Source organism: Notechis scutatus, chromosome 3 (assembly GCF_049901735.1).
Source record: "Notechis scutatus isolate UNSWTSFEM ecotype Mainland chromosome 3, rNotScu1.2, whole genome shotgun sequence".
Lineage (NCBI taxonomy): Eukaryota > Metazoa > Chordata > Lepidosauria > Squamata > Elapidae > Notechis > Notechis scutatus.
In genome coordinates, this window is record NC_142011.1 from 134953899 (window position 1) to 135098077 (window position 144179).

The window sequence follows — 144179 nt, forward strand, 5'->3', positions numbered from 1 at the left end:
CCTACCGTCCCTGTCCTATTGTTTCTCCTATTCTTTTATTTTTCTTATATGTAACCATTTCATGTATTCACAACTATGTATACATTTATACTTATTATCTTGTAAACAATTGGCAAATCAAATAAATAAATAAATAAAATAAATAAAGTAAAGTTTACATATCCTTTGAAGTACATGTGCATTTTATTTTTACAAACTTTTCCAATTCTTTATACTAATAGTGCAACCTGGTATTAGTCTGTTGAGATGTGTTTAGTGAGGATTTGTAGCCATACATGTTACAATTAGATGAAGATAAGTACGTTCAGTGAAAAGCACCCCAATACAATATTCTTATGACAATGTTGTGTGCAGGAATTGGGAATTTGAATCATTAAGATCCTTTCCGATTTCCTTTAAAAGGACACAGAAAATTCTTCCATCCATTTGATGGGAACAGAGCAGAGAATCATAATATGAAGACTTAGCAGCTCACTTTCTTGAAACTGTGATGAGAGACTAGAAGAGAAGAGAAGAGAAGAGAAGAGAAGAGAAGAGAAGAGAAGAGAAGAGAAGAGAAGAGAAGAGAAGAGAAGAGTTGGAAGGGACCTTGAGGTCTTCTAGTCCAACCCGCTTAGGCAGGAAACCCTATACCATTTCAGACAAAACATTCAGACACCTAGCATTTGATACTTTATTACAGGGTCTGATTATAGTCCAATTCAACCCTTATTGTTTGGAATTAGTCAGTGAGGGATTACGGAGTAAAAATGGCAGCTGGATGAAAAAACTGTCATTCTCCAAAGACAGTAAATAAAGGTAGTAAATTGTGTTTTGGTTTTTATTACCTTTCTTCACAGCCATAGGTAATTCTTTACATGCAGACAACTGAAGCCTATGTTGCTTATATTACAGAAATCCAGATAACTGATAAATGACAGCCAAGAAAACAAAGTAATTATTCATTTTGTACACCATAAGAAAAAAAGGTAGTCTTGGCTAGAAACCTTACCTTCCTGTATTTTTCCTTTTTTAAAAAAATATATATTTTTTATCATCCTTACAGGAACCCAGGATATTGAGCATTTCTCCATCTATTTTATTCTCATGATAACCCTTTAAATGAGGTTAAATGAGAGATGATAATATAATGAACTGAGCTGGCTAAATTGACTGAGCATTTCAGGAAGTGACTTGTACTTTTAACATTTTTAAAGTGTTTTAAAATACAGTATATATGTTTAAAAGGGCCACTTCTGGGATCATTCTACCAAACTTCCATTATCCATTTCCAATCACACTGCTCCATTATAGATCTCATTATTTCTCTGGATTTTTAACTAGTGCAATGGCTGTCCTTGTATTGTTATTCTAACCCCCTAAATTCTGTCTCTATTTTGCTTTTATTCTGCCTTTTTTCAGCCACATGCCTGCTTCATTATATTACCCATAATAAAACTAAGGTTGGCAGGACACCAATAACAGTGTATGTCACAAGTTCCGATGGAGATTTCTTTAAAGGGCTAGGCATTAATTAAGCATCTATGATAACACATCATTGATCAGACACTGAGAATTACTATCCTACCCACAAGCAGCTGAGAGATCACCATTCAAGTTTTTAGGTGAACAGAATCTTTTTCAAGGATTTACTGCTGCCGTCTGGCAAGATCTGAGAACCAGTTCATTCATTTCATATCATTTCTCATCATTTAATTACTTATCAGCTCTCAATGATGTGGAACTCAGTCTGTGAAACAGCTTCTACTGAAAGTCCTTGTATTTGATATGATGGGAAATCTTCTGGAAATGCTGCCTCAGGGGTTTGATCTGCCATAACTCATTCGCGTATACAATTGGCATTTTGCACTTCAATCTGTGGTGGAAAACTCACCCAACAGAAGGAAGAAGCTGGAGAGGATTCAACAATCATTTTATTATTTGAAAGCTAGCAGGTTGTGATGAGGCCTAGCCTCCTTGTGCCCTGATGAACCAAGAGCAAGAGCCACAAGAATTACAAAGTCTTATACACCAGTAATCCTCAATTTGTAACGGTGCATTTAGAAATAGTTCAAAGTTAAAACATTACTGAAAAAAGTGATGTATGGCCATTTTTCAGTTACAATCTTTGCAGCATCCTCATGATCATGTGACCAAAATTTAGCTGCTTGGCAACAAGTTCATATTTTTTACCATTGCTGTGTCCCAAAGTCATGTGATCACCTTTAGTGACCATGGGGAATCCAGAAGTCCATGGAGAAGCCAGATTCACTTAACAACAGTGTTACTAATTTGTCAACTGCAATGATTCACTTAACAATTGAGACAAGAAATCATAAAATGGGGCAAAACCAGAGGTGGTATTCAGCAGATTCTGATCAGTTCTGGAGAACCGGTAGCAGAAATTTTGAGTAGTTCAGAGAACTGGCGAATACCACCTCTGATTGGACATTTTACAGTATCCTTCCCCTGCCATGCCCACCAAGCCATGCCCACAGAACCGGTAGTAAAAATTTTGAATCCCACCACTGGGTAAAACTCACATGTGTCTCACTTAACAATAGGAATTTTGGGTTCAATCGTAGTCATAAGCCAAGGACTACCTGTATAGAAAGTTGTTCAAAAAACGCTTAAGCATGCACACTTCTATAGAAACCTCTGTTGCACTGAACATTTATTTTTATCATCAATAACACTGTAAAGATAGCAAGAGCAGAGACATGGGTGTCATTCAAAATGTGAACAAACTACACTAACATTATTTGAAGTTCAACATAGCAATTTCGATACTCAGGTAATGCAATGATTCTGTTATTCTAATGAACTGGATAGTACACGCTGGCCTTGTCTTAACAATGGAAAGATGCATAAGAACAAAACAGATTCCACACATCCTTCAATTCATTGAATTTCACTAAAGATATAAATTCTATCGGTACATGGCGTCATTGACAGAACATTGCTATGGTTTGTAAAGAACCCTGCAATTAAATGAACAATAAGAGGACATGGTACTTTGATTACATACTGCAAAGGACATTATGTTTTATACAGTAAACTACTAAAGCGTGCATAACTATTTTTTTCCTTACAGATTTTATTTCATCCTTTCACATTATCAAAATATTGATATTATTTTGAAAGATATATCTGAGAAAGTTGGGTGATGGTCTTTATATATTTAATGTCCCCCAATCAATGGGTAGGACAATATTTTGTGATTATTTTAATCTGCAGTAGGTGACATTATTTCTGTAAAGAACCTTCAACTCATCCCTTCTATAATCCTGTCATCCCTTCCTTATATTTCAGCCTCTGCTATGGTCAGCAAATCTCCAAAAGAGAGGACACAGAATATAGAAAAAAGTATGATGGAAGTTATAGTTAATTTTTCTGCTTCTTGAAGTTTAACAAGTAATGCCATTTCATCAGGGGTAGCCATATTGATTCATCTTATTTTGTATACAGTACACATTTAGTAAGAACTATCCAGCTTCTAAATTGTTCCTCAACCAATGGAGATGTGCATTAGATGAGGTTTTGTAATGATTCGTCAGGCTAACAGTTGAATAAAAATTAGGAAGTATTGCTCAAAGTTTGTTGTGAAGACTGCTGAGAATACAATACACGGGAGGAGAGGCCTTCTGAGCAGTTTTAAATGTTATTTTTCCGGACAATAATAAATGTGGAGAATTTTAAAAAGGGTATTATGCTTGTGGGTCATAAGGGATTTCACTGCTAACTGCTGAAAAGTATTGGCTTTTCTGTTTTAGATAAGCCAATTAAAAAAGAAGGAGGAGCACTATTATCTTAAATTGAGAATACTAAACTAATTTTTCAGGAGTGTACTTTTGTGTAATGATGTAACTTTCGGTAAGCTTCTTAGGTGCATATTTATTGAAAAAAAATTGTACTTGTAGACAAAAATAGGATGGCTTTGGTAAATAAATGAAAGGGTTTATCTTTTTATTTGTTATAGTTAAACAATCCTTTATTTATTTACTAATAAACTATGTAATGGCCTGCGAAAGCCTTTTAACTTCTTATAGAAGATTTTTAAGGGAGAAGAGAAGAAAAAAATCAATATAAAATAAAGCCAAATTATCAAAGTTATATTGCCAGTTAAGTTACTGGGATTGAATAGGTCTTTAATTCTTTTAAATATTTTTCTATATACGTTCAATAAATATATCATTGCATTCATAAACCAGCAGCACCAGCAGAATACAGGAAGCTATAAAAAGGATATTTGGGGCAGAGGTGGTATTCAGCAGGTTCTGACCAGTTCTGGAGAACCGGTAGCGGAAATTTTGAGTAGTTCTGAGAACCAGCAAATATCACCTCTGACTGGAGATTTTACAGTATCCTTCCCCTGCCAAGCACACCAAGCCATGCCCACAGAACCGGTAGTAAAAAAATTTGAATCCCACCACTGATTTTGGGGCAGAAGCCACATTCATTTGATTTCATGTTTTTATTGATGAATTAAATACAGATGACACAGTTGAGTTGACCCTCATAGACATAATCATACTTGTCATCTCTCACTTTAAAATAGTGGCAACTTACTTATCAAGGGGCTGAAAGAGATACTGAGCTTGTTCTTTTTCCTGGCCTACCAAGACAACATCTAATGGATCTGGACATCTCATGCAAATTGAATCCATTAAACATTGACATCTTATGGACAAAGAAGTTGCTTTTTCTGTTTCTGCCCCATTTTCTGGAACAGCATTCCCTTGAGGTAAGAATGGCACACTTTCTCCCAGGGTTCTGAAAAGCTTTGAAAACCTGACTTTGATCTGTTTTTGACAAACCCATATTGGCTTTTGGTTATGACTTTGTTTGTTGATTCATTGCTGGAAAAGATAATCAAGCAACGAATCAGTAAACACCTAGAGGCAAACAAAGTCATAACTAAAACCCAACATGGGTTTCTCAAAAACACGTCATACCAGAAAATTCTTATTGCATTCTTTGACAAAGTGATAAAATTAGCGGAGCAGATATAATATACTTGGATATTATATACTGTCGATATAATATACTTGGATATTATATACTGTCGATATAATATACTTGGATTTCAGTAAGGCATTTGATAAACTAGATCACAACCTACTACTTGATAAGATAGAAAAATGTGGTTTAGATAGCATTACCACCAGATGGATTCATAACTGACTGACCAACCACATTCAATGTGTAGTCCTTAATGGAACTGCATCTACATGAAGGGAAGTATGCAGTGGAGTGCCCCAAGGCTCTGTTTTAGGCCCAGTACTCTTCAACATCTTAATCAATGATTTGGACAAGGGGATAAATGGAGAACTCACCAAATTTGCAGATGACACCTGTTAAGTTTGGAGAGTAATGGAGACCAGACATCTGACCAGTGACTTCAACTCTTTATTAACAGTAAATAGAACAGAACAGAGCAAGGCTATGGGCAGCAGTAACCCTTTTATAGGGTTGGCTGCTACCCTATTAACCAATAATAAGTGCATAAGGTCCAAACCAATAACCAATAGGAAGTGTCCTAAGTTTGGCCAATCAGGGGCTTTTATGAACCAATCCTTGTTTGCTGTTCAAGGACCAATCAAATGTGCAGGCTTCCAAAACCTACTTTGCATTTGGGCTTTATTTACTTTATTCATTCACAACACCCCTCCCCCTTGGGTTCCGTTTGAGGGGAGCTGTAACAAAATCTTCAAGGTAGACAGGCCATTTGGTCTGTCTGGATGATTTCCGTGGTTCCACCGGGCTTGTTCTCAAGTCCAGTTCCGGTGGAGCGCTTGGATGATCTTTATTAAGTTCCATTTCGCTGCACGGTGATTCCGTGCTGCTTCCGTTGTTGTTGTCTCCGCCAATCAGTGTTTCTTCGGGGTTTCGCAGTTCGGTTTCCCCGTGTTCAAGTCCCATGGAAAAGTCAACTCCTCCCGCTTCAATCCCGGTACTTCGCTGGGCCGTAGGTTTTCCGTTGGCCTGCTATCCGTCGTATCGAAGTCAATTTCCTCGATATTTCCTCCCCCCTCAGTTGGTGAACAGGGGGAGCCTTTGGCGCTGGGTAGTAATCTCGAACGGAGTTGGTCTATGTGGCGTTTCCACACCCTCCCATCGTCTGTTAGCAGGCGGTAAGATTTAGGCCCAGTGAGGTGGGTAACGGTTGCGGGTATCCATAAAGGGTCGCCGGAGAAGTTTTTGGCAAAGATTAAATCGCCTACCTTAAATTCCCGGCATTTGCTGCTGGAGCCGAAAGGCTTTTCGGGTGCGTATGCGGGGTGGAGCCGGTCGAGGTGCGATCGTAGTTTCCGCCCCATAAGAAGTTCGGCGGGCGTTTTGTTGGTAACGCTGTGGGGCGTGATGTGCTGCAACAATAAAATCCGATTGATTTTCTCATCGATGTTTCCGAATTCCATTTTGTGGAGGGTCTTTTTTACAAACTGTACCATGCGCTCTGCACGCCCGTTCGCCGCAGGGTGCGCGGGCGAGGTCAGCGCATGGCGGATGCCCCGGTCAGCAAGATATTGTTCAAATGGTAATGCTGTGAACTGTGGGCCATTATCCGAGACGAGGACGTCCGGAAAACCATGTGTGGCAAATAACCTGTTTAATTTGTTGATAACTGAGTCCGTTGTAGTTGTGCTCATTCGATGGATCTCGAGCCAATTTGAATAGGCATCGACTGTAATAAGGAAAGTGTGCCCTTTTGTAGGCCCCGCAAAGTCAATATGGATACGGGACCATGGTCCTCTCGGAGTTTCCCATTCGGTTGGGCTTGCTTTAGGTGGGGCGTTGCTGACGTCTTGGCAACGTTGACAAGTAGCGACCCAGGCCTCGATTCTTTTATCGATTCCCGGCCACCAGGCGTAGCTCCGTGCGAGTGCTTTCATCCGCACGATGCCCGGATGTCCGTCGTGCAATACCGCTAAAACAGTTCGTTGCAGTTTGCTCGGGATTACGACTCTATCGCCCCACAAGATGCAGCCCTTTTGAGAAAACAGTTCGGTTTGGCGTGCTTTAAACGGCGCCCATTCAGGTGATAGCTGTTCTGTTGGCCAACCACGCTCAACCCAGCGTAGGAGGTGTTGCAAGACCGGATCTCGTTTTGTCTCGAGGGCAATGTCTCTCGCCGTCAATGGCGGCGCGTGTAGAGTCTCAATTTGCAACGTTGTGATGGTTGGGGCTGGATCTTCAACCGATTCTGGAAGCGGTGTTCTGCTCAATGCATCAGCGTGGAGAATTGATTTCCCCGGGCGGTGTTGCAAGGTGTAATTGTACGCCGCCAAGAATTCAGACCAGCGGGTCATTCTGGGGGACAATATATACGGGGTTGGTTTATTACCCGCAATAATCCCCAGTAGTGGTTTATGATCAGTAATTATTGTAAACGCACGCCCATACACATATTCATGAAACCTTTTAACTGCCACCACAATAGCTAAAGCTTCTTTATCCAGCTGACTATAATTTCTTTCAGCTTTAGCTAAAGTTCGTGAAAAATAGGCGACGGGAGCTTCTGCTCCGTTCGGTAATACGTGGGCTAGGATTGCTCCAACCCCAAAAGGTGAGGCGTCACAAGTAATAGTTAACGGCAGAGTCTCGTTGTACTGCATAAGTACAGAATCAGAAGTTAGCAATTTCTTTACTTGTTGGAAAGCGTTTTGTTCACGTTGTCCCCAAACCCACGTTGCTTTTTTGTCTAAAAGTCTATGTAATGGTTCAGCTACGGTTGCTTTATTGGGTAAAAAGACGTTATAGAAATTGATAAGTCCAAGGAACGCCTGTAGATCTGCCTTGTTCCTTGGAGTGGGGGCCTTCTTAATTGCCTTTAATTTGTCCTCAGTGGGATGGATTCCTTGACTGTCCAGGAGGTATCCCAAAAACTCCACCCTTTTGGTACATAACTGGCATTTATTTTTTTTAACTTTGAGGCCTGCATTTTGGAACCTTTGTAAAACTATGCGGAGTCGTTTTTCTAGAATGTCTCTGTTCGGGGCGGCGATGAGCACATCGTTGAAATACGGTACGACCCCTCTTATTCCTTGTAACAGCCTTTCCATTAAGCTCTGAAAAATTCCTGGAGCGACGCTCACCCCGAACTGGAGCCGGTTGCATTTAAATGCGCCCCTATGCATGACGATAGTTTGCGCCTCCGCGGTGGCCGGATCTACAGGCAATTGTTGATATGCCTGGGCTAGGTCTAGTTTAGCGAAAACTTTCCCGCCACCCAGGGAATGGAGCAGGTGTTGCACTACCGGCACTGGATACGCACTTTGCTGGAGTGCGTGGTTTAGGGTGGCCCGGTAGTCTCCGCAAATTCTCAGTGACCCATCAGGCTTGATAGGCGTCACTATTGGGGTTTCCCATCGGGCGTGGTCGGTGGGTTCCAGCACGCCCTGTTCTATTAGCTTATCGAGTTGTTCATCGATTTTAGGTTTCAGGGCGAACGGCACCCGACGCGGCTTAAGGCGGATGGGTGCTACCTCGGGGTTCAAGTTAAATGAGATCGGGGTCCCCTTGTACTTGCCTAGTCCGTTCGCAAAAACGTCTTGGAATTCTTGCACGAGGGCTTCCTCCCAATCGTTGCTCTCGGCACGGTGGACTCCGGCTACTGTGATTCCAAGCAGTCTGAACCATTGAAGGCCTAAAAGACTAGGCCGGTCACGGTCCACGACAGTCAGTGGCAGTGCGACGGTGCGGTCCTTGAAAGAGACCTGGATTCGGCGGGACCCGACAACGGGAATTCGGTTACCCTGGTAATCTTTGAGGATAACCCTTTGAGGGTTTAGGTCTTGGCGGCGAATCGTCGGAATGAGCTGTTGAAGCGTCTTCCAGGACACCATCGAGAGGGATGATCCTGAGTCCACCTCCATTACACAAGGTTTGTTTTCGATAGCGACCTCTACTCGGATTTTCCCGGCATCAAGGGATGTAGCGTGGCCTATGGTAATTGTTTGGTGGGTCTCTTCCCGCCTGGTTTCTTCACGCCTGGTGGAAGTGGTGGACGGTTTGTTTCTGTAGGAGTGGCTTCCCCATTGGTGATTCAGTTTGTCTCGGGGTGTGCCGAAGAATCCTGAAGACTGGTATTCGGCCTGTCGGGGTTTGGAGTTTTGTTTGCTTCTGCAAACCTTTGCGATGTGACCTCTTTTCCCGCAAACGCGGCAGAGTGCGTCGAGGAATTTGCAGCTGGATCGGGGGTGATTCGCCCTACATCCTGCACAAGGTCGAGATGAGGGTTGTGTGAACTGGTCTCGTTCCGTTCGGAGTCGGTTGACCTCTTCCTCATCGCTTTCTGATGGGGATTCTAGGTCCTCGTGGTGAGTCGATACCGGGTGTCTCTCTGAGCGAGGCGAGGTATCTTTGGCGAGTTGACGTAGCGGTGCGTTGGTGCGGCGCATTCGGGCTGCCGACTTTTTGGTCGCCTCCGCTGCAGTGGCTTCTTTGAGGGCATCGGTGAGGCTGATGTCCCCCTTAGCCATAATTTTGCTCTGGATCGTGCCGTCTTCTAGGCCCAGAACCAGGCGGTCTCGGAGGGCTTCTTCTAAATCGGAGAATCTGCAGAGGCCTCCCAGGTTGCGGAGATCTGCGATGTAGTTGGCAAGGCTTTCACCTTTCCGTTGGTCCCTCTGGTAATATTCGTGTCTTCTGACTAAGGTTGGCACGGTGGGCGCGTAGTGAGCCCGTAGTAAAGGCTCGAGGACGTCCCAGTCCATCTCTTTTACTTCGGCTGGCTTGGCAAGTGATTTTGCCATTTTAAACACGGTAGGCCCGCAGTGAGTTAGAAATATAGCTCTTTTTTTGCCGGTTGTTGCATCTTTCAAATTGTTGGTCTCCAGAAACATCTGGAACCTATCCATGTACGATTCCCAGTCTTCGGTTTCTGGGTTGAATGGAGCGGGTGGTACGGCACCGCTGGCCATGTTGCCGTTGATGGTGCGTGTTCGACCACGTGCTCTGTTGGTTGCTCTGTAGATCAGTCAGCTCTTCGGTCTCCGCATCCCATCCTCGTCGCCAGTGTTAAGTTTGGAGAGTAATGGAGACCAGACATCTGACCAGTGACTTCAACTCTTTATTAACAGTAAATAGAACAGAACAGAGCAAGGCTATGGGCAGCAGTAACCCTTTTATAGGGTTGGCTGCTACCCTATTAACCAATAATAAGTGCATAAGGTCCAAACCAATAACCAATAGGAAGTGTCCTAAGTTTGGCCAATCAGGGGCTTTTATGAACCAATCCTTGTTTGCTGTTCAAGGACCAATCAAATGTGCAGGCTTCCAAAACCTACTTTGCATTTGGGCTTTATTTACTTTATTCATTCACAACAACACCAAGCTGGCAGGAATAGCAAACACTCCAGAGATAGGCTTAAGATACAGAAAGATCTTGACAGACTTGAACATTGGACACTATCTAACAAAATGAAATTTAATGGTGAAAAAAGTAAGGTTCTACATTTAGGCAAGAAAAACTAAATACACAGGTATAGTATACGTGGTACCTGGCTCAATAGTAGTAATTGTGAGAGGGATATTGAAGTCCTAGTGAACAACCACTTAATTATGAGCCAGCAGTGCACTGCAACTGCCAAAAAAGCTAATTCAGAATCAAGAACATATAAAGTGTTAATATCATTTTATAATGCCTTGGTAAGACCACACTTGTAATACTGCATCCAGTTTTGGTCACTATGATATAAAAAGATGATAAGACACTGAAAAGAGTGCAGAGAAGAGCAGCGAAGATGATTAGGGGACTGGAGACTAAAACATATGAAGAACGGTTGCAGGAATTGGGTATGTTTAGTTTAATGAAAAGAAGGACTAGGATTGACGAGATAGCAGTGTTCCAATATCTCAGGAGTTGCCACAAAGAAGAGGGAGTCAAGCTATTCTCCAAAGCACCTGAGGGCAAGACACAAAGCAATAGATGGAAAGTAATCAAGGAGAGAAGCAACCTAGAACTAAGGAGAAATTTTCTGACAGGGAGAACAATTAATCAATGGAATGACTTGCCTCCAGAAGTTGTGGATGCACCAACACTGGAAGTTTTTAAGAAGAGATTGGACAACCATTTATCTGAAATGGTATAGGGTTTCCTGCCTGAACAGAGGATTGGACTAGAAGATCTCCAAGGTCCCTTCCAACTCTATTATTCTGTTCTGTTCTGATCCCAGGCCTGGCATTTATATTTATTATTTATCTAAGGACCCTTTTTTGTTTTATTGATTTTACTGTTTATTAGCTTATTCATATTTTAGCCTCTTTTTTCTAGTTTTGTATGATGCTCAGAGTCCACTAGAGTTGAGCAATCAATATAAATATTTATTTGCATTAAATGACCTTAATATTTCTTCTCTATTACATTTGGGTGCAAAAGTGTGTATGGCCATGAGATGGCAGCAAAGAGTGTGAATTTTCTTTACCTCTTTGCTGGCAATTACTGGTCACTCAAAGAACATAAATGACTGCACTTTACTCCTTTATGCATTTTTTTCCCTAAAAAACAAATATCCAAGTCTTGTTACCAATATGTTTATCCCCATTTTCTGTTTAATGTGTCTGCAGTTTTTACTCTCTTCTCTTTTTGTTTCTCTTTTTATATTAAGGACAATTTCACTGAGAGTAATGGAGCAGTGGAAATTAAATGAGTATGCATGTAAGCCAGTGAACTTGAGGTACTACTCATCTTGCAACTCTGCCTAATCTAAATAACCTTTTTTATGCTTTTCTGGAATGGCATTTTCAAAAGGCTATAGTAAATGAGCATATATGTCAGTTTGGATTTGCTAGACAAATCAAATCTGTCCGACAAAGTACAGTGATTCATTATTATTTACTGCACATTTCAGTCTGAAGGACAGTTTTTGTGATAGGGCCATTAACAATGACTGTCATTTTAGCAACATTCTCTGAATTTTCTTTCTTGTTTTCACCTTTTTGGCATCTAGCAGATTCCCTACATATCATATGTGTTGCCTTTCAGCTCTCACTTGAAATACAGGCTTACAAAACAGGATGAACTGTTCATGGCTTGAAGATTGCTTTTGTTAATGTTGTGTGCTTTAAACTGCCTTTAGGCATCTGCTCTATTTATATGAAATGAAGATTCCCTTCCCTGAAAAAGAGGAAACTAGATATACTTAAATCCTATACAATGCACAACTTCTCACTTTATCAAATCTTGGATTGCCAATAGTTGCCAAACCTTAAAAATTAATTATATCCTGATTAAATATCACCTAGCTAATAAATTATATGCTGATTAAAATCATTAGATCAATACTGTGTGTGCTAGTCTTCTTAAATAAAATATTCACTAGTTGTATTGACCTTCAGCTTCCATAATACCAAGCTACAATTAAGAGAATTAGAATCCAAACCATTTGAAGGATACTAGTTTGGAAAAGTCTGTTCTTCACTGATGGACTTTCTTTTCAATGTTTCCAACTTACCTGGAAAGGTAAGATTGTTCTAAATGAACAGCACATGGTCTTTAATCAAAAGTCATTGTGTGAATCACTCAGCTATCCATTTAGGTGGTCTAGTCACTCTGCGAGCCATCACATTGTTACCCCATCTTTTTTCCTTGACTATTTGATATAAAAGATTTATTTTGCATGTGTTTAGAAGGCATCAATCACTGGGTTGTGGAAGGCTCTTTGGCAATAACATATTTGATATCTGTCTCAGCTAAGTACTGAATGTTTGGGAGAAGACAGGAGGTTTGCTGATATTATTGTCTTCACCATGCCAATAATCAATCAGTTGTAATTTATATGGAATGGGGTTTTAAGGTCAAAGTTGCTAGAGACTGTGTTGTATCTATCACAGGTCTCTGACATTTGCAATGGACTATGTTAGAACTTAAGATCCAATCCTTGTTTTTTTGCCCCTATATTTAAAGTAAGCTCTGACAAGCATCTATAATTCCTGAGTATTTGGAAGCAAAAAATATTGATCCCCAAAGTAATGACCTTGCAATGGATTTACCACAAACCTTATCCCAAATCACAGAGGTATAGTAAATTTTCACAATGATAGGGCAGTAAATTTACTATGTTTGCAGACCTCATTGCACATTTTTATTTCAAGTCCAAAAGTATTACCTAAAATGTTCAGGAGTTCAGTCTGAAAACAAAAATCTGTTCAAAAGTACAAGATAGTATGTTGTGCAGAGCTCTGGTGACAATCTACATTTGGACATAATTAACTTAATTGGAAAATTATGGAATTATGCCCATTTTACTTGCATCAAACACTAGCATTAAGACTGCAACCAAAACTGAATTCTAACTTCCTCAAGCATCTGCAAGTCTGAATACTATTGCTCATCAAAAGGCACCAAATTTATGTAATTACACTTTTTGTCAAATATCACAATGTTGTTTATAGTCCAAAAATGTGTATAAAATATATAAAACACTGCCAATACATTGTTATATTTAAAACAATTAGACTCTTTAGTAATTGACACAATGCAGCCAAAAGACAGAGATAGATTGAAGCATTTTGTATTGACTCATCAGTACCTACATTACAATAACACGGTTAAAATCAGTCTCAAAAGTACATGTAAAGTACATCTATTTTAGAGAGAAAGTACAAAAATATAGAGAACTAACACACTAAAATGTGTCATTGCCAACTGATGTGGATTATACTTTTATTAGTAGGGATATACTCCCCTGTTGGATATCTTCAAACAGAGGCTGGCTAGATAATAGTCATGGATGTTTTAATGTTAATTCTTGAACTCAGTGGGAGGCTTGATATGGTGGCCTAAATAATGCTTTCCAATTCTGTAATTTTACAAATGAAATTGTTGTAACTGTCAGAGATTTGTACGGCTGGTCCACAATTGCAAATCTTGACATGATGTACTCTCACCCCAAAGTTAAAGTCATGTGGAGAACTTTATCTATGATACCAATATAGAATTGACTTCTACAGAGAGCGGAATGCTTCCTACATTTTCTTCCTACTTTCATTTGCTATAGTACTGCCATCCAGTATTTTATTCACAGACTAACAAAGTTAAAAGTTACACTGCCAATACATTGTTATATTTAAAACAATTAGACTCTTTTAGTAATTGACACAATGCAGCCAAAAGACAGAGATAGATTGAAGCATTTTGTATTGACTCATCAGTACCTACATTACAATAACACGGTTAAAATCAGTCTCAAATATAATATCTAGAAAGAGCATTAATTAAGCCTTAATTGGCAAGCCTTACGCCCACAGAAAATGTAATTGACATAAAGCGTAATTGACATAAAGCCATTTCTGCACGCACAAGGGAGGCTTCAAATGCTTAATGGCAACTGCCTCAGGAAACGCAGGAATCGAGAGTTCTTGTGGCGCAGTAAAACCCTAAACGCAGAGTTTTGATCCACCTGATGGCCTGTAGATAGTAAGTGTCTCACAATGGCTGAGAAGGCATTTTATGTCCATGATTTGCTGTTATTGTTGGAATACTCAAGACTGTCTGCACCCATTTCAGAAGATGTTCCTTTATTCTGAAAGCCAAACACCAAACATTGTTACATGTTGTTTATGTGTAACAACAATTGAAAGAGTTTAGTAGCAAAAGCCGAAGGCAAACCATCACAGCCTCAAGCAGAAGACAGAGCTTTGACCTCCCATATTCCTATCAGTGTAGACTACACAGTTTCGACATGGTACCTTTCTTTCTGTCATATCCAGTTTATTCTTCCCTCCACAATGATATATACTTGTATTAGATATCTGGATACAACTGATTCAAATTACTCATTTGTATTATTTGTGAGGTGACATCATGAGTCAAAGGCTTTCATTCTGACACCACAGCCATGGTGCACTGGTTAGAATGCAGGACTGCAGGCTACTTCTGCAGACTGCTGGCTGCCTGAAATTTGGCAGTTCGAATCTCATCAGGCTCAAGGTTGACTCAGCCTTTCATCATTCCAAGTTGGGTAACATGAGGACCAAGATTGTTGGGGGCAACATGTTGACTCTGTAAACCACTTAGAGAGGGCTGTAAAGCACTGTGAAGTAGTATATAAGTCTAGGTGTTATTTCTATATAGGTCAACCTAAAATCCTTGCTGGCTGGGTAATTGTGTAAATAACATCCACACATTTGGAAGTTGCCAAAGTTGAGAAACTGCTGTAGGTAATAGATGCTGCTGGGTACTTCTTCCTCTTCTAAGGTTTCAAGGAACCTCTGTGACAGGGGTGGGTTTCAAATTTTTTAACAACTGGTTCTGTGGGCATGGCTTAGTTGTTGGCTGTGGCTTGGTGGTCATGTGACTGGCTGGGTGTGGCCAACTCAATATCACTCACATCGAGGCACGCATCTCCTCGCCTGGTCTCCCAAGACTGTGGGGATGCTGCAACAGTCATGTGAAAAATGACCATTTTTCAGTGTCATTGTAACTTTGAATGGTCACTCCACACAAGCAAAGTACCAGCAAAGGAAGAGAAAAAAACTCCAGAGATGTTCCTGAGACAGAAAGTCTAGTCCTGCCAAGAATGTAATAAGAGTTAATGGAGAGACAGTTTCTGTAAGCAACACCAGAATGTTTCCTTCCTGCCTTCCTTACAGGATTAGACCAGTAATTTCTTCTAACAACCAGTTCTCCGAACTGCTTAGAATGTTAACAACCGGTTCTAGCGAATAGGTGTGAACTTGGTAGAATCCCACCCCTGCTCTGTGATGGAATGCCAAAATGCCTCAATGGTATAATTTTTTTCCTTTGTATTTTCCTCTTATCAATTATTTCCCCATGATGTATGTATATACGATTAGATCAAAGATATATATGTCCATGATTTGAATCCTCTCATGTGTTCAACCAATTCCCTGTGTGGTGTTATTGATTACATGATCTACATGATCTCTTAACAATGAGGGTATGGCAATAAATGCTGTGGTGGTGATTTTTCTAGTTCTTCACACCAGGTCAGTTGACACATTAACATATCTAGAAAATAACCTTTTCTGAATAGAAGTTACAAGGAAAGATGTATGCTTCTCCTATATCTCCCCTCCATCTTGGCTTCTTCTGCTCTGCTTTACTTGTTCCAGCATTGTTTTTTCATAGAACAATTTTACCAATAGAAAGAATATTCGCTTGGGTATTGTATTATCTGCTGTAATAGTGATATGATCTACTGGCAATCTATTGCAAATTTTGGCTTATTTTTTCCTGCTCTCTTCACCACAAAGCAACAGCAGGATGTTAGCTGAGAAACAGAAGAATGAGTTAAGAAACATTAGTACAAGTTGAAAACAACAGCTTCAGAGGTATCTGATTCATCATTCATGGTGTGAAAAGACTGCCAGATTTGTTGGGTGACAGGAGTAAAAAAAAATGCACAAGCTGAAAATTAAATATGTAAAAGAAAAAAAAAAGAGAACATAGATTAGGGTGTTGCTATGAACAAGATTTTTAATCAGTGATGAAGACAAAGAACAAAATATTTTATTTATTATGGTTCTTGCATATATCCTTAAATATTAATGTTCAGATGTTACCAGGTAATGTTCCTTAAGTACAACCAAGGGGTGAGAAAGGGCGTTGGTACTTACCTGACATGCCCGTTCTCCTTGAGCTGCGAAGAGCATCCAGTAGTGGGAGGAGCTTCAGTCTCTGCTTATCTAGGCTGGGCTTAATTTGCGGAACGCTCCTCCTTCTCCATGGGACTACTCCCGAGCGTTCCCCAGTTTTGGCAAAGATGAGAGAAACAAACACCCTCGCCCTTAATACTGTAAAAAATTGTTGGCTGAAACAGGATCCTACCAGACAGAAGAGGGTGGGGCTGGATGCTCTTCGCAACTCAAGGAGAATGGGCATGTCAGGTAAGTACCAACGCCCTTTCTCCCACGAGCTGCTCAGAGCATCCAGTAGTGGGACATACCAAAGCTTGGCCTGTCCTATGGGAGGGACTCTGTCTGTCTTGGGATCCCCTCCTAGTCCCTGTGGACCCGTTGCAGAACCCTTCTGCCAAAGGAGGCCTCAGCTGATGCAAACACATCTATTTTATAATGCCTAATGAAAGGCGATGGAGAGCCCCAGGTTGTGGCACGACAGATGTCAATGATTGGTGCCTGCGTGACCCATGCTGCTGATGTTGTGGCGCTCCTTGTTGAATGAGCTGTTATGCCTCTGGGCACCTGAAGTGATTGAGTCTGATACATTTTTGCTATTGTGGCCTGTAGCCAACGGCCTATTGTGGAGGATGAGACCTTGAATCCCTGATTGTTGGGCTGAAAAGACACAAATAAAGCCTCCGTTTTTCTGAAAGAGGCTGTGCGGTGAATATATATATTCATAACGCTCACCTCACATCCAGCCTTGGGATGGCCTGGGACAAAAATTAGGAAGTATCAGTTCTTGTGCCCTGTGAAAGGCTGAATTAACTTTGGGTATGAACGTAGGATCGGGACGAAGGACGACCCTGTCGGAATGGAAGACGCAAAGATCTTGTCTGATCGACAAGGCTGCAAGTTCCGAAATACGACGAGTGGAAGTGATCGCTACAAGAAAAACTACTTTATACGTCAGAAATTGGAGACTTGATGATTGCAAAGGCTTGAAAGGGCACTTAGTGAGTGCAAGAATGACCTTGTTAAGGTCTCAAGTGGGATAACGGTGAACTGTTGGCGGGCGTATGTTTGTGGCTCCTCGAAGGAAACACTGTATGCATGGATGATGGGAAAGAGATGGGAAAATCAGAAAATAAAATACAAGCTGAATAGTCAAGATCTTGTTGATGACCCAAGCTCTGTAAAGGACCTTGGAATACTCACCTCTAATGATCTAAGTGCTAGAGCCCACTGCAACTACATAGCCAAAAAGGCATTAAGAGTTGTTAACCTAATCCTACGTAGCTTTTTCTCTGGTAATATCACACTACTAACCAGAGCATACAAAACATTTGCTAGACCAATACTCGAATACAGTTCATCAGTCTGGAACCCTCATTACGTATCTGATATTAGCACAATTGAGAAAGTCCAGAAATATTTCACAAGAAGAGTTCTCCACTCTTCTACTCATTGTAGAATACCTTATGCCACCAGACTTGAAATTCTAGAACTAGAAAACCTTGAATTACGCCGTCTTCGGTCTGACTTAAGCATGGTATATAAAATCATACATTGCAATGTCCTACCTGTCAATGAATACTTCAGCTTCAACCATAACAGCACAAGAGCACACAATAGATACAAACTCAAAGTAAACCGCACCAAACTTGATTGCAGGAAATACGACTTCAGCAATAGAGTGGTCAATGTCTGGAATACTCTACCCGACTCTGTAGTCTCTTCCCCAAATCCCAAAAACTTTAACCTTAGACTGTCTACTATTGACCTCACCCCTTTCCTAAGAGGTCTGTAGGGGCGTGCATAAAGCGCACCAACGTGCCTACCGTCCCTGTCCTATTGTTTCTCTTATTCTTTTATTTTTCTTATATGTACCCATTTCATGTATTCACAACTATGTATACACTTATACTTATTATCTTGTAAACAATTGGCAAATCAAATAAATAAATAAATAAATAAATAAAATAGATAGGAGACCTTCATAAGTGACAACTGATGCCAAGGCCGCCACTTGTCTTTTCAACGTATTAGGTGATAATCCCCTGTCAAGTCCCTCTAGGATCTGAGCCACAGATGGAGAAATGGGATCAATTTGAGACTTGGTACACCATTTGCAGAAACTGGACCATGTGGCATTGTAGATGCGAGTTGTTGAGGGGCGTCTGGCAGCTTGGATGGTGGCAATAACTCTGTTGGAAAACTTTTCGCTCTTCAGACGACTTCGCTCAACCTCCAGACAGTCAGGTGCAACCATTGAGGGTCCGGATGTTGAAGGGGTCCTTGGGTTAACAAGACCCTGTCTGGCGGAATCCTCCATGGTGGTGATACAGATAGATTGTGGAGGTCTGCAAACCACAACCGTCTGGGCCAGTAGGGAGCTACCAGAAGCAACTCCGCCCTCTCGTCGAGCAGCTTCTGGATGACCTTGGGGATCAGTGGAAATGGCGGGAATGTGTACAGAAGCCCCAGGAGCCAACGGCAACGGAGCACATTGAAATTATCCACTCCTTGCGAGGGGTATCTGGAAAGAAATCTCGGGAGCTGAGCATTGAGGGGGGAAGCGAACAGGTCTACTACTGGCTGCCCAAATGTCCTGACTGCCTCTTGAAAGAGGGTCGGGTGGAGGCACCAGTCCGATGGATCTATCGTGGCCCTGCTTAGCCAATCTGCCCGTGTATTCGACAGTCCTGAAATGTGTTCTGCTCTGATGGAAATCAGGTTGCTCTCTGCCCAATGACACAAACACTCCACTTCTCGCATGAGGTGTTTCTACTGAGTTCCCCCCTGTTTGTTTATGTGAGCTTTCGCGGTTACGTTGTCGGTCAATATTAATATGTGTTGGTTGCGTACCTGTGGAAGGAAGCTGCAGAGAGCCAGGTGTACTGCTCACAGCTCCAGCCAGTTTATGCTGCATGATCGTTCTATGGAGGACCAGCGGCCTTGGGCTGTGAGCGATTGAAAGTGAGCTCCACATCCAATCAGGTTGGCATTGGTGGTGATGGTAAGTCTGTGGGGCTCTTTGAATAGGCAACCTTTGTTTATGGCTGGTCTGGTCCACCAGAGGAGAGATATGAGGACCTGTGAGGACCTTGTATATGGCATTGTTTCGGCCAGATTGCTGGTACGGGAGCAGGAACCACTGGAGGGATCTACTGTGGAGCCAGGCCCAAGGAATAATAGATATACATGAGATCATCTTGCCTAACAATTTTGATAGATCAGCTAGGGACACCCTCCTATGAACCCTGACCTCCTTAACTAATTGATGAATGCTGTTTTGTCTCTCTGGTGACAGGAAAACTTTGCCTTGCACTGTATCTATGATTGCCCCCAGAGTCGAAGGTGTTAAATGACTCTTTTTCCAATTGATTGAGAACCCATGTAGTTGTAGGGAGTGTAATGTGGTCTGAGTATCTATGACTGATTGATGAACAGGAGATGACAAAATTAAAATATCATTGAGGTAACACTGCAGAGATGAGCAGCGAGGGCTGCGAGAACCTTTGTGAAGGTCCTGGGGGCAGAGGCTAATCCGAAGGGAAGAGCCACATATTCAAAATGGAAATTATTATAACAGAATCGTAAAAATTTATAGTGGGAAGGCTGAATTGGAATATGTAAGTACGCCTCTGTCAAATCTATAGATGTAAGGACGTCACCTTTTCTGATACCAAGTAGGATAGATTGCAGGTTGTGCATTTTAAATTTGCGATATACTAAAAATTGATTAAGGAGTTTCAAATTCATTGCTCTCCACCCCTCTGAACTTTTGGGAACAATGAAAAGATGTGAATACAAACCTTGCCTTCATTGGTCGGTAGCTACTGGTTGAATGGCTCATATGTCCAGTAGGTGCTGAATAGCTGTTTCCATAAGGTTTCGTTTAACCAGATCTCTGGAAAGGGGGCATGACATAAAGAAGTCTGGGGGAGCGGATTGAAACTCCAGCGCGAGGCTGAATCTGATCGTGTCTCTGACCCAGGAATCAGACGTTGAGGAGTCCCATTGATCCGCAAATAATTTAACGCGGCCACCAATGGGAGCCGGGTCCATGGGGTTATCTTGGATGCCAGAAAAATCTATTTCCCACTCCTCGGAAGGATTTCTTGGGTTGGCCACCCCTTCTGTTCCTATCCCCCAAGTCTGACCTCTCTGGCGGTTGCCTTGGTTGGAAAGATGGGGTCTCTGGTACCTGGTTGAGAATGGTCCCTGATAAAAGGGCCTAAAGGATCCCCTCTGAACGGACTGAGGGTTTCTGGGGTCTGACTTCCGAAAAAGGGAGGGTAAAATCTTCTTTTTGTTTCAAGTCTTGATGAGAAGCAGATCGAGGGAAGGGCCAAACAGTCTGTCTCCTGCTAGTGGGGATGAAGCGAGCTTGCATTTAAGTTTAATATCCGCTTGCCAATTCTTTAACCATAGCAAGCGTTGCGCTGTGACATGTGAAGTAATGGCTCTGGCTGAAAACTTAACTGCATAAAAGGTTACGTCAGCTGAGAATTCGGCGGCTGCTATAAGCTTTGCAATGTCTTGGTGTGCTCTAGTGTTGGAATTGGGGACATGCTCCCATAATAGCCGGAGCCATCTAAGGGAAGAACGGGTAAAGAAGGAAGCAGCCGTAGCCGCTCTGATGGCCCACGCATCAGACTGATGGGCCCTGCGTAGGGCTAGCTCGGCCCATTTGTCCTCCAGCTTTAATGCCTCCAGCGCCTCACTGGGAATGGAGGACGAGGACGCTAATCCCACAATGGGTTCCTCTACCTTAGGAGTATTCAACAAGTTTCAGAAATCTGGAGCCAAATTAAAGAATTTCCTGTCGTAACCAGTGGGGGCCGGGTACACTGCTGCAGAAGCCCACTGTTTCTGTACCAGGTCTGCAAACATGTGAGGGACTGGAATCACGTCTGCCTCAACTACAGGTTGGGTGAAAATGAGATCCTCTGGTCCCTCGTCTGACGGAGTTGGAATGGTAGAAGGGGCCGGCTTGTTCAGTTGCGCAGTGTTTTTGGCCTTGAACAATAGAGATTTGAAAAGTTGTGGCTGGAACAAGCCTGTAAATACAGGTTGGTTGGGAATGAGGCCCTCATCCTTAGACACCCCCCTTTCTAAGGGATCTGCTTCCAACATGGCCGGGTCAGTATCATGCATTGGTTCTGATTCACTCTGGACCATGTGCTCAATGTGTTCCACCTCTTCCGCCTCCTCCTCCTGCTCCTCCTCCTGCGGCTCCTGTAAGAGCATACCCCCTTGACACTGTACCTGGGTATAATGTTGCTCCAACCTGGCCAATGACCGAACTGATTGTGAATCATACTCAGCGGGTGTGGGATGATCCCTGGTCAGAACCACACGTTGCAGGCCTGCAGCGATTCCCTGATGGATAGCCATCTCCATCCAGGTCTTCATTCTCTCTGGCATATCGTCTGGAAGAGATTGTTCCTGTCAAAGACCGGCAGCCGTTGGTGTGAACATCGCTTCGGGTATTCTTCGCATGGTTGGTGATTGAGCTGACTGGGCCTGTTGACTCAGGGGAGCCACATTGCGCCTGGATGAGAGGGAGAGATCTAGGGGGGTAGGAGGGAGGAAAGAGGAGGATGGCTTTGGACTGTGGGGTGAGAAGGCTTGAGAGGTCCTGTATGCCTCCCGTGTGCACTTATCTATTTGTTTTTCCAGTGCCTTGTGGCACCTGTTGGCATCCTTTTCTGATGCCTTAGAAGTCCCTTTTTTTTTTTTGCTTAGGATTATGTTGAGATTTGGACTTGCCCCTTGTGGAGTGTGAACCACTACCCCCTGCCATTGTGATTGTGGAAGGACCAGTACACTTGTTATTTAATGCTATATTGTGTAGGTGGTTGGCACGCCCAGGGACCTGGCCAAGAATGGACAGGGTGCCCTGAAATCAAATCTCCCATTTCGTTGTTGTTGTTTTTTAAATATGGATATCTGCTTCAAAATTGAGTCGTATCTCAACAAATAATTTATTATTGTTATGAAATTGCCAGTATTATTATATTGGTATGATTAATATTATCAGAGCGTATGGGTATGCAAATATATATCAAATTTGGATGTCCCAATCAGCCAAATTGAGAACGCCTAGCAGGCCAAATTATCACTCACAGGCCTTCAACAGCTTCCCTGTACAGGCGGACGCTGGCCTAGGTGCTCGTTGTTGTGCCGCTGGATAGGGAGAACTGTGAGGGTTGAGCCAAAAACACGAATTAACAAAAGCCTCGAATATGTTGGAGATGAGGTTGTAATGATTCCTCGGGGTATTTTGTGTAAAAAAAACCTTCAATCTGGAATAAGGATTACCTCACACAGTCTATTGAATTAGCACTCAATGCAGCCACGCAGTCCCTTTACAGTAAAAAAATGGTGACCAGACGATATTTGTGGCGCGCGCGCCAGCAGCAATCTCCTGCCAAGAAAAAGAGATAAGCTCCAACAGCCTTCCCTTAGGGCTAAACCGGCGGAGAGGGGTGAAATAACGAGGTGATTACACCTCCACCCCTAAACAGTGTTCTTGGGGGGAAAAAGAAACTGCGATACGACTTGGGAGAGAGTGAGAGAGAAAAAACTCGCCGTTTAAATTATAAAACGGCGTGGCGATCATAATGGCAAGGGTAGGGCTAGCGGTTGGGGGAGGCGAAATGAAATAGAAGCCTCCCTGCACTTAGGAGCGCAAGGACCGCTTCCTGATAATGCGATCCCCGATGGCCAGATGGCAAGGGCAGCATCGGTAAGTAAAAGAACAATTGACAATCTGCAAACCTTAAAGAGAATTCTCCTGTTTTGGCCAAGGATTAACGAAAAGCACTGCCTATCTCTCACGAGGCTGAGCCAAAACTGGGGAACACTGGGGAGGAGTCCCGTGGAGGAGGAGGAGCGTTCAGCAAATTAAACCCAGCCTAGATAAGCAGAGACTGAAGCACCTCCCACTACCGGATGCTCTGAGCAGCTCGTGGGAGAAATTGATGAGCCATATGCAGCCATCCAACCGCTAGAACCCATCAAAATTGTGCAGCCAATGTTTGTGACATTGAGTTATTGATGTCATAATATAAGCAAACACATATACAATTCCTTCAAAATGCATATTAAACACGTGACTTTCATCAAAACAATAAAAAATGGTCACAAAAGATTAGTCCCTCTTTCCCTATATGATCATTGTAATGCTAACCTAACTCATCCAGTCTCTGAAGACTGTTTTGTTTTGTTTTAAGGTGGAATTTTTTGGACATATGAATTCAGTAGCAATGGTTTTTCAGCACCTTATGCTTCTGAACACAAAGAGCAGTGGAGGTATAGATAGAAAATTCAGAATTTATTCATTTATTTACCAATGTTTTTATGTCACCCCAAACAATAAGGACATAAGGGGCTATTAGACAACCCTGAACCTATTAGGTCATTGTTTCTGTTGTTTCTGCACCATACCCTTGCATTTTCTCCCTGACCCTTGCTGCACCTTTTGGATATCCTCTCATATACACCCCAACCATCGCTGCACCTCTTGTGAACCTCCTCACAACCTTTCCGACCTGGCAGCGGCCACTTATCTATTTGCTAGCCTTGGTTTTGCAACTTCCCATCAGCTTCTCCACTGTCTTTACTTGTGGGAAGCTCTCAGGATAAACATCAATGGGGAAACCGGCTGGGTAGGCTGAAAGTTGCTCAGGTGAGTCTCCCTTACCTTCATACCCTCTCCAATTCCTCTATGCACATGCCATGGCAGCCATTCATGCATCCATCTCACCTTTGTGGGCAGGGGTGGGCTTCAAAAATTTTAGCAAGGGGTTCTCTGCCCAGTTGCTGGGTGGGCATGGCCATGGTGGGTGTGGCCTAGTTGGTCTCCTGCACCATGGTGTGGGGGATTTTTACCCTCCCCAGACTCAGGAGGCTTTCCTCGAGCCTCCAGGAGGGCAAAAACGGCTTCCCTGGGCTCTGGAGGCTCTTTGGAAGCTGGAAACGGGCCCATTTCTGGACTTCATGCACTTCCGGGAGGCCCATTTTTCACCCTCCCTGAGCCTCCGCATGTGCCCTGCACTTACCTGCATCCAAAATGGGCTGTGCGGAGACTCCTGGGAGGGGAGGGGTGGGAGGGGCCATCCAGGAGTGGGATTTGGGGATTCTCTGAACTGAAATCTTATCTAGGGGCTCTCCCAAACCCCTGCGAACCCCCCTGCTTCTGGGCCCATGCAACATCCTCCTGCACCCTCCCAAACCTATGCTGTATATGCCATTTTCTGCCAGCTTTCCTACTGCCTTTGCTTGGAGAAAGGTAGTAGGGAGCAATGGAAATCTTTTTTTCTTTTCCTTTCCTCTTCCTGACTCCCTCCCTTCCCCTCCCACCCATTAGAAGGTGTGGTGCAGGACACAAAAGGTTCACAAGGATGCCAAGCTTTACTGTGGAAAGGCATGGGGAAGCCTTCTGTAAGTGTGTATGTGTGTGTGTGTGTGTGTAGGGGGGAATTATATGGGTTGGGAAGGGTGCTCAAGAGTGCACGAGAAGAACCTCATGCAAAAGGTGTGCAAAAGGTGCTGTGCAGGTTGCAAAGGGTGTGGAACATGCAAAGATGCACCGTAGTTTGGAAGTGAGTGTGGAAATATAAAGGGATGCACAGAGGTGCTTCATAGGTGTGAGAGGACTCAGAGGATGGCACTGGTTGAAGAGGGTGCAGGGATGGCATGAGCTGGAAGGGTACACAGGGAGCCATGAAGGTTGTGGATGGCTATAGGGGTTGGGGAGGGGTTTGTGGGGTGTCAGTGCAGTTTGTTTGGGAAGAGTGTATCTAAATGCAAGAGAGGTCCTGCATTGGTTGATGAGATGCAAAAGATGGTGCAGGACAGGGAACGGTGCATGGGGGTGGCACAGTTTGGCAGTGTATGGTATCTCAATTGGCCAGCATGGAAGAAATTGGCTACAAGTTCCCCAAATTTCATTCCTACAGGAGTAATGTGTCCTTTTGAAGTATGTTGGTTCAACAGTTGTTGCCCTAGCCATACCAGTTGAAGGTTGCAAACAGAAATTAGCATTTTAGTAGTATATAGGTAGATTTATTCCTTGTTATTTTGTTGCCCTTTGGTCTAAGAAGCTACTAAACTCAGGTGACTTCTGCCTTTCTTCTTAAGCACATATACACAGAGCACATGGCCTTTCTCTCTCTTTCTGGCAGGATATAGTTAGTTAATTACTGAGCTTCACCTATCTTTATAACACATTTCTTTAAAGAAAGCTCCTTTCTCTTCTAATGATAAAACCCAGTTCATTGCTTATTGTTCATTCCTGCTGCCAGGAAGTCTTTTTAGACAGAATGTTTCTACCTCCAATAGAGTTGTGGTGAAGAAAAACATATATATACTAGTTCAGTTGATGATACCGTTTGCCCCATTCTGGGAGGGAACAAAAGCCCAAATCCACTTCTGACAGAGTTTCTGACAGGATTCTTTGCATCTTTTCCATTGATCAAACAAGTAAAGCAAAACAAACGAGGCGGGGGTAGTTTTCCTGTTTCTTGCTTTGTGAAAACATCTAGAACACCTAGTGAGTCTATGAGATTTACAACATAAGCAGGCATCCCAAGATAATTGAGCAGCCATACAAGAGTACAGGCATGCTTTATCAACAGCCAATGACAAAAAATAACTGAAGCTATTACGGAATTCTTTTACAAGGAGGGCAAAGTAGACTTTTTATTAGTAGTAAAAAAGAAAAAAAGAAAAGAAAAGAAAAAGAAGCACCTGTTGGTTCTCCTCTTCATGGTTGCCACCTGCTCAGTCACCCCTGCCACCCTCACCTCCAGAAAAGGGAAACTAATGAATCACAGTGGAAAGGAACAGGTGCTCGTTCACTTACTTGCTTATTCTCTCTCTGGCAAATGTTGAAACTACTGCTGAGAGGAGCTGTAGCAGCTGACATCACAAAGGGGGTGCCCTCCAAAACCTGGAGTCAGTGCTGGGTTCACATGTTTTCCCCTCTGGAAGCTAGCAAGCCTTACTGCCAGGAGGCAGGGAGCCAACTTTTAATGGAATGAACTTCCAACTTCCAACTGAGATTTATGTACTACAAAGGAGTAATATTTAAAAAAAAAGATTTTTTTTGAAAGGTAGGAAATGAGGGCATCAATACTAAAGAAGATGCTTCCAAAGAGTACAATATAGGCAAAGGATTATCTCCATAGCAGGAAAGGTTTAAATAGGCCCCAGGTGGCTGTTAATTCTTATGAAAAAAATAATATAAGTGCCAGAAGCTTAGATTTAGATTTATTGAGAATGCAATTTGTCCCAATGGCCTTACTTTTAAATACTCAGAGGCTCATATGTTCAGAAATATCTTGGATCAGAGTTATCCTTACACTTACAGGTGGAGATACAAATAGGCCTTGCTTAGCAAGGTGAATGGGATCAGAACCTCCATTGTTAAGCAATGTAAGTTGAAAAATCATGTAACCATGACACTTAATGCAGGCTGTCTCAGAGGTCCCAGGTTAAAGGTAAAAGTTTCCCCTGTCCAATCATGTCTGACTCTAGTAGGCAGTGCTCATCTATGTTTCTTGGCTAAGGGAGCCAGCATTGTCCAAAGGCACTTCCATGGTGATGTAGCCAGTGTGACTATATGCTGAGGTACATGGAACATTGTTATCTTCTCACCAAGGTGATACTTTCATTTGCATGCTTTTGAATTGCTAGGTTGTCAGGAGCTGGGGAAAGTAACAGGAGCTCACCCTGTTACGTGGCTCTCAATTCTCAAAACTGGGTTGTCAGCTTTCCAGCTGACAAGCTCAGTATCTTTAACTGTTGAGCCATCATGCCCCTCACAGGTTACCATCATTAAATGATGACTGCAAGATTCATTAAGTGAGGACTTCACATGATGGTGGCTTCTGATTTCCTGCTGGTTTCCCCTTGACTTTGATTGTGGGGCAGGTTGCAAATTGTCCTCATGTGAAAATAGGATGTGTTTCCGTATGAAAACTCCATCATAACTATCATTCATTCACTCTCGTCATAAATTTGGCCACTGAATGAATGATTGTTAAACAAAGACCACACAAATATATACAAATGATGATATGGATATTCAAACCACAAAAAAGGGGAGACATTGAATTGGACAACAGTTGAAGAACAAGGGAAACAAAAAGGAGAGTGTTAGCAGACCCTCCAAAGTAGCTGCAGTGATATAAAGCTGTAGAAAGAGTTAGGATTGCCTCAAAAAGAACAAAAAATTAAAATAGCCTAATTCACTGAGATAATATGATAGCAGAAGAAGGAAGGAATTGAGATTTGGAGAGTTGTAGACAGAAAGAACAAACAACTAAGTGGGAGCCACATAAAAGAGAGCCTTAGCTGCGTGATCATGGCTGCTATTTTGACTTTTAAAAGCCCCATTGTAGATGCCCTGATGGGGATGGACAGAATAAATATTGAGCTTTAAGAGGAACAAGATTGGGAAAATGTTAAAAGCCCTTCTCATGCATTCTTTGGATAGAATTCTGCACTTTTTTCATTATATCTCTGAAAGGAAAAGAATTTGAGTTATTTTAAAAACAAGAAGACCGACTCAGATTGGAAATGGTTCTGTATATATGACAATTAAACATCCACAGCTTATCCCGTAATACTGAACATGCTTTCATATCCTTTTTTGACATTTTAAATTCATATTTTTAGAAGTCCACAACTTTATTGAATTTTTGCAAGCCTTTTCTAATTATATTCCTGATTTAATAAATTATCAGCATCTGAGAATATTTTAGCTCACTTGCCTCCAGAATCCAGAGATATTTATAATTAGGCTGTAAGCTACTTAAGGCAGGGACTCATATTTTGCTTACTACTGTATAAACCTTCATGAACGCCAGTGGCAGCATAATAATAAACACAAGAATAAATGAATGAATGAATGAATGAATGAATGAATGAATGAATGAATGAATGAATGAATGAACTAATATATTGAGGGCGGTAATACTCTACTGTAACTCTTTTGATACATTTTCTTCCCTTTTTAGTTATTGTTTATTTGTTCTTAAAAGGTTATAGTATTTGACTGAAAAGTTAATATTTCAGCATACATAGAATGGTTTATCAGTGTCCAAAAGGAAAAATAAAACCTGATTTGCATTTTTTTTCAAAGGCGTTTTATGGCATTGCTGATTTAACAACTTTAAAGCACTATTTATCAAGTTCTTCATTGTGAGCTCTAGCGTGGTTTCTGCAGCAACAATATAATATAACAGAATGAAGCTCTGATAAAGAGTAGCTATAACGTGAAAACCCACTGCTACCAATGAGCTCATCCATCTAGCCAAAACCGCTACAAAAACTTAATGCATTTGCTGATGAAGAATATGTGTTTCAATACACATATTCAATACTCAGAAAGCTCAAACTGCCCAAGGAGCTGCTGATACAGTTCTTCAGAGGAATAATTGAGTCTGTCATCTGCACCTCTATAACTGTCTGGTTTGGTTCTGAAACCCAACAGGACAGACAGAGACTTCAGAGGATAATTAGGACTGCAGAAAAAACAATTACTACCAACCTGCCTTCAGTTGAGGACCTGTATACTGCATGAGTCAAAAAGAGGGCTGTGGTAATATTTACAGACCCTTCACATCCTGGACATAAACTGTTTCAATTCCTACCCTCAAAAGGACACTATAGAGCATTGCACCCCAGAACAACTAGACTCAAGGACAGTTTTTTTCCCTGAACGCTACTATTACTATTAATCTTCTCAACACTCCTTATCACCCATCCCCTCCCGCTTGTGACTGTATGACTGTAACTTTGTCGCTTGTATCCTTACGATTTATATTGACTATTTCCTAGTATGATTTGATGCTTTTTGACCCTATGACTATTATTAAGTCTTGTACCTTATGATTCTTGACTCTTGATGAATGCATCTTTTCTTTTATGTACACTGAGAGCATTTATAACAAGACAAATTCCTTGTGTGTCCAATCACACTTGGCCAATAAAGAATTCTATGCTATTCTATTCTGAATATATTGTGATTTCCAGTCAAAAGGATCTTTTGTTAAAAGTTATTTTTTTGCTCAATTTTAGCCTGTTTGATTTTCTGTTGTCTGCCTTCTTCATAAACTTTGGTGTGTCAGAATCATGGAATTCTACTTTATTTAATTATATGTTTGGCAGTAATAGGGTGCTATGGAGAAGATTAAATTAGCTTTATAATATAAATGAAGAGAATGGACTGGAAGGAAAAAAAATAGAGATGGCAGGTGAATCTGAGAAGGGTGGGAAAACAAATTTGTAAGTGTGCATAAAGCTGTCAAAAGATAAAATAAGTATGACACAAGGAAAATATAGTGGTGGTCTGGGAATAGCTAACATAAGTTAATTTTGTACAGGATTGGATTGTGAAAGGTGCCAAGACAAAGAACAAGAGGTGAGAAGAACAGTCAAAGAGACAAGTGGGAGAAGGGAATCAAAAGAAACCATGAACACTCTTGTTGAATAAATGGTATTTGTAACTTATATAGAAAACATTTTATAGTCAGGCTTGTACTACATTTAAGTACTTCCAACAACTGGCCCTTTGTTTACAAAGTGTGAGCTTTCAAATGCTCAGGACGTAAGTGAACTAACCTAGATATTTTTGATAATAGGCATTTCCACTCAAGAGCACTCTGCTATTTTGAATGCTCTGTGATTTCACAAAATCTAAACTCCTTTGTTGGTTCAGGTACAATGTATTTGAAACCACAAGATGCTATAGCAGAATCTGAGAAATGCTGCATTTCTGTGAAAGTGGTAAGTGGGCCATATTCAGGAATTCCTGCCTCCTGGATTTCAACTGTCTTAGCAAGTTTTCTGCGGGAAAGATGCCTCCTTGGTACCTTTGAGAATCTCTCTCAATTTGGTAGACAACCAGGCAATCCATCCAATGCAAAGGAAGGGCGGAAATGGCACTTCATTTTATCTTCCTTTTGCACAGAGAGTTTTCAGTCTACCTGCTGCAGTCAGCATGATACAATAATCCTTTTGTTTATTGTTTTCAGCCCAGTAAGGTTGGCAGAAATCAATAGATTTAGAGTCGTGTTCTAAGTCTTTTTGAGGATGAAGATAGTACAAATGGTAATCACATTAGAAGTTAAGGAGTTTGTTCTCAAATTGGGCAGGTAAATTGGTTCTAAAATTGGGTTGGTTCAGGTAATAAGTTGACTTACAACTGCAACAACGTATGACAGAAGTTCCAGTTCAAATTGTGGTTGTAACTTGAGGAATACCTGTACAACCAACCTTCCATGTTCTGTTCACTAATCTACAACAACAGAATTAATCCTTGTAAAATGGCATTGGTGCTGTTCATTTTTTTACATAGTTAGCTTTAAATATTATTGAAAGCATATAAAGAAAATATCCAACAATAGAGTGACAGTATATTCCAGGGTATCAAACTCATGGCCCGTGGGACAGAAATGTCATGCGTTGGTCACCCCCACCCCCAGTTTAGCAAAGGGGGAAAAAAGTCATATGTTGCGAGTTTGACATCCATGGTGTATTCCAAAGTATGTTTTTCAACCATATATTTTAACCGCACCAGTAACTCTTTAGTTCTCTTGGGTGTAAATGGTTAAATTGTGCAGCACATTCCTTCTTCAAAACATAAGCAGCATTCATCAATATATATTTGAATCATGGCTGCTTATTATATATAACATAGATATAACAGTGCAACAGCTTGCACAATTAAGACATTATGCTTCCCCCTTCCAAACCTGATACAGAGAGAGAGAGAGAGCTGATTCCTTTTTGAAGTACTTAACTGCAACAAGTTGCACTTAGTTTTCATTTTTGGGATGAAAATGAGAGCTATTCATTGCAACCCTAGTCACAATTGTCCATATTTAAACCATTTCTAGAAGATTAGGCATCCGTGGCAGGATGTTCATATCCGCAAAGTGGGGTGAAGACATTTCCAAATAAAAGATTAGTTATAGCTGAGTTACAAGAATGATCAAATAGGGCAGAGGAGCAACAGCACATGTTGCATATGAATGTTCTTTTCACTCCCCAAATATGACAATTGGTGTTTTAAGACAATATCAAGCTATTGAATTCCCAGCATAGAAAAAAAGAAGATGGGTAATGACATTACTAGTGAAGAATGATTCATATGGACAGATCTTTTAAGATGTCATAAAAACACAATGTGTTCAGCCATTGAGGCAGGCTCATCACCTGCTAGCTACTACATTGTTTAATCATGAAAAGTGGTTCTTAGCAACACAACTAGAAATCTGAATTAGAGTGTTTCAGAGCTTATTTCAACATAACATTAATTTTTCCTCCACCAAAGAATAGCTATTGAGAAATGTATTCAATATGCTACAAGGCAAAATCCCTGTAGATTAAGGAAGAAAGATTTGTGAGGGAAAACTACATCAGAAATAACTCTTTTTTTAAAATGCTTAACAATGCACATCTCATACTAAAGTTGCCAAATATCTGGCCTAAGGAAGACTTTGAGAATAATTCTGCAACTTCCTACTTGGTCAAAATATACAAGACATGTTGGATGTCCAATATTCATAAAAGTGAATATTGATCATACCATTTGCTCTCAAGCTAACATAATAGCCTCAGTTGCAAAGAAGGATGCGGTACTTGCCTTTTACTGGAATAGAGAACCTCACCAAGAAGATGCAAACTAAGCATTCATTTCTCCATTGACTTTAAAAGTATACAAAAGTAAGCTGCATGTCTCTATGTGTGTCTGTATGAGAAGGCAACAATATATTCTGAAATGCAAATGGGACTGTGGATGTTAAAAGTGTGTTTTTATGAATGATTATGCCCTCTGTGGCAGCCATTTTATGATGGAAATATACTCACAATCAAACTTTAGAGAGAATGTACTACAGTAATCCTTGTTTAGTGACTGTCTTGTTCAGCAACTGTTCACGGTTATGACCGTGATGAAAAAATAATTTTATTACCATTTTTTGTATTTATGATCTCCTTAGGTCTGCAAAGCAAAGCAAAGGTAAAGTAGCATCATAAGCACAGCCATCATTTCACTCAGTGACTGTTTCACTTAATCACTAAGTTATAGGTCCCAATTTTGGTTATTAAATGAAGTTTACCTGAAATTGGTTGGAAAGGATTCTGACACAAACTCTACCAAAACAAAATAATGCTTACTTGGAATAAAAATCTCACTTATTTTCATAACAGGACAAATATATGTTTTAGCCTGAAATAATCCAAGGTTTCAAAGATCACCAAGAGTGCCTCCCTTCCTTAAGCTATAACCAAGACATCCCAAAAATATACTAAAAATACTGTATACTTTTTTCTTATGTGACTGCAAAAAATGTGCATTCTTTATTACTTTGCTGCTATTATTCTATAAGGAGGTCACTTTAACATGGGATGTGAATTCCTGGCAATAAGACAATGGGTTCACTGGAAATAACATACTTTTCTGTGCTTCATTTAGATTATTAATGTGCTTGCACTAAGATATTAATAACTTTTTATCCACAGTGGTCCCATACCACTGTGAAAGAAAGGTCAACTACATCAGGAATGTGGGGGATAGAGATGACTGCAAGATTTTTTTTTAAAAAAAAAGCATGAATCAACCTGCTATCTTAAAACTTACAGCATAAGGATAAGTTAGCATTTAACCTTTTTATTCTATAGCACTCCATTCTTATTCTTTATATTTCAGATGTGGATGTTACCAGTTGACAATTAGCATGGATGGGAAGAAAACCAATAGATTAAACAAAATAGTGTTCATTTTCAATCAGTTAGTGGTGGGAGACTCTATACCTGACTGGACAGGACAGCAGAAATGCCAAAAATATAAATATGCTAATCACCTTCAGTGAATAAAACTTGGGACCATCTAAAAATGGCTATCAGCTTTCTGCACAAGTGGAAATATAGAAAAACTGCACCTGGATTTGAAGTTGGACAAGGTATAAATTCTGCTATCATCTTTTCCACTTGCTCAGAAACTTTCAACTGTCTTTTATAACTGCAGTTCTAGAATTAGCGTAAAGATTTAGTTTCTGGTTATGCTCATCCAGTCTTTGGAAAATTACAACCTGATTCATGCCTCTGTTGGAGGTGCATGATAGTTCAGTACAAAGATATATGTCAAATTTCTTTATCACTGAGTGAAATTTCATGTTCCTCTTTGGAAATAATTTTACTGAGTTCTGTAGAACCAACTGCCAAGTAAGGATGTGCACAATTAGTCCAAGTCTTATTTATTATTTTTTTAAAAAAACTCTTTCATACTGACTGTTATGACATTCTGTACTCATAAGTTACAGTCTAAAAGACATGACATTCAAAAGAAAAAAAATGGAAAATGAGAAAGTTGTGAGAGTTAGGATTCTTCACTGAATACTGTAGCTGCAGTCTGAATACAGAAGCTGTTCTGAGTTTGAGATGCTGATGACTCTGTGAATCTTCCAAACACAATCTCTGCAGTTCCTTTGAAATTTACTTTAAACCCAGAATCAAGCCTGCATCCAACAGGGAGGGCCCGAAGGAGTAATTACCCTTTTCTCCTTTGTTGCAAAATCAATAAAACTTTGTTATGAAGACCCAAGAACAGCTTCACTACTAGCAGTTAAAGGTACAACAACCAAACCAATATAAAAATAGAACCGCACAGCGAAAAGAGTAATTTTAAACAACACTAAGCTATTGACCTCATTGAAAGCCTGCAGAGAGGGGTTTGCTGAAAAAGTAGTCTTCCTTTTCCTTGCTCTCTTTTTCTCTCACTTAACACATCAGATGAAGCAGACTTTTTAAAGATATATTTTAAAGGCAACACATCCCACTCACAAAATGAGTAACAACTGGAGTCTGCAGCATTTTCAACATGTTCCTCTTATTGGCTCCTTGGTCTTTCTAGACTGAATCTCTCCATCCTGGCCCATGTGATCCAGTCAACCTCTTCTCTTGGTTCTTCAAGCCTCAGTCCTTCTCCCCATTTTGTCTAGTGGGCATTTTTTTTTTCACTGGTGAAGCTGTTCCACTCCTCCCCTTGTCCCCACCCTCAGTATTTGTCTCCTTTGCACTCAGCTCCATACTTTGAAATATTTTTAACTCTTGGATTTTTTGTTGTTTCTTCCTGCAGACAAGTCCTCCTTGCCCAGGTCCCCTAATTCTATAGTAATTTCCTCCTTGATTCAAATTGCCTAATATCTTCCACTTTTCATGTCCCATTTGCTTTTTCTAGAAGTTCTTATCCCCTCCACTCCAAATTCTAACTTCCTTCAATTACAGGATTTTACAGATTTTCCTCTGTTATATAGTATCTAGCAAACCTCTACCAGGTTGCATTAAACTTTAATTCCAAGACAGCCCAATTGGCCCAATTGCACCACCATTGAGAAAATAGGTGTCCTACCATTGAGAAATGCTGCCATTAGGTGACGTCAAAGGAAAACCTGTCACCTTTTGCTCAAATTGTCAATTTTGATCCTATGATTTTTGAAAATGATTAACCACTCTGAGAATTATTAGTTTTCGTGATATAGTAAATGTCCTTGAGAAGTATATAAATGTTAGAATTAAATACGTTATGCAGGCAATTTAAAAAAGAATTCCTGTGTAAGTGCCTTATACTTGATAAACCTGGCACATACTTAGATAATGAGCCTTCCTATCAGCTTCCCTATTAACCATTCAAGTAGACTTTAAATTTTAACTCATCTCACTGGAGTGTTAATCACTGGATGAGCAGAAGAGAACAGATGTGTTAAGTGTCACACTGAGGACCTTTTCCCATTGCTGAGTTGAAAAGCTATTCACAAATCTTTGAGATGGTAGAAAAGTATTCTGGTACTACCATTCACAGTAGATTTTAACTTGATGTTGTTTTTGAATAGTGTCCAAATGAGGTTGGAAAGAACCAGTCCCAATACCCATTTGTTCATATCAATACAGCTATGTATAACTTAAGCCCAACTTTTTCTTGAGTTGCCTGAAAATAAAATAATTTCAAGGGGACAGCACCAAGGACAGATATTACTAAGTCTAAATAGTGATTAGTGTTTCAGAGTGGTTACATTAAATAGTGGTTTTCAAAGTGTGATATGGGGCCATTGGGGCTCCCCAAAGTCAAATATTTTTTAAGTTTAAAAATTAAAAACTGCTGATATTGGTAAGAAATGCCCTTTGCCCATCCCACAGAAGCTAATATCCATTGCTCATGCCAATTGTATAACATTTGAGCCACAGTGGCGCAGTGGTTAAAGTGCAGTACTGCAGGCTACTTCTGCTGACTGCTGGCTCCCTGAAATTTGGCAGTTCAAATCTCACTAGGTTCAAGTTTGGCTTTACCTTCCATCCTTTGGAGGTGAGTAAAATGAGGACCCAGATTGTTGGGGGCAATATGCTGACTCTGTAAACTGCTTAGAGAGGGCTGTAAGCCACTGTGAAGTGGTATATAAGCAGGGGTGGGTTGCTGGGGGCTCGCAGGAGCTTGGGAGAGCCCCTAGCTAAGACTTGTGCAGGGCTTGGAGAGCCTCAAATAACCTCAGAAAGACAAGCAGCAAGGGAAAGCTCTTAATAGGCTTAATTGAACTTCTGAGCATTCAGCCAAGAGCATTTCACACCTCGTAAAAGTGTTGCAAGCTAGATAAACAATCCACTCTCTGCTTGCGATGGAGATCCATTGAGAAAATCAGATAACATAGCCACTAGCCTCCGAGAGGATTAATTCCCAAACAATAAGAATCACGTAACTTACCAGAAACTCCACTAAGACTCCACTAAGACTCTCACAGTCACTGCTATTAAGCCTGGTTTCACCCAGTCTTTTATTTAAATATTAAATGCACAAAATAATAAACAACTTTTTGGTATATATCTTTTTTAGATAATTAGGGCAAAGAAGTGATGTTGAGTTGGCCACACTCACCCAGTCACTTGACCTAGCCACGCCCATCCAATCACATGACCACCCAACCACACTCATCCAGCGATGCCCACCCAGCCATGCTCACCCACCCACTCATTAGGGCAGAGAACCCTTTGCTAAAAAATTTGAAGCCCACCCCTGTATATAAGTCTAAGTGCTATTGCTATTTGTCCCTCCTAAGAGAATATTTTCCAGTGGGAAGCTAAATGATATCCTTAGCTTTTCTTATCAGCTAGCTAGCACAAAGCATTCGTTTGGGTATCTGTGTGAATATATGAACAACTAACAGGTAACTATGGCTGAATGCAGGCTGTCACAAGTACAGTTTTGTGTCAGCTCAAGGACAAAATCATAGATTAAAAAGGGCCAAAAAGTCATTAAATTCAACTTCCTACACTCTATAGGATTCACTACACCATCCCCAATATGGTATACCATGTGGTCTCTGAAAACCTTCAGTGAAGGGGAAGAAACCACTTCATGCAGTAATCTATTCCCATGATTGACAGCTGTTACTGTCAAGAAATTCTTCTTAATGTCTAATTTGTATCTGTGTCCTTGAAGTTTCATCCCATTAGTTCAAGTCTCCCTTGAGCAAATGAGAATAAGTCTAAATCCTCTATAGTGTGACTGCCCTTCAAATATATAAAGGCAGCTAATATTCCCTCTCAACTTTCTTTTCTGCAAACTAAACATATGTCTTTTAACTGGTCCTCATAGGACTTGGTTTCCAGCCCTTTCAACATCTTAGTAGCCCTTCTCTACTACCACCCCTAAAAAGACCATAAAAAGTGATTTACTTTAAAAGCTAAGCTGATTATTAACAGGGACTTCTTAGTACTGGCATGTTTTTCTTTGAAATACTACCATATAGCTACTTTCAAAACTCAATTCCTAATTTCTTTGGAAAACAAATTGAACTTCAAACACTTTTTGGGTACCTGCTATGCCATTTTTATAGAAGACCTCATTTTATTTAAAATTATGCTGTAGATCATTGTTGTAATCTTTTGAAATGCCCTTGGAAAAGCACCTGATTTACGCAAAAAGATAGGCTACAATGAAATAAACAATCTGTCATGAAAGTAAAATGCATGGCTTTCCGTGAGAAAATTTCTAGCCATTAGTCTACTTTACTCAGGACCACTGTTTGTGGTATGTGTGTATGTGTACGTGTGTGTGTGTGTGTGTGTTGTGTGTATGTAACTGTCTGAGAATGTTACCTTGAATATTATCCTCAATGGTATTTGCTATGCTATTCAATATTTCTTATTTTATCATTACTTACTAAAGACAGTATTGCTAAAGTTTATGTCTGTCTTCTGGAGCAAATGGCAAATGTTAGATTAAGGTAGACATAGATCACTGTAACTATTTAGGACTCTCTTGACCTCTGCTGCTATTTCAGGAATATCTATAATATTATGAATCTTTGTGCCACTAGCCCCAGGCTCCATTAAATTGCTCTTGCTGGAAGTGAAGTATAGCAAAACTGAAACACACATGCACACAGAGACACAAGCGTTGCTAGATACATTAAAATAGCAGGGGTCCAGTAAAACAGCCATTATTAATCTTTTATCCTTTTGTCCTTAGGGAAATACCTTGACTCTTAAACAATTTTAACACCTTTGGGAAGCATGATCTTAGGACCTGCAATCTGTTACTTTTGTCTTCATGTAGTTATACATCTCTAATGGTACCAGTATTTGCATTTATTGAGAAACTCCTGTATAAAGTTCAAACTCATGCACAGTTAGAATATCTTTATAATTGTTAATCAAGAGAAATATAACTCTAATCTGCAAGCATAGACTATGCATAGACATGCAAAAAGTCTCCCTCTTAGTCTTAACTAAAGTATTGCTCCTCCTAAACATGGAGTATATTTCTCTTCCTGAAAATTTAAAATAAAAATATTTCTCTGTATATGGCACTGTTTGCTATAGTACAGGTGAAACTCGAAAAAATAGAATATCGTGCAAAAGTTCATTTATTTCAGTAATGCAACTTAAAAGGTGAACCTAATATATGAGATAGACTCTTTACATGCAAAGCAAGATAGTTCAAGCCGTGATGTGTCATAATTGAGACGATTATGGCTTACAGCTCATGAAAACCCCAAATCCACAATCTCAGAAAATTAGAATATTGTGAAAAGGTTCAATATTCTAGGCTCAAAGTGTCCCATTCTCATCAGCTAATTAAGCCATAACACCTGCAAAGGGTTCCTGAGCATTGAAACCAGAGGTGGTATTCAGCAGGTTCTGACCAGTTCTGAAGAACCAGTAGTGGAAATTTTGAGTAGTTTGGAGAACCGGCAAATACCACTCTGACTGGAGATTTTATAGTATCCTTCCCAGGCCACGCCCACCAAGCCACGCCCACAGAAGCAGTAGTAAAAAAAATTGAATCCCACCACTGCTTTAAATGGTCTCTCAGTCTGGTTCAGGAGGAATCACAATCATGGGAAAGACTGCTGACCTGACAGTTGTGCAGAAAACTATCATTGACACTCTCCATAAGGAGGGAAATCCTCAAAGGTAATTGCAAAAGAAGTTGGATGTTCCCAAAGTGTTGTATCAAAGCACATTAATAGAAAGTTATGTGGAAGGGAAAAGTGTGGAAGAAAAAAAAAAGCAAAAGCAGCAGGGATGACCACAGCCTGGAGAGGATTGTCAGGAAAAGGCCATTCAAAAGTGTTGGGGACTTTCAAAAGGAGTGGACTGAGGCTGGAGTCAGTGCATCAAGAGCCACCACACACAGACGGATCCTGGACATGGGCTTCAAATGTCGTATTCCTCTTGTCAAGCTGCTCCTGAACAACAAACATCAGAAGCGTTGTACCTGGGCTGAAGAAAAACAGACCTGGTCTGTTGCTCAGTGGTCCAAAGTCCTCTTTTCTGATGAGAGCAACTTTTGCATCTCATTTGGAAACCAAGGACCCAGTGTCTGGAGAAAGAATGGAGAGGCATACACTGCAAGATGCTTGAAATCCAGTGTGAATTTTCCACAGTCTGTGTTGATTTGGGGAGCCATGTCATCTGCTGGTGTTGGTCCACTGTGCTTCATTAAGTCCAGGGTCAACGGAGCCGTCTACCAGGAGATTTTGGAGCACTTCATGCTTCCTTCCACAGATGAGCTTTATGGGGATGCTGACTTCATTTTCCAGCAGGACTTGGCACCTGCCCACACTGCCAAAAGCACCAAAACCTGGTTCAATGACCGTGAGATTACTGTGCTTGATTGGCCAGCAAACATGCCTGACCTGAACCCCATAGAGAATCTATGGGGCATTGCCAATTGAAAGATGAGAGACATGAGACCAAACAATGCAGAAGAGCTGAAAGCCGCTATTGAAGCATCCTGGTCTTCCATAACACCTCAGCAGTGCCACAGGCTGATAGCTTCCATGCCACGCCGCATTGAGACAGTAATTGCTGCAAAAGGGGCCCAAACCAAGTACTGAGTACATATGCATGCTGATACTTTTCAGAGGTCCGATATTGTTCTATGTACAATCCTTGTTTTATTGATTGCATGTAATATTCTAATTTTCTGAGATTGTGGATTTGGGGTTTTCATGAACTGTAAGCCATAATCATCTCAATTTTGACAAATCATGGCTTGAACTATCTAGCTTTGCATGTAATGAGTCTATCTCATATATTAGTTTCACCTTTTAAGTTGCATTACTGAAATAAATGAACTTTTGCATGCTATTCTAATTTTTCGAGTTTCACCTGTATATTCATACTGTCCTTGCCAAAGTTACTCCAATGACCCTGGCCAAGTTGATTTCTATGTGATCCTAGATCATTATTGCATGTATAAAGATGTTCAGGCTCAGCCTGCAAGTAACCATACAAGCCAATATATTATATGGATAGCATCTGCTGGGAGAAACCATAACCAGTGTGCCTATTTGGTGAACTCTCTGACTGAAAAAAATCTGAGCAGTTCTACAATTCCCCATATGAAGAAAACTATATTGAAAGTGTTTGGCATGAGGCTCCCATCAGACTAACATGCAGTGGTGGGATTCACATTTTTTTACTACCAGTTCTGTGGACGTGGCTTGGTGGGTGTGGCAGGGGAAGGATACTGTAAAATCTCCAGTCAAAGTTGGTATTTGCCGGTTCTCCGAACTACTCAAAATTTCCGCTACCGGTTCTCCATAACTGGTCAGTACCTGCTGAATAATACCTCTGCTAACATATCATCATTAGTGATTTGAACGCATGAAAGATTTGACATGTCATTTTGGTCTCAGGATTTTCCAATGAATTGGAACTGTGTAAATATGTAAGCAACTCAAGTGATCAGAGATCACCTCTCTTGCTGAGTTCTGGAACATTACCACCATATTTTATCTTTTTTTAAAAAAAACAGAATTTTAAACAGATAGAAGCAATTGGATGCACTAGTTTAATTAAAAGAAGGACTCGGGGTGGCACGATAGCAATGTTCCAATATCTAAGGGGGCTACCACAAAGATGAGGGGGTCAACCTATTCTCTAAAGCATCTGAAGGTAGGACAAGAAGCAATGGATGGAAATTAATCAGGAGATAAGCAACCTAGAACTAAGGAGAAATGTCCTGATAGTTAGAACAATTAATCAGAGGAACAACTTGCCCTCAGAAATTATGGGTGTTCCTGTTAAGTTTGGGAAATAATGGAGACCCGACATCTGACCAGTGACTTCAACTCTTTAATAATTGTAAATAGAAAAGAACAGAGCAAGGCTATGGGCAACAGCAACCCTTTTATAGGGTTATCTGCTACCTTGTTAACCAATGATATGTGCAATAAGTTCAAACTTATAACCAATGAGAAGTGGCCAAATAGTGGCCAATCAGGGACTACTTATGGACCAATCCCTAGTTGTTGTATAAGGGCCAATCAGGTCTGCAGGTTCCCAAACCCTGATTTGCATTTATGCTAGTATCTATTATTGATTCACAACAGTTCCAACACTGGATGTTTTTCAGAAGAGATTGGACAACCATTGTCTGAAATGGTAGAGGGTTTCCTGTCTGAGCAGGGGATTGGACTAGAACCATGATGGAGAACCTATGGCACGTGTGCCACAAGTGGCACGCAGAGCCATTTGTGCTGGCATGCAAGCCTCAGGCAAACTTACCTTACTGCGCATGCGCACGCCTCACAGCTGATTTTTTTTTTCTAGTTAGTTTGGGGCCTTTTTCGGCCTCCCAGAGGCTTGGAAAAAGCCTCTGCAAGGCTTCTCAGGCCTAATTATAGGTTCGTTTCATCACTTCCTGTAATACCGGAAGTGACAAAATGGGCCTATAATTCATTCTGAGAAGCCTTGCAGAGGCTTTTTCCAAGCCTCTGGGAGGCCGAAAAAGGCCTCAAACCAGCCGAAAAATCAGCTGTGAGGCGCAGTGCGGGTAAGGGGATGGGGGTGGGGGATTGCACATGCATGCGCAGGGGGCATGGGGAAGTTGCTGGCACGCAAGTACGGACATGCTGGCATGCTCACAGTTTTTGGCACAGGAGCCCAAAAAGGTTAGCCATCACTGGACTAGAACATTTTCCAGATCCCTTCCAGCTCTGTTTTTCTGTCCTATTGTTATTCAGAGTTGGTTTCAAGATGCAAAACATCTCTGATTTGAAGGAAGAGAAACTTATGCTAAAAGGCAGTTCAGTTGCTAGTCATTTTGATGCTGTCCGATTTAATGATATATAGCCTCATTATCCGACATCATGATTCAGCTGAGGTGTATACAGGTTCACAAACAGGTTTTTATAAGGAATGCCTAGCTGGATGAAGATTTCCTTCCGTGAGAAAAGAATTGCATATACAATTGGCTTCCGGAGCATACTTTTTCCTCCCCCCCCCCCTTTTTTTTTTTTTTTGCAATATACCATCCATAATTTAAGTATTCATCTAAAATGGAAACTGTGGATATAGTCAACTTATACATGTAAATAATCTCTTGTGGCGGAATAAAAAGTGAATCATATCTGGGCAGAACAGAGGGAATGAGCATGATTCAAAACTCCTGCAGGATTTCACCAGCACAATAGACTTGAAGGTGAAAAGAAACCTTGCAAATGAAGCACAGTAGCAGGAAAGATGTATCTGAGATCTTAGCTTCCTTTGTGAGGACAGAGATCTGTCTCTGCCTTTGATACTGGGACATCATCCTAATGATCATTTGTTGACCTTTGGTGGCAACCCAAGTTATATAATGGAATAGTAGAAAATAATCTTATAGGAAACCAGCTCCTAAAAGCATTTCTGTATGCAGTTTAAAATCTTGGAGGCATTCTAATGCCTATTATTGCAATTATTAAAAAGTTGGGAGGAGGGTAATTCACCATGATTAACATTCTATATTTTTAAGACATAAAACTTTTGGTACAGTCTGTTTTACAAAGTTAAAAATCTTGGTATTTTTTTTTAAAAAAAACCTTGAAGTAATATCTTTAGATAAAATATGCTATTGTAGTTCATGAGCAAAAACTCATCCAGAGCTACTATTAGACCTGTATGAATAATGAAAAACAAATTGAACCATTTATTATAAAATATGAAATCCATCAAATTATTTCAGTAATATGTTCATAAATTATCCTCACATTCCCATAACTGGGTGAATAATATATTCATTTAATAATTTATTTCAAATATCTAATGAAATTAATCAAGTTAATTACTCATAGATCTCTAATAGAACAAGTACTTTCGCTAGAATAACACATTATAATGGTATATGAAAGATATTACTATGTAGGTTTATAGATACTGAGATACAGATATAGTTTACACACAGCTATGAAAATTGCTGTCACTATCAGTCAGAAGAAATAAATGAATAGTTTTGGATAATGCTTCATCTTAATTTTCTTGACTGACAGTGACAGGAATTTATTCAAAACAGGCATTTGTGTGTGTGTCTAATCAGATTTTTTTCAATAAGCAAAAGAAAATAAGATAGAAAATATTTATCAAAAGGTAGAAGGTAAGAAAAAGAACAAAAAGAAGGAAATGAAAAATAAAATAAAATATAGTTATGATATTCGCCCTTCACCCTTCTTTAATTATAATCCTAATGTTTCCCCTATTCTCTTCATCCCTTTTTAATCCCCAAAACGTCAGTTTGATCTTTCCTTCCATCATCAAAGAAGAAAAAATATAAAAAAGATGAATGTGAAAAGATAAGGTTACTAATCTTTCAAAAAGAATTATTGTTGTTTTTTTCTGACCAAACTGCCCAGCTTCAGCATTTTTTCAAGGTTCATTAATTTTGTGGTCCAATTTTCCACTAAAGATATTCCATCACTTTTCCAACTTTTTGCCAGCAATAATCTTGCTGCAGTAGCCATATGCAATACAAATTTTCCATATTCCTTTTTTAATTTCTTGTTCATACTTTGCAAAAGAAATAACTCTGGTTTCCTCATGATGTTAGCCTGCAGTATCTTTTGCATCAGTGTATGGATTTGCACTCAAAACTTGCTTTTTCAAATCTTGGATTTATTCACAAGTCCATCATGCATGATAAAAAGACCCCCTCTTCCTTTTGGAACCACTTCCAACACTGATTTGATGTTTGTTTATACATGTTAGACAATTTAGCCAATATCACATATCATTGGTACATCATTCTATAGAAGGAATCAAGATATTTCCTCTTTCACGATGCCTTTTCACTGTGACTTGGTTAATACTGACTTTAAATTCTTTGTTGCTACTATTTATGATCTGTTATTAGTTATATGAGTACTGTATACCTTGAGTAGAAGTAGGGAATACAAATCAAATCAAATTAATCAGCAATATGAATCTTAGTGCAAAAATCTCAAAGGGAGCAAGAAGAAGGAAATCTCTTTTGTCTTTTCTTTTTTCAAGAGAAAAATGCTGGCTGAGGAAGTCTGAGAGTTTAAATCCATGCATCTCAAAGTTGCCAAATTTGATAAACACTATGGTAAAAGATGCTATTAACTGAAAAGCATAGCAGCATCAACTACCTGTTGAGGTGGCTGGACAAGAGGGCACTGTGAAATCCTAATTTTACCCTATGAAAAACACAAGTTTCCAAAAGAGATAGATGTTTTGGTTGTATGATAACATACATGTTGTATACATGTGAAACTTATGCTAAGTAGTGTTGAACTGGCCTATGACATAAATGAACAGACTAGATAGATTTATACTAATCAGATGGATATGGACATCCATCTGATTAATATAAATTTTCTGTACAACTTGTACAGTAAGTTCACAAAGACAATACTGAAAGGAATCTCAATATTGACTTTAAATAAAAATGGAGCATTATAGTGTACCCTAATGAAGTTGTTTCAGATAAAAAGTGGTTTCCTGCACTGGATACTTGTACTAGACAGTGGAGCCCTGCAATGAACAGGAGACTAATAATCTAAGTCTCCTCCAACCTTTACATTTTGTGATTCTTACAGTATTAATATGGTTGTAATGAGAGTGGCACCAAACCTACATTTCTGTAAGACTTTTCTTCATGTAACTTCATTGTCTTGCATCCTTCCTTTTTCCTCATTTCTTTCTATCAGGATTAATATTGTTTTGGCAATAAGAAGCAATAGTAAACATTTTCAAGAGACTATTTCATTAGTTCTGACAGGAGTAGATAATATATTATGAGGGAATATATAGCAAGGGCAGAAAGGGAATCTAATTGTCCTAATAGATTTTCTTCTCAGTCTTTAAACTCTGTACACCAGTGAATAATTACAACGGTAATAAAATATTCCTGGGTAACTGCAGTACACATTATTACTCTGGAAATGATTACATATACGAGTTAATGAGTTTCACTGGACTAAGCTTGTTGGCATTTGGGCATCCATCCACACAAATAAGCTGAAAGACACATATTGTTTTAATAGTTAATTTAGTGACAGGTTAGATTAAAAGAAAACCATTCACTTCAAGGCTTAGAAAACATGGATAGCCCAAATTTGTAATCAGCAGGACTACAAGTGATAACTCTTTCACTCTGGTTCTGCCTAGCTATACATGTCCAGGAGAGCCAAACCAAGGACTGAATTTAGGCTTAGACAGATAGATAGACCAGACAGACAGACAATGTCCTGTGCCTAAAATGAGGCATGACCATCAATAGCTTTGCTATGGTGATATGCTACAAATATGGTGGCCAGAGATAGAATTCAATCAAGATCATGTGACATGAGAAATAAGTAGATTTGCAAATGTCGCCATATTACTGGTTCTCTAGCTTCTTCATCCTACATCTCTATAGCCTGTATAATCCTATCTAATGCAGTAAGAACTCACACTTACTTTATCTGGTAACCTCATTCTTATTTCTCCAGTGCTGCATATTACCATCATAGAATAGGCAAATGTGGGTTTATATAAACAAATAAACAAAATAATTTATATAAACAAAATAAGCAAATGTGGATTTATTAACCTGTCAATAAGTTAAGCAGTACCATTCTCTTGCTTAAAATTATGGTTAGTGGTTTTGGATTTTAGACTTTTGCTGCTTAGGACATTTCCTGAGAAGTCACAAAATGACAAGTCAAGGCCATTTCTAACTCCAGGGGGTTTGGAAAGACCTAGGAAGTTACATCAGATGGCTTTGGAACAGCAGTGCATCAGAGAGCATCAGAGAAATACCTGAGGTTGATTTGAGTACAAAGCACCCAGAAGAGCTGGAAGCAGCAGAGGATAATAGCAATAGCACTTAGACTTATATACCGCTTTAATAGCCCTCTCAAAGCGGTTTACAGAATCACATATTGCCCCCAACTATTTGGGTCCTCATTTACCCACCTCGGAAGGATGAAAGGCTGAGTCAGCCTTAAGCCTGGTGGGATTCGATCTGCCAATTTGCAGTAGCTTGCAGTATTGCACTCTAACCGCTGCACCACCGAGGCTCTTTGGGCCTGATCTGGGGTCTCTTCCTAATCCTAAACCATGAAGTGTTGAGCAAGGGCAGAATGGAGATGGTCTGCAGGATTTGTTCATGAGGCAAGGCTGTGCTCACCAGTGATTACTTCTATCTGGTGGGGACTACATTAATGGGAACAACCATGTTATCTGGAATTTTGTCTGTTCACCTTTTGAAAACCTGCCTCTCTTGGACTTCTGCACTATAATTCATCTTGCACCTTTGGACTGCCTTTGTACAGTTCTGTCCAATGTTCCAGGCAACTGCCCCTCAGGAGGAAGTTGTGCTCAAGAAGATTGTGATGTGCATTTGAGGGTGCGTGGATCACTCTATGTTCTTTTTGTCAATTTCACATCCCAGTAAAGCTACAGCATTTATCTGCACGCATATACGTGTTGAGAAGTTCGGAACCTTAATTAATGCAAGTAAAGCTTTGATAAAGGGAACAAAAACAACTTGTTATTAGGCTTTATTAAATCTGATGTCTAAAATGCTTCCTTAAATTTAACTGAAAAATAATGTGTTAAATGTTTAAGACATAAATGAATATCAATATTAATGAATCGATTTGTATTGGTTTTGATAATACTGTATAATTTTAGAATGTACCAGACAGAATCCCAATGTAAGTTATGTGTTTTATATTAAGTATTATAAATATAGGGGAAAGAGATAAAGGCATCATACTCCATTTAGTGTACAGGAGAGGGTTTTTTTCAAAGAAGAAAGATAAATGGATAGCTGGAAATAGAACAGACAAAGAATAATAAATATTATGATTCGAATTGAGAGGAGATAAATAAAACAAAATTGAGAAAATTTAAAAGAGGAGAAGTTATATAGAGAATTGAAAATGCTAACAAGATATGGAATGGTATATAAAATGAATATGAATATGAATTTGTGTCTGTATCAAGAGTTTTAACCCGGGACTAAGCAACCTTCAGAAAAGAGATTTTTTATGCTTTTATGTTTTGTGTTTCTGTGTATCTATGTTTTGTATGTCTTTAAAAATCAATAAAATTTGTCCAAAAAAATAAAAATAAAATGCTTCCTTAAAGAGAAGAACAGGAGGCAGGTGCTCTTCTTTTCTTTCAGGAAAGATTAAATGACTTGCATTAAGATAACATTTTTTTTTAAAGAATGTATTGATTGCCTCATTTATACAGCTCAATAAATATTTTAGAGCAATTCATTCAATTAAAGTCTTATATTTTCCCCATGACTATGGCTATCTACTAAAACAGTTTAAATTATGGATTTAGGTATTACTGAAGATCAGTATTTTTTTTAACTTTATACAGTTTTACCATCAGCAGGGACATCCTCGGGGAGAATAACTGGCTTCCAAATGGTGAGCATAACCAGATGATCAAAATCTCATCCCTTTTTAATATGTGTGGTATATTTAATGGAACAAATTTAAAATGAGTTTTGTTTGAAGCCACTCACTATGCTATGGATTTATATGAAGATATGCATTGGTAGAACAGTGTTTAAATAAAATGAATTATTGTGTTATATACAGCCTCTCTCTGACCTTTGCAATCATTTATTATTATTTATTGCAGATCAAACCAGAACCATAAAAAAGAAAAACAAACACAAAATGTAAGTACAAATTGTAACTTATGATCATAGAATTACAACTGAAAACAAACAGGAAAAAAACCCAATCATTTTATGAACCCATTTTTTATTTTCCAAACAACATTTCTCCAGGCCTGAAAATCGCCCCTGCTGTATTATCAAATTCTTAATACTATGCTGGTAAGCATAATCCTCATATTTATGCAAAATGATTAATATTGATTTAAGTTATTAATCTGGTTATATTTACCCCGATTACTTAGTATTTACATTGCATTATACTTTCAGTGTAAAAGTGTGGATATCCTTTTAACTGTTACTGCAAGCTTTTTGTTCCTGGGTGGCATGTAAAACACTGCAAATTAATCAGTAAACAAATCTCCAGAGTTAATTTGAACAGAACACTGTGATGGGTGGTGGTGATTGGAGACTCCTACTGAGAGGGATCAAAGCAGCAATCTGTTGTCCAGACAATCTATCAAGAGAAACTTAATGCCATCCTGGGGCACATATTTAGGATGTGATGGAAAGACTACCAAGACTCTTTAAACGCATTGACAGATATCTGTTTCCACTAATCCACACAAAATAAATGACACAGCCAAACATGGCCTTGAGAACTGCAAGGGATTAAAAAGCACAGGGCAGGAGAGTGAAAAAGCTGGAGGCAGAGATGATGTTTTGTTCAGGTCTTCCTGTCAGAGATAATGACTCAGAAGGAGAGAGAATAATAGTGTAAGTGAACAAATGGCTATCTAGATTACACTTATAAGAATGGTTTAGATTCTTTACTAATGGCAGACATTTTCAAGATCATCTGGCATGAGGGATATACCTCACAAAAAGTGGGAAGAATGATCTGGAATGTGCCTGTCATGGCCCCATCAGATCTCAATTCGCAGGAGGATGACTTGGAACTGGGACCATCTGATGGGGATGGCACATCTCCCCTGGAATGTCTGGAGAGTCCAGCGACTGAGGACAATGCTGTCCCAGACCTCTGGCATTGGGGAAGGTGGTCAACCAGACAGGGAGCTGCCTGCCCTCATAAACACAGGGAATGATCAGCTGCAGACAGGAAGTGGTGATTAGAGGCAGCAGATGATCCCCTCTGATGAGGAACAGCTGCCTTGATTTGAGGGCATGTAGAGTGGAGCAGAGGGAGGCTCAAAAGGCGTATGTGAGGCTGCTGGTAAGGAGGCCACCCCACCTCCTTACAAGGAACATCTGGCTTGAGTTGATTTAAGCAGAGGCCAGGGGAGGGTGTCTTCATCAGGAACAATTGTTTTGCTTTGGCATGCACTTCCCTGGCCTTGGAAAAATTCTGCTTTGAATCATGTTTCTGAACCTCCCTTGTGGACTCTGGTCCTTGCCTTGTGGACCTTGAACCTTGTGTATGACTTATGAACCTTGCCTTGTGGACTTGCACCTTGTTTTTGGACTTCCTCACTGCCTTTATGAATTAGCTCTGTTGACTCTTGGCTTTTGTTTGTGGGACTATGTTGACTATGAGTGGTTGCCTTTGGGAATGTTGTGGGTGGAGCGTTACCAGCTGTTTTAGGATCATTTTTCATGGAATAGCAGAGCATCAAAGCCTGCCTTTCCCAGGAGACTTGGGTCATGACAGTGCCTGGCAAACCAGATCCAGTGGGCTTTAAACTTAATCTTACAGAGAAAATAGATAAAACAGAGCTTATCAGAACTTTCACAATCCCAGAAACAAATAATGAGTGACCCAGTAACTCATAATTTCAAAATATGAGTTCAAAACATCAAATGCTATAGAGAAGTTTAAAACAGGGAAAACACCAAGTTCTGATGGGCTACCAAGTTTTTATATGATCAGTGTTTTCAATATCAACTTTTACAACTACTCTAATTACAAAATCTTGAAATCTTGAGACTTTCTCCTTAGTGATCAAGGAATCAGGCTAGAAAGCAGAAGACCATAATCCTGCCTTAGCTATGAAATTTAGATGGGTGACTTTGGGCCACTCACTGTCTCTCACTCAGCCCAACCCACTACACAGGGTGGTTGTTGTGGGAAAAATAGGAGGAGGAAGATGTGTTGGATACGTTTGCATCCTTGAATTATTTTAAAAATAATAGTGGGTGATAAATAATAGATAGATAGATAGATAGATAGATAGATAGATAGATAGATAGATAGATAGATAGATAGATAGATAGATAGATACACACACACATACATTCATACATGCATACCAAAGAGAATCAAGACTTAGATGAGGGTCTAAAACATCATCAAATTTGCAAATTATAAAAGATAGGGAGATAGCACATACTTTAGAGGACAGATGAAAATTTAGGAATATCTTGACAAGCTGAACAGTGGGATAAACCTAGATTCATGAATTTTAACAAGAAGAGATGCAAAGTTTTCCAGCTGTATAAAAAAAAATTAAAGATATGAGTATAAGATTGAAATAACCCTACTCAGTAGCGGTATCTAGTTGTCTTGATGGATCATAATCAGTACATAAGCAGTCTAATGTAATTACAAAACAGAAAAAGAAAAAGAAAAAAAAGCAAATGCAATTGTACGCTACATCAACAAAAGAAAGTGTTGAAATTAAGATATGCCATTGTTCTTTATTCTGCTTGGTCAGGCTATATTGATAAACTGAAGAAACCAGCAAAAACGTTATGAGCCCTAGAAAGAAACTTTCAAATAATGTTTGGAGGTACTGTGTATGTTCAGATTGGAAAAAAGAAGAGATAAGATGTAATAAGTATCTTTAATTATTTGAAGAGCTTCACGAAGAAAATGGGGCAGAACTATTCAGAATTGTTCCAGAAGACAGAAAAAAATAATAGGTAAATTTTGGTTGGATAACAAGAAAATTACCTAGCAGTAAGAACTATTCAGCAATGGAACAAACTGTCTCTGATTTCTGTGGATTAACTTTTAGTGGAGGTTTTTAAACTGAGGTTGGACGGTTGCAGCATCTGTTGGCGATGCTATAGTAGTGAATACCTGTACTGGGTTAGACGTTCTCTGAAGTACCTTCCTTACATTCCAAGCTTCTATGAATCTAGAACTAAGATGATATTATCTAAGGTTATTTTTTAAACTTTCTTTTTCTTCCTTTCTTTTTTTTCAGCAGTACTGAAAAAAGAATCCCAAGTTGCAAAGTTTTCTCAAACCTAATCTCTGTGGAAATATAAAATAATGGTCAAGTCAATGCTTCATACAGAAAAGTAGAAAAGATACTATTAGCACTAATGGGGAGCTCCAACCATGAGGTATTTGGAAAGTTTATTAGATTCATTTCTATAGTTTTTTCCATTGTGATCCAGGAAAAGCAACTAGAGATTTTGTGAAGTCATTTGTGCAGAATTTAAATTCATAATTAGTTATCCTGAACAACTCTTCCCTCACTTTTGTAGTAAGGTTTCTTCTGAACTAGCAGAATATTTTCTTCCATAAATAATAAATATTCCATATTTACTTAATTCCCAGATTCTGTATGAAAAATCAAAGACTTTTCTCAGTAGCTACTGAACTAACTTACTTAATGGATTGTTTGTTGCTGTTGTTGTCTTCAGTAGCATCACAAGTTTTACCAATCAGTAAAAGCCATAAGGCAAGTGATGGGAATGGTAAAGCATAACATTTTCTTGCATTGCCTTTCCATTTTGCTGTATATTTAATTTAAAAAAACAAAAATCTTGTGAAACACTTCTTTGAATGAATTGATCTGATCTGCTAACTTGTCATGGATCAGTATGAGACAACCATGATGGCAAAAGTATATTTGAAAGAGAACAAATATGTGTCAGATATTCTAAAAAACGCATATCCCAAAGCATCAGGTCAATTGAACAGTTTCTAAATATGTGGCCATAGATGTTTCATAGGAATGAAGTGACACTGAGGGACTCTTTTCCATCAAATAAAAAATTATTGCAAGCTGCTAGCAGTTCCTATGAACTTTCCATCTGGAGAATTCTAAGCTATTTTCCCAAAGACTTATCTCCTTAATCCAAATGTTGAATTTTTTTTTAAAAAAAAGCTCTTTTGGGTTTCTTGCCCAAAGCCAAGAACTATGAAACATAAAACCTGTGAAAATTCTAAAAATATAAGACACAGAGTCCCTGGCAGTTGGGCAACTAAGAACAACAACAACAACAACAACAACAACACCATCAAACATCTAGATCTGCCTATCTCAGGTCCTTCGTAAGGACTCAGTAGAGTTACCCTAACCCTAACCCTAAACTCAGTCTGAACAACCAGTGATGGTTGTGTGTGATGATCAGCAACAACAGCAAGAACAATAACAACATCATTGGCATTGACAAATTCACCATCAGTCAATTGCAAAAGGCAGCTTTACTGGGAACAGCTTCCATCCTGCGATTATATCTATAACTCTATCAAACATCCAGATCTGCCTATCCCAGGTCCCTGGTAAGGACTCAATAGGTAGACAAAAATGCCAAACTCAGTTTGAACATCTGGCTGACTGAGTGATGAATCGTCATCACCATCATATAACTACATGGAAATTTTGACTTTATTAGACCCGAATATCCTGGTTTTTCAAAAAACCACCCTGCTCAGAACTGCCTATATACTCAGACGTTACCTTGACAGGTCTTAGGTCCTTGGTTAGGACTTGAACTATTAAGTTTTTACCAGGCCCAGACTGTGAATCGAACTGAAGATTAACCATAATAATTAAAATAATTTAATAATTATTAAATTAATAATAATAAGAGCTAGAAAAATAACAAAATATCATGATTTGCAAATTGAAGTTGAGTGATTGTGGAGAAATAAATCAGTGGTTGCACCAATAGTAATAGGAACCTTTGGAGCAATACCCAAAGGGCTGCCTAACTACGTGGAAATTTTGAATTTATTAGACCTGAATATCCTGACTTTGCAAAAAAAAAAAAAAAAAAAACCCAACTTGGAACTGCCTACATACTTAAATGCTACCTTAACAGCTCTTAGGTCCTTCGTTAGGACTTGAACTGTTACATTTTTACCAGTCCTAGACTATAAATCAAATTGAAGATTAAATCTAAAACAACAACAACAATCTTTGAGCCAGTGAGAATCAAACTGCTGGCAGTCAGGAGAAATAGCCTGCAATTCTGCATTCTAACCACTGTATCATGGCTCTTTTTAAGCTATGTTAACAGAATCATTCAAGTCTGAAATTATCCCTCCCATCCCTCATTGTTACCCTCTCAAAAAACTAGGGAGGGCAAAATAGCAAATACAAATATAAAATAACATAATAATAAATGTCTTTAAAAACTAGAATTCCCTAGTTGAAGGAAATGTTAGGCCCAAAACCAGAAATGGCACAGATAAATCTAATTGAGTCCAATCTTTTGTTTGCTCACACCTAAATGACAGAATCTTGTCAAATTCTAGCTATAATTGAGCCTTTGTGGCACAGTGGTTAAAGTGCAGTACTGCAAGCTACTTCTGCAGCCAGCTGCCTACAATTTGGCAATTCAAATCCCACCAGGCTCAAGGTTGACTCGGCCTTCCATCTTTCCAAGGTGGGTAAAATGAGGAACCAAATTGTTGGGGACAATATGCTGACTCTGTAAACTGGTTTGAGAGGGCTGTAAAGCACTATAAAGCAGTATATAAGTCCAAGTGCTATTGCTATTACTATAACCTCATAAACTGTTACACATATCCTGAGAGAGTCTTATGTGAATTCAAGCTATACTGAATCTCTTTCTTACTCCAGCTTGGGGCTGAGCAATTTCTTGATCCACATCTCTTTCTGAGAAAACTCTCTCACACTGCTCCTTCAGGTACACATTCCATCACACTTGATCTTGGTCACCGAACAGTTCTTAAGGGCTTATGGAACATCAAAAAGGATAGGGCCAACTTAATTTTGCAAAGAACATTCCATAGGGAGGGCACCACAACAGAGAAGTCATGTGTCCTGTGACTTACCAAATGTGGATCCATAGCTGAAGTTACCCACAGCACACATTCTCTGTGAGATTGATGGGGCTGGCTGGTATCAGCAGAAAAGACAGTCCCTCAAATAGCCCAGTCCCATACCATGAATTTGTGCTTTCTGTTTAAATGCTCAATTCACACGCTCTCTCTAACTGTAATAAACTTTCTGTCATTTATTCAGGGCATCACAAAGGTTCTGCTATGGAAAGAAAAACAGTAAGAAAAAGTACACTGTATCCAAATAATAATGGTTATGCAATTTATTTACTTACTTTGGCCAGCCATCTTACCATAAGGTAACTCTGGGTGACTTAAAGACATAAAAATATATATCTACATTAAAACTTGAATACATTAAAAGCAAAGGTGAAAATCAAGGCTACGTGTAGTGCTGCAGTATGTATACCAACAGTTCAGGACAGAATATAAAGGGCTGTTGCTGAATGGCTAAATTCAAATACTGTGTTTGTCTTGAACTTTGGTGGAGCAAGAGCCATACTGCAATTTACTCTCCCGAGCACATAAATATTTCCAGTTTCCATTTAGCACTGCACCACTTTTTCACTCTCAATTCCACCAAATACATCAGCAAAATTTTGTACTTAATTTCTACCAATATTGAAAAACAGATAAAATTCTGATTGGCATGCGTTTAGCGAATCAGTTTTCTTTGCTTTTCCTTTGTGACATCATGCCTCATAACACTGTAGTGCTGACAGGGGCATGACCTCACAAAGCAGAAGTAAATAAAACTGGTTGGTTGGCTGAGAAAAAGCTATTTACACAGTTTTTTTTTTTTCTGTGTAGGCGAGTGTACCACTCCTTACTCATCAAGGACTGGAAGCTTAGATTTGGTTTTGCCTTACTCCTTTACTTTACAGTATTTGTTTGTTTGTTTTAGTATCACAGCTGTTTGTTTAGTTTAGTTTACAATACTGTTTATTTATTGGTTCTTTATTATATTTAATATATTTGCTTAGTTGAGTTAAGTACATTGAATTTCTCATGGAGACGTTCTTGTATTTTGCAGGGAAAGCCCTGTTTGAGGTAAGAGATCCTCTGTTTTATTTATTTGTCATATGCATGTCTGACTATAGGATTTAGGATTGAAAGAGGTAATAATGAAATAAAACAAGAATAAAAAGAATCTTGGAACAAGCAAAAATTGTTTTAAAGTAATTTTTAAAATATCTTTTGAACCTGAATATTTTTAAAATATTTGCACATCTTCTTTTAGGCACTTTCTTGGTGAATTGTATTAATATCTTCAATTTAAACATATTCACAGCAACAGCCTTTCAGAAAGGCTGGGGAACATGGCTCTGTGGCTTTGCTTGAGGTGCATAGAAAACACACAGTCGTGGAGCTGGTTAGAACCTTCAAATCCCTGTTCCTAATTAATTTTTAATATTGCTTGCCTCTTTTTAATTTTATATATGGTGCTTGTGTTTTTAACATTTCATTTGTATAGTTCCATTAGTCCCTTTGCGAGAGAGATGGGCAGTTCTAAGATACAATAAGTAAACAAATATCTTATGTTCTATTGCCATTATGTGCTAAAAAGCATTGGTCATTAGTCGTGGTTAATGGCCATAGGGATGAAGCATCCAGCAGACAACAATTAGTGACATTGTTGCTCCACTATCCCATATCCCTTTTTAGCACTGGAGAAGGTTCAGTGTGTCCTTTTTCAATTCACCAGTTGGATGGCCGAAAGTAGTGGCAAACACCCCTTCCTATGCTTGGATGCTGTCCCCTCCGTCATATACCTGCTCCTATGACAACAACCCATTTGTTTACATCACTGACCACTGAACAAAAGTTTAAAGTTCCCTCTCCACTAACAAAATACCTGAGAAGAAAAAGCAAGAAAAAGCCTGAAAGGCAGCCTTTCAGTCCAGAATAATTGACTATGGAATGGAAAAGGGACTTTGAATTGGGAAAGAAGATGGCAGAAACAAATATTAGCCTGTCAAACCTTGGTATTGATCCTCATGGCCATGGTGATGTGGCACATCACATCTACTGCCTGCATAGAGTCAAGAAGAAGGGTTTGGGAAAGTCTGTTGTGATGTTATGTGCTCATGAGCACATTATATCAGTTTTATCATATATAGTCTAGCCATGTTCTCTATCTACTTATTTAGCAACTTTCTTTAGGGAAATTGTTGAATCAGTAGTGGGACTCAAGACTGGTCAGAAACTGCATTGGTTGCCCCTGGTGGGTGACATTTCTAGGGGCCTTCAGTATTATTAAGCAAAGTATACTGGATGGATTACAAGGCTTTGAAGTTGAGAGCAAGTATTGGTTCAACTGGGACGGATGGAACTACCGGTTCTCTAGAACTGGTCCGAACCAGCAGCAGCCCACCACTGGCTATTAGGCTCTAAATCAGGGCTGTCAAATTTGTGGCCCACAGGCTGGATGCTTCACACACTGGCCATGCTCAAGCCCAGTTTAGCGAAGTCATTATACATCACGTCACAATGCCGTGACAATGCAAGTTTGACACCCCTGATCTAAATGAACAAGCTGAGATTGAATCCTATATCCAAAAAACATATTTCAGTTTAACATCACTACATACAACAGTGGAACCAGAACAGTACATGTATCAATATCTTATATGATAATTTGCTAAGAACCATATCAGAGGAAAGATGGATAGAAGCTGGCTCAGACTGATTGACTTAATTGTACTTTTTACTACTGACTTCATATGACTTTTTCACAATTTATAAACAGCTGCATAAAATCCATACATTTATTGGTCAGGAGTCCCAGAGTCACCTTATATTAATTTAGAGATGGGAGGATCCTAGTCTCTGACCATGCTGTCATCAACACTATCACAGAGACACTGCCAATTGCTTGTAGAGCAGTGTTTATATTGGAAGAAGAGTGTCATTATAACATCATTTTAATAGCAGAGCAACTAAAGGTAACTTCAGCTGTTCCTGCAGCTGGCTAGAGGCAAAATTCAGGTGATGTCATGAGGATTGTTGCTTAGCAGTGGTTAAAACAGTGGTTAGTGAAGGTCTTCATGCTATTTTAAAAAGTACGGATACAATCTGGCAAATTGTGTAGCCTATGGAAATCTACTATTTTTCCCTCACATTTCTATCCCTCCCACATAAATGAACAAATAAAAAAAGAATCCCAAGCAAATTCAGTTTCAGCTGCTATCATATCAGCCTGATTTAACTTTGCAGAAAAGAGTTTATTATGTGCTACTAGCTGTAAAGGCAGAGCAGGTAAAAGTGAACCCTGTTCACTAATGTATATCCAAGGGTTTTTTGTTAACCTGTCCTATGATTATTTCCAAGCAGCAACATTGCCAGAAATGTGTATATATTAAGAATTCAAATCAAATTTTAATATACTTCTTTCCAAATTCCAATTGAGATAAAATAGTTTCTTGAAGAATTATATAGCTTATATGCAAGATTAATATAGTTTTAAAAGATCTATTTGGAGCTAGAGGATAATTTTTGTATTCCTAACAAAATTTTACAAATAGAGCAAAGTAATTATTCTAAGCAGCTTCATTTGTTTTTAAGGATTTCTGCTAAAAATCTAAATTTGCCCTACTTTGTCCCAACTACAAATATTAACATTTTGCTTAGAGAAAACATACATAAATTACTTTGAAAACCAGGATATGAAGAAGTTACAATGTAAGATTGATAATAGATTGATGTAGTTACCTTCCTTTTCAAAATGTGGCTTTATAGCCCAAGCATTTTTCCAGAACTACTGCATAGTGCTTTAGAACAAAGCAGCTAAAGTATATTGCAGCTGGATATGACTCCAGCTAAAAAATAAAGCTCTTTCCATTATTATCAATCTCTGTAAAGTTCAATGAAGAAGTGTTAAAAGTTGGGTAAGCATCGCTTGGAAAAGGATTAAGGACAGGACAGCATTCTGGGTCTTGTAGTTCTTTCTTTAATAGCACTTTGATCTATATTTCAATAATGAGCTTAATTTACCTCTTTGTCTTCTTTTGGCAGTATTGTCTGCAAAAATACCAAAGACAACAAGGTGAGTAACCAACCACATTGCATTTTAAATGAACTGTGCCATTAATAAAGAGTGCCTTGAATTTCTGTGTCATTAGTGGCTTAATATGGACTGTCTTTCATGAATATTGTGTAATAGAACAAATGTTTTTCCACAAAAATACAGAGCAACTGGAAATGCAGGAAATAATGGAAAAGTACCGTGAGAAAATGGCCGAAAAAAACGCCTTAATCATAGAGGTAAGTAATTTATTTTCCTTGCTCCCCTATTTTAAGCTTCTCTTTTTTTCGGCTTATTTATATTATATGATTGATGAATCCTTCTTGAAATTTCTTCATCTTAGTTGGAAGAGGAAAATGACTTTCTCGCCAGTGAAGTCTCAAAACTAGCTAAAAAAAACATATCCTTGAAAAACAAAATTAGAGAAAGTCAAGACAGTGAGTATAATTTTAACTTAACATATTAATTATTTTCATTTTAAAATGAAAGTGACTTATTTCTACTTAAGTTTAGCTTTACGAGTACTAGTTATTTTGCCAGGGCCTGCCCAAGAGGAAGAACACATTCTGGGTAAGAAACATCCAGCTGGAAAAAGAACAAGGAAAACACAAATACTATATAAATAAGGAAATGTGATTAAATTAGTGACTTAATTAGTGGACTAAATTAGTGGATCAAGGAAATGCTGTAGCTATAGTATATGTAGACTTCAATAAGGCATTTGACAAAGTAGACCACAGCCTATATCTTGATAAGATAAAACCATGTGGGATAAATAGTTATCACCATCACATGGATTCACAATTGACTGAACAACCATGCTCAGTATGTAGCCCTCAATGAAATTACAACTACCTGGAGAGAAGCATGCAGTGAGTGCCTCAAGGTTCTGTCCTGGGCTCTTCAACATCTTTATCAACAAGCTAGATGATGACATCAAAGGGGACCTCATCAAATTTGCTGGAAAAAAACAAATGCACAGGGGTATAATAGGCACTACATAGCTTGATAGCAGCAACTGTGGGAGGGATCTAGGGTCCACCACTTAACTATGAGCCAGCAATGTGCTACAACTGCCCCCTCCAAAAAGCTGATGCAGTTCTAGGCTGCATCAAGAAGAGGATGGCATCAAGATTATAAGTGATAGTACTACTTTATACCTCACTAGCGAGTCCACACATGGAATACTGTGTCCAGTTCTGGTTGCCATGATACAAAAAAGGATGCTGAGAACCTAAAAATAATACAGAGAAGAGCAACTAAGTTGATAAGAGGTGTGATGACTAATCATACAATGATTGGTTAAGGGAACTAAATATGTCTAGCCTAATAAAGAGAAGGACTAGGGGTGACCTGATAACTACCTTCCAGTCCTTGAGCGGCAGTCTTAAGAGCTGAGGGGTTTAATTATTAATTACAAGCAACTGAAGGCAGGACAAGAAGCAACAGATAGAAGCTTGTTAAAGAGAGATCCTATCTGGAATTAAGGAGAAATTTCCTGACAATGAGAGCAATTACTCAGTGGAATAGCTTGTCTTCCAGAGTGGTGGGTGCTCCAACGCTGGAGGTTTTCAAGAAAAGATTGGACGTCCATTTGTCCAGGATGGTATAAGAATTCCTGCATTGGGTAAAGTGTTTGACTTGAAGACCTTCAAGGTCCCCTCCAGCCCCCTCCAGGTCCCCTCCAGCACTTCTAGGTCAGGAGTGCTTAAATATGGCCTGTGGGGCCAGCCTGGAAATATCAAAAGATTGACCCACAGTGCCTCTGGTAGCTAAAACAGGCTGCATGCAGCCCCCTGCACCTTGGTTTGACCCTTCATGGCCTCCTGCAGCACTCTGATGGCTGAAAATGGGCTGAAAACTGGGCTGTAAATGGACCAAAAAAAATGCCTCCCAAAATAGGCTGAAAAACAGACCCTAAAATGGGCCAAAAAACAGGCTGGAAGAGTGCTACAGGAGGTCAGGGGGGTGAAAATGAGGCTCAGGGGGGCTGTGTTTTGGCCGGCAGGGTGCTGCATGAGGCATCTGTCCTGCCCCTCCACTGTTACCCCCACCCTACCCCCGCTGCCAGCCTGCAGAGAACTACAATGCTGAAATGCTGATCCAGCCTTCGGAGAAATCCAGTTTGACACCCCTGTTCTAGGTAATGAGAAAGCAACTACTGTTAATCACAGCTATAATAAATTTAACGAAAGGGTGAAGAAAATGCATTCAGTTTCAATCAGATTGAGAAGCTACATAGTGGGATCCTGGTGCTCTCTGAACTTGGTTGTTTTCTTGCTGACATTTCATTACCCAACTAAGTAACATCATCAGTACATGTTTATAGCCACTTATTTTTCTCTTGCACTTCCTTTCCCCAGGCTCTACATGAACAAGGAGGACATTGAAGGAAAGGCAGCAAACATGGAGCTGATTGAGATCAGGAGTGCTGAAAAAAGAAACTGAAAGGTTCATTTTTTCTGCTCAAGAACAAGCCTTGCATACTAATTCCATGAGAGTAACAATTCAACGTATCAGTAACAACAGCAAATGTTGTGTCAGCTTTGGAAACCACATTCAACGCTTCATAGCTTGAGAAAGTGGGAGGGGGGTGATTTTCATTTGAGTAGTTCTAATTAGCCAAAATAAAATACTTTTCTTAGTTCAAGGTTATTAAGTGTGGCATAGCAGAGAAAACGGATCTTACACTGAGACAGATAGTGATTGATCCATGTGATGTAATGGTGGGAGAAAAGGGGATGGATTGTGGGAAGTCCGGGAAACTTTAGTTTCGAGATTCCACAGATGTGCCAGGTGCTATTCTAATAAAGGTACTTTTGAGATAATGCTTGACTCGGAGTTACTGATTGGAATGGAGATTTGTTGGAACGCTGACATGTTGCTTATGCAATGAAAAAGATGAAACACTGGGTCACCTTTTCAGTAGCCACAGAAAAGTTTCATAGACTGATTATCTGCAACATCATGATTGAGTTGCCAAAATCATACGTTGGACGCTTTGTTGGAAGTTTGGGTTCGAATGCAGCAAAAATAACTGGGAACACCAAGTTGACAAATTTCTTGAAAATGAAGAGGTCAGGATCCTGTGAAACCTTCAGAGCCAAACAGACAGACATCTGGCCAAAGAGACACACCTGACATCACTATTGTGGAAAAGAAAAAAAGTCTGGTTCATTGATATTACAATACCAGGTCATGCATGAATTAAAGAAAAACAGCTAGAAAAATTAATAAAACATTGTGGTTTGCAAAATGAAGTTAAACAATTGTGGAGGAAGAAATCAATGGTTGTACCAATAGTGATAGACATGACAGGGAGATTTACCCAACTAATCAAAACCACTAATTATTATCCCTTTCTCCTCTTCCATGTTGAGATCAACAGAAAAGAGTGCCTCCCCCCACCCAAAAAAAATCAAAGTATCTAGCCCCAGGTTTTCCTCTGTCCTCAAGGTTATTCGTACAGCCCATTACAGAGATTCAGAGCCAGCCTTGTCAGGACTAAAGCTGAAAAAGTATGAAAACCATTATCGCAACACAGCAGGTGCTTTCCACATCTAAGGCTGAGGATGGAATGAACAGACAAAATTTAAAACCTGGGGCTGTTATAAGTAAAGGACTTTATTACTTGATATTGCAATCAAGATGATCTTAATTATTAAGCATTCTCACATCTGCAATAACTGCAATGTATCTATCTGAAATTTGTCCTTGACTCTTTGCTAGTAATTCCCAAATGAGGCTTTGAATTCCTAGTGAAGAGATTTATTATTGAGCCCAGGGTGAAGCTCTGACAAATATGAAGAAGTGGTCTTGGCATACAGAAGGAAGCCCTCGGCTAGGAAATAGGAAGATGGTGATTGTGGGTCCACTTGATCAATCTCTCTTTTCAACATGAATATAAAACTTCCCTTCTGGAACAAAATAACACAGGCTTCCAAACTTATGAAAAATTGCAGAACATATTTGCCCCTTTAAAACCCTCAAAACATCAACTGTCATGTCCCCCCACCTTGAGATATTGTTCTATCTTTTTCTCATGTGTTAACATAAAAAATCTTTACCAGGAGAAAATAATGTGCTTCGTATTAGAAATGTACATGTGTAATGTATGTCGAAGGGAAAGTAGTTACTGAGGTATGTTTCAGCTAAGGAAGTCAGTAAGCTAATCAAGCTAATCAAGGAAATAAGGAAAAAGGGGGAAAGGAAGAACTTAGATATGCGGAAAGTTAAAAGCACCCAAAATATGCATATTTTTGAAAGATTTTTTTTTTTTTTACTGATTTTCAGAAATATTTTACAGTGCACTTAATTGTCATCATCCCATTTTGTCCTTATAATATCTTGGTAAAATAGAACAACAACCATTCTTCTTTATGTGAAATAAATGATAGCACTCTGATAACTAATTGCAACTAGTGCTGGGTCAGCACCGATCTCCTACTTGAGAAACTCTTCATTCCTTGTGAAACATTTATTCTCTGCCTCTTTCATGGGCAAAATTTAACAGATTTGTAGATGTAGATGTAGACGGGGGTAGGATTCATTTTTTTTAACAACCAGTTCTGTGGGCATGGCCATGTGACTGGGTGGGAGTGATTTTTTTGCAACACACACACACACACATTTTTTGGGCCTTCTAGGGTTCAGGGAAGCCTCCTGGTGGGGAGGTTTGCTCCCAGAAGGCTTCCCTGGGGCTCAGGAAGGAAAAAATGGAGCCGGGGGGGGGGGGCATGCAGCAGCCCCCTTCACTCTGTTTTGGGGCCTTCTGGGCCTCACGGAAGCCTGCTGGAGGGGTGTTTTGCCAGTTCTCCAAACTGCGCAGAATCATAACAACCAGTTCTATAGAACCGGTCCGAACTGGTAGAATCCCACCCCTGGATGTAGATATATAGATAAAGATATAGAAACAGAAACAGATACAAATATAAAAATTACATTAGCCTAGAATTGAAAGCACAAGTGTTCCCAAGGTGTCCAAGAGGTTATCTTCTTTTAGTTTTTAAAATTCCCACACAGTCTCAAAGAAATAACCACATAACTACAGTAAAGAGTGTTGTTCACATGGGCATTCCAGAAAAATTGCAAACCTATCAGATAAATGCCTGTACTTCTATGAGAAGGCCCTAGATATTTTAAAAGGAGGGGGGAGGGAGGGAGGGAGAGGGAGAGGGAGGAAGAGAGAGAGAGAGAGAGAGAGCTCTCCTTGATAACTTGTAAGGCAAGCCTCACTACAATGTGACATTTCTTCCAAATCTCTTTCTTTTTTCATCTTTTTTTGGTGAACTCTTAATTTTTCCCCATCCCACATATGACAGAACAAGAAGGAGGAGAAAGGTTCAGTTCAGCGTGAATTGCAATTACATTATTTCATATTTAGTATCACAGAAATAAGGAATCACAGAAGTGTAGCCCAGGCTATTCAAGAGGCACAGTTTTCAATGACAATGGGAGATGAGCCTGCCTAAGGACGAAAGATGAATTCATAAATCTCTGCATCTGGATTGCACTATCTAGGACGTGAAATAGGAAAGTGATGTGGTTGAATGCTTTCCCCATGTTGGAAAGGATAAATGCATATATCAAACTACAATATCAGAGGAAAAATAATAAATTAACAATTCAATGTATGCTTTACATACATGTATGTATGCTTTACATATGTATACAAATATTCAGAAAAATTTATGGGGTAATATTTTAGTCTGCTTGATACCCGAAATTATTTTTAAATGATATTAAAATGCCCAATTTTAACCAAATCTTCACAGATCATACATTCATTATTGCATAAGGCTTTGTAGATTGTGGCTTGCTTCATCAGATTCCAGGCATGTAATGATATAAACAGTAACAAAACTGGTTAATCTGTATATCTACTTTGTTATATAAGTGAGTATAAAATAGCATCCATAAAAATATTTTTTAAAGGAATTCTGCGATACACCAAGTTTAATGTGCCACAAAAAATGCCAACATTCTTCAGGGTGTATGCTCTTCATCTTTGGTGAAGCCTATATTTTAATCAAATCATGCATCTTTGGAAAAGTTTGCTCCCAATATGTGCCTCTTCATTCTTCATGCCAATTTCCTATTATACTGTCAGAATGCTAAAAACCCTGCTGAAAAGTTTGAACTAACAAATTGCAGAAATGTTCTCATCTTCCGCGGAATGATAGATCAAACTATAGTATTTTGCATCATTTCAATTTCTTCTTGCTACTGAGTCTGGTCTTGTAAATATTACATAGAGGAAAGCAAGCTCTTTAGTGAAGCAGTGTGGCCGTTGTGTTAAAATAACCAATCTTACAAGATGTCCCTAGTGAGTCACACATGAAATTGGGAATAGAGTGAGAAATCCCTAATTCCCATGTATATTGCCTGAGAAATAAAGTTCATCTGAACAATGTATATACATTTCAGTCAAACAAAATTGTGCAAGCCACCAAGGCAGATTAACAGCACCAACCAAATTCTAGGGAAAAATTAATTATCCTTCCCAGTTGGCCAATTGTACAAAGGTATTTAATCAGTACTCTTCTTTTTTTATTTATTTATTTAAAGATTTCTATGGCCACCCTTAAAATAACTCAGGGTGGATAACAATAAATAGGTAACAAAATGCAAAAAAATAAAACCCTCTCAATCAATCGGGGATTGCTATCATTCATTCACAAATGCTGTGTTCACCTTCCCTCCTAACTGAGTATCTGAGGGAAAAGCCAGCCTTTTCCAAAAGGCAAGGAGAACTTCACTGATGGGTGGGGGAGCTGTTCTATCAGGAGGCAGATCCATGGAAAAGGCTTCATTCCTAGGTGCCACCAGAAGGCATTTAAGAGAGCGAATCTGGAGGAAATCCACCCTATCCAATTTATATGGAAAAATAACCTCAGGGAGATGTGGTCCCATAGATAACCTGACCCCCCACATCATACAGAGCTTTAAAAGTGTTAACTATTGCTTTGAATTTCACCTGGAAAGAAACAGGGGCCCAGTGTAGCTCATACATCTTTGGACTAACATAGGTAAATTGTGGGGTGCCCAGAACTGTATATGCTACCACAATCTGGACCAATTTTCCAAGCAGTCTTCAAGGACAGCCCCATGCAGAATGCACTGCATGAGTGATAGTGAGTAGGGCCTCCCAATCCAGGAATGGTTGCTATTTAGGAAGAGGAGATGCAAAGCTTTGCTATGATGGAGGAGAAACACTGCCGCCAAGGTACTACAGCAGCTGAACATCTGCAAGATGGAAGAAGAGACTGGTTTATACCCAAAAGCCAGAAGCTGATTGAGTCAAGAATCTACCATGCAAAATGTCTTGTCCACATTTCCTAAAGCTTCAGAATTGCAAATAGAAACATCAGATTTTTTATTTATTTTTTTGCAATTTAGGACATGTTGCAACTGATTCAGAAAAACAAATAAATATACAGACAAACAAGCAACCAACTCTGTTGCTGTACACAGACAACAGCACAAGATCACATATGTATAGAGCCTATTCTAAGATGCCCTTAGTATAATGGGAATATGCCAAATCGATCCACTTCCTTTTTCTTTTGATAAAGCTATGAAAAGCAGATGAAAGCTGCTTTCAAATTTCTATCAGCCACAGTTGAATGCTAATCAGACTGTCAAGGGTAGTTAAAACAAATTAAGAAGCCAGTTTGGTAATCCATAGTTTGAAATCAGTTTATTTCAAAAAAAATCACCAATAACAAAGATCTATTTGACTGTTTAGACAAAAAAGGGAAGTTCCAAACCACCCAGATTCCTTTTAGATATGGACAGCCTTAACAAAGCTAATAAATAAATAAATAATTAAAATATAGACATATACCATGTTAGATAGAAGATGCCATTGGTACAATGCGGCATGGGAGGGGGGAGGGTTCAAATGAGAAACCTAGATCCAAATTTTGAAATTTAACTATGAAGTGGGGTTATCATGTTTCTTATTATCTGTCTTAAGTCCATTTGTAAGGCATCCAGAAAGTATCCATTATATCAATCACTCCAAGACATTCTCTCTCCAATTGATTTATTTAGAAACAGATCTGGCATGTCAAAGGCAATTTCCCAAAGTGAAATTATTTTCGTGCTTTACACAGAATCCACTTTCTCTCCTCCCTTCTCTCCTCCCACTTCTACACTTCATAAATCACGAGAACCAATTAACTGCAACTGGAATTTCTTAATACGACATACAGAATAACCTTGAACTTTTCAACTCCTCCCCCCCCCTTCCATGAAATGTGACAGCTGAATTTTAAAGCTGACACCATGTTTTGCACACTTGGAAACTTTTAGATTTGTGGACTCCAACTCCTAGAACCTGCAGTAAGCCCTCATGAATGTGCTTTAAGCAATGAAGCATGACTGGATTTTGAGTAATAAAGGAGTCCATCCAATTGAAATTCACTGCCAAATGCAAGTTCCTTGTAGCGATGACTGTGTTTGTGTGAGTACTATGCATCGCTGTTGTGATAACCCGGGGCGTGGCACAAAAGCAACAAAGTCACAAAAGTAGGTAAAGTCCCTTTAATACCTCCAACTTGGTCCCCAATGTCCAGTTATCATTGGCTGGAGAAAAACTCTCCCAAGAACAGTTTTTAAAGGGAAGAAATTCAGTCCGAACCCAAAGTACATATAAATTATAAATAAAAACCAACACAAACCATGCTGCAGCAATTAATGAGACAGGGCAGGATAAGAAATTGCAGACTTCAAAAGATAACGAAACACACACAGTTGGGAGGACGCCAGAACCCAGATAAGACTTGACAAACAAAGATAATGCACACTTTGCTTCCAGCAAGGTGCTGTGCACGAACACCTTTTTTAAATCCTGTTTTCCCAGATGCAGCTAATGAAGGGAATCAGGGCCCTTTTCTCCCCTGTAACTCACATAACTCATGTTGCTCCCTTCTCCGTTCCTTCCTGCGTGCCCCAGGATGAAGAGGGGGTGGGCCTGAGTCTTCCTCTGAATGCCCAGTCGGACTGTGCCCTTCCCCAGTTTCCTCCACAACCACCAGAGCCACACTCCCACTCCCTGTCAGCTGCTCGACCTCCCCCTCGGAATCAGATTCCAACAGGAGCATGACACTGTGCCAAATAGATATATAGATGATAGATAAATAGATAGATGATAGATAGATAGATAGATAGATAGATAGATAGATAGATAGATAGATAGATAGATGATAGATAGATAATTGATGGATGGATAGATAGATAGATAATGAACTAAGAAGAGCTGATTTGTGTGATCTGGAAGGAAGTAGACAACCTATGACAACAACTAATGTGAACAAAAATTATGAACTGATTAAAATCAATCCATGAATCACTCAAATGGATTTCTTTTTTTGTCAAGCTTTGTATTTCAGAGTAATGTGTGAGTCACATTATTGACATTTCAGGATAAGAAGATTTGTGCATATAGTCCAGGCTTGGTACAGTCTGACTTCCATTTTTTCTCAGAATTGTCTATGGAGATTCTCAGTCATTCATGGTTGTCCCAAATATTATTTTGCAATAGGCAACTGGACTTTTTTGTTTTTGCTTGAAGATATTTTGCTTCTTATCCAAGAAGCTTCTTCAGCTCAGACCTGAAAAAGCTTCTTGGATGAAAAGTGAAACATTTTCAAGGAAAAACAAGAAAGTCTAGTTGCCTCTTGAAAAAGCACCTTTGGGAGAATTGAAGAAATACTTTCTGGGTATCTGTTTGGTTCAAATGAAGAGATGGAAGTGATGGATAGGACTGTCTGGACCTTGTTAAAGATACAAAGTGTGGCATTCTTTTGTGATGGCTTTAAAAAGCTTGCCCACTGCTGGAATAATTGTGTAGTGAATTGAGATGAAATGCAAAAAGAATTAAATGCAAGTAAAATATCTCTATTTTATTTAAGGGTTTGGGTGGGCAGCATTATTTTACATTCAACTCTCATAGAAGTTCTAAAGACCAAGAAACAGTCATCTAAATCAGGGGTCCCCAACCGCCGGTCCGCGGACCGATACCGGTCCGCGGAACAACTCTTACCGGGCCGCTGGTTGCTGGGCGCCGCCATCTTTTTGGTAAAAAGTGCTTCTGGTGAGCTTTTCCGGGTAGAAAGCTCACCGGAAGCACTTTTTCATCAAAAAGATGGCGGCGCCAGCTCGGTGAGCTTTTCCGGGTAGAAAGCCATTTCTACCCAAAAAGCTCACCGGAGCATGTGCCATCTTTTTTGACGAAAAAGTGCTTCCGGTGAGGTCACCGGAAGCACTTTTTCGTCAAAAAGATGGCGGCACCCAGTTGATGCCGGTACCGGGCCGCGGTGCCCAGCTGATGCCGGTACCGGGCCGCGGCGTCAAAAAGGTTGGGGATCCCTGATCTAAATTATCTAGAATAGTTACAGGAAGAATAAATTCCTGTAACTTAACTTACCAAATGTACCAAGTGTGTGTGTGGAGGGTGGGGGGAATCTCAAAATGGGAAGGGGGAAAATAAGTTTTGATAAAGGTCCAATCTCATAAATAAACGTATGCGTGTATATTGGTTTTAGGGGAGAATATTTGCATCTCTTGGTGCTTTAGGCAGTGCCTTGGCAAACTTTCAGGAAATGGCAACCATAATTTTAAAATTATTTTTTTCCAGTTTTGAAGTGAAAAGCTACAATGGCAGGGCTGTGATGTAATTATGTCAAAAATATGGGCAGACCTGGAGCTGTTGGATTTGTCTTTCTAGCAGAAAGCCAAATTCATATGTGGGAGAAGATAAGCCTAAGTAACAGCTTACAGTACTTATTACATCTCCTAGTATAGGGGAGCTAAGTTCTGGAGGCTGCCAGAGTTATTTGGAGGCTTGTCCCAGTGCTTAGCCATAAGCTTCCTTTTTACATTTCTAGTTAGCATATTTTATTGGAGATTTGTAAAAGGATTCTTTCCCCCTTCTGTGTGAGCGCTTGTAGTATCCCTGCTGGAGACTAAACATAATTATTAAAATGTTGTCCTCTGGCAACTGCGTAAAGTCTTAATCATATTGTTCTTTTCGTTCTTCTTTTTTTCTTGAGGTACAGCTTTCAACGACATGGAAATTACGAAGGCTGCTATCCTGAAGGCAGCAATTAGTAACTGAAATCTTTTTTTTTTCCCCAGCATGGAAGTCTCAGAACAGTGCTACATACATTTTTCTCTGAGAGACATGCATATATGTGTGTGTTAGTTACAGAACTGTTTGTAAAAGGCAATCATACAATCATGGATTCTGTAGACAGGTTCTAAAAACTGATTCCTGCAATTTTTTGAAGCTTGGAAGGGCCTAAGAGAGTTGGGTCAGCTCAGCCTTATTGAATTTCAAAATGTAAGCAGTTGGAAACAGGAAACTGTAGTCTTGTTAAGTGGTCCTCCAGGCTTCAGTAAGATGCTCTTCACATATATTACTGGTTACACACAAATATACTGGTTACGTCCTTTGACAGTGAAATACTTTATAACGCTTTGTTCCACTAGGAAGGCAAAAGAAGTCTTCCATTTAAGGCTTACTCTTTAAAGGAAATAATTAAGGGGATGAAGGAAGAAATTAAATGGAACTTGATCTTTATCAATGTAAACAAAAAAGGAAGGAAGGAAGGAAGGAAGGAAGGAAGGAAGGAAGGAAGGAAGGAAGGAAGGAAGGAAGGAAGAAAAGAGAAAGCAAAGGTATCACACATTTTGAATCATAGGAGGCTTTTATTTGAAGAATGTCCCCTATGTAGCCAGACAGCTTGCCATATTTGCAGCACATCTACATTTAAAATATAATACAGCATGCACTATGAGAACATCTTTTTCATTTGACTCACTGAGGAAGAATCCAAAGAAATGCATTCTAAAACAGAACTGAAGGGGCAATGGCCTAGTTAGTATACAGAAAGGATTCCTAGCTTATAAACAAGAGGGGAAAGTTGGAACTACCCATAGGCTTCTAGCTGTTCCTGAGGCTTCCTCCACTAGACTCTAACTGTGGGATGAACATAACCTGACACCTTTTCTAGTCTACCATGCCCTGTGATGTTGCTTTCCTCTTACTCTCATCCCATGGCTGAGAGAGGTTAAACTGAGCCTCACCTCTTTCAATTTTAAAGTACCGTTTTCCCTCCATAACCTGGCAGGACTATTTACAAAATTTATCAAATCTAATGTTTTTCTGAGTCTCTTGTTTTCAAAGCACAGTGATGAGCCTAGGGAATACTGGCACCTACTGAGCATTTGTGGCTGATGTGGGCATGTCCCCTCCCCTAGGTCTTTCTCTTTCTTCTGCTTCCATTTTGTTTGCCTGCTGGGAGAAAGAGCAGCTCTTTTGCCAATGCTGAAATGAAGGATTAGACAGGGCCAGATCTCCCTGCCTTGCAGGGAACAACAAGTAACACAAGAATCTCACAAAGTGGGAGAAATGCTTTTAAGGAAGCCCTCGTTCATTCGCTCCTTAAAAATTCATCACTGGATCCCACCTGCCTGAACAATTTATATCTCCTGTCTTTGGAGGAGGTTGTAGAAATGGATTATCTGGACCCCTTTCAGTCAGGATTCAGGGCTGGCTATGGGGCAGAAATGGCATTGGTTGCACTTGTCGATTATCTCTGGTGAAAGCGAGATGGGGTAGTGCAACCATCCTCACTGTCCTTGATCTCTCAGCAGCTTTCGATATCATCAACTATGCTCTTGGATTGGCTTCTCTATATTTACCACCCAAGCAGAAACATGGTTTGGAGACACCCAATTCTCTATCTTAACTAGCAGGCATGTATTCAACTGGCTTGTTTTGAACCTGGGTTTAGCACTGTATCAAAAATACAGGTCATCTGGCTCTTTGGGATTGCCCAGACTCAGCTTCCCAAAGACATACAGAGGCAAAACCCATACTTCCATGTATACAATTCTAATAATTGATACTTGAAGGGCAGCCCTGGAACATGAGGCAGGAGAAAAACCAATTGCCTCACCCACCCTTTTTGTAGAAAAAAAAGAGGGTGGACATTAACACTGCAGTGGTGCACCTAGACACAACCCCTAGGGTTAGATCTTCTTTCTCCATTCCCATATTATTGTCATGATTGGCAAATATTTTCCTGGACAGGGGATATGGAATTAAAGCCCAAGGAATCAGCCACTGTCTTTATTTTATGTGCTTTGCAGGTAGATATTGTGGACAAAACTATTGTTTTCTTGAGTGACCAGAGAAACCACCATAGGGCCAGGACAGGGATCAGCAATAGGGCTAGCAAATTCATGTCAGAATAGTTTGCTGACAATTCACAATGGTTGGATACTGTTCAAATCAGCATTTTCCTTTCTTAGTTGCTCCTCTCTGATGGACATTTCAATTTGAAGTACTTGTTAGCATTGTTGTTGTTGGTCTTTGATATGTTTTAATAATGAATTCTCCACTCTTACTGTAATATTGAATGGCCTACTGAAATAATGCTTCTGCACAATTATACTTTCTTCCAGGTTTTCAGTTCTCTAAACTGTGAATAAAATGTCTGAGAATGTTCTATTTGATAATGTCCATTATGTAATAAGTATCCTGTTTTGCTCTTGCATTTAAGGTTTATTTATTTTTATTGCATTTAAGGTTTATTTATTTTTATTTATTTATTTTTGTCAATTGCTTACAAGATAATAGGTATAAGTAAAACATAGTTATGAATACATGGATACATATAAGAAAAATAAAAAAAAATAAAAGAAACAATAGGACAGGGACAGTAGGCACGTTGGTGCGCTTATGCATGCCCCCTACAGACCTCTTAGGAAAGGGGTGAGGTCAATAATAGACAGTCTAAGGTTAAAGTTTTGGGGGCTTGGGGAAGAAACCACAGAGTCAGGTAGAGTATTCCAGACATTGACCACTCTGTTGCTGAAGTCGTATTTCCTGCAATCAAGTTTGGTGCGATTAACCTTGAGTTTGTATCTATTGTTTGCTCTTGTGTTGTTATGGTTGAAGCTGCAGTATTCATTGACAGGTAGGATATTGCAATGTATGATTTTATATACTATACAGACCAAAGGCAGCATAGTTTTCTAGGTCTAGAATTTCGAGTCTGGTGGCATAAGGTATTCTGCAATGAGTAGAGGAGTAGAGAACTCTTCTAGTGAAATATTTCTGGACTTTCTCAACTGTATTAATATCAGATACGTAATGTGGGTTCCAGACTGATGAGCTGTATTCGAGTATTGGTCTAGCAAATGTTTTGTATGTTCTAGTTATTAGTGTAATATTACCAGAGAAAAAGCTGCGTAAGATTAGGTTAACAACTCTTAACATTTTTTGGCTATGTCGTTACAGTGGGCTCTAGCACTTAGGTCATTAGAGATGAGTACTCCAAGATCCTTGACAGAGTTTGGATCATCAACAAGGTCTTGACTATTCAGCCTGTATTTTATTTTCTGATTTAGAAAAGGTAATCTAAAATATGAAGCAAAACAAACATTTGCTTTCCCTCATATTTAAAAGCAACTTATTTAAAAGGATCAGCATTCATTCATTCATTCATTCATTCAATTTTCATAGTTGCCCAAGTCACATTCATGAGGCTGGGTGGCTTACATAGTTAAAAGCAAACAAATAATATAACCCCAATAAACAAAACACATGTAAAGTACAATAACCCTCAAAAACAAATTTAAAAAACAACAATTAAAACCAACATTAAAAACCAAAACATAAAAACATACAAATGCAAGTCATGGATCAACCATTATCTACCAGTCTCTAAACCATAACCAGATGCCCAGGCCCATTGGCACAACCATTCTTTAAAGCAGTGTTTTTCAAATTTGGCAACTTTTAAGATGTGTGGATTTCAACTCTCAGAATTCCCCAGCCAGCTGGCTGGGAGTTGAAGTCCACACATCTTAAAGTTGCCAAGTTTGAATAACAGTGCTTTAATGCCTTTTGAAAAGCAAGGATAGTCAGGGATGAGTGACATAGGGCTCCCTCAGCAGCTATTGGGCCTTGGCGGCTGCCCAATTATATCTATCCCTGGAATCAGTCCTGAAGCTTCCAGAAGTGAGATAATACTTGGTTGATTAAAAGGATAAAGCAGTTTAAGTTGGTCCCTGTGAAGCCCTTCCTCCATGTCCTATTGCCCTCCAGTAATATATTTCCTTTGTAGCCAATATGGGTATTTGCAAAAATCTGAATGACCACTTGTTGATAGCAAACAGGATGTGTTGTCTCTAGAATAACAACTACATAGATGTTATTATAATACCTACCATGTTTCACCAAAAATAATATGGGTCTTATATTAATTTTTGCTCCCAAAGATGCATTTTTGCTCCCAAAGATACATTTTCCCAAAAAGTCTTATTTTCGCCAAATACTTTTCCCAAAAAGTCTTATTTTGGGGAAAATACTGTACTAAATGCATCAATCTGGTTGATAATCTTAACTGGGGCTTATTTTGGGGGTAGGGGTCATATTACAAGCATCCTGAAAAATCATGCTAGGACTTATTTTCCAGTTGGGTTTTATTTTGGGGAAAACATGGTAGTATACTAAAAATGCTTAGGATTGCAGCATATAAGTTCTCCCAAAGACAGCAAAGAGAGTGCTAAAAAGCTCTAAAATACAAGAATTTATGTACCATGCATAGGTGTGCATTAACACACACACGCATGCCCAAGAGATTAACACAAATTTTAAATCATTTTTCAAAGCACAATCAAAAGCATTTTTAACTTTCTTAGAAAAATAAAATTGTCACATTAAATTTCTCTGCTACTTTGGCAAATAATGTAGTGAAGGTGGAAAACAATATAGCATGTTTATTTCCTCTTACAAAGGGGAAAATAGGTTCAAATGGATTAAGGGCTTAAAGCTTTTCAAAATAAAGTTATTACTATTTGAAGAAAGTCAGAAGGTGAAGAAAATCTGTATACAACTAAAAAGAATAGCCACAATTTTCAAAGAAAGTGAACAGAAAGTTTTAATGCTCCTCATGCTATCCAGTTATGTTGGATTGGGGGGGAAAAGCAGTTAATAACCCTCTGGGTTTTTTACCTCAGTGAAGGATGCTGGGATGTATAATTAAGTAAAATGTGGAGGGCCAAATATTCTCCACTGATAGTGGTACTCCATACTTGCCACAGTTCAGTCCTGCAGACAATACAGGTAGTCCTCAATTTATAACAGTTCATTTAGTGACCATTCAAAGCAACAACAGCATTGAAAAAATGACATGATCATTTTTTCACAGTTACAACTTTTGAAGCATCCCCATGGTCACATGATCAAAATTTAGATGCTTGGCAACAGGTTCATACTTATGACTGTTGCTTGTTGGTTGCTTTTCAACCTTCTGACAAGCAAAGTCAATGGGGAAGATTCACTTAACAACCAGGTTACTAAGTTATCAACTGCAGTGATTCACTTAACAACTGTGGCAAGGAAGGTCGTAAAATGGGACAAAAAACACTTAACAAATGTCTCTCTTAACAACTAAAAATTTCAGCTCATAAATCAAGGACTACCTGTACCGTCTCTAGTTTGAATCTGAGAAAACCTAAAAAGCAGTCATCTTCTTTTTAATAATGTTCTTTATTAATTTGCCCCCAAGAAGAAGAAAAGTGAACTGATTCAAGGTGATAGGAGCCTTTTTGGCATCAGAAATTACTGGTTGAGATGTTCAACCCTTTCCTACATCTTTCTCTAACTAGAAGAACAAAAGCAATTAGAACATAAAAGTAAGAACTGCCATTTCAGAACATCATGTCCCTGTTTAATTATTTCCAAGCATGGAAGATGAGGGATGCAACCATTTGATATCTGAACCTCGTTAATTTGGTGACAGTTGCCATTTATCTTTTGATAGAAACCAGAAGGTTCAAATGAAGTGTACAACTACCAAGCCTAATAGGGGAAAGTGGTGTTTTTATCACTGTAAAAGTGAATACCTGATCAAAGGAGGTCTTGACAATTCTTTTTGGAGATTTTAAAAGAAAATGTAGGCTATAGTTCATCATATCCTGGTTGTTAGGCTAACAAATGAAATATGAAAAATGCAGAGAGCTGCAGAGGGAATTAGCTGTATAATTGTGGCTATTGTCAGAGGAAGCTGAAAAAAAAATTAAAATCCTCTTGAAGTTTGTTAAATATTTATCAGTTATGCAGAAGCTGAAGAGCATCAGTCAGGGAATACTGAAATCTGCATGAGAAGAAATAAAATCAGATGTAAACATAGAGGGTTCATTTTGTTTTTGCCATTGGGACACAATTACCTGGTGCTAATAGAAACTTCTCCATTATATAGTTTTGCAGAAGAAGGTCACTTCATCTCTTCAGTTTATATTGCTAATGTCAGTTGTGTGTGTTCAACTATGCTGTTAAGACTGAAAAGGTTTAAGGATAAAGAAAAGAGGACCCATCCTGGAAAATGAATTACCAAAACCAAATCAAGAAATCCTTGAATCTAGGAGCTCTCAGATCTAATGACAAACTAAACATCCCTGAAGGAATAGAGACAGCATTGCCATGGAGGCGAGTAGCCTGCCTGTGAATTTGGATTGACAAAGCCTCTCTGGAAAAAGGAGAGATCATGAGATTGGCCATTTGCATTCAATACATACTGAATGCATACAAACATGTGCAAATAAAGCCTTTAATAGAGGTTATTGTGAACAACATAGTAGTGAACTTGAAAAGAACAATCAAGAGAAAACATAATGAAACAAAAACAAAAAGAATTAAATATATTTTCAGAGTAGTTATGTATTTCTTAATAAATCAAGCTTTTGCAACGAGAATTATCTCGGCTAACATAAGAGCTCCAAGAACTATGATAAAACATGTTGAATTATTTCTGAACAGTTTCCTTTATTCTTCCTCATCTATAGAAAAAAAAAGCAAATAAAGTAAGGGAGTGGCTAGCATATAAATTATAAAATAAAGAGAATAATGAAATTATTGAACTTAATCTATACTTCACAGAAAGCACCAATTATCATTAATGGAGATATAGCAAAACCCTGCTAGATACAAAAAGAAACAACACAGGGATTTCCACTGCCTCTTATTTTGTATATTTTGGTTCTTGAAATACTGAATAGACATATACTCCAAGATGAGATGATTATGAGAATAACAATTTAAAAAGAAACCTGTAAGTTGAAAATTTTGCAGATGACTTTGTGTTGGATCTGGGACATCGTTTACAAGGAATTGTAGTATTAATGGACAAATTAAAAGTATCTGGTGTATTTGCAGCAGAAGATGTTAACAAAAATGGGAAAATAGAAGATCAAGCAGAATTTATGAGTAAAATGGGTTTTAAATGTGAGGCGATAAAGTATCAGTGCATTTTTATGATAAATATTACTATGTTAAGACATGGAATGTAGTTTAAAAATATGTGTTAAGATGGGAGAAAATACAAATGCTATTGCTGGAGAGAATTTCTGTAATAAAAATGAATGTCTTGTCTAGAGTGATGTTTTTGTTTCAGACTACCTATTTGGACAACTGATGCACCATTTAAACAATGACAAATATATATATATTTATTTATTTATTTGATTTGCCAATTGTTTACAAGATAAGTATAAGTGTATACATAGTTGTGAATACATGAAATGGGTACATATAAGAAAAATAAAAGAAGAATAAGAGAAACAATAGGACAGGGACGGTAGGCACGTTGGTGCGCTTATGCACGCCCCCTACAGACCTCTTAGGAAAGGGGTGAGGTCAATAGTAGACAGTCTAAGGTTAAAGTTTTTGGGGTTTGGGGAAGAAACTACAGAGTCGGGTAGAGTATTCCAGACATTGACCACTCTATTGCTGAAGTCATCTTTCCTGCAATCAAGTTTGGTGCGGTTAACATTGAGTTTGTATCTATTGTGTGCTCTTGTGTTGTTATGGTTGAAGCTGAAGTATTCATTGACAGGTAGGACATTGCAATGTATGATTTTATATACCATGCTTAAATCAGACCGAAGACGGCGTAGTTCAAGGTTTTCTAGTTCTAGAATTTCAAGTCTGGTGGCATAAGGTATTCTACAACGAGTAGAGGAGTGGAGAACTCTTCTTGTGAAATATTTCTGGACTTTCTCAATTGTGCTAATATCAGATACGTAATGTGGGTTCCAGACTGATGAACTGTATTCGAGTATTGGTCTAGCAAATGTTTTGTATGCTCTGGTTAGTAGTGTGATATTACCAGAGAAAAAGCTATGTAGAATTAGGTTAACAACTCTTAATGCCTTTTTGGCTATGTAGTTGCAGTGGGCTCTAGCACTTAGATCATTAGAGGTGAGTATTCCAAGGTCCTTTACAGAGCTTGGGTCATCAACAAGATCTTGACTATTCAGCTTGTATTTTATTTTCTGATTTTTTTTGCCAATATGTAAGACAGAGCATTTATTTGTTGAGATTTGAAGTTGCCATTTGTTTGACCATTCTGATACATAGTCAAGATCTTTTTGTAGGGTAGCAGTATTGTCTGTGGTATTTAACAGTTTTACATCATCAGCGAAGAGAACGCAATTGCTCTTAATATGATCACAGAGGTCATTTATGTAGAGTATGAAGAGAGTTGGTCCTAGAACACTGCCTTGGGGGACACCACTATTGACAGGTACTGAATTTGATAGGACGCTCCCGATTTTGACCATTTGTTGTCTGTTTGACAGGAATGCTTCTATCCAGTTATTCAGTTGTCCAGAGATACCATAGGATTTTATTTTTAGGAGTAGTTTGTCGTGTACCACTGAATCAAAGGCTTTACAGAAGTCTATGTAGATTGCGTCTATTGCTTTGCCCTGGTCGAGTTGTGTCGTCCATATGTTTTTGCAGTGTAAGAGTTGCAGATTACAGGATAGTTTTTTTCTGAAACCAAATTGTTTATTGGAGAGTAGGTTATTTGTCTCTAAGTGGAGGATGATGGATTGGTTAATAATTGATTCCATGACTTTACAGGTGACGCAGCATAAGGAGATTGGCCTGTAATTTTCAACTAGGCTTGGGTCTCCCTTTTTGAAGATGGGGATGACTGTGGCTTGTGACCATAGGTTAGGCAAGGAGCTGGTCCTGAAAGATTTTTCAAAGATTATGCTTAGAGGTTTGGCTATGGCAGTGGATAGCTTTTTTAAGAAGTAGGCACATATTCCATCCGGTCCAATAGATAGAGATGGTTTTAGATTGCATAGTGCTTTTTCAACATTGTCTTCTGTGAAATCGATATGTATTAGATCATTGTTGTTATCTGTGGTACGGCTAGGAAATACTGGGCATATATATCTAAATACATGTGTGGCAGCAAGAAAAAAATGTCATATTGGTGTTTTATTGGTTGTAAGCCACCTAGAATCACATCTAGGTAGCATTTAAGTTTAATAAATAAATAAAATTAAATAATGCTGTATGGATGACCACCGTATTTGCTACGTTAAGGCCACAGACATCAAACCTATCCTCTCAAGAGGAAGTGTACATCCATCTAGAACAAGTATGCTTTCCATATCCTGCAGTTCAGCCTTTGAAATGGGTAACTGTTTTCTCTTAATACAGTTTCTTCTTACTCTCTCATGTTCAAATTTATACAGCCTGGAGACATGTAGAGGCTCTGGAGATATCCAATCTGAGTCACAGAAAAGGACAAATGTAGCTGAATATCATCAGCTTTCTTAATGACAATCAGCTCCAAATCTGAGCAATCCTTCTGGCAAACTAATACAAAAGTTAAACAGCATAGGAGACAAGGATCTTCCTATTGCACCCTGCAAGAAAGAGGCTGAGCAGAGGTTTTCCAATTATAACTTTCCAATTATTCCTAGAGAAACAGAAGGGAACCACTGCCAGCACAAAATTTGATCAGTAATATTTAAAGCAACTGAGATGCTTGGGATTTTGTTTTTCTTGGAATATCTTATACACCCAGGTAACGCTATCATCTCTGTGTCAAATCTAAGTATAAATCAGAAAAAATTGGGAAATTCAATATCAGTAGTTAAAAACAATGAGATCCTATAATGGCTTTTCAAACTAGGGCTTTATCATTCTCTCCCCTTGTGGGCATTCAATTTGCACAAATGAAGTATGAATGATCTCATTGATTATTGACACAAGGTATCTTTAGAACTTTTTATCAACTCAACCAGGAAGGGTTACAGAGATGAACAGTTCCAGAAACGTATCCATTTTGTTCAAGGAACAAACAAAAAGTAATTGGTTCAGACAAATGGGTTATGGACAAACTAGATACAGAAATACTGAAAACCCAGCTTGGTGCATTGTCAGCGGACTGGATAGTCTGAAGTGCCCAAACCATTTACAGAAAAGACTACAGTAGTTTGGAGTTAAGGAGCCAGCTGGAACTGCTGAACTTTGCACAACAGTTCTGAAGGATACATTCTGGGACAAAAATCCATTGTTCTCTCACCTGATTGACATGGCACCAGCTTTTGATGATGCCTCCACTCCTTAGTCCCTTGTCATAATGGCTCAATAAACCTATTCTCGTGGTCATTACCCAGAACCTCTTGCTTTGTACTCCAGTGTAGCACAGGGCATGCTTAGGAACCATCCTATTAAGCATCCAGGAGATTTGATGAAGCTCTAAACCCAATAACTCATGAAGCACTTAAAACATATTTTAAGTGACAGAAAGACAAATGATTGCTTTTAATAATGACAGTAAAAACACAACAGTTCTTACCAGTGCCAAAAGTCTCCATTCTTCATCTCCAAAATACTTCTTCTAAGTCTTGGAGAGGGCAAATGAGGTATTACAGAAATGATTCATATACTTCTTCCTTGCAGCTACCGTTTTTCTTGAATAACCCACACTGATTCAATATCAAGGGCAATTTTTCTGTAAACTAATGTGCAACTACTGTAAATAGAATAGCCTAGCTCTTTGGCTTTGTTTCAAAAGCAAGCCCATAAGTAAACCCATTCTTTCTCCAGCAGATTTCTATGTAGGAATGTTAGGATAAAAGAGTGTAAGAAAAAATGGGGAGAATAGGTGTTGTAGACCTACCTATGTTTAACCCTTGCTTGCTTCAATTCAACATACCTTTGAATTGTGGCTCTCAACAGAAAACAAACGTTTTTTGTGTCCATTCCAGCTCAAAGTACCTGATAAAACCTGGTGAGGGACAAATGCAACCTCAGCTATTTGCACAATCACTCATTGCGATTTAAAATTATGCATGAACTTATCTGTAATTACCTTCTGTCCAATTACTCTGACATACCATCAGATGGTACAATCCTTTGGATTGTAATTCCACATGCTGTAAGACTTGAAATACATAATAACATCACAATAGCCTAACAATGAATCATCAGCACAAACCCCTGGAGAGAAGAGGGGGAGAATTTTGTGCTGCTCATTTGTTAAGTAAATGGTTATTAAAATAACTTATGTAAATGGAGCCCCTTTCCCCTAAATTTATCACAACATTTTAATTTTTAGTTCTGCAAATAGCATAAATCTTCAAGAAGAATATTACAGAAAAAAGCTATAAGCTGTAACAGGTAGCACTGAGGAATCTTATGTTCAGGGCAGAGGTGGCTTTGACAATCTTTATTATGGCATTACAGCATAAAGCTAGACAGTGTTTCTCTAAAAGGACAGTTAGAGGACTACAGCAGTTCATAACCTCAATCCAAAGATCTTTGAGTACAATGCTTCATCATGGGACTTTGTCACAACCCAGAGATGGATGCTTTGTAGAGCACTGACAGAACCAGGTCAATGCCCTGGAACTGGTGTGATGAGATTTTCAAAGGCATTGGTGGGGAAGAGAAGCATCTGAGTTCTGCATTGGACCACAAAACATTTGGGATCAGCACTACAAAGATGGCAGGGCTGGAAAAACCTTATTTTTTATATTGGAAAGCTTCCAGAGCTCAAAGCAGGATCATTAACTGCCCAGAAAAAAACATAGACAACATAACTTTTTTCCCCTTTGCTTCTGGACCATGTGCCAGAAAATGATGTATTTATTTAACCCATTTGTAAACTGCCCTTCACCCTCTGCACTTGAACCTCATAACAATGCTGTGGAATAGTTCTAACTAAAAAAAGTGAACTCCCAGTGAATGTCATGATCAAGTAGTGTTGGGTGGTGCAAGGACTACATATAACTTCCTCGGGTTGAGTTCTTTGGCTTGGAAAGTTGTACAATTAGGCTTGCTGAGGCTGGGCTGAAATGATCCATACCAGGAATGTGAAACTCAATTTCATTGAGGTCCATGTCATGGTTATGTTTGATCTCATGAGGCCAGGGTGGGCATGACCAGAGTGGGTGTGACCAGCTTGATGTCACTCATGTCGGGGTTGCCTGTGGCAGCCCAAGCACTCTGCCAGCGAAAACAAGCTCCTGAGATCCATTCTTGGATGTGACAGCTTCCTGCAACCCTCTGCCAGTGAAAAGGTAGCTCAGGAGGGCCACCCATGGCCCTTCCGAGCTCCATTTTATCTGGCAGAGACACTGCAGGCCAGTGTTGTTTCCAGGGCAGTCTCATGGGCCGGATCTAAGCATCCTGTGGGCCGGATCTAAGCATCCTGTGGGCCGGATCTGGCCCCCCGGCTTTGAGTTTGACACAAACACAAAAATGTTTTGGGGGATGTGAAACATGGCTCAGCGCATCTCTCCCTGACTCCATTACCTCAATAAGAGACTATCATGTTTACCGATCAGATCGTGAAATCCGTAGAGGAGGTGGTGTTGCTATCTTCTATAAAAAGTCCTTACATCTAAAAAACATCCAAGTTACCTAAGAGCTTGCTCTTCCTGAGACCATCATCTGTGAACTGTCCTTAAATATCACATTTCGGTTCTTACTATGTTACAGAGCCCCTGATTAAGACATCAAACATGCAAACAAGCTAAATTCACTACTAACATGGACAACATCCTGCCCACACACTTTTGTCTTTCTTGGTGACTTCAATCTACCTCATATTAACTGGGCCCTTAATGAATATACAAGTGAACCCACACATGCAACCTTCTACAATGCAGTAACAAATCTGGGACTAGAACAACTAGTAACCAACAATACTAGAATTAACAACTGCCTCGATCTCATCTTCTGCAATTGTTTGAATTCAATTTACAGAATACAAATTAAAAAACTGTTTTCCAACAGTGACCACAACATGATTGACTTTTGTCTCAACATACGTCCACACAAAAATCATCACAATGACAGAATCCCCAATTATAACTTCAAAAAAGGTAACTATGATCTTATAGACAACGATCTCTCATCCCTTGATTGGCAATTTCTATTCACTGGATGCAATACTGTAGAAGACCATTACAACATATTTACTTGAAGTCAAAAGAGTCATCAAACTATATGTACCATTAGCAACTCCCAAAACCAGAAAAAACAAATTACCCATAACAATAAGGAAGCTGCAATCCAAAAAGAAATCACTTTGGCGGAAAAACAAATCTGGTCACATTACCAACTTCAAAAGCTGATACAAAAATTTATGCCACCAGATAAAAACTGAATGCAACAATCATTACATTAAACAAGAAGAAAACCGTCTACGCACCAATTTCACCTGCGCTTTCTACAATTTAGTAAACAACAAACTAAAAGACTCAAGGTCCATCCCACCCCTGAAAGGACCTAATGGTAAAGACTGCAACAATGACACCATTAAAGCCAACCTCTTTAACACATTATTTGGCTCAGTATTTGTAAACAGCAATGGATCATGCCCAGTATTTCCTACTCGAACCACAGACAACTACAATGATCTAATACATATCGATTTTATAGTAGACAATGTTGAAAAAGTACTAGGCAATCTAAAACCATCTCTATCTATTGGGCCGGACGGAATATGTGCCTACTTCTTAAAAAAGCTATCCACTGCCATTGCCGAACCTCTAAGTATAATCTTCAAAAAATCTTTCAGGACCAGCTCCTTGCCAAAACTATGGTCACAAGCTACTGTCATCCCCATCTTCAAAAAGGGAGACCCCAGTCTAGTTGAAAATTACAGACCAATCTCTTTATGCTGCGTCACCTGTAAAGTCATGGAATCAATTATTAACCAATCCATTATCCTCCAATTAGAGACAACCTACTCTCTAATAAACAATTTGGTTTCAGAAAAAAACTATCCTGAAATCTACAACTCTTATACTGCAAAATAATATGGATTACACAACTTGATCAAGGCAAAGCAATAGAAGCAATTTACATAGACTTCTGTAAAGCCTTTGATTCAGTGGTACACGACATACTACTCCTAAAACTAAAATCTTACGGTATCTCTGGACACCTGCATAACTGGATAGGAGCACTCCTGTCAAACAGACAACAAATGGTCAAATTTGGGAGTGTCCTATCAAATTCTGTACCTGTCAATAGTGGTGTCCCCCAAGGCAGTGTTCTAGGACCAACTCTTTTCATACTCTACATAAATGACCTCCGCGATCATATTAAGAGCAACTGCGTTCTCTTCGCTGATGATGTAAAGCTATTCAACACCACAGACAATACTGCTATCCTTCAAAAAGACCTCAACTATGTATCAGAATGATCAAACAAATGGCAACTTCAAATCTCAACAAATAAATGCTCTGTCTTACATATTGGCAAAAAAAATCAGAAAATAAAATACAGGCTGAATAGTCAAGACCTTGTTGATGATCCAAACTCTGTCAAGGATCTTGGAGTATTCATCTCTAATGATCTAAGTGCTAGAGCCCACTGTAACTACATAGCCAAAAAGGCATTAAGAGTTGTTAACCTAATCTTACGTAGCTTTTTCTCTGGTAATATTACACTAATAACTAGAGCATACAAAACATTTGCTAGACCAATACTCGAATACAGCGCCTCAGTCTGGAACCTACATTACGTATCTGATATTAACACAATTGAGAAAGTCCAGAAATAGTTCACAAGAAGACTTCTCCACTCCTCTACTCGTTGCAGAATACCTTATGCCACCAGACTCGAAATTCTAGACCTAGAAAACCTTGAACTACGCCGCCTTCAGTCTGATCTAAGTATAGTATATAAAATCATACATTGTAATGTCCTACCTGTCAATGAATGCTTCAGCTTCAACCATAACAATACAAGAGCAAACAATAGATACAAACTCAAGGTTAATCACACCAAACTTGATTGCAGGAAATACAACTTCAGCAACAGAGTGGTCAATGTCTGGAATACTCTACCTGACTCTGTGGTTTCTTTCCCAAACCCCAAAAACTTTAACCTTAGACTTTCTACTATTGACCTCACCCTTTTCCTAAGAGGTCTGTAGGGGGCGTGCATAAGCGTACCAACGTGCCTACTGTCCCTGTCCTATTGTTTCTTTTATTTTTTTTTATTTTTCTTATATGTATCCATGTATTCATAACTATGTTTTTACTTATACCTATTATCTTGTAAGCAATTGACAAACCAAATAAAATAAATAAAATAAACATGTACTGGGGATTCAGATTTGTGTAGTCCAGATATGGTGGCCTAAAAACTCTCCATTTTTTTTTATCTTAGGGTCAAGTAGAAATATTTGACTTTCCTGTTTGTTGAAGTAATATTTAGAAAATATAGCAATCTACTCTCCCATGCATTTTTTCTAAAATCAATAAAATATTTATGCAATATGTAATGTCCTTTTGGTGTTTCTGAAATGCCAGAATCTTTTTATTTTTAACAAAGTAGAATCATATTTGCACCAAACAGCAATTGCAAATTTTGGACAGATATGTGAAAGGGTGCACTTATTCAGTGCCCACATTTCTTCCAGGATCTCAAACCAGCATATAATTTTCTCCACATAATCAAACCCATGAGTTAGGATGGGTTGAGAGGAAGACTGTATGGTCCAACTTCACTTAGTAAGCTTCATTAGGATAAATTTGAACATGGGTCTCCTTGGTTGTAACTCAACACTATAACCATTCTGCTACAGTTTTCTTTGCTGCCATCTAGGTTATATTTCTTCAATTTAAGGCTGTGACTGTACAAAAATCAGGAGATAGGTAGCCTTTACTCAGCAACCCAATTGGTTGTATAAGCAGGTATACAATTAGGAATACATATAAAGAAGCATGTGCTAGTATCAGCACTTGTGGCTCCAAAAAAGAATAGATTTCTTCAATATTCTAGACAAGTAGAATGTTGTCAATTTCAGACAGAAATTCAAGAAGCTGGGGGGTTATAAACAACTAATTAAAGTCACCAAACTGAACTTGTTGATTTGCAGTTAACATTTTTTTTTTAGGGACCTGCTTTGCTGGGGAGAAAAGCAGCTCGGGATAAGGTAGACATCATTCCTGCTATGTGAAGGGTGGGAGGAGAGAAAAAAATGGGTAAGGAACAGAACAATGCATGCTAACTGATCATAATGATTAACATGTGGCTGAGAAATTCTACAAAAATCGTAGATGTAGGTTTTGGTCACACGGTTACTCTTTCATCAGTATTATAACTGTAAATAGTCACTGTTCAAGGCAGTCACTAAAAGAGTAGTACTTGTAAATTCTCAACTCTGTCCTTATCTATCTGACTCCCTGTGGGCACTTTAATACTACAGTAATAGAGATAGATAAGAGAATGTTGAACTTTTGTGAGATTATATAGTAAGTTTTATTCTGGAAAACCTCTGCTAGTTCATTATTTGTTGCTATATGAACTGCTATTGTTCAGAATAAATGATTTAAGGATTCTAGCTTAGTGCTTTTCCTGACCTGTTAATTTCCTGCAGGTGGGTTTTCTTTTCAGGAAAACAGGATATAATCTTGGCAGCTTTTTTTTCACCCTCTCACTTAAAATGGGATAGTTTAACGTTTTGATACTGTCTTGCTTTTAGAAAGCTACTTCTGCAAACACAATCAGATTATATTTGATAAACTGCACTTGACGGTGTAAACAGACCACTCTCAAACAGTAGGGCTGAAATAAAAGTGAACAGAGAAAAGAATGCAAATTCAGGCAGGTATATATTTAAAACCAAAGCCCCAGCAGTGACAGAAAAGTGATTGAAGTCCTGCAAAAAAAAACAAAAAAAAAACATGAATGTGAGGAACTCACAGAAACTCTGAGCAATTTGGTTTTGAAAATGTTTAAATTAGCAACAAAGCCTGCAATTAAAAAAAAAAAAAAGTGCTGGGAAGCTTACTGCTAACACAGCAACTGCTGTCCCTGTGACTCAAACATTGTCTGGAAAGCATCGCACTTGCCTTCTGCTTTGCTACAACCACCACATTCCACCCTCTGATAATGGATTACTTAGCAACAAGTGTGAGAAGTTCTAAAGCAGGGACCGAGCACCAAGCCATCCCAATTTAGAGCTACACAAAGCATCCACTGATCTGATGCACCGACTGTAAAGCTTCAAAGACTCCCACAGACGGAGGGTGACATATTTCTTATGGTATTCTCCAGATTCCAAAGCAGTTTACAGTGCTGTCAAATGTGAAAAGAAGTTACCTTCCCTCTGACTTTTTGTTCATAGTTGCAATGTACCATACATCTTTCCATACCTTAGATCTTACAACTATATTGGGACTATACCACCCCAATTCCCAGCCATGGATTATCAATAAATCCAAAGGCCGTCAATTTAGGAAGGAATATCCTCCTAGTCCTTAATTCTACAAGAGCCAGTCTGCCTGCCTGGCTCCTGCAAAATAAAGCAGAAATTCTTTGCTCTTATTTGAAAGTAAGACCCCTCTCTGAGTAAAACTACACCAGATGCTCTACAAAAGGCATTTCCTATTAACAACATTAACATTAAATAAATATTCCTCAAATGTTAGAATCCATGTATTTCCTTCTTTTTCATTGCTGGTACAGTGAAAAGTCCATTTTTGTCAATCGCTGTTTTACTTTTTTGTCTCTACAACCACTCACTGCAAAGAATGTAAAAATAAGAATAAAACTTTGAACATCAGTATTGCTCTTGTTTTAGCATCAGGTCAAATTTACTTATTTGGTTGTATATCAGTTTGATTGGTTTACTTTGCTGCTTTTAGGTCTTACTTAATCTGTGAATTTTGAAATGGATTTTACTGAATTGTATTATGATAAATTAGAGATTATACATGCCTACTGGAAAATATCCTAATAGAACAGGGCTGTTAAACTCCAGGCCTATGGGCCAGATGCATTACACACTGGCTATGCCAACATCCAGTTTAGCGAAAGGGGAAAAAAGTCCTGATACGTCACATGATGACGTGAGTTTGATACCTCTGCTTTAGAAGAAGTACAGGTTTGGAAATCTCTCTCTCTCTCATCTCATCCATATCCAGAGATAAAGGATATGTGGAAAGTCAAGGTCATAATGGTGCCAGTGGAGGTAGGAGTACTTGGGCTGTGACTCCTAAACTGAGAGACTGGCTCCAACAGATCCCAAGAACAACATCAGAGTTCTCTCTCCAGAAGAACAAATACTAGGAATAGCTAAGATACTGTGCAGAATCCTCAAACTCTTAGGCTTCTGGTAGAGGAAGACAATATCTCCTGAAGGTATCATTGAAATAACCAGAGATGGCCCTGGGTGCAAATACAATGACAGCTCCGTGGCCCCAAGATTTTGTAGTTGTATGCAAAAATGAGTCCAGCAAACGCATCTTCATTCATACAATAAATGCCACTGAAAAAACCAATCCCAACCACAAAAAACTTCGCTCAAGACCAGACTTATCCATACTGCAAAGAATCCACTCCTGTGAACTCCGTGCAGAACTCAAAAACTGTCTAGACAATGGAGAAAAGGACCTATACATTGACTACTGAGCTGATTGCATCAAAAAAAAGTCACACAACCCACAATTCTGCATCCAACCCCACCCCATCCAACCCAACATCACTCAAAACTAGGCACACATGCCCCTAACTAACTCTTTTCCAACCACAACTGGCCTTAAATGCAAGCTACTCAATGCAAGAAGCCTTGTAAATAAAATACCTGAATTTCTACTCTTACTAAATACGGCTAAATTCGACATATTTGTCTGTGAAACATGGCTTAACGCATCTCTCCCTGACTCAATTACCACAAGCTAAATACACTACTAACATGGGCAGCATCCTGCCCACACACTTTTGTCTTTCTTGGTGACTTCAATCTACCTCATATTAACTGGGCCCTTAACGAATGTACAACAGAACCCACACATGCAACCTTCTACGATGCAGTAACAAATCTGGGACTAGAACAACTAGTAACCAACAACACTAGACTTAACTGCCTCGATCTCATCTTCTGCAATAGTTTGAATTCAATTTACAGATTACAAATTAAAAAACCCTTTTCCAACAGTGACCACAACATGATTGACTTTTGTCTCATCATACGTCCACACAAAAATCATCACAATGACAGAATCCCCAATTATAACTTCAAAAAAGGCAACTATGATCTTATAAACAATGATCTCTCATCCCTTGATTGGCAATTTCTATTTTCTGGATGCAATACTGTAGAAGACCATTACAACATATTTTTTACTTGAAGTCAAAAGAGTCATCAAACTATATGTACCATTAACAACTCCCAAAACCAGAAAAAACAAATTACCCATAACAATAAGGAAGCTGCATTCGGGACATCGTCGACATCAGCGTCAACCAGGCCGGATTCATCAAGAACTGCGGCACCACCGATGCCATCTTCGGTGTGCGGATGCTGATGGAGGCTCACAGAGAGAAGAAAATCCCGCTCCACACCGCCTTCTTGGACTTGGAAAAGGCCTTCGACCGAGTCCCGCACGATCTCATCTGGTACGCACTGCGAGATCACGGCGTGCCCGAGCTACTCGTACAATGGGTCCAACTCCTATACAGATGTCACAAAAGCCGTGTAAAGCGGCAGCTGGGATATCAGAGGAGTTCAATATCACCGTCGGCGTACACCAGGGCTCTGCTCTCTCACCACTGCTGTTCATTCTGGTGATGGACACAATTACACACGACCTGCACACGCCCGCCCCATGGACGCTGCTCTACGCCGATGATGTGTTCCTGGCCAACCTGCGCAAGGCTGAACTCGAGCACCTAGTCCAACAGTGGCACGACCGCCTCGAGCAGTTCGGGCTCTGGTTGAACCTAAAGAAGTCCGAATACCTGACCAATGACAACGAAACGACAGGCTCCATCCACGTGAACAGGCAGGAGCTACCGCGCGCCTCCACCTTCAAGTACCTGGGAACTACTCTTGGGGAAGAAGGCCTACTACAAACTGAGGTGGCAGCCAGGATCAACGCAGCGTGGGGCAAATGGAAGTCCGTCACGGGTGTCCTCTGTGACAAGAAGATGCCGATGCGCCTGAAGGCGAAAATCTATAACTCTGTGGTGCGCCCGTGGCCATATACGGCGCAGAGTGCTGGCCGGCGACCAAAGAAGTCGAAAGCAGACTCCAGACAATGGAGATGCGAATGCTCCGATGGTCGGTAGGCCTCACCCTACTCGATCGCGTCAGGAATGAAGAAGTGCGCAGACGGTTCAATGTCGTGCCCATCCCCACGGTCATGAGGCAGTCCCGGCTACGATGGTTCGGCCATGTGAGTCGCGCCAAGGAAGAATCCATCATCAAATCTGCGATGAAGGTGATTGCCGGAGGAGCGAGACCGCGTGGTAGACCTAAGCAACGCTGGATGGACACGATCAAGGCCGATCTAGAGATCGCGAAGGCAGACCCGACATACGTGGCAGACAGAGAGGCGTGGAAGCAGTACTCAAGGACATTAGCGGACCTCGCCAGAGCGCGAGACAAACGCTGAAGAAAAAGAAGAAGAAGAATAAGGAAGCTGCAATCCAAAAAGAAATCACTTTGGTGGAAAAACAAATCTGGTCACGTTACCAACTTCAAAAGCCGATACAAAAATTTATGCCACCAGATAAAAACTGAATGCGCCAATTATCACATTAAACAAGAAGAAAATCTTCTGCACACCAATTCCACCTGTGCTTTCTACAATTTAGTAAACAACAAACTAAAAGACTCAAGGTCCATCCCACCCCTGAAAGGACCTAATGGTAAAGACTGCAACAACGACACCATTAAAGCCAACCTCTTTAACACATTATTTGGCTCAGTATTTGTAAACAGCAATGGATCATGCCCAGTATTTCCTACTCGAACCACAGACAATTACAATGATCCAATACACATCGATTTTATAGTAGACAATGTTGAAAAAGCACTACGCAATCTAAAACCATCTCTATCTATTGGACCAGACGGAATATGTGCCTACTTCTTAAAAAAGCTATCCACTGCCATTGCCGAACCTCTAAGTATAATCTTCAAAAAATCTTTCAGGACCAGCTCCTTGCCAAAACTATGGTCACAAGCTACTGTCATCCCCATCTTCAAAAAGGGAGACCCCAGTCTAGTTGAAAATTACAGACCAATCTCTTTATGCTGTGTCACTTGTAAAGTCATGGAATCAATTATTAACCAATCCATCATCCTTCACTTAGAGACAAACAACCTACTCTCTAATAAACAATTTGGTTTCAGAAAAAAAAAACTGTCCTGTAATCTGCAACTCTTACACTGCAAAAACATATGGACTACACAACTCGATCAGGGCAAAGCAATAGACGCAATCTACATAGACTTCTGTAAAGCCTTTGATTCAGTGGTACATGACAAACTACTCCTAAAACTAAAATCTTACGGTATCTCTGGACACCTGCATAACTGGATAGAAGCATTCCTGTCAAACAGACAACAAATGGTCAAAATTGGGGGCGTTCTATCAAATTCTGTACCTGTCAACAGTGGTGTTCCCCAAGGCAGTGTTCTAGGACCAACTCTTTCCATACTTTACATAAATGACCTCTGTGATCATATCAAGAGCAACTGCGTTCTCTTCGCTGATGATGTAAAGCTATTCAACACCACAGACAATACTGGTATCCTTCAAAAAGACCTCAACTATGTATCAGAATGGTCAAACAAATGGCAACTTCAAATCTCAACAAATAAATGCTCTGTCTTACATCTTGGCAAAAAAAATCAGAAAATAAAAACAGGCTGAATAGTCAAGACCTTGTTGATGATCCAAACTCTGTCAAGGATCTTGGAGTACTCATCTCTAATGATCTAAGTGCTAGAGCCCACTGTAACTACATAGCCAAAAAGGCATTAAGAGTTGTTAACCTAATCTTACATAGCTTCTTCTCTGGTAATATTACACTAATAACTAGACCATACAAAACATTTCCTAGACCAATACTCGAATAGAGCTCATCAGTCTGGAACCCACATTACGTATCTGATATTAACACAGTTGAGAAAGTCCAGAAATAGTTCACAAGAAGACTTCTCCACTCCTCTACTCGTTGCAGAATACCTTATGCCACCAGACTCAAAATTCTAGACCTAGAAAATCCTAGAACTATGCCACCTTCGGTCCGATCTAAGTATAGTATATAAAATGATACATTGCAATGTCCTACCTGTCAATGAATACTTCAGCTTCAACCATAACAACACAAGAGAAAACAATAGATACAAACTCAAGGTTAATCGCACCAAACTTGATTGCAGGAAATACAACTTCAGCAACAGAGTGGTCAATGTCTGGAATACTCTACCTGACTCTGTGGTTTCTTCCCCAAACCCCCAAAACTTTAACCGTAGACTGTCTACTATTAACCTCACCCCTTTCCTAAGAGGTCTGTAGGGGCCATGCATAAGTGTACCAATGTGCCTACTGTCCCTGTCCTATTGTTTCTTGTATTTTTTCTTTTTCTTATATGTATCCATGTATTCATAACAATGTTTTTACTTATACCTATTATGTTGTAAGCAATTGACAAAAATAAATAAATAAATAAAAATAAAAAGAATTTCTTGATGTCTTGATTTGAGCAATGCTTGAAAGTTATATAGTTATATAGTCATATTATGTTTAAAGAAATTTTCCAAAACTCAGTCCCATCTATCCTTGTAATGGATCCCATTTTTTTTTTAGTCTTCATCTTGTAAATATGGCCCTTCCCAACCTCTAATTTAATAAAGTCTTTTCAGCAAAGATTTGGCCCTTAGTTTCCCCTTAAAATTATCTGTCTTTTATAGCTTTTAAAATCTGGCTAGAATTTGTAGCTATGTTTTCCATTATAAGACAGTTTTCATAAATGTCTTATTGTAATTGGAAAAAAAGAAAGAAAGGAAGGAAGGAAGGAAGGAAGGAAGGAAGGAAGGGAGGGAGGGAGGAAGGAAGGAAGGAAGGAAGGAAGGAAGGCAGAGGAAAGTGAAAAAAATATGGCTTTGTAATGCACAATTTCATTAGAAGCTCCAGAACTGTCTAAAAGTTGACGTTAAACATTGTTAATAATCAGTTGCATAAAATACAAGGACCAGTTTAGGCCTGTCAAAGTTGCATCAGTTCAGGTCCTTCATATCTGCCCTCCATTCACTTCCATCCTCCACTTTCCCAATTAATAATTCTGCTCTGGTTCTGACAGCTGCCACTGTTCTAACCCTGTGTGTACAATCAATACCAAGACAGACAAAAATTAAGTCTTTGAATGGATTTCTGCTTGAGCTGATTTTAGTCCCTGGGTTGTCCAGCCACTTTCAACCACTAAGAAGATTTCAAATTTCTGCTTTTTCGTTAACAAAGAAAAAAACAAAAAACCATTTTCCACTTGGCTGATAGACAGCAGCCTGTCAAAGGTGGCTGAGCTAGCCTATTGTGTGGTTAGCATGAAGTGAAAAAGGTGAAGTAAAGATTTTGCAACAACTATGGACACAATTGCAGGGGATGGTCACTTTTTTAAATTTCTCAAGGCATCTGAAGTTCATAGCACCTAACTATCCCCATGGTTGGTGTGAACAAATTGACTTTTTTCCCCTTTGTCTCTGAATTTAAAAAATTGAGCCACATAGTTCTTTCCCATGAACTTCACTAATGTGGGAAGAGTGAGCTACTCTAAATTGAATCGTTAATATTTTTGAGTTTCCCTTAACTCTTTATCTGGATAGATATAGATAGTCCTCAACTTATGATCACAATTGAGCCCAACATTTATGTTGCTAAGTGAGAAATTTGTTAAGTGAGTTTGCTTCATTTTATGACTTTTCTCGCCACATTTATTAAATGAATCAATGCAGTTCTTAAATTAGTAAAGTGGGCATTAAGTGAATTGAGTTGACTTGCCTTTTCAGAAGGTTGCAAAAGAGAATCATATGACTCCGGAACTCTGCAACTGTCATAAATGTGAGTCAGCTGTCAAGCATCCAAATGTAAATTACATGACCATGGGATGCTGCAGCGGTCATAAGTGTGAAAAATGATCATGTCACTTTTTTCAGTGCCGTTGTAACTTTGAATGGTCGCTGAATGAACTGTTATAGGTCAAGGACTACCTGTATTTACAAATAAAAAAAGAGGGAGGGGGAAGCAGGAGGAAGAATATTTTGGACTTCATCAGGATATGTGGATTCATCTAAATCCATTCTATTTAATTGCCTGAAACTGACGTGTCTTGAAAGACTAATTTCCAATTTGAGTTTTAAAACCAATTTTTTAATTAAAAATTCTTTAAAAATATTCAGACTTTAGGGTAGAACAAATAGAGTGACCCCTTTTTAAACTTTTTGACATTTTTCCCAGAATGATGTCTTAAACTAGGATGTGCGTGGAAAAACTATTTTACTCTTTGAAGAACATGATGGCATATAAGGAATCTGGACTTCTTAAAAATCACAAGGACTCAGTTACTATATGTACTATAAAAAGAAATGATAATCCTCTCTGTGCCTACTGTGGATTTAATTTTGGGAAGTGAAGGAAGCAAGGCACAATTATTAGCTTTTGTTCCCATTGGTAGTTCATCTGCTGAGGGACTGCTGGCAAAGGAATACTTCAAATTTGTTTCCAGTAGGACTTGTGTAGAATGTTTTTGGTTGTTCTTAAAAAAATCATTTGGGTAAAGCTATGTTTACCCTAATTTATAGTCATTGATGGATTACTGGCAGAATTTGCAGATAAGCTGATTGGTTCCTTAGCTAGCAACTATTTCATTACTTTCAATTGAGGCAATAAAGCTATATTCATGTTGTTATTTAAGTGCAAAGATACATTTTCCAAATAAAAGATTTTACATAGCAGTTTTAATCACCATCTATTTCACCTATAGCAGCTTAATGATATAAGAACTCTACAGTATGGGGAAGCAAACTCTGATTTCAAAGATGCCAAATATCCAGAGTCTGTTTCAGCTGGAATAAACAGGGTGGAAGAGAAAAGCATAATTATTTTAACCTTTCTCACAGAAGGCCTGTATTGCAGTGTTGAATTCTGCAGAAGCCCTTAGCAGAGGGTCTGATCTTGAATAGTAGTAGCTAAAATGCAGAATGTCTCATTAATAGAAAAATAAATAAATACTCCTAATCTGAGGTCTTTGCAGGGTAAAAAAATAAAACCAAGATGGTATGATGAAGCTCCACCCATTTTTATATAAATCTGATGCCCATAAATATAGGCAGAGCCTTGATGGCACCATCATGACTGCTACCTTGATTTTCTTGACCATATTCTGTGAATATACTCAGAGATGGTATTCAGCAGGTTCTGACCAGTTCTAGAGAAGTGGTAGCAGAAATTTTAAGTAGTTTGGAGAACCGGCATATACTACCTCTGACTGGCCCCGCCCCATCTATTCTGTGCCTCCCGAGTCCCAGCTGATCAGCTATGTCTTCTTTTGTTGTCCTGCACAGGAGAACGGAGCTGGAAAGCAGGTTAGTGGGGCGGGGAGAGAATGGAGATTTTACAGTATTCTTCCCCTGCCACATACCCCCAAGCCACGCCCACAGAACTGGTAGTGAAAATTTTTGAATCCACCACTGGATGTACTTCTTATAAATTTCTTGAATCCAAAGCACAGGTAGTCCTCAACTTATGACCACAATTGAGCCCAAATATATGTTGTTAAGTGAGAAATTTGTTAAGTGAGTTTTGACCCATTTTACACCTTTTCTCACCGCTTTTGTTAAGTGAATCACAGCAGTTCTTAAATTAGTAACACTGTTGTTAAGTGAACCTGGTTTCCCCGTTGACTTTGCTTGTCAGAAGATCGCAAGAAGGGATCACGTGACTCCAGATTGCTGCAACCATCATAAATCTGAGTCAGTTGTCAAGCATACAAATGTAAATCATGTGAGCATAGGGATGCTGCAACGGTTGTAAGTGTGAAAAATGGTCATGAGTAATTTTTTTAGTGCCATTGTAACTTTGAATGGTTACTAAATGAACTATTGTAAGTCAAGGACTACCTGCAGGGGCTTGACCTACCCATTCATAAATATTAACAGACATTCATAATATTTAAAGTTAAAGTTGGATTTATTAAGAAATACATGAGGATAACAAATCTTCACTATTTTTCCTAAAAAGGAAGTACAAGAGGAAAGTCCTTTTGTCAGAGTCATTCAACTAAACAGACTTAGAAAAGAATCCCTCCTTAGTACTGTCTTGTATATTTTCCTATCATGTAATGTTACTTCAGTTTTATAGCTACTGATCAATATCAAAACAATTCATGCATTTAGTAGACAGTGCAAACAACAATATTACATTCCAATAAAATTTGATCAGACGCCCTTTAATAACGCTGCATATTTATTTTATTTTACTACATTTCATTCTTCCCTAAATAGTGGACCCAACAAGCCAACCAATCAAATTTTACAGTTTTTCCTATAATTCTAGAATGCTACTCTATAAATAAATAGCTAGCATAAAAATCATTTTGGCAACATAGGTTATGATCAAATATGATGAAATCTTTATTTATTTATTAAATTTATGTGCCGCCAATCTCACCATGGGACTACTCTAGACAGTTTACAACAATAAAAAGGAAGAAATGAAAAAAAGGGTGAACAGAAGTAAGATAATAGAACAATAACAAAAAGCAATACCAGAAGAAACAAGCCAGTATCTTGATTATATCTGCTTCAAAAGGGCAATATCTTTCAAAATAGTCGGGGGTTTTTTCATCTAAAACTGCTGAGGGAAGGATATTACAGTATGCCAAGGTAAATGCTGTACATTATTTTGCTATAAACTGATGTTTCAAATACCTTGCTGCTTGGGATTTGAACATTCTTTTTGCAATTATTACATTTGCAGAGATTCTGTTACAATCCGTTTGTACATCAATATCAATTATTCTGTATGTTTGCAATGTTTTTGGTTCTTCTTAACTCATCCTCAAGAGTTTCTGTGGAGTGAGCCTGATATACAGTAAGTCCGTTTTTTTTCTCTATCTCCTATGTCATGAAGCTTCCAAGTCTTCTAATAGGATTATAGGAGCTTGGCCTTGTGAGCAGAAGCTCAAATTAAACTAGTAATTACTGTACTCTTAACCAAGCTGAGACTCCACTTTTATTAGTCCTACTTCTAATTGTAGCATTGCTTCTTACCCTATTCTTATTAAAGACAATTAGAACACAATGAGAATACACCTCCTCCCCTTACTTATTTTCCCAAACTCTTAAATCATTATAAGTTAGTGATCATAAGACCCTATGATAAGTTAGAAGAGTTTGGATATTTAAAGTAAATCCTAATTGTCCATTGTCACCTTTAACCAAATGCATACAGGTGTTTCCTTTTCCTTTGAGCCTTAATAGCCCCCAAACAAATAACTGACTTTAAATACAAGTCTACTTATTTTGGTTTGTTAGCAGTAGATATGAAAATGGGACAACTAGATAGCAAACCAGCATTATCATAATTTTCAAATAACGTTCAATGATGTGGGTGAACAGAAATACCTTTGATGGCAAAAAGACAATAATGTAAGCATCAAACAAGATTTTCAGGAAATGATATTCTAGTACTTGAGAAACTTAAAATTACAATCAGATAATTTAGTCAATGCATCTTGAAATTCTTTAAAATAGAATTACTTTCCAAATATTCTGAATGTGTAAACTGCATCTTATTTGTCATTTGGTGAGACATGTAAGTAATAGTACGCTGACTTACAAAATAATCACTGGATTAGAGAAAACTTAAATAGAATATTGTGGGCTAGTAGGCTGACAAAACTCATCCCAGTATCCTTTGGTTACCATTTTGCTATGTCTGGACTCTGGCCTTAATTTTTAACTCTGGAAAGAAGTTGTAACACTCAATAGTATCATCCTACAATGCATTTATTCCAAGAGGAATTTTCCTCCAAGACAAATAACAAGATCAATTTGCATCAAGAGACCAGCACTGTTCCACTGAGATACAAGATAATTATTTCTTTTTCACCCATCTGGGCGATATTTGTATGTATACATTTAACATAAATTTGACTCCAAGAAATCAGAATGATGCCAACATTAATGTACAAGCATGATTTTGGATCGCAATGGGTAGTATGTGCTGTGTTGTAAAGAATGAACACTTGTTTAAAGGAGTGAATGAATCAGATTGTCTTTCTCTTTATATCATGCTTTTGGGTTTTGTTTTTTGTTTTGTTTTTTTTGGCCACATTTTTCACTTTTTCTTTAACATTACTCACTCCAAGAAAAAATAGCAATCAGTCTGATATTTATGAGTATATTTATATAATGCTTATTCTACAGCTCGTTTAGTGCCATAGTAAGGAATATACATTCATTTAAAATATTTTTGAAAACAGATATATTCAAATGCTAAATTGCTTATAAATGTTCTCTCATTTAATATTAGACAGAATCATTTTTAAATGTTAGTGCTAATTATTTTCACTCAAACAGCTTTAGTTCTATTAAACAGTTAAAATACTGACTTGAGCCATAACAAATTTATGAAATTAATTTTATTATACGTTTACTGTAATTTGTTAGAATTATGCACAATTTAAGGGCTTTAGTTTTGTTCAAAATGCTGTAGCCAATAAATATTGTATCCACAAAATGAGCAAAATGCCTTATCTCCTCTCTCAATCAGATTCTTTATTTAAATTTTAATCGGGTCAGCAATATTTATTTGGCAATATGGCAGTCTTTTAAAAATGAAATAGGAGTCCCCTACTATCAAATCTCTCTACTAAGGAAGAATGAATAAGTACCAAGATGAACTATCAGCTGCTAAAAATATCAGACTGGTGAGACAGTTGCTCAACTGTTTGGTGCTATTAATAAATGTAACCTTGTTTTCAAATAATGAACCATTCATAATCTTAACCATTATGTAAACATTTTAAGGAGACAAATAAGGCACCATTTTTCCCAGTTAGATAATTAGAACCTCCTAGTCTTCAGAATATCAGCCTAAAAGGGGCAAGACAGGTCTTCTGTAATAGTTCTCCAGTGGTCTAATGCCAGCAACATGTTTGCTAAATTGTAAGATCTTGTAGTTAAAATGGCAGCTTTGTGATCATTCCTATCTTAAACTACCCCAGTAGTTTCTGTTCCCAAGAGCTCTTTGTGGGTAGTGTTTGGCATTCTGAGTGATGGCTGCAAGATGACATGGACTGGGTAGCACTCCAGACTGTAGCTTCTGAACAACTAATTTTTTTACAGCATCTATTTAGAGATTTCCACTGAGCCATATCAAATTCACACTTTCTACAAAGCAAGGTGCAAAATGAAACTCTGATAGTCACACATTTCCCAATTTTGTGAAATGGGCCACATCTCCCGCTCCCTCTCATTTTCATATAAATCTCCATCTCTATATTTTATCTCCAACAAAGTGCACGTAGTAGAAAAATGTGCAATACATGTGCATATACATATATGAACATCCAAAATATATTAGGGATTATTGCCTGTAGAAATATCTATCTTTATAAGGATTACTAAGTGCAAACAGAAACATATATTATTTCCACAGCAAGGAAGAAAGAGCAGGAATGGTTAAACTGATTGCTTCATTCAAAGAGGAAAATATATTTCATTATGTTTTTTATTTGGAAATCACTTCTGGATTTTGTGCTTATGATGAAAAAAAATGAAAAAAAAATTATGATGAAAAAAAAATGAAACTCGACCGGAAAAGAATGTGCAGGAGGAAGATAAGAAGAGAAAGTTTTGGTTGACCGGTTTGAACTGAAAAAGCAACAACGTAAGGTACCCTGGAATTTGAACTATAAAAAATAACATTGTTCCCAAAGAAGACTTTGAAGCAGTGAAGGAGAGAGTGATGGGAAAGGATTTGGCTTTTTTTTTCTTCCCTTCCTTATACTGACAGCTAAGAGATTTAAGTAAGAAATTGACAAAAATTCACGTTGACATCAATGGGCATTTAAGCTGAAAATAAAATGTCAAAGGGATAATAAAGACTTTTGGATACTCAAAAACCTTTAAAAGCAGGAAAGGAGAGAAAAGGAAAGAATAAAAGTGCGGGATCTGGAAAAATGGAGGAGACTGCCTGGAACTAAAAGGAATTTATAGTGAAACCTGAACAAGATTCGAAAAAGATACATTCTAACTGAAACTTTGTAACAAAATAATAGAACCCCAGGAAGAGAAAGTGGAAAAAAGAATCAAGAAGAAATAACTTTGGATTATTTGGATTACTTGGTGATTTTTGGATTGTTGGCTATTGGATTTAAATGACTAAAATCAATCAGGTGGTTGTTTAAAAGTGTTTAAAATGACATCACTTTTAGAAGAACTGAAAATGGAATTTAAAAAACAGAAAGAAGATGCACAAGAAGGAAGAGGTTCTTTTGGCTTCGTATTTCAATTTTTAGAAATGGAGATCTGGAACTATGAGAAACAACAAGAAACACTTGTAGAACAAGAAGGTCGGGACAAAGAAGAAGCCATCTTTAATGAACAAGTAACTTTATGTGGGGGGAGGAAAAGGGGGAAAGAGAGTGAAAAGTTTAAGATTTGAAAAAAACAACCAAAAAAAAGAGGAAAGTTTGAAAAATAATTACAATATTTGGAAGCAACAGAACAGAGGATTACAGAAGAGAGAATTAGAAGTAGAGAGACAAGGGGGCAAAAAGGGGAGGGAGAAGAATAGGGGGAAGAAGGAAAGGAAAAGAAGTTATAAGACAGAAACAAGATATAGAGAAACAGGGAAAATGTATAAGGATTGAAAGTATAAGCCTATTTAGAGATAATGGGTGAAAATTTAATTGAAAAGGGGATTCTGCAATGGTACATAAGATAGTATTGTTATATTAGAAATAGAAATAATTTTAGAAAATATGAAACAATGTATGATTAAAATGATGGATAAAATACTTATGGTAATAAATGAAATAAAGAGAATGAGAGAATGAAATTAGGAAAGGATGGGAACATTTTAATTATTATTAATGATTTATAAAAATATAAGTGAAGAGAAATATGAAAAAAAAAAGAATTATGGAAAGTTTATAAGCGTTCCCAAGGAAGTATGATATTCAGTTGAAAAGAATTGTTAAATATGTTATGATTCTAACTAATATTAATGATAGAATTGAATTGGAATGGAATGAGTGTTTTATTTACTATTGTTACACACACACACACACACACACACACACACACACACACACACACACATATATATATATATATATATATATATATATATATATATATATATATAACATAGTGTGTATTTTAAGAATGTACCAAGCAGAATTCGAAGTTATGTACTATATTGAATGTTACAATTTTAAAGGCATAAATTGAAGTTTAAATAAGAGTTGAATTGATAAAATTAAAAGATATAAAGGTGTCGTCATCCAATTAGTGACTACAGGGGAAAATTTGTTTAATGAGAAAAGACAATATGAAATTGAAACAGGACAGACCAAAGTATAAATATAATGATTAGAAAGACACTGAAACTTAGAAAAAGATATATAATTGAATTTAGATATGAGATAATTAAAAATTAAGTTGAGAAAACCAAGGGAAGAGAAAAATTATGGAGAAAATAGTAAGAAGATATGGAATAGAACACAAAGAGAAATATGAAATTGAGTTTGTGTCTCTATGGAGAAGTGATAATCATGCTATTCTCAAAAAAAGATGTTTTATTTGTATTATGTTTTTGTGAAAATCCAAATAAAATTTATATTTAAAAAAAATTGACACTTCACAATCAATCATATATTTATAAAGTTGCAGTGTCTTGGTGGGGTCATGAAATCACCATTTGTGGACCTCATCAGTTGGCTGCTGACAAGCAAAACCAAGGGTGGGACTTGGATTCATTTAACAACTGTTTAATTCACTTTAATACTGCAGGGATTATTTTAGCAACCATGGGAAAAAAATGTCATAAAATCGAGTGCGCCTTGCTTAACACAGAAATTTTGGTCCCAATTGTAATCATCAGTCTAGGACAGTGATGGCTAACCTATTCATCCTCGTATGCTGAAAGTGAACGTGTGCACATGCACGTGTGCCTGCACCCATAATGCATTGTGCACATGACCCACCCCACTCCCTGTGCATGCGCGTGCAACACCCCCATGTGCCACGTGCCTGCGCAAGCACATGCAACCCCCATGCATTGCATGCCTCTGCACATGTACGTGCAATCCCACTACATGCATCTCCCCCATGCGCCCCGCCCCCACCCATGTGCAGCAGATACCCGACATTCAGCTGACTGGCGGGAGGCACATGTGCTGTGCACCTGATGTGGGGTGATGATTCACGTGCCGGCAGAAATGGCTCTATGCCACTTCCGGCACACGTGTCATAGGTTCGCCCTCACGGGTCCAGGACTACCAGTAAATCTGGAATAAAATCAAGTAAAGTGGGCAAAAAAACCAAATGAGTTGGAATCAACAGATTGTTCCTTTCCTAATTGGGATATTCTTCCTCTCAATCCTTTGGCAGTTGTTTTGTGTAACATGCAAGCTGAGTTTTCTGAGAATTTGGTAGCATATTTTTTATATATTTCTCGGTTGTAATGATTAAATAAAATTTCTCATTGCAACAAAGCTGCAGCCACTGAAACACCTTAGAATATTGTGGTCAGTCTGCCGTTTCTACTTTGGTTGAGTAATTTCAGTACTTTTTGTTGTGTTATGACACAGGTGTCAAACTCGCAGCGTCATGTTGTTGTCACGTGATGTTTTGTGGCGTTTTTCCCATTTGTGAAGCTGGGCTGGGCGTGGCCTGCATATGATGCATCTGGCCCACAGGCCACCAGTTTGACAACCCTGTCTTATGAAATTGCACATCACAAGTGGATTTGGCCTGGACCAGGGGTCTCCAACCTTGGCAACTTTAAGACTTGTGAACTTCAACTGCCATAATTCTTCAGACAGCAAAGCTGGCTGAGAAATTCTGGGAGTTGAAGTCCACAAATCTTAAAGTTGCTAAGGTTGGAGACCCCTGGCCTGGACAGTCATGCAAATAATTGGCAGCAGGCAGAACAGCAATACCAATATTTCCAATATCAGATTATCTTGTCAGATGTAGGGGGAGGGGGGAGGGAAATGAATCTGGGGGAGCTTTGGGGGAGGGTGGCACCTCAAACAACAAATTGGAGCTTCCAGTGAAAGACCATAAATAGTCCTATATGAAAAACTTCTATGAAAATAAAATGTGTATAAATCATTGTTCTATAATATCACTAGCTCAATGTTTGGGGTGTTAATATGGCACTACACTTGTATAAGTTGCACTGTGCTTTGCAATAATTTGGAGAACACAAACAAATATCACACCACTTGGCCAATCTTGAAACAGTTGTATTTCCCACCAGAACAGCCCTGCCTTCTGCAGCTGCATGGTGATCCTCATATAAAGGAGCTGTCGTTGACCACATCCCTTCAGGCCATCAGTTGGAACAAATATTTGGTAGGGGTGGTTGGTCAGATAATGATAGAATGAGATCAAAATCCCCTTGTCTTTTTGTCTGGACAAATTTGCTTAATTACTTGTTTCATGTGTGGGTGTTGGGGACATGAGAAAGGGCTAAAGGTCTCTCCATAACTTAGAATATTATTTGTACTGGCCATCCTATCAGTTGGCAGGATGATTCTTGATATATGGTAGCAATACTCATTCTGTATAGAAAGGGAAGATGAGAGTAAGGGGGAAAATAAACAAGATGAAGAAACCTTCTTGAAGTCTATTACACTTCAACAAGGTTCAGAGCAACAGAACAAGGTGGAGCACACAGAATCGGACAACTGCTGAAAAGCTCGTTAGGTATAGTAAAGAGTAAAGCCCCAATTAGTTTTGAGAGATGGCTAAACTTGTGCAAAATGGATGAGAGTTTGTCATTGTCCTCACTCTGCCTGTGCAAATCCCCAGCAAATATGCCTGAGTGAGCCAAATCATTTATCAAAAATGTTAGGGGATTGTATTATTGTACTGTGGTGTTTTTTATTATTATTGTTATTATTTGATTAATATTAGAATTGTTCTGTTACTTTTAAAGTCTAAAAAGTTTGGACTCTTCCTTACAGTCAGGGAGTCTAGAAATATAACCCACCAACAGCGACACTGGAATTTGTTATGTATTTATTATTTAGTTATAGAAATTCATTTATCATTTTAGATGGCAGTAGTATTGGAAAATTTGAAAACCCCTGATTTAAGTTGTCATCAACTGGGGCTATTTACAGTATATGTCCAATGTGATCTACATCAAATTTTACCCTTTGAATCAAAAATGTTCACAGTTCTGGACAAGGCATAGAGGTTTATACTATATGAGAACAGAAATATTCATATCAGTTCTGTTGAATATGCATGTATGGAAGTGTGCATGAGCACTTAGTGTACAGTCTAGAGACAATAATACAGAAACATCAAATTGGAAATATATAGAATATACTATGCATCCATTATTATTTTCAGCATACATAGTTTGTCATATATGAATAACCATCTAAATATATTTCTAATTGGCACTCTATTTTAAACTGAGATAAATTAATAAACCATTATTAAAAGTATGGCAGATATTAAGTCAGAATAGAGCAATTATCACCTCTTGTGTAAATAAGAAATAATGTTGATAGGTGGCACATGCTGTACATTTAATAAAAAGAAAACTAATCTGTGAACATTTAGAAACAAAGAAAGTTATAACTAGTAGCCACCAACACAGGTTTGTTAAAAACAGATCATGCCAAACCAATCTTTATTCTTTGACAATGTAACTAAATTAGTAGACCAACAAAATGCTGTAAACACAGTATATTTAGACTTCAGCAAGACATTCGACAAAGTAAACCACAACCTATTTCTTGGTAAACTTAGAAAAATCACCACCAGAGGGATTTTAACTGACTCACAAACCACACGGTAATATATCTACATGGAGGAAGTAATCAGTGGGGTACCACATGGTTCCATCTTAGACCCGGTACTCTTCATTATCTTCATAAATGACTTACATGAGGGAATAGAAGACAAGGGCTGGCAGGAACACCCCAGAAGACAAGCTCAGGATCCAAAAAGATCTTGACAGATTTGTACAATGGGCCCTATTCAACAACATAAAATTTAATGTGGAGAAAAGCAAGGTTTTACAGTTTGGCGGGAAAAACCAAAGGTACAAGGTTAGGTTAAATCTGCCTGCAAAACAGTAACTGTGAGAGGGACCTTGAAGTCCTAGCAAACGATCATTTAAACACGAGCCAGCCATGTGCAGCAGCAGCCAAAAAATCTAACACAATCCTTGGTTGTGTAAACAAAGGTATAGAATCAAAATCATGGGGAGTATTAGTACCAGTTTATAAATATTTAGGAAGACCACACCTAGAATACTGAATCCAGTTTTGGTCACCACAATACAAAAAAGATGTTGAAACTTTGGGAAAAGTGCAAAGAAGAGCAACTAAGATGATGAAGGACCTGGAGACAAAAACATATGAAGAACAGTTTTAGGAATTGGGTATGGCCAGACTAGAGCAAAGAAGGCCTTGGGGTGACATGATAGCAGTACTCCAGCATTTGAAGGGCTGCCCAAAGAAGAAGGAGTCAACTTATTTTCCAAAGCACCAGAAGGCAAGACAAGAAACAATGGATGGAAAGTAATCAAGAAGAGAAGCAACCTAGAATTAAGGAGAAACTTCCTAACAGTGAGGACAATTAGCTAGCAGAACAGCTTACCTTCAGAAGTTGTAGGAGCTTCATCATAGGAGCTTTTTAAGAAAAGACTGGACAGCAACCTATCTGAAATGATATAGGGTCTCCTGCTTCAGTAAGAAGTTGGACTACACTACCTCCAAGGTCCCTTCCAGCTCTATTCTGATTGAAATAAAAATCATAATACATAAATAAGTACTACCTATATAAAACTAAACTTGTTAAAAACAACAAAAACCTGGCACCAAGTTAAAATAATAGTTATCTAATCTAATCTTATCCCAACTGGATTTTTTTTGGAGGGGAGGGGGGAGATTAGGTCTTCAAAGCTTTAGGGAAGATTAAGAGGGTAAATGCATTCTGAACTTCCAGGAGAAGAGTGGTCCATAGAGTAGGATTTGCCATAGAAAAGGCATGCATCCTAACTCTCTTCAGATGGCAATATTTAGGGGAAAAGGGTTAGAAGCATGTGCACCCTATTTGACCTGGGTAGATGTCTTTAGGGGTAACATGACCCTGTACCATATAGATCTTTAAATGTGATGACCAACAGCTTGAACTATGCCCAGAAAGAAACTTTTGTTTAAAAAAAATGCAAATCAAACACTGAGATCAATCAAAGCCATACTCTATTCACAGATTTTTAGTTGTGCATATTTAATCCTGAATCTATAGCTCTAGTTATGAAGAATCACAGCTCTTCTAGGCAATCAACATAGTGGCCATGATAGAAGAACTGGCTTAAAGCAGACAGATAATGACTTGCCAGCAGCCATCACATGAGACTTATGAATGAAAAATTTAACACCAGTTCCATTTTTGAATCTTTTCTATCCAAACAAAATGGTCTTTATCAACCACATTGATCTATTTCTGAAATCTACCAGCAATTAACATAAGCCTTAGAGTTCTTTTTTAGCCAAGATTTTGCATCAGCTTCTTTTATCAAAAACCCAAGACCCTAATGGCTATTGCCCTAATGGCAATAGCCTTTGAAATATTAAAAAGGAGCAGAAGAGAAACAAATCAGGCAAAACCCTTCATTGGTTTTCACAAGAGCTTGCTTTCAGCAGAACTGATAGTTTTCCCTTTCCTTCACTACACATACACCATGACCTTGCTGGGCTTGTTTCTATTTGTTACCATTCTTTCAAATTAAAAGAAAGGAGAGAAAACCAGTCTGTGTGATAAACACCTGATTTGATGTGAGCTCTGACAGTGATGGATGCATTTAAATATGCTGCCTTCAGAAAGAGTGAGAGAGCACGTGCCTTATATTAAGAATTAAAAGTGCAGCTGTCTTTGGAAGCATAATCCCGTTGCATCTGGAGTTTGAGAGCTGCTGAATCAACAGCAGCTGAGGCAGATTACAGAGGAAACTTCCCAACCAGCTAGGGACCTGGAAATGATATTGGAGTAAAGGAGAAAGGACTTAATCTCTGCTGAGCTAAGTTCAAGTAGTTAGAGGACATGATTGCTGACCTCATCTGTTTCCTGCTGCTGCATTAGCCCCTTCATAAACCACTACTAAAAAGAGAGAGAACAACAAAGAGATTCTGCTCATCTAATATTTAACAACATGCTTGTGTGTGTGTGCATGTGTGTAGTTCTTAACAGCTTTTGATACCATTTCCCACTGAACAATAAACCAGTAGAACAAATTGCCTTCAGAAATTGTGGGTGCCCCATCACTAGAGGCTTTTTAAAAAAGACTGCACAGCCATTTGTCATAAATAGTAGAGGTCCCCTGTGTGATCAAGATGAACTCCAAACTAGATGACCTCCAAGGTCCCTTCCAACTCTGTTATTGTTACTATTTTGGGAAGGTTTAGGATTATGGACACTGTATTATGATTGCATTTATTATTGTGATTATGTTTTGTTTAAGAGAAACATTAAAGGCAGCAGATCCCTATTCTCTGCTAAGACCAGTGTCAATATGGAATCCACACTGTATATCAGACATTAATACAATTGAACGAGTCCAGAAGTATTTCACAAGAAGAGTACTTCACTCCTCTGCTCGCAACAAAATACCCTATATCACCAGGCTTGAAATTTTGGGCTTGTACAATCTTGAACTACACCGCCTACGGTTGGACTTAAGTGTAGTACACAAAATTATCTGCTACAATGTCCTACCATTCAATGACTACTTCAGCTTCAACCACAACAATACAAGAACACGCAACAAATAGAAACTCAATGTTAACCGCTCCAAACTTGATTGCAGAAAGTACGACTTCAGCAACAGAGTGGTCAATGCCTGGAATGCACTACCTGACTCTGTTGTTACATCCTCAAACCCCCACTCCTTTAACTTCAAACTATCCGCTATTGACCTCACCCCATTCCTAAGAGGTCTGTAAGGGGCATGCATAAGTACACCAACATGCCTACCGTCCCTATCCTATTGTCCCCATTTATTCGTACCTATTTCCTGTATTCTTACTCATGTTTATACTTATACCTATTATCTTGTAAGCGATTGACAGATCAATACAGGTCTTCTATTGCTTCCAAAGTGCAAAAGTGGATGCCTTTACCCACCTCCCACTCCCAACCCATTGCAAGTATACCCCGTCACCTTGCTTTCCAGCTTTGATTGAAAACTGCTGTTTTCAAATCTAAGCTGTCTTAAGCATTCATTCTGATTTAGCAGGAGCCCCAACTCTGATTGGATAGCGAGTCTGACATGTTTCTTCCCCTCCAGCATCCCATCACTGTTCTGTTCAGCTATTTCATCTTTGGCTGCTGGTGTGCTATACATTTTCTGCATTGTTTTATTATCTTGCCATTGATTCAGTGATGATCCTTTAAATCAATGAATAATCCTCACCCTTAAATGAAAATGAGGATGATGATTAAATGTAGGTACCTCTTAAGTCCTAGCCCTAACCCTAGGCAGTATACAAACTGTTTAAAATATTAAAAACAAAGCAAAAGACAAAAATGAAAAGAATGACAAAACTGGATGGGAACAAAGGAAGTCTAAAAGGAAGCTTCAATCATTCTTGTCAAAGATCAGGATGAACAGCCAGGTCTTCGGGATCCTTTGAAATATGAGCAAAGTGGGGGCTGTTTGAATCTCACAGGAACCTTGTTGTGTAGGTTAGATGCTACTACAGAGAAGGCATGCTACTGGTTGCCTTCACCAGTCATGATAGATGTCATTGTTTAATCAAAAGAATCCAAAGCATGCCAACCTCTGCCAGATTAGATCTGTTGGACAATTATGGGAGACAGGTAATCCTTCAATTAACCAGCCCCTGTGCCATAAGTGCTTTACAGATAATGACTTAACACCTTGAATCATATCCAGAAGCAACTAGTGTAAGTTGCTTCTGGGTTGTGAGGCATGATTATTACTGCCCATGCCACTGCATTCTGGGCCATTTGAAGCTTCCAGATGGACTACAAAGGCAAAACCCGGTAGGATGCACTATAATAGTCAATGAGGTGACCAGAAGGTGAATAATATTTGAAGGGCCTCCTGATCTAAGAAAGGGCACATATGGCACACTAGACAAAGGTGTATACATGTCTTCCTAGCCACAGCTACCATCTGCATGTTGTGCAAGAGCTGTGAATCCAGGAAAGCCCCTAAACTGCCCATCACTTTTAAATGGAGAAGTGTCCCATCCATCCTAGAGATGGAATATACCCAGATCCAGGCAGTTCAAACACCCTAGCCACTCAATCTTGGTAAAAGTGAACTTGAGACAGTTCCTCCCCACCCCAAACCAATCAGCCTCCAGTTCCTCAACATTCCAGGGTCTTAAAGATACAATGAGATATCATTATCAGTGTACTGATGTCCATTGCAGTTGAATACTTCATTGAAATTCACTGCAATGAGTACTTCAACTTCAAGCACAACAATACAAGAGCACACAATAGATACAAACTCAAGGTAAACCGCACCAAACTTGATTGCAGGAAATACAACTTCAGCAACAGAGTGGTCAATGTCTGGAATACTCTACCTGACTCTGTGGTTTCTTCCCCAAACCCCAAAAACTTTAACCTTAGACTATCTACTATTGACCTCACTCCTTTCCTAAGAGGTCTGCAGGGAGCATGCATAAGTGCACCAACGTGCCTACCATCCCTGTCCTATTGTTTTTTTTCTCTTATATGTATCCATTTCATGTATTCATAATCATGCTTATACTTATATCTGTTATCTTATAATCGCTTGACAAAATAGAATAAATGAAAATAAATAAAATAAATATCTCATCCAAGCAAACAAACAAGCAAAAGGAGAAAAGGAAAAAGTAGTTGATACAGAAATATAATATCAGTGTGGACAAAGATACCAAGATTGCACAGTTAGGAAGCAATATATTATTGATGAGAAAGCAACACTCCGAAACAAAATACATTACATTATTTTAACAACGTGAGAAGGAATTTAAATTTCTGAGCTGATGTATTGATTTCCAACTTTCTCTTTATTGTACTCTGAGTGATGTACAATGCTTATAGACATTTAATTTTTTATATCTCTGATGCTAGTTCTTTAGTCAGTTTATTTTTTCCCTTTAAAAATCCATAATCTAAATACTTTGATTTGCCTTGCTGCATAACATGCAATCCTAAATTTAATCCACAATCCAAGCATGGAAAAAGATAATTCAGAGTTGCCTAACTTCTGTGATATTATTTGTTATTGCACCAATACTACAAGATCATAGAATACAGAAAGAAACTGAATTTCTGCTTGGCCGTGGGTAATTTCAAAAATGGCTTGAAATCTTATTCATTCTAACACCTTCATGGATAGCTCCATGTTTTTTTGACCATGCTTTACAAACAGAAAAGCAATATACAGTACAAGTGATTCCCCAGGAGGCTGAGGCATCTGCCTCAGGCAGCAGGTGCCAGAAGGCAGAAATAGCTGTGCCAGTCCTAGTCATTTCCTTTGGTTGGCAGATAGAACTTTGTGTGTTATATAGCCTGTCCTTCTAAACTATCCTGACATCATTCCAAGGTTCTAAATAGAGTGCTGTTCCTCAGTTTAGTACTAAGGTAAGCATCAATAAAGCCAAACCTTTGTACAAGGAATTGTGAGTGGTGGTGAAGCCATATTTTTTCCAGCTGATATATGGCCTCAAACAAAGTACACGCCTTGCAGACCACATATGAAATAGATTGCAAGATCCATTTCGGATTTCATGAACCCCCATCAATCACCTTCAATTTCACTGATTCTGAGAAATCATTAAAAGATTCCAGGCAGTATATCAGCTGCTTCATTACAACCATAACTTTTTTTTATGTGTTCATATTCCAAAGAGAATGTTCACATTATGGGAACTGCAGTAAATTCTACCAGTTTGGGGCTCGTTATATCTTTAAATGTATTGTGAATAAAGCGTTCATAAAAGAGCAGGTTGTTATTGGGTTAAAGCCTTGGGGAGAGGGCAGGGGTTTACTAATAGTCGTGTTTTAAACACAGGCACACACACATACAGAAAGAGAAAGAAAGTAGGAGGGAGAACTTTGAAAGAAATAACACACCATGAATACAAATCAACCTTTTGCCCAGTGCCAATTTACTGATCTGTAGTCTAGGATAACAAATTAATTGCTGGTCTCTACTGAGGGGAGCAAGAGATCTAAGTATATCTGATATATGATGTTCATTTGTTCAGCTACAGTGCAAGAAATCCAGAAGGGTAGATGAGTAGTAGGAAGAATGAAAGACAGTCAGAGAAAAGGTTTTTTTGAAGAAAAAAAAAACAGCAATCCCAGGTCACCTGGCTTTTCAAATTACTGTGAATTCCTTTGGGAAAAATTCTGCTAGAATAATATTAAGATATGATTGTATTTCTTTCTTGAAAGATTCTTCTCAGATCTAACTTTTTCTGCAGCGTAGAAAAATCTCAGATGAATGGACTGTCAAGAGACATTTCAGTGGGACAGCATATATTATGCGTATAATGCCTTCATTTTAGAAATAAACTTATAGCTAAAGGATGTTACCTAAGAATTTGAGACTGCATATTAGAATATTAGTCTTTATCAGAGTACTGGAGTATCAGTATTAATCTTGCTGGATCAGCAATCTGATTCAATGTAAAACAAAGTTTATTTTGGTCGACAAGCCAGGTATAGTATTAAATAAAAAAATATTTTATATACTCCTGCCAACCAGACTTAAACATCACAGGTCCATTTTCCACTAGTGACTTACAGCATCTTCTGGTGATATCCAACAATCACTGTATCATAACAACAGCTATTGGGGCAGGTTTTATATCATTTCAGTAACGGATGGGCTATGCTATGAAGATGCAGTAAGTCATTAGTGAGAAAATGGCAATCATGAAACTATCCCTCCTTCCCTCTCCACCTTTCCTCCCCCTCTCTCCTGCTACTCTAAAGGTTCCTTTGCTTGGTATCAGGCAAAATAAAGGGTGTTATATTTAGGGATAGATGAAAATATAATTAAAAGGTAGATAGAAATATTCCAGTACATACATATACACACAGTACTCTCTCTTTGTCATGCCCCTGTTGGAATCTGATTCCAAGGTGGAGGTCGAGCAGTTTACTGGGAGTGCGAGTGTGGCTCCGGTGGCTTTGGAGGAAACTGGGGAAGGGCACAGTCCGGCTGGGCATTCAGAGGAAGACTCAGGCCCACCCCCTCTTCAACCTAGGGCATACAGGGAGGAACTGATAAGGGAGCAATGTGAGTTACGGGCAAGAAAAGGGCCCTAATTCCCTTCATTAGCTGCAGCTGGGAAAACAGAATTTAAACAGGGTGTTTGCACAAAACACCTTGCTGGAAGCAAAGTGCACATTATCTTTGTTTATCAAGTCTTATCTGGGTTCTGGCGTCCTCCCAACTGTGTGTGTTTCATTATCTTTTAAAGTCTGCAATTCCTTATCCTGCCCTGTCTCGGCAGGGTTGCAGCATGGTTTGTGTTAGTTTTTATTTATAATTTATATGTACTTTGGGTTCGGACTGAATTTCTTCCCTTTAAAAACTGTTCTTGGGAGAGTTTTTTCTCCAGCCGATGATAACTGGACATTGGGGACCAAGTTGGAGGTATTAAAGGGACTTTACCTACTTTTGTGACTTCATTGCTTTTGTGCCTGGGTCATCACATTCTTTGAATAAAATTTTGAGATTCTTTTTTAAAAAGTGAGCTATAAAATGAAGTTGATTGATCAATCTAGTTGACCAGAGGAGTCTTAAGATCTTAAACATTTGGGTTTTAAGTGCATTAAACTCCTTGCATATTTTTTGCCTCAGATAGACAGTTTTAACAGCTCCAGGTCACACAGATGCAACAGGCACAACATATATAAGAGTTCTTAGTAGAGAACTGTTATATCTGTTAATGATTTGTGGAAATAAATTATCATTCTTTCTGCAAGAATCTGTACTGTCTTCTGATATTTTTTAATATTGAAGGAGTGGTACCATTAAAAACTTTTTACAATAAAGTCAAGAAGGACTTTTTTCCATCTGATATCTAAAATATTTGATATTTGGAGCAAAAGTGAATATTAGCTGTGAATGTGAAAAAAAATTGTACAAGAATAGAAAGCGAGAAATTGCTCCTATAACAAAAGCAGGTTTAAAAATAGTTTTTCCTGTTGTGTAGAATAATTAAAGGGGCATTATAAAGCCAACAGAAAAAATATTATTTTTCATTTTAATTTTGACATAAAATAAAAATGCTACTAAACATTTATAAAATGACAATTTTACTGCTTAGTCTTATAAACCACTTTTCTGTTCAGGAGAAGAAAAATTGATTAATTTGGGATCACTAATTACACTGTTTAAGAATTATAAATTAACTGGACTTCCGGTTTGTCGGCTTCGCAAGCGGCAGGGATTTGCGACTCTGCGCGATCCCTGCCGCGCTAGCCGTTTTTGGTGCTCCGATCCGGACGGGTTCGGAGCTAGGCTACCCTGTAGGGGTAGCTGAAGATAGGGGGGATCTGGGAAGGGGTTTGGGGGTGTTGCAGACCCCCTCCCCGGCCGGCAGAACCCCCTTTTCCCAAGACGGTGCAGCGGCGGTCTGCAATGGCCGCCACAAAGAAGCTGGCAGCCGGGTAAGAATGCGCAGGAGGAAGTGGAGAAAGCTTTTGAAAAGAGAAAGTTTTTCTTGGTCCCCGGGACTCTAAGATATACTTAACAAAACTCCTGGAAATTATGGCTTTCTGAATGATACCTTCTAGAAGAGAAAATACGCGGCAGCTTGGTGGTGCTGAAAGGAAAGTTTACTCTCCTTCTCTACGGATTTAATAAGTGGATATTAAGAAACCTATTTTTTTTAGGTTAAAACTGGCTTTAAGTGATAAGTGAGAAGGGAGAGGAGTAAAAAAAATATTTATGTGCTAAGACTGTTGGAGGAGATGCCTTAAGGATTTGAAGACTGAAATATACTGCAATAAGACTTTAAGAAACAGATTTGTACTTTCTTTTTTTCTGATTGATACTACCCCAGGAAGAGAAAGTGAGAACTTTGCCTTGGCTTGGACTGATTGATAACTTTGGGACTGTTTTATTTATTTTTGAAATATCTTGGTTGTTGTAGGAAGAAAGAAGGGGAAAAGAAAAGAAAAGATTTATAATGGCTTTTTCTGTTGAGGAACTGAGAAAAGAATATGAGCAAACAAAAAAAATGGTGGAGATGCTGTGAGGGAAGCCTTCCTTTTCTTAGAAATGGCGCTTGCTAACTATCAACAAACATTACAGCAGATGAAGACAGCAGAAGAAGAAGAAGGAGAGGAAGAAGCCATCTTTAATGAATTTCAGAATTTAACCAAGAAAGAAGGAAGAGGGAAAGGAAGAGAAATGAAGGATTTAAGATCTAAAAAAACATTTAAGAAGGGGAAAAATAAGGTGCAAAATCAACATAATGATAGTAAACAAAAGGGAAAAGGAACACAACAGAGAAGGGAAGCCAGTAAGGCAGAGACTAGAAGAAGGGGGTTAGAAAGGTTTGGTGGGGGAAGAAAGGAAGGAAAATGGTGGAGAAAAGCTACAAAGTTTTGAAATTAGATGGGAAAAAGGAATCTTTTTAGGGATAAAGGGTAAAGTATAAATTCTTTAAAAAAGGTTTTGCAAGGTACATAAGATGATATTGTAGCATTGTATTAGAAATAGAAAATTAAAATGGTTTAAGAGTTGATAAGAGATTAAAATGTTGAAATGTTTAGTAATGATTGATTTTAAATTTAATAATATTAAAGGGAAGGTTTAGAATATTGAGTTTTAATTAAAGAGTTTAATAAGATTATGATATTGATGTTATTATAAAATTTTTATTATAGCATTTGTTTTTTGGAAAAGACAATGGGAATGTTATAAGATTCAACATTTAGATTTACTGTTTAACTATGTATTTAATTATTTTGGATTTACTATTTAGATAGAATGTACCAAGCAGAATCGGATTGGGTACTGGGTGTTATTTTAAATGTTAATTTGATTAATTTAGAGGGGAGACAGAAAGGCATCATACTCTGATTAGTGATTTCAGGAGAAATTCTCTTTTATTTATTATTATAAGGGACAATAAAGAATGGACAAAAGATACAAATGTAATGATTCAAATTAAGATGTATTAATTAAGATAGAATTAAGAAGAGTGAAATGTGTGGAGAAGTTAATATAGAAGACTTAGAATGGTAGATAAAATAAGTAATGATATGTAAGATGAGCATGAATATAATTGAAATTCATGAAGAGAGAGATATCTGGGGCCAAGTTACTTTCCTAAAAGATTTTTTTTGTTTTTCTTTTATGTTATATGTGTTGTGTGTTTATGTTTTTAGGAGAATTAGTGGAACCTTGCAGAAGTATAGAATGGGAATGATGGTGGTCAAGTCAGAAAGAAATAGATGAAACAATAATAATGAAACTGAATAAGAGTAAAGAGAGGTAAAGAGAAACTGGTTAAGAGGTTTTTGTATGCTTTATGGAAATGGTTTAAAATAGAATTAAGGTTTTATCTGACTTGTTAAATTTATAATGGAAAAAGGTTTAAGTATGTAATGGTTAATGATGATTTGTTTGTTTTTGAAAAAATTAATAAAACTTGCTTAAAAATAAAGAATTATAAATTAACTATATTCGACTTATGATCTAACAAAAAGTCAGTTTGAATGGTATTCCTATCTATGACATAACCAAGTGTTGCTTTGACAACATCATCTACCACATTGAATCAAGCAGGAGCAAGAGCAAGTTAAAAACTGTAAAGTACAAGAAAAGTGAACAAGCAACAGCCATCACAAGTCACCAAAAGTTTAAACACAGTAGCCAGAAACGGAAAATTGTTGAAAAGGAGAGGCAGCTTATGAAAAATAATATAACTGTGAGACAGCTTTGGCAAACTTCAGTGAGTGAGTTATGTTAAGATATTTGGTATATCCAAGTTCACTGCAAATGCATTTTTTTTGGGGGGGGATGCTGTTGATTGAAGCAAAATTGCCAGTCTCAACTAAATAATTGAAAGTAACAAGTGACATCCACATAAATATATTCTCCTTCAATGATGTGAGGAAAAGCCAAGGTGGGCTAAGAGCCGTAGATTGCCTGAACAATGACTGTCAACCTGAAAACATAAGAGGAACAGTATGATGGTACAAAAGCTTGCAACAAAGTCCTTAAAACTCATAGGATAGTTAAGGCAAACTGTACCATTGTTATAATTCCATTACTGTTCAAGATTAATTCAATACGGAATGTTCCCATTCAGCTCAAGTGCATAGTATTTATACGGTTCTGCCGCTTTTAACATTTTTGGAGGATCTGCATATCTCGGTCACTGAATATTATCAGAGCTTTTATATGAGTCCTTCAGATAGACTCTGAATGAATAAACACATGTTTTATATAGTTCATAAGCAAAGTCATCCAACTGTCAATGTTGGATGTGAAAAAAGTACTTGCCTTCCAGTTTAATCACCTTCTAAGTGTCAGTTGTATCGGCATCAAACAATCAGGGTTCATTTGGGTCAGTCCTAGACAAAGCTCCTGTGGTTTGGTTCCCTCATCACAGTGAGCTTGTTACCACATAGACTACAGAGGTACACTGTGGAAGAACAACCTTGCAGTGATTAGAGTGAGCCATTCTCCCCCCCTTTATTCTCCTTGCCCAGGCCTCTGGCTTTGAAGCAGCAGGAGCAGCTGGATTATATCTTGAATGAAGCACAAGAGCCCAGCAGCCATGCCAATTTTTCTACAAATGCCAACTGTCTCCCTCCCAGGATGAAAAGACAAAGATACTAAAGTCCCAAAGCATCCTTTATATAGATAGTCCTCAACTTACAACAGTTCGTTTAGTGACCATCCAAAGTTACAACAGCACTAAAAAAAGGGACTTATGGCCATTTTTCATATTTATGACCACTGCAGTTACGATAAAAATTCACATGCTTGGCAACTGACTCATATTGTGGCGGTGTCCAGGGGTCATGTGATCGCCTTTTGTGACCTTCTGACAAGCAAAGCCAATGGGGAAGCCAGATTCACTGAATAACCCTGTTACTAACTTAGCAACTGCAGTGATTCGCTTAACAACAATGGCAAGGAAGGTAGTAAAATGGGACAAAATGTATTTAACAACTGTCTCACTTAGCAAAAGAAATTTGGGGCTCAAAAATGTTGAGGACTACATGCATGTTTTTTTCCCCAAGAAAATAGGGTTGTCGTATTTATATATCAGTAGAACCTATAGGCTCTGGCAACTGTCAGTGACAAAGGGGCACACATTCAGAACACTTGAAATGGGGCAAACACTTTTACAAAGAAGTGCACATACAGTACAGATCCCACTAGTGCAGTTGAGTATGGTTCTCAGTTGCAAGAACATAGTGCATCTGTACCATTCTCCAGACAGCATTTAACTTGACCCCACAGGCAACTCTAGGCATGTAAATGTTCTTGCATATAAATGAGTGTTTATTCTCCTCCTCCTGTTGAAAAACAGTCAGAATAGGTTAATTGTGTGAATCACATTGGGCCATAATCTGCAGAGCCCAGAATGCTAAAGCTCTTTAAGTCAGTGGGCCTTTGTATGCTGAACTCCACATTGGCTGCATTACAAACAAACAAACAAGCAAACAAAGCTTATTGACAGTCAAAAACGGAGGTGGTCCCGTACATGGCATTGTAACCTTATGAATATTAAAATCTGAATCTCTATTCGAGCATGCAGTGGATTTTTCTTGTCATCTGTTGCATTTTCTGGAAGTTAGATATTCTCAGGGAATTAGATAGATATAAATGAAAGCAATAAATTATGTATATCTAACACAGAAAAAGAGAAAATAGATTTCAAATAGGTAGGTAAGGAAGTAGATAAGGATACAGATATTGTGAAGAGACTGTTGTGAAAGCAAGCTCATTTAACTAAAGAGCAAGTTAAAAAAAAAACCTATACATCCCAGAATGAATATACAACTTTAAAAGATTTTATTTTATTGAAGGAGATCAAAAAGAAATTATGTCAAAGGGAAATGGAAGTGAATGAAAAAGTAAGTCACTGATGAAAGAGTATTCAATGGAGGAACAGCAGCATTTAGGCAGTCCAGAGAGAATAGGAAAGAACAATCTCAGGGATTCGTGTACAAGTGCAGTTTTTAGAAGACAGCATGAGTGTAGTGTGCCTCCTGTATAAACTTTTTGTTAACAATGGGGGGGAGGGAGAGGAAGAGAGAGAGAGAGAGAGAACATGAATTTTGGAGCAGCAGAAGAAACAAGATGGGCATGTGTTTTAATACAGGGGAGTGGGGTGGAATTTTCAGGAAAAAGAAAAAAGAAGGCTGAGAAGCCAGCCTGTATGTAATAGATGGGAGTGAATAGGGGAAAAAGTTAGGGAAGAAGAAAGAAAGAGGTGGTGAAAAGCTAGCCTGTACATAAAGCCAATTAAAACATAGATGGGGAGTGGGAGGTGAGGAGAGAAAAGAGTACTGGTCTACATTTCTGGGGACTGATGGTTGACAAAGTTTCCAGAATTTCACAGAACCAGGGAAGGAAAAGGAAGGTATTCCTAACATGTGCCAGAGAATTTTAACTGGGGAACTTTGCACATTCCCACATTTCCTGATCCTCATTCTTCCTGGGGAACTCAAACCAATTTAGAGTAGGTATTGTCATGTGTGAATTTGGCTGTTCAAGCAAAGCCAAGTCAGATTTTTCCAAGGCTTTGGAACTTAACAAATGCTCCTCCAGGAATCTGGGAAAGTTTTTGAAGTGCAAAGAAAGAATGTACTGGAGCAACTAAGTTCAGCTCCTGGCAGACTTAATAACTTTGTTGGAAATGTTATTGTAAATCAATTTCAGTAGTTCAGTTGATGACCCTCAACAGGCCTTTGCCCACTTTGCAGTAATGCAAGATGGAGTCAAATAAGGAAACTTGTTACAGACGGCACAAAAAGATTCCCTGCATGGGGAAAGTTTGAAGCCAGGACATAGTTGCAATAAGGGAAGAATTATATTTTTGTTGCTTGGGCCTTACATTCTATCTAGTTCCTACTCAGTGGTGGTATTCGACCAGTTCGGCCCAGTTCTAGCGAGCCAGTAGGAGCTATGAGCAGTGGACACCGAACCGGTTCTCTCTGCTGCTCTGCTGTTGGGCCCACCCACCCACCTGGGCTCCCATGCTCACTTTTATCCGCTTAATTTGAAGCACAGCTGCTTTGCGCGGCACAGAATAGTGCTGCGTGGCAGCTGCTGAAGCGACTGGGATCATGCAGGCTTGCAGGAGATGAGTTAGAACGCTTCTGCACCTGCGCAAACACTTCTGCGCCTGTGCAAACGCCTCTGCGCCTGTGCAAATGCCTCTGCGCCAGCGTAAAGTGTGTGTTTGGCATGCACATGCATGCAAAGTGTGTGCATGCATGCAAAACACGCCCAAGCCACACCCACCAAACTGGTGGCAACAATATTTGAATCCCGCCACTGTTCCTACTGTATATTCTGGTTGACATCATTAAGTGAACCTTATGATGTTATTAAGCACTATCATGTAGTCAACCTCCTCCCAGCTTCCCCAATGCCTTTGCTAGTCAGAAGTTGGCAGTGAAGGTTGCTAATAGTGATTATATGACCATGTTACAGTATTGTAATTGCGAGCCAGTTCCGGGTGCCCAAATTGCTATCATGTGACAATGAGGAGGCTCTGACATCCAGAACTTTAAGGACCTATTGTATATCATTCAACACTATCTTAACTTTGAACAGTTGCTAAACAAAGTGATTGTTAAGCAAGGACCACCTGTAATCCCTTACTTCCGCAGGTAACATTCTTTTGACCAAAGCTGCCCCTCCCCCACCACAAAAAAAGTTGCTGAATGAAGTTCTATTCTGTCTCCAGCAGTTAAAGCAAGAATGGGCATGGAGGTTCAGAAATCTGCCTAGTGAGAGGAGCAGTCTTCTAGTGGGTCAATTGAAACCGAAGAGGTTTAAAGTTCTGTGATAAAAGGAATGCAGAAAGAAACTCTGAAATATTCTCAATGTACACCACCCTTTTGTGTAATTTTGTGAGGGAAAAAAAATGCAGCTCAGTAATTTCTACTCCAGTGAAGATGGTGATGCCCCACCTGAGGTGACTTCATTTTTATTATGTTCCATTTGAGTCCAGATAATTTCAAATTTTATCCCATTATTTTCCATAAGCTTAATGCATGTCTGATACTTTCACTTGAATCAAGCACATTGTATACAGTGTTTGAAAAATTAGCTATCAGTTGACCCAAGCACATTATTTTTAAAAATAAAAAAGGGAAATAAAGACACAAGAAGGTAGAAGACAAGGATTCTCTTAGTGCATAATTAAATGTATCTTTAGAAACAATCAGCAGACTTAAACTATAGGGTTTCATTTGCAAAACATGGCTCATCTGCAAAACTGTATTTCTAACATAATGACATTAAACTAAATTAATTGGCTTTGTCATATTCTGATCAGGACAGGAGAACTGCTGCTACACATTGGGAGTTGAAAAACAACTGGGAATAGAGAAAAAATGGAAAACAATATGAAACTCATTTCAAAACTGAAATGAGTTGGGGCACATAGGACATTTTTATGGAAGAACAAATAACCTATTCCTCATGCTACCAAAGCCAGGCGGGGTGGGGGGGGATATAGATTATCTGAGACTCTCTCTCTGTCTCTTTTTTTTACAGGAACGCATGAGTCAACCTTATGAGTCAACTTCTTTTTTAACATGTTGATACTGGTGAGATTGTATTTCAAGTTGGAAAGTACTTTAGAAGGAGAAAAAGAATATGTCGGTTAGACTTAAGCATAGCACACAAAATTATCTGTTACAATGTCCTACCAGTGAATGACTACTTCAGCTTCAACCACAACAATACAAGAGCACACGACAGATACAAACTCAATGTAAACTGCTTCAAACTCGATTGCAGAAAGTACGACTTCAGCAACAGAGTGGACAATGCCTGGAATGAACTACCTGACTGTTGTTACATCCTCTAACCCCCACTCCTTCAACCTCAAACTAAACACTATTGACCTCACCCCATTCCTAAGAGGTCTATAGGTAAGTAGTGCCTACGGTCCCTGTCCTATTGTCCCCATTTATTCATACCTATTTCCTATATTCTTACTCATGTTTATATTTATACCTATTATCTTGTAAGCAATTGACAAATAAAATAAAATAAAATAAATAAATAAATAAAATAAATAAATGTCAGGTGCAATTATACTTGGGAGCTAAAGGGCCACAGAAAATATTGCCTGTATTTTTATTATGCAAAAGACAGAATCAGTGATGATTCTGTGATGATTATTCACAGTATTTTTCCAATAGTTACTGTTATGTCATAAAAGTGTTTGCTTTTCAGTAAAATAAGGTTTCTGGAGCCTTATTTTATATAAGAGTATATAATCCACCACACTGGTCCTTTTAAATCATAGTCGCTTTAAAAAAGGGTTTTTCTTTTAAAAAAATGAAATATTAAAAAGCAAGATTCTCATTGACATAGTGTACAAATGGATTTCCACTTCCAAAGAATAATCCAAATAGAACAAAACAAGCATATTCAGATTGACTTGAGTCTCTCTAAAAAGAAAAGGCAAGAGTGTTTTCTGGCATGTTTTCAATGTTGTAGTCTAGGTTACAGAATTTCTTAGCAGTTTGCTATCTGAACTGGCCAGTATTTCTGAGGTGATGCTATCTAGCTAAACTTACATATTACACTGATTAATGGGGTTTAAGCTGGAATGTTACTAAGGAACATTCATACTGTATATCATGTATGTCAGACAAACATGAGCAAAATGATAAGATTAAATATATGAAAATATTGCTTACAGTCAGGGGTGGTATTCAGCAGGTTCTGACCAGTTCTGGAGAACCAGTAGTGGAAATTTTGTAGTTTGGAGAACCAGTAAATACCACCTCTGAGTGGAGATTTTACAGTATCCTTTCCCTGCCGCACCCACCAAGCCATGCCCACAGAACCGGTAGTACAAAAAATTGAATCCCACCACTGCTTACAAGATTGATCCTTTCTAGCAAAGGAGAATGAAAGAAGCATTAAGGTGCTCTCCAATCTCTTCATTCTTCACTGAAAGATAAAACTAAGAGCAATGTCTGCTGCCAGATTGCTGCAGAAAGCTTCTCCAACAGAGACCTTTACCTGCTGAACTTTATATTTAATAATCCTCTTCCATTATGAGTTGTCAAAATCAATTGCCTTAATTAGAAATGCATACCTGAATGACAGGAGATTGGGAAAGCTTGTGTTACGGTGTTTTACATAGGATCCTTTGCCTCAAACTTGGAATTTCATTGCATGGATGAACATATTTCAATAAGATCTTCAAAGTTATGTATTATAACTCTTACTTTTATTATTTTATTTATTATTCAATTTATTCTTTGCCTTTCTGTTTAAGTCAATGCCTAAAATAAGTTATAGCAATAAAAATATAGAGGATAAAACAAAACAAATGTAAAGCAACCAAAATCAAAATAAATCATTAAGCAATTAGAAAGTAAGTGTTAATTATTTAAGCTTTCCCACAGGAATAATAAGAAAAATAAGTTATTAAACTTACAGTATATACCACCTGACTCTCAGTAACATTGAATGACAACAATCCTGTTTCTTCTATCTCTATTTCCATACATGTACTAGAATGTTGCTTCCTGTCATGCTAGTATATCTATCTTCAGATTATGTTTCTTGCTATTAGGCTTTGATGACAGGCTTAAACTCAGGTCTATCCATCCACCCAGCAAAACTTGTCTCCTCCCATCTCCATTATGCATTACTTTAAGTTTAAGTTTGATGGATGTTTTCTAACCAGCTGGTAATACTTGGCTGAAGGGGAGAGAATGGTTAAACATCAATAATGAGGATAGTAAATGTTATGTCATTACATTTTTGTGTGCTGAATCATGGATGGATGCATAGCATTTTAATTCAACATGAGGAAGATTCTATTAGCCCAAAAAATAAGCTTGTAATAGTGATTCAATGTATTGACCAAAGCTATGAAGCCTCTCAATTTACCAAGATAAGTGTAAAATACAGAAGACCATGTCTCTGATCTTTTGCAGTATAAAAACTGTGACCAGAATCAAGCATTGAGGTTCAAATAGGAAGTCCTTGGACTATGGAGAAATAAACTAAAATACAAAGGCCAGACACAAATTACACAATCTAACAAATAAAGAGAGCCAACTATAATAGCCATAAAGTTTAAAATATATTCTTAAAACCTTCATTAATTGTTCATACTTAGAAACCAAATCTTTAGCAATAACTGTATAGAGTTACCTAAACTTCCATTTACAGTGTTTCTCAAATCACATATATTTGCTAAGCTATCAATGCTATAATAGGAGAACATTCCTCTCTAGTTTCTCCAGTGGTCCCGAAAGTTCTCAATTTGGTTCTGCTGACGACTTTCCTCATTAAGATCCATGATTGGAAGCACTCTGAATGTTTAGTATTCTAATTCAATTTAATACTTTTCCTTGTAAAAAATATATATGTTTTTCTACTATTTCTATTATTAAGTCTACTTGATTAACCTATGAACCAATTCATTATTTAACATATCTTGGCATAGAAGATATTCCAATTCACCTTTATAATTTACCAAAAAGGTATCAAAATATTGAATCTAAAGTTTCCCAACATTTAATTGGGAGTCTCTTTATAATATCATAATCACCCAAACTAATTACAGGTAGCAGCTCACTCAGATACTTGAATGATCCTATGATTTCATAAAGATCTAGGAGTAGACATTCAAGTAACTGAGGCACTGATAAAGGGTTACTAGATACACACATTAGATAGTTTTAAAAGCAAGATATATAGATAACAAAAAAAATGAAAAGAAAAATGTGGCAAAAGAATATATAATTCAATGGCACAATCTTCCTGCAGGTATGGGAACTTCCATTTCAAAAGTTATATTAGAAAGGAGCTTGAACATTTTCTTTGTCCTTGTTTCAATAACAGCAAGTATCTCTTCCTCCACAGGCAAGAGAATGAATTCCCATTTCAATTTATATATTAAGAAATGCAACCCCCCCCTCCACATTTTAGCAAAACTTAGAAGATTTGAAGATTTGAATGTCACAAAGAAGATGAGATTTTCATAACTTTAAACTGAAGGGGTCAATCAGACTGCTGACCTGCATGTTTTATCATGCTCCTCTGAGTTCACCAATGATCACAGATACATAATTTTTTTCTCAATAAAACTGAACAGAATTAGTGGGCCAAGTTATTTACAGGCAACATTTCTAAGGATTTGACCACCACATCATGTGTGCCATCACATCACACTTGTTCTGGGGGTTTACTATAGCTTAAAACATCTCCTTATATATTATTTTACAATTTCATAACTCAAAAATACCTGTCAATATTACCATTTCAAGTGCCTCCCAAACTGAAGCAACGTTTATGTACATTGTTTTAGGAAAATAGAAGGATGTGTGCCTAGGTAAGGCATGGCTATCATTGACAAAGTCCCAATAAAATGAAAGGAGTAATACCTATCTTCTGTAGACATCTGAGAAGCTGCCCTGCCTCCAAAGTCTGCTGTCCTAGAAATTAGGCCAATTGCAAAATCTCTAATAAATGTGCTTTCTGTGGTCAACCCTCTGAATATGGCATTATTGCAAGCAGCAAAAGGCAACAGTTCCTTTTCTAATCTATGAAGGTTGTAAATAGAGGCTTAAATCAGGTAGATGAGTCACATGGTGAGGCCTGAGGAAAGTGGAAGCACAGCCATTTTGAAGTCTTTAGTTACATCAAAGGTGAGCAAAAAAGTTGTGATTTTCTGTTTCTCATCAGTAAAAGGGATTTAAACTGCAAAATTTCCCTTTCTAGTCAGGGTTGCCAGATCGCAGCTTGGCTCTGCAGCCAAACTCAAGTCAAAATACGGCCAAATTCGGCCAAATTATTTTCTCTCACAGCCAAATTTTCCGGCCAAATTTTTTTATGCAATATAACATGAGGATATATTGTTTTTTGTTTTTTTAACTGTTTTTAAATAATCAAATCATAAAAAATAGTCTTTATTCGACAACATGACGTGACATCATGGGAATTTCTGCATTTCTTTACTCACATCCAGGCTAGGCAGCTCACTTCAAGTAACCGCTACTACCGTTTGGAAAGCTCAGGGCCAAATGCAGCGATCCTGAGGAGGGGGGGCTGGAGCTAGGGCATGAGGGTTTTTATGGGGATCCCCCCGATTGAAAAAATATAATCACTAAACAAATAAAATGACACAAAAATAGCATGCATATATATATATATATATATATATATATATATATATATATATATATATATATATATATATATATATATATATATATATATATTCGGGTAAAATATGGTTTAGAGACTAGGCTAATGCTAACGTAAGGCTTCCGCTTGCTAATAGTACATGCGCTGTGCACATACACATTACTGAAGATGCGCGCGTGTCCGCCCTTATAATATACAGCAAATTAGTAAGACTACACAACATCACATCGCTGCCTCAAAACAACAGAAAAATAATAGCTGCCTTACCAAAAATTGGCATTAAAACAGGGCGGGATTTCCATAGTCCCTGTTGCCCGCCCCCCGCAACATGGGGCGGCCCAAAGAAGAATAATACCGATGCACAGAAAATACAGTAACACGCTCTCACAAACACATGAAGCCACAGGTCATAGCATCAACTTCAACACCAAAACCCTGGCACTTAACTGCCGGTCATCAGAGAAACCGTACCCAGGTGTCAATCGTTTGGGCTGCCAACAACTCTACCACACAGGCAAACACCTGGGCAAATCCCTCCTCCGGTCGCCCCATCCAGGATATAACCCAGCTTCCTAATGAGCCGTCGCCCGCAAGCAAAGGCCTGTAACGCGAGAAAACAATCCAATACTGAGATGTTTACATCCGGTTAACATCCGCTTATTACGGCTGTTCACAGTCAGAAGGCTCGCCTGTGTATCGAGAGGTTTTCAGATCTGACAGTCATTTTCATGCAAATATATTGTATTGAAAACCGGTATTCAGCCAAAATTTCGATTTCACGGCCAAGCAACTTTCATACGGCCAAATTTCCAGCCAAATATATTTGGCCGGAGACATGATTTTTTTCATGGCCAAACAGATTTCTATATGGCCAGATTTCTCGAATTTGGCCGGAAAAACAGCCAGATGGCAACCCTGTTTCTAGTGGCAGAAAAAGGATAGCAATGTTTCTTTTTACAGTTTGGTGGTGGTGGTGGTGGCGTTTCAGTAGGGTTTTTTTTCACTGTGAGGGAGCTCAAAATTGTAATAGCTGCAATGAGAGTGCAAGACTCCCCCTTCCCCTTTTTCAGGGGCAAATGGGAAGTCACATGGCATTATTTTCCTCCCCGATAAAAGGGGCAAATCATATATTATAATTGCTTTTCTTTACAAGGGAAGAAAATAGATTTCTACAAAAAATCACTCTTCTTCATGTTGGGAACTAAAATCAATTCTTACTTGCATAAATCATATCATTTCTAACACTAGTAAGGAGTCATTGCCCTTACCAGAAGAGAAAATATCTTATTATGTATGACTATATCCATATGAAGGATGAGTGGTTTAAAAGTATATTTCAGTCTTTCTCACCCCAGGCAACTTTCAGACATATAGATTTCAACTCCCAGAAGTTCATTTCTAAGTATTACAGAAGTTCATTTCTAAATACACATCTAGAAGGAACTCTATTGTACATGATTAGGAAACTGTGTTTGTGTGGATGGTTTAGTGGCTTTTTCCAATGTAGTCCACTACCACATTTGAATATGACTGTGGCCATCTGTTCTGACCCATGCCCTTTTCCAACAATTCAAACACAATCCAAAGGGAACAGAAACATTTTAATGCTTCTGCAAAATAATTAGCTGTGATAAGCACAAGCCTTGCCAAACTGTGCAAGACTGTCAAAAGATAACAGACAAGAAATAATTTTCAATACAAGAATCTTCAAATACAAACTCAGGATACTGGAATGTCAGCGAGGCTGGAGTTTCAAAATGTCTTTGCCTTGTGCAAAAACGTTCGTTTCACAGCTGGCTTTTATCTTCTTGAAGGAGGGGCCATTACATTGCAGCCTTACTCCTGAGTCACCTGTGCTGTTGTAGCTGCTCTTTCCTGTGAGCAATACTGCGCGCATGCGCACTTGGCACAGGCTCCTCAGGAACCTCCTCATCGCTGCTGTCAGTCCCCACAATCTCTGAAGGCAGCAGTCCACTCCCTAATGGTCCCGGCCCCTCATCTGAGTCCTCGCTCTCCTCAGTCGTCTGTACCTGCTGCCAGCTAACCACAACACCATCTGCCCATCCATTCAAAGTAGATTGTCAACCTGCAACCTAGTAATCAAATCTATCTAAATTTGCTATGCTTGTATTTTTGTTCTTTCATATTCACCTTGTGAATTTTGACCTGCCATTCTAGTTTATTCTCATTGGTATGCATATTTCCCAGTTTCTCATCATGACACCAGCTACTTCAGCAATGTCTCTTTGAAATATGCAGATTGTCTCTATTGAAAAGCATTATTTGAAGTGACATCAGGTGGTTCAAAACTTTTGCCTGTGGTATTGCTAAAACTTTGAAGTATGTGCTAGAGTTCTATTATTATCGTATACTATCTTATCATCTTAGGCAAGTCAGAAGAAAGGAGTGGAAAATTCTTTTTAGCAAGTATTTAGCAAGTGTTTTGAGGATACAAATATTCAGTAGACAGGTAAAAGCAAAAATATTTCAGGAAATGGGAAAAAAACCAAAATTGTTCCTTCTTTTCAACAATAGAAAAATACTAATAAATTGGATAAAGATTCTCTGACCATTAATTATGTCTAGCTTCTTTTATCTGAGATCACTTTATTGAACATAATAATAGAAAAAGAACTGCCATTACCTAAACTGAGGAAAAAATTGAAGTAATTTTTTCTGTGCACCCAAATCTCAAGGAATTCTACATGAAAATCTGCCTATTTTAAAAAACCAAGTTGTTAATTTCTTAAATGGGACTTAATAATATAGTCATACTAAAGCAATTATAACATATATTTTAGAAACAAAAAAGCTAGTGTGAGAGTTCTGAAACTGGCTTTAGAGCACAACAGAGGGAGATATTATAGATATAAGCATTTGTTTCATCTTAAGGAATGTCCCAATTGAAAGTGACACAATGCCCATATCCATAAATTACTGGTTAGTCATTCATCCATTCATATTAACTCTTATGGAACTGTTCTATGAAGACAATCCAAGGGGGAAAAGTGCCATTCTTGTTAAAATACATTAATGAACTCCCTATGCTCCTGTCTTAACTATATCCTCTCCCACAGAGATTTAGAAATCTGCATAAAATTACATAACCAACCAAAGCAGCCTTTAGCCAGTGCAATTGCTTCTCAGCAGGAGAACTCTCTTCCAAGAGCAAATTCAGTAATGAGAAAGTAATAGCTTGATTTTTAACCAATATTGATCTTTTAAATCTCATAATTGCTGAGCATTTAGCAGTGTCTGAACAATGTGATGACTCAGTCAAGCCTGATAACAGGGAAAAATTTAATTTTAGAATGATGTGGAACTAGCAGTCCTCCCAGTTGTAATGCCTTCTCAAGGATGAGCAAACCAACTAATTGCCATAAGATACAATAAATATGTGTTCTATGTGTATATATTCCATGTTATTAGTTTAAACTATTGATTGTGAAGGGTGGAATAGCACCATTTAGATGTGTCTGTAGATCTATTTAGGCATGAAAGCATGGGGAGTTGGCATGCCACTTAGTATGATTTTGCATCAGATTCAGTCAAAAACTGATTCTAATAAGATAATGTAATTACAATATACGGGTAAGAATAATTTTATACTGATATGCATTAACTAGAATTGAGGAGATAGTTTTAATCTGCTCTGTTCCAGGTCTATGAAACTCCATTCCTGATCTGTTTTATTTTGTTTTGGGTTTTTGGAGCTGCCTACAATATGGTGTAAATGGTTACACCATGCGTAAGAAGAGCTTTGCAGAGAGAAGGCAGGCCTGCCCTGAGATCAATAACTTCTTTTTATTAGTCTAATGACAATGTCTAGATGAGGAAAGAGATCTTGGAAGAATGAGATTGGTAGGTCAAATGGAAACTAGGTGTACAAGCTTTGCAAATTGACTCTGGTAAGGATACTAGGGTGGTTTATACCGAAAAGAGGTTGAGTTTTCCTATATCTTCCTGCTAGGTCACTAGAAAAATAGTGGAGAAGGTCATTTTTGACAATATTGAATGTTGGTCAGTGGTAGATACAAGGTAGTCCTTGGGTTAAAATAGCAATTGGGGCTGGAACTTCCATTACTAAGGGATGCAGCTGTAAAAAGCTACATCATGTGACTGCATTGTTTAGCAGGGACAATTCTACAGTCCTTATTGTCATTGTAACCCCAGAAGTGTATAGGTTATTAAGCAGGAAGAGGAGGGAGTCCCAGGCAAGCAGACTGGTGGGTGCTGTGGGGACCAGGCAGATATGACAGGCAGGCACTCTGGAGCATGGCCAGGTGCTGCAAGCAGGAGCCTAAATTATGGGCAGTTGTGCGGATACTACGAGGGGCAAGGGAATCACACAAACAGGTGCTCCAGACACAAGCATGTGCATAGGGGCTGCAGGGGGTGGGTGGCATGAGAAAGTGCTATGGAGTGTGGGCAAACAAACAAAATGATGGGAGCAGTATCAACTTCTGACTTCTTACTTTCTTTCAATAATCTCTGAACAAATGGTTGTAACTCAAGGACTACAGTACCTATAAAGCAAATAGGAACCTAGCCTCCAGAAAGATGATTGGTGATAAGTGATTATGGGAGCAGTGATGTAGCTAAGTAACATTAGACCCTGAATGTAACAACATTATGAAAATAAGGGAGACTTCCGGTGGTAAGGCAAGGATGAACAGAGGTGCAGAAGCCCGTCTGTGGTTTCAGTTAATCTCTTTTTGTGGTTGGTGCGATCCTTTGAGGGTGCACGAGTCCCGGAGAGATTCGTGCCGGCGTGGGGGAGACTCGGGTTGCAGTGTGGGGAAGGCAACCCCCCTGCAGCGAAGAGGAGCCCTCCAGAGCTCAACGAGCAAGAAACAGCCCCCTATCAATGGTGGCTCCGAAGTCCGGACTGCCACCGATGTAAAGAAGCGAATGACTGACAGTTTGTGGGATCATTGGTGAAGAGTGTGGCAGAGAAAATTAGTGGTGGAGAGGATGATTGGAAGGCTATAGACTTTTATAAGGCTGTTACAAGTGTCTGTCCGGAGCCCTAAAAGAAAGCGGCCAAAAAGCGGATGCGAGACAAGTGAAAGTGAAAGGGCTTGGCAGACAGAAGAAAGATAGAGGGCAATGACGAGTAAAAAGGGAAGCTTATGAGGTTGGGAGATATACCACATCGATAATAATAGAAGGGAATCCTGCGGCTGGAAGGTGACTGGAAGCTGTGGAGGATTTGGACTATTTCATTTGATCTTTATGCTGAAAGACTTTATTAAAGCGGAGATGGGAAGAAGATCGGAGCTGACGGAACAGAGACAGTGTGGCACCACAGGCGATATTTAGAAACCCTGAAGCTATCGTAACAATATAACTGATATAAACCACTTAACAGCCTTTCAGGGAGCATACTGATCTAACCAAGGAGGTGGTTCCATCTGAAGGAAATCAGGAAAATTGAACGTAGGAACGCTAAGACAAAAAGTAAAAGTTGAGGCTTCCGAATGTGTGGAGATACCATGTAATTACAGTCACTACTCAGCATTTTTTACCTCCCCACTTCCAGTGTGTTTGGAGTGAAAGCTCCTAAACTTAGAGATGGAAAGATAAAAATTTATTTCAAAATTCCTTTTTCCCCTTCTTTACTCCCTTTTTTCTGTATAAATTTGCTCATTTTTTTTCTTTTTTTCCCCCCACCATCCAGCGCTATGATGAACTATCTCTCCTTCTTTAATCTCTCTTTATAATGATTATAAATATGTATACTGGGGAAAGTAAGATTGATTGTTGTAATTGATTGTTAAATAATTGAATTAATTCATTTAATTGATTTATTAATAATAGTGATAGTTATACTTTGATTAGATTTAGGGAAAATAGTAAGAACATTAAGTATTATTTAATTAATAACTATAGGATTTTATATATTAATATTATAATTTATTGTGCAATCACAATTAATCCACTTGGAGATGAATGTAATACTGTTTGTGTTTAAGAATATTTAAAATAAGGTTAGATAAATACACATATTTATTTATAATATTTAAATATAGTTGGATTTGAATATAATATTTTAATATATATATATATATTTTATGTGATTTAGAATTTGGATTTAAAACAATACAGTGATAATATTTTTATCTATAAGAACTTATACTCTAGTAACCAGTTAAGAGCACAGTTATCCAGCAGATAGATAGATTAAGTAATTAGATACGGGTCAATCCTAATATAGAGATTCTATCACTGAATGTTAATTTGGGATAATATAATTAATATAGTACAACAACAGAAACAAATCTTAAAAGAAATGACTTCCACAACAACTACAGCTCTGAAAACTGGAAGAAAGGTCATCCCGACGTTAACAACTACATCGGCAATAGCTTCACCCATGGCACAAAAAACCATAGAAGAAACATTACCAGTGGAGAAACAAGCTAACATCTTGAATGCCAACATCAAATCAATTCTGCTGACTTTACAGGAATCGATGATGAAGCTGCAATAAACAATGATGAAAAACCATAATGAGATGAGAGCAGATATCAATGAACTAAAAGAGGAGATGAGGAAATTAAAAGCAGAAATGAAAGTGGATATCTCCTAAGTAGAGGACAAAGTCAGATTATTAGAGCAGGCCTTGGAGAAAAATGAAGCAACAATAAAAGAGGTAGAGAAAAGGACTGAACGAACTGAAAGGAAATTAGAAAGGGTAGATGAAGAATTAAAGAATGTGAGTAAAGAAATGGAGGACTCACTGGTCTACCTAGAGATGGACAAGGCTGCTACATACTTGAGATTCCAAAATGTAGTGGAATCCAAAGAAGAAGACCTGGAACAACTAATGGCAGGAATATTGGCTGGACTATTGGAAAAGGATAAAGATGACATCTTGAGAGAGTTTGATGAAGTTTACAGGGTTAGCACTAATTATGCGAGACTCCACAAATGCCCAAGAGAAGTCCATATATGATTTGTGAGAAGGAGTGTCCGGGATATCATATATAGGATGTCAAGAGATGAAACAATCATGTATAAAGGCAAAGAAGTCTTGGTTCTCAAACAAATACCAAGAAGAGTAAGAGAACAAAGACGAGACTACAAATTCTTAGCAGCTTACCTAAATCAGAAAAGAATCGTATTTAAATGGCTAATCCCAGAGGGGATGTTAGTTTCCTGGGATGAAAGGAAAATCAAAATAGACTCAATGGAAAAGGCCCAGGAATTTTATGAGCGATTGGTAGGCCCGGAAGACCAGAGCAGTAAGGATGAACTGGAAACAAACTCCCAGGAAGATCAAGGCTATCATAAGAACAGAGATGGAACTTTAGGAAATCAAGGAAATACTCAATTACAACAGGAGAGAGAAGAAAGTAGGACACATCTTCAGGCACAAGGAGAGACTGGAGCCATTACAAGACAAAGAGCGAAACAGAATTAATTAAATGGAAGAAGAAAAGAAACTACTATCAATCAATATAAATGGTTTAAACTCGATGATAAAAAGGAAAAGGATAATAGCCAAACTAATCAAACAAAATGCTGATATAGTATGCCTACAAGAAACTCATATAAAGAAAACAGATGAAAAATACTTAGAATGTCAGAAATTAGGGAAGCTATTCACCGCACCAGCAGATGTGGGGAAAAAGAAAGGGATTGCAGTATATGTTAAAGAGGATTTGAAAGCAGATTTAATATGGTCGGATTCTGAGGGAAGAACTCTGGTTTTGCAGATCTGGATTAACGCCATCCCAATTCTCTTAGTGGTAATCTACGCCCCGAATGGAGATCAAAAAGAGTTTTTTAAGCATCTTTATAGAAAAATAGTAGGATTGGAAAAAAGAAATATTTGTATTATAAGAGGTTTTAACTCTATTGCTGATTATCAAAAAGACCACAGTAATGGGGGAAGGAACAAAGGGGGAAAAAGAGAGCTTCCTAAGATATGTATGGAAATGATGAAGGAGTTAAAATTGATTGATATATGGAGAAGATTACATCCTGAGGAAAAACAATTTACATTCTATTCAAATCCTCATCAAATATGGACACGAATTGATATGGCATGGATGAATGGGGAAATAGCAAATGAGATAAAAGGGATTGAAATTTTACCTAATGAATGGGCAGATCACAATCCAATTCAGATAATATGGAAGGGTAGGGAAAAACCCAAGAAAAGATGGACGTTAAATACTCAGTTAATAAGAGAAAAAGAATACACCAACAAACTCAAGGAGGAATTAAATTATTTCTTAAAGGAAAATGATAATGGAGCAACTACGAAACAAAACATTTGGGATACAATGAAGGCAGTAATAAGAGGTATAACAATCTCTTATAACACCAAGAGGAATAAGGAAAAATATGCCCAGCAAAACAAATTACAACAAAAAATTAAGGAATTAGAAACTCAATTACAGAGTACCCCAAAGGATTCAAAATTGCAAAATCAGATAATAACTAAACATAAATTGAATTTAATTGAACAAGAGAGAATGATTATAAATTTGAATACAACTAGACAAACTTATTTTGAGCATGCTAATAAGCCAGGGAGATGGCTATCATATAGATTTAAAAAAAGGAAAGAAAAGAGATTGATATACCAGCTAATAAATGGAAAGGGGAATATACAACAGGAGATAAAACAGAAAAAAGAAATTGCCCATAAGTATTTTGAAGAGTTATATCAAAAGGAAGAAGTTAACGAAGATAAAATAAGAAACTATTTAGATGAAGTGAAGGATAAAGCAATTGGGGAAGAAATGGAAGAATTATTAAACAAAGACAGTACTTGGTTTGAATTGAAATCAGCAATAGAGAACCAGAAAAACAATAAATCCCCGGGACCAGATGGGATTCCAGGGGAGCTGTACAAGGCAATGCTGGACTCATGGAGGGGGGCATTGATTTCGCTGATCCTGAAGGAGGATTCGGATCCCCAATATATACATAATTATAGGCCGATTTCACTGTTAAATACTGATTACAAAGTATTCACTTCTATTATAGCAAGTAGACTAAAAAGAATGTTAAATGAGCATATATATGAAGATCAAAATGGATTTCTCCCAACCAGACAAATCAGGAACAACTTAAGAATAGTACTAGATGTCTTAGCATTTTACGAAGCCCACCCCGAAAAACAAATTGCACTTATGTTTTTAGATGCAGAGAAGGCCTTTGATAATTTAAATTGGCAATTTTTAATCCAAAAAATTTATAATATGAATTTAGGCACCAAATTTGAAAATATTATAACAACCATTTATAATACACAACAGGCTAATATTATAATAAACGGGGAATATACCCGCCCAATAAAAATAGAAAAAGAAGTCAGACAGGGCTGCCCACTCTCACCCCTGCTCTTCATATTATCATTAGAAGTATTACTAATGCGAATTAGACAGAACCCAGACATAAAAGGATTAAAGGTTAAGAAAGAAGAATATAAGTTGCCAGCGTTTGCGGATGATATGATTTTTTTTCATTGAACCAATAGAAAGAGGACAAAAATTGATGAATGAATTAGAACAATTTGGAGCAGTAGCGGGACTTAAAATTAATAGGAAGAAAATAAAATTAATGACTAAAAATTTAACAGAAAAACAGAAAGTAGAACTAGAAGAAGTTATGGAAATACAAGTGATAAAGAAAGTTAAATACTTAGGAATATGGTTGACAGCACATTGTGAGACACTTAAGGAAAATAATTATGATAAATTGATGCAACAGGTAAAGAAGGATTTAGAAACATGGGGCAAGCTGCAGCTTTCATTATTAGGCAGGATTGCTGCTATTAAAATGAATATTCTTCCAAAATTCCTCTATATATTTCAGACGATCCCAATCAAAGTACACAATTTTTTTTTAAGAACTTAATAAAATAACTGTAAAATTTATCTGGCAAGGGAAAAAACCTAGAATAAATTTAAAGGCAATGCAGGATATGAAGAGCAGGGGAGGGCTGGCACTTCCAAATTGGGAGTTGTATTATAGTGCAGCCTCTTTAGTATGGTTGAAGGAATGGGTGAATTTAACCAATAAGAGAATATTATTTTAGAAGGCCATGACTTGCAGAGGGGGTGGCATGCTTTTTTATGGGATGTTGGGAAAACTAGCCAGAAATATTTTCACAGACACCTAATCAGAGATTCATTATTAACTAATTGGAAGAAAATACGGAAAAAACACTATTTAAAAATACCAATTTGGATTTCAACAATGGAGGCAATGATTCACCCAAATAATCTGGATATCACTAAAATGATTAAATATAAGGACCTATTAGATAAGCAAGGAAATTTGAAATCGTGGCAAGAACTTCAAGAGCAGGGACTAAAAATTCATCAGTGGGCATATCTTCAAATTCAAAGTAGATATAAACAGGACAAGAAAGAGTTGGGAATTAACAATAAACTCCAGCAATTAGATAAAATTTTATTAGAATCAGGCAAAAAAAAAAATTATAATTATTTATTAGAAGTAGAATTAGAAGAAGAAATTGTAAAAGGGAACATGATAGCCTGGAATAGGAATATAGGACGTAGTATCACCATAACAGAATGGTAAAAGGTCTGGGGTAGAAATAATAAAATTACAAAATTGGTAGCATACAAAGAAAATGGCTATAAAATGTTTTATAGATGGCACCTTCCTCCTTCGAGATTAGTGAAGATGCACCCGATATGAGTCCGAATTGCTGGAAATGCAAAAAAAAAAAAAAGAGGGAACTTTCTTCCATATGTGGTGGTCATGTACAGAAGCTAAAAATATTGGCAGAAAATTAGAAATTGGCTGGAAGAAATGTCAAGAGAACAGATTGAATTCAAACCAGAGTCCTTTCTGTTAGGGATCTTTGATAAACAAATACCAAAAAAAGTGAAATATATAATAATACACATTTTGACAGCGGCCAGATTGGCTTTTGCACAATGTTTGAAACAGCCTCATGTTCCATCAGAGGAGATGATTATTCCAAAAATTTCAAGTTGTGCAGAAATAGACAAATTAACTTTGGCATTAAAAAATAAAGACACTTCAATATATTACAACAGCTGGAACTGCTGGTACAAATGGATAGACCAAAGATAGATTTCACACTAAAAGGCAAAAGAGGATAGGATAGAACCATAGTAGTGATATACAGATATATGTAAGGATTAAGTGTGTGTATATGGCATAAAATAAGGATAAAAAGGGGTCTCACAAACTGTTGAAGATGAAAATGTTTTTAATTGTTTTCTATCTTTTTCTTTCTATTTTCTTCTTCCTTTCTTCTTTTCTTTTTCTCTTACATTTATGTATGTGTTGTTGGTCTGTTTTAATTGTAAAGTTAATAAAATTTATTTTTTAAAAAAATGAAAATAAGGGAGGGGTTTTAGTCAACTACTTGCACTGAATAGAATATAACCAATATTTTGTTATAGAAATCTATCTTCTTCTAGAACTTTAAAGAATATTATCACTTTGCTATAAATTCTAGTAAAATGAAGGCCTCTAATTCTTTACTTGGTTGGTTAGCAATTTTCTGGGGTCAGATAATTCCAATATGAGATTGTTGTGGGGAAACTAAACATTTTGTACATTTACAAATTGCACATCAAAAGATTTTATCAGCAATTCACCATAAAATGAAGTGCTTGCACTTTGGTCCTGTTTTTGTTTTATTTGTATAACCTGAGATATTTTAAATCAACTTGTGATCTCTTTGTCCAATTCTTTCATGCTTACTTGCTGGAATGTGGGAAGGCAAAATATTTGAACTAATGTCAAGGTGGAAGAAAAAAGGGTGTTTAAAATATTGCTGATATGGAATTTCATTGCATAATTTACTAGAGAGAAAACTCTAGCAGAAAGGAGGGAATCAAAACACGTTTGCACCTTTTTAAGGTGCACATAATTATTAGCACACTCTTTGCTGCAAACTTGAGCCTTGCTATGTGTATGAGGTAAAGCAAGGCTTCTAAGAAAATTTTTAGGTCTTTGACTCACCAAGCAGCTTAAAAGTTCATAGGCTAGAAAGTCATTTTCCTTGTGAATAAACTGTGAAATGTCTTTGAAAATTACATTTTTAATTAGTTGACATTTCTGAGTCTCCTGCTGATAAGAAGACAACGATGACAAAAATAAAGCATGATTTGCCACAATGGGAATGTAAGTGGCAAATGTAGGATAGACCGCAAAACAATTTGAAACCAACTATTTCTTTATGAATATGCTTTTTTTTCTATCTATGGTATTACTCAGTATATTACCTTTCACACCCTACTAAGTTTAGCTTTCCCCAATGCAGAGAGTAATAGCAGATACATAAAATAAGTGCTAGTACCTAATGGGAAGGGAGTAATTTTAGCCACAAGGAGGGAGTCAAAAAAGTAAAACAACAACAACAAGCTTTCAGTCTTGCAAAACTTTGATTACATGATAGTGGCCTCCATCATGACTTTTTTGACCTTTCTGGGGACACTCAAGGGTAATGATGGTAAGATTTCACTGGCAGCCTTTGCAAGGACATAGAATTGGTGACCTTAGTAGATATGAAGCGACAATATTTAAAATGGATTGGAAAAATTTTAACTGGTCCTCAAATCAGAAAGCAGCCAAAATGTTGTGAAATTCCAGAATGATGGATAATAAAACATGTCAATATAATTGTGACATTTAACTCAGCACCTCCTAAATTCTTATTCTATTAATCTATGCTTTGTTGCTATTGTTTGTGTGTGTGTGTGTGTTTTAAAAAGTAGATCAAGTGCATTTTAGTCTCTCTCTCTCTCTCTCTCTCTCTCTCTCTCTCTCTCTCTCTCTCTCTCTCTCTCTCTCTCTCTGTCTCTCTCTGTCTCTCTCTGTCTCTGTCTCTCTCTCTGTCTCTCTCTCCCCCTCTCTCCCTCTCTCCCTCCCTTCATGCCTATTTATAATATTTTTATTCCACTCATCTCACTGTCAGGCAATTTTAGACAGCTTACAACATCATAAAAACAAAAATACAAAACATTAAATGTTAAAATTATCAGACATTAGCTAAGAAATCAAAATGCAATGGGATGGAAATGGGATCTTATTTCTAACCCTTTCTAGTCCACTAACCATCTTCAGTGTGGAATGCCTCCATCAGGGTCCCAAGCCAATCAGCACAGCCAAGTCTTGAGTCTTCTTTGGAAAGCCAAAGGTTGAGGGGCAGATCTTACCTCAAAGGGCACAAAGTCCCAGAGAGCTGGAGCCACTGCAGGAAAGGACCTGCTCCTGTAATTTTGCTTAAGCCTGAAAGATAGAGGCAGATTATCTGCAAGCTGTGAAATACTACAATATCAAACATTTCTTCATAAGCTTTTAGTTTTATTCCTGCTTTACTTAAGTCCTGGACAGCTGCAAAAATTTCTTCCTAGCTTGGCTGACCTAAATATCATTTTTAATTTATATTTCATATTTCTAAACTGCCTATCTCCCTCAGAGTCCCAGATGGCAGGCATGAACCAAGGGTCCTAAACTCTTTCTTTTCCTTGTTCAGAAAACGCCAACAGGACAACACAAAGAAAGTGCTATAATGCTGCTGGGAGCTATTTTTGTACTTGTCAAGGTGAGAAAACTCCAAATGAAATGATAAAGCAACAATGTGATGCAAAGTTGTGGGCCATTGGAAGACTGCTCCCAACTATATGAGAAATATCCTGCATCCTTAGAAGAATGAAAAAAAAAACTATGTGAAATTGCATAATAGAACAATATTTAACTGTATTTCCATGTTCATTGTCATGTGGGATTGTCAGCTTTGTGTTTGGATATACGGTTGTTAAGGCACCAAGTTATAAATCAGGAGATCATGAGTTCTTATCCTGCCTTAGGTATGAAAGCCAGCTCTGAGACAGTCAGTCTCTCAAAGTCCTAGGAAAAAGGCAATGGTAAACTATGCCACTCTTTCATTTAAATGACATTCTTTTCTCTCCTCCCCAAAAAAGTATCTTAACAGTACTTAATAAAAGGGGGGAAAGGGAGATGTCAATTGGCTTCTCCTGGAAAGATCACAGTTGAGTTTGTTATGCTAAATTCATCTCCTCAAATTAAACAGTACTGAAACTGGAAAGCCCATTTTACCTCAGTACCAGTGTTTATGCTTCTATTCACGTGAGCAATCTATCATAATAATGATTATAATCTATCAAGAATTTTGGCTGCCCGTTTGGCTTTTGCATCTGAGTTTCTTCTAGGTGTTTTCCTGAATAATCTAGGCAATCTGAGTGGAAGGATTTATTTTGTTAATTCTCTGATTTCCCAGTTCTCATTAGCTAACCCACCTAAATTTTCCTATCTATCCAATGCTTGTTTATTCCAATCCAGACTATCAAAGACATGTGCTTACTGACATTTTAGCAAGGGGGTTACAGCTTCAAATATATTGTCTGGAATGACTTTCATTAGTATTATAGTGCTATAATAGTCATGATTATCATAGCAAAATAACAGTGAATGAGGTGGTTTTTTCCAAGTACATTTTATAAGTATATTACTTACTGGCAAGAATAGATGACATAGCTTCTGACATGCTAAGACAGGATATAACAAAAAAAGATATGAATACCAAAACAGATACAGCACAATTTAAAAAATAAAAATAAAAAACCATAAGCTCTCAAAAATATTGTTCCCAAGTTAAAATTCTGGTCTTATGCATGATATACCACTCCCTCTGTTTCCTGTCCCGTTTTAAATGAGGCCCTAGTTTCCAAAAGGTCCATTCCTGCAGAAAAACCTGACTGAAATTTAATTCTTCATTTTAAGAAGTATTTCATTATCATTTTCACGTGTTAAGTTTAACAATTCAAGCCGGAAACCTATTGAAATACTCATTAAATGTACAGTGAAGTATGATATTAAAGATAGCATTAATTGCAGTTCTGAACAAACCAGCACCCACCTAAAAGCATACCTCTTAGAAAATATAAAGTAATAGTATTAAGAGCACTGGTGTGGACAAAACATAATGGGATGTACATAAAGAAAAAACACAATAAACCAATAACAGTGAGGAAAATCAATTGCAATTCCATTTGTAACTTACAACAGAAGAGCATTGATGTATTAACACAAGAAAGTTATAGTCTGAAGCACTCAAAGAAACACACAATAATTTATTCCCTGTCATTGGATCTGTCTACACCATCTAAAATTAATCTCTAGCTTTTCTAATATAAAAGCTGCCATGTATCTCATTACCTCTGTTCTCTGCCTAATAGTAAACCTGTGTGTAGATTGGAACAACTCCTAAGTGTTATATTTTCCAAAAATCAGGGGTTAGCCAATAACTTTTTCTTTGCCTCAGACTCTCAACAAACTTGGATGCAATCTGAAACTTGCATATTTCTTAAAATCTAATCCATTTGTTGTCATTTCCTTCATTCTTTATGAGTATGACTTAATACTGATGTGGTTTCTTCTTTATACAAGCCTTTTTAAATTCTTCTACTGGTTTCTTTTAATAACTTTAAGTTGTCAAAGAGCTTTGGTGTGATAATTGGGTTCAAATTAACAAAATTCTTGCCTGCTTGGATTTGAAAGTTTGAAAATATTAGAGAATGTAGGAGAAACTATATTATATGAACACCTGTAGTCAAACTGTTGAATAGGCTACTATCATTGTTTTGAATGAAGAAAAAAGTAAAATATAACCCATGAAGATTAAAATTAGTCCTCCAATACCCAAAAGCCAGAAAGAAATTATCACATTCCCTTTTTAACAAAACTTTCAGCCTACATACTTATCAACAAATCAATCTGAAATGTAATAGGTAATTATACTAAGATGATTTTGAAATAGGCTACTGCTGATAAATAATACATTACAAAGATATTATTTAAAAGCAGATAATTAAAATGAAAGAATAAAAAATGTTTATCATGATAAAAATTAGTTTTGCTGGCATAGAAGAATTGTATTAATCCTACATGAGATTTGATCATTCCAGTATTATTGAGTTGATTTCAACAATGCACTTTCTAGAATAATTCAATCTTCTTATCTACATTCTCCATATTATGCATGACTTTATATACCACAATCATATTCGCCCTTCCATCATCTTTTTTTAAATGAAAGAATCCATAATATTCTAAGCTTTAAGGAAATCTTGAAACTCACTATCATCCCGGTTGCTCTCTTCTGCACTTTTCCCCACTTATATTATATCCTTTCTCAAATGTGGTGAATAAAACTGTTCATGCCACTGCATATACAGATATGTTTTAGATGTTATAAAATGATGATGTTCGTAGTTATACTTTCAGTCCATCATTTCTAATTCCTAGCATGGAAATTGGTTTCGTTTGTTTTTCACAGCTGTTGTGTACAAAGTTGAGATCTTCACTGAGTTATCCACTGTGACCCCAAGATATTTTTTCAGCTTGGAGACTGGTAAGTCCCCACCATTATGTATGTGATTTTTAGTTGAAAGTTTTTGGTGAGGAAATTTGTCAAATTATTGTTGAAAATCATGGAGTGTAATATTAAAAGGGTTACACCAAATTATGGAAGATTATGGAGGCAGATTAACAGACATTTCCAGTTGATCTTCCTTCAGCAAGACTCGTTATTCTATATATGGGTATTATTTTTTCTTTTGATTACCATTTTTGCTACTTGGCTTAGAATAAACTCTTCCTTTATAAAAATTTGTGTTTCACTGGTTAGTTTCCAGATGCCACACTGAGGCCTATTTGAGAGACTAGTGTCATACTTTTACTAGAAAGTCAGCAATTTCAGTTATGACAATTTCAGTGTCAATTCAACATTTAACATCTCTCAGTTGGATGTCTCTAGGATCTAGCACAAAATGTGGTCTGGGTTATCTATGAATGGCACACCATGGAAATGTATTTTTTTTTTATGATGAAAACTGGTGCAACTACTCCGCTCCAAATGTTATGCATATGTTGATAATTGATGTGATTGTCAGCCCTTCAAAATAGTCTAGATCAAAAAACTGACACCATAGGAAGACAACTATACTTCATTGAAATAAGATATAGCAACAGAATCTTGCACATTTGCTTATGCTTTACCTTCTCTCCCTCTTATATATCACTGAGACAGGGAGGAGCCAGATTGAAAATCTTTCTAATATTTTCTCCTTTTCCAGGGCTTAAGGAATGCTTGTTTCTGTAACAGCTTTTTAATATTCCCTCCATGATTTTCTAGAGATAGAGCACAAGTTTCTATATAGTATACTGGCAGCAAAGAATCTGGCTGACTTAAGTCTGAATACTTAACTAATTTATGGATCAAACTACAATATTATATTTTCACTAAGAACTTATATAAGCTTTATGCCTGTTTAACTGTTATGGCTTACCCTGGAGATTCCTGATAATTACAGCAGAACTGACAAAGGTACCAGATTACAGAGTAGGCTTTTTGAACTACACTGGCCTTTAGTACAAATTTCTTTGTCATTTTTTAGTGCAACAGATTAACACAATTATCCCACTGGAAATTTGTTCAAGATGTTGAAAATTCTACCACCCTTCTCTTATTGTTCAGAATTCCTTGCAGTTACAGATACAGGTGTTATAAACTTGCTTCACAATTCTTTGCAATCTATTTATGTGTGTGAATGATATACTTGATTGTGTATAGAATTACAATCCATGCTGATACATAGAGACATTCAGAAGACATGGCTAAAGTTATAAAATAGTAACTACACTGAGTAATTTTGGACTATGATATATATTTTCTAGGAAGAATTGCGGGGGGCAGGTATAATGCTCATATCTAGAAAGCCACAAAGACACACCAATTGCTTCTTTGTTAAAGACAAGTCTTCACAACATCTTGACGGCAGCCTACTGCTGGAAAAATCTGAAATCAGTCCAAGTTGTTCAGGCAAAATATGGTATTTCCCCAGCTATCATGGCATCTCCCACACATACTAGGTTGTGCACCAGTTGCTCCCATTTCTACACCAAGAAGCTCTCGTTACAGTCACTCATGTCCTTTCATTTCTGGAATAGAATCCTGTAACCTGGTGTACATAGGGCTGGCCTTGAAGGATATTGGGAAGCTGCGGCTGGTACAAAATGCAGTGACGCAGGAATATGTCAGTATATTTTATATTTCTGCTCTGAAAGCTGCATTGGTTGCCAGTGTGCTTCCAGATGCAATTCAAGGTATTGGTAATGACCAATAAAGTCTTATATAGCATGGAACCAGATCTGAGGTACCATCTGTCTTGGATTATGTCTGCCCTTCCCAACAAAGTCAGCAGGATCGGCTATGGTTCCTGTCTATGACAGAGTGCCATCTAGTGGGACCCAAAAAGAGATCATGTTTTGCTATGGTACCTGTCCTTTGGAATGCCATCTTAAATTGGCCTTGACCTACTGGCCTTTAGCAGGGCCCTCGGGACATGGCTTTACTACCATGCTTGGAGGTGAAACAATAGCGGGGAGCATTTACACTGATTTTGTTAAGCTAGATGCAAGGATGGACTTTGGCTACTGACCATGTTTTTTTTTTTTCCTACATGACTTCTTCTGCCAAAAGCCATTTGGGTAAGAGAGATGGTTGTCCTGTACAAATCAAATCAAACCAAAGAAAGAAAAAAGAAAATATTCTGGATTTGATTATTCCTGCCTGTAATGGGAACTATTCCTAAATGTACATAATTTCTAGCTGTGTTTTTCTGGCTGTGTTCTGATTGGCTGGGGGTGTGTTCTGTTCAGGTGGGGGCTTGGTTGTGCTCAGGTTAGTCTTAGTTGCCGAGAGATTTGAGCTGGTGAGCTGTGATCCTGCCCAGCTCTGTGCAGCTCAAGGCTTTTTAATACCTATAATAGTATTCAATTTTAAAATACTTCTATTAACATTAAGCTGATTCCAATATTGTTTAAAGGGGCATTCAAGCCAAAATTTGTCATTTAGAGAAAAATCATAACTTCAAAGTAAGTAAGATGAAAAGAGAAGCTCGATGTACTGCCAATTGATTTCTATTGGAGTAATGGACTTTAATTACCTCCTTTTGTTAAGTGTCTCTGGAGGGAGATGTAATAGCAGCTGAGCAGAAGAATTAGGTGTTATCTGCTCAGCTTTTTCTTAAATTCATTAAGGACATTTATTTGCAAGTTCAGGTAATAATGCATGCTTTGTTAATGAGGCAATGTAATATCTTCATGACAAAATCTGGGAGTCCAAAATTGGGACATGTTTAAACTTTCGGCAGAACTTCCAGATATTGTCTTTGAGGAGTACATTATTGAGATGTACATTTGGTGCAAGTAGTGATGCCTGGTTATGACAGGCTTTGTTGGTTTCCAAAACCACTCAGAATAGGTGAAAGCTGAGTGAAGCTAGCTTCCAACTGAGCTGCTGTTTCAATTGATTCACTTGACTTGTAAGACTCTTATCT